The sequence below is a fragment of the Oncorhynchus kisutch genome, linkage group LG25, assembly GCF_002021735.2.
Source record: "Oncorhynchus kisutch isolate 150728-3 linkage group LG25, Okis_V2, whole genome shotgun sequence".
In the NCBI taxonomy this organism is placed as follows: domain Eukaryota; kingdom Metazoa; phylum Chordata; class Actinopteri; order Salmoniformes; family Salmonidae; genus Oncorhynchus; species Oncorhynchus kisutch.
In genome coordinates, this window is record NC_034198.2 from 14,898,319 (window position 1) to 15,032,917 (window position 134,599).

Genomic DNA, 134,599 nt, shown 5'->3' on the forward strand with positions numbered 1-134,599 from the left:
ATTCAGTGTCTCGAAAATGTGATCGCACACATTTATTTGAGAACAATGTGGACTAATCCTGTGCCAACAATCATTCCCCTTTTGTCTGGCAACCGATTCATCACCCAATGAATGTACTGTAATAAAACAAACGGCACAACACATTGAAATGCCCAATCACACACACAACAAACAAACACATATGGATGCACACAAACACACACACACAGCAGCATCTCGGAAGCAAAGTCCACAGCCTATCTTTGGGGGAAAACTGGTAAACGTCTACTCCATTCTTCCTGTCACATTTTCCCTGGCGCTGTGGTTTCCCCACAAGGCCTCGCTCTCTTTCTGACAGTTCACTCGGTTTTTGAAGTTCAACATGACAATCTCTGACAGAATTAGAACGTTATCCTTATTTCTCGTGACAAATCCCCTCATCAGTGAGGTAAATACCGTACCTTGCTTTTCATCCCGTCTCAACAGAACAGCCTGAAGGAAGCAGCCACCGCCTCATGCTCTCTCCGTCTCCAAACAAGGAGATCTGGGGGGGGAACACAAGTTCAGTGGGGCAATCATTTACAAGAGCTTGAATGTAATATTTTGAAATGCAGAATGTAACAAATAACTTCATTTCACAAAATAATTCATATCCGCTAGTACAGTTGGGTAGAGGTACATGAAAGGGTCAGGTTATGATATATAATCAATGTACATTGTTCTGGAGTCAGACAACAACATGTAGGCCTTCTGTCCTTTCATGGGAACTAAAGTAGGGTTATTTCCAGGCCTAGGATGAGATGCATATTTTCAGTTTAGTGGTGAAGCACAAAACCCTTGAAACAATATGACAAAATGGAATTTCCTTTTCACATATCTTTGATATAGCATCATGCATACTGTATATACATGCATACTGTATATACATGCATACTGTATATACATGCATACTGTATATAGTCAAGCATGCTGTGCTTGACTATAAACCAGAGGGTCATAACATCTGAGCAATGTTCTGATAGCCATGATATGCTTTAAATGTCAGATACAGTGTTTTAATTGGCTTCTAAAAGCGATATGGTGAGAGGTCAATCAGGCTAAACACAAACAGAAACACAAATCAGACGACGCGTCGGAGATGAAGAGGTTGTAGAATTCAGGGATATCAGTCCAAGACAAATTAGCAGCCTGACAGTTTGGCATTGCTGATTTGCTAAGTCCAGACATTAATGAATCACTTTGTTCTCATAGCTGGGTGATTCAAGTGATGAAAGGAGAACAAAGGCAAAGCACTGGTACGTCAGCCTCACCTCTCAATACGGACTGATTGACGACCACCGCTTTGATGGATTGGAGAGGTCAGAGGAAAAGCGTCAGGATCGATAAATATTAAAGTTGATGGCTTGTTTTTCCTCGGGCGAAGTCCTGTACAATAGGAGAGTCTAGGTATGATTCCATCTCACAGTGTTAGATTGGTTCTCTGTCTCGAGGACCAAACCTGAGTCTGCATCAAATGAATGCCAGTAGTTGTTATTGAGGGATAGCGAAAGACTATATCTCCCTAGATCTCAATATCACTTCATATTTTATCCCAATCAAATCATTTGAATGTCCAAAAATCTGCTCAAGAAGCCATTTTTTTGGGGCTATATCTGTATTGTTTGTGTCGGGGGAACACGAGGATTGCCTTTGACCTTATTGTGGATTCGGACCGTTTGACATTTGAGAGGGGAACTCAAGGGGTGTGTCTAGGTCCACAGAACTTTTTTTTTCAATCAGCGCCACACTGAATTAGAGCTGTGTTACTGGCTTACATACATTTTCCATGGCTCCTGTGATTGTGACGGTACAGTAGAGCAGAAATAAAAGCCCTCACGGGATGACGGATGGGCAGCTCTGGTGCGCGTCACTGGCAGAGGGCCAAGCACGCCTGATCCATAGCATCATGTCATATCACACATGTTCAAGCACATTTACATTACACGTAAACACATGACTGTCTAAAACATAGCCTTTAGAAGCTACACAATCAGGCAGTTGCATAGATAAGGCTCTAGGGGTGCCTGAGCGCCTGCCCTTCTGCCTTCATATTGAAAAGTGTCCTTTCGGATTGGTAGCATTTTTGAAATTAATACATTTTTATTTTACTTCTAGTCTCTTTTCTCTCCTGTTCTGTAAAGAATTGCCCATCAGACTAGCTAATTTCTAATTTTCGAATCTTGGGAGATTCCCCCCCCCCCGTTCCTCTTCCCGCACGCGAGCGCGAACTGCTCTCGTTCTCCTGCTGTTGCACATTCAGAAACTACTGGTGGCTAGCGGTGGTATGAGTAGTAGCACTGACACACAGGATACAGCCAATATGGGGAAGGAAAAACCCTGAGTAATTCTGTACCAGGATCAGGGAACTCCTGTTGTATACGGGACACCACACAGGAAGGTATGACCACTCTGACATGTTTGCCAAGGTAGCTCCATTACCCCCAGACAAAATGCCAATAGGCACAGTATCTGTATCAGCTGGGAATGACAAACAGCTGTTACACAAAAAGAAAAGGGGCATTGTTGTCATTTTCACAATATTATCCCAACCTCATAGTGTGGAAATATATACAGTGCATGACTGTTCTATTCTACACTGTAGTTCCTGGTCTGATCCTCTTGGCAATGAGCGACCGTTCTCCTGTTTGCTTGATTAGCATGACAGGGTTGCTTAGCCAGTGGCGGTGCCAGTCCCTGGCTCACTGCTTTCTCATCACATTGTTCCTTCCTGGTGGAGGGAGGCTGAGGATGAAGCCGAGGCTGTTGACAACCAAACTGTTAAGATAGAAAGACTAAAAAACAAACATGAAAAGTAGTGCACCTAACCTGAGATCTAGTGTTTGGAGGGTGTTTGAATATGTAAGTGTCATGATGTACTAAATGTATTTCAAAGCAGAATGGAAGTATTCTAAAACACCCAAAGGGGCTCTTCAATCTGAATATGTGTGTTTGTGAGAGAGTGTTGTGAAACGTGTTGGTGTTTCAGTGCACGTCTGGTAAAAGTCTCATATAATCAAATGTTTTTTAACTGCATATGATTTACAGCATACATTTTGATTGTAAATATCAATTGAGAAGGTAGATGTGAACCTGGATCGCCTGCTTGTCAAAACACTGCCATAGTCCACTCAACCAGTCTTCAGGACTAAGCTGTTGTGCTGAACCACCCTTGTTACACCCAGCACATGAGGCTCCATTCAGATTTGAGATAAGTAGACTTAATATGGACTATATAAAAAATGTACAATCGTGGCAGGTGTGCCCTCTAACAAACTCTATGGTCAAGCAGAAAAACAGGCAAGTTTGCTGTTGACTCCTTTATACTCCTGTCCTTCACGACAGGTGAAAGCACACCGAACGCTCAGATGAAATGCTCCAAAACAATCCAAAAAAGTATGTGTCAATCAAAATGTAATGCTATATTTGCATAGCTTAATCACATATATGCTTTCTGCTTATTGGTATTGATTTGTTTAGTACTTATATTCATATTCGAATTCATTAATATTATAGCATTTGATAATGTAGTTATACATTCATGTACTATCATTATTGTTTATTATTTGCTATGCAGAAAAACATGCAGACATACTACGTTACTCACCGGCTGGCCAATCCTAACCAAAGCCAATCAAGACCAGGATCACTAGACTTATGTCAACTGAACTGTCAACTGTCAAGCATATCATCTAACTCAACTGTGCTGTGATTCAATTCATCTGAACAACCTTCCATGACATCTACCATCACCATCTGATTATAAAGACTCGGGTCAGGACATTAGCATAATGGATGGACTGCATTGAGCCATTGGGCTGTTTTGTATGTGTGCTTGCAGTCGTTTGCCTTTTTTTTCATGAATATGAAATATGCCACATTTCTGTAGATTTTGAAGAATAACATGATAAATACCTTACAGATCTTTGAATGGTTTGTATCAACATAAAATGTGAAAGACCTCATTTGCGAAGAAAAGATAAAGCATTTGAAGCTTCAATTATGTCTTGAATTATTTTTACCTATGAATTATTATCCTGGACAACCTTCCTCGTGTCCTGTTTGAGCATAGTACAATCGTAATTACCACTGAGCTTATAAACACCATAGAGTACCAAGAGTATTTGGAAACTTGAGAAGAAGGGACCTAATTCTGCATTAGACGTGACTTGAAACATCCTAATAGTCTTTTCAGACTTTAATTACTGCTCCCAGTCTCTGGCAAGGTGGTGCACAACTCTTGATTAAGTGGCGTTACAACTATTGGAGGCTGCTGAGGGAGGACGGCTCGTAATAATAGTTGGAATGGTATCAAACACATGAATGTGAAATATATGATCAATAACCAAAAATATTGTATTTTCACCATTTCAAGCCAGTGTACAAAACTGAAAGTTAAAGAAAAATTTAACTAAAGAACATGAAGAATATACATTTTGCACATGGAACAGCTCTACCGCTGCTTAGACTTGCTTTCAATGAGTATGACAGATCTATAACTCCTATTTCTATATGAATTTGGTCGGGTCACCAAAAAAGTGACACATTGCAGCTTTAACTAAACGTAATCCTAACAATGGTCCTTTGGAGGAAGTATTGTTGACATATATTTGACATTTGTATCTAAAAGTATAATTGAGAAATAATTATTCAAAGTCGGCATATTTGGAATTATTTTCAAATTTTCTCTGATAATGCTTACAAATTGGATCATAACTTTAAAGCAAGCAGAGATCCCACTCTGAATCTTTGATATGCCCATAGAGTATATTATGTTCAATATATAGAAAAATGTGCCAAATCAAACATTTTATATTTTCAATATTCATGTGTATTTATTTCAATATTCATAAATTAACGTCAATATTTTTTTATTTTTTTTGGGGGGGGGTATCAAAATACTAATATTTCAGAGAAAGCGTACAGCTTCATATGAAAACATTCGTAGCAGATGAAACATGGACTCTTAAAGGAGGTCTGGGTAAAGCCAAATTGTCATAAATATGCCAACGTTGATTAATTATTTCTCAATTCTGCTTTTAGAGACAAATATATCAAATGTAAAATGTAATTTTCCACACTGAGGTCGAAATAACACTGACATTGTGAACATTTTGATAATGCCCTTTTAGTGTAAGAGCTTTAGGGGAAAAAAATATTTATTAAACACACAGCGATGATAAAATATAGATATACTGCATTGGGGCTTGAACAATCCTTCCTCCAAAGGACCATTCCATGGATAGTGAAAATCATGATATTCTTTGGTCATGGTTTCGTATGGGAATCACATTTATAAGAAAGTGTCTGGTGTTGACCGATCTGGACACCCCTACCAGAAGTCCAATATGACTTTAGGAATGTTCCTCTGCCCAGAAGTTGCTGACACATGCCAGATCTTACAACTCCTGGAGAGATATTTTAAGTATCAGTTTAACCACATCATATGTTATAGCAATCTGTCAGTCGATGACGTGGCACACAACCATTGGTTGATTCATGCAACATCTGAGCAGGGGAACATTACCCTTATCTGGAAGGGAGGACTGCTCAAGGCTGACCTCTATTGCTTCTGACACCAGCCAATAGAAGGCATCACACTTCTATCCCAGCATCATGCTCCCTCCAGGTCTTCAACACATGAATAACACCACAACCTTCTGGGACATTTTATGGCACACAGTAGATCATTTGTCATATCATGCCTGTTATTGGGATAATGGATAACAGAAACAGGGGAGTAATTTGAGATTAAATACTCCAGGGGTCTACATGATTATTCAGTAAGATATAGCTCGGTTTGTACAAATGTATGCGTCAAAAGTCTCCTACCTGTGTGTCAAAAGTGCATCCGCTGGGAAAGGATTTGACTGCAAAACTGAAGTGCATGTGCTTAAATACATTTTTCTCTAACCTGCTGTACAACTGAAGGCTAACAACCTAGCTAGCCGATTGTAACGGGCTAAGGTTTAGCTAGCCGATTGTAACGGGCTAATGTTTAGCTAGCCGATTGTAACGGGCTAATGTTTAGCTAGCCGATTGTAACGGGCTAAGGTTTAGCTAGCCGACTGTAACGGGCTAAGGTTTAGCTAGCCGATTGTAACGGGCTAATGTTTAGGTAGCCGATTGTAACGGGCTAAGGTTTAGCTAGCCGATTGTAACGGGCTAATGTTTAGCTAGCCGATCGTAACGGGCTAAGGTTTAGCTAGCCGATTGTAACGGGCTAATGTTTAGCTAGCCGATCGTAACGGGCTAAGGTTTAGCTAGCCGATTGTAACGGGCTAATGTTTAGCTAGCCGATTGTAACGGGCTAATGTTTAGCTAGCCGATTGTAACAGGCTACATTAGCGTTACAGGTTAGCTTATACAAGACTCCGCCATAGATTTTTCAACTAGCCTGCCCTTGGCAATAGTGTGTCCAGTTGCAGGCGGTTCTACAAAAACCAGAGAAAACTCAAAGATATGAAATCCATGTTTAGTATCAAGTGAGAAATGTCTCTTGCCTCTTCCCTTGTGTAGATCTTAGTTTTGGTCGCACTGTGTGTCCTCTACTTCTACACGTGGCTGCACATCGAAATGACTAGTTCCTGCAAAGATGCTGGGAAATTCTAGATGTGCAGCAGCTAAAGTGTCAAGGAACCTCCTCACATGGTAAAAAACATGTTTAATATCTTTTAAATTTTTGTTCTGGTTTGTCTAGTACAGTACGTGCCGGTAATGGACCGTCCATAACGTTGGATGCCAACCGCTGATAAACCTGACAGAAGAAGAAGAGGTGGTGTTGACAGTAGCTATCAAGCTCGGACACCGGTAGTCAGTGTCCTTTGCCAGCATGCAGGAACCAATTAAATGCTTGAGGGGGAATGCCCACATGCAGGAAAGTCACGAATTGCGAGCCGTAATCACACATTCTTGAAATGTATCAGTAATGCAAAAAAATAAGTTTCTAGCGAAGCGAGATGTTTTACTCTGCCAAAATATCTGTCCATAAAAATAAGCCAATGAAGTAAGGAATTTTTGAATGGAGGTCAATGAGAGTGTGTCGCATTTGGTCAACAAAAAAATGTAATTGCTAAATTCTTACATGAGGCTTATTTGATTGAATAGATGTTTCGTAAGGATTAGGTTGTTACGAATGCACTGATCTAAGTGGAGGACACGTGGCATTTTGGCAACTTAGGAAAAAAACTACTTTATATCTGAGTTATCTGTTGTCATAGTGATAGATAGAGGACTCATCATGAATATAACCTGTTTTAGCTTGAACAATGCCACTGAGGGCTTCCACCATTTTAAAGTAGTCAACTGGGTGGGTTGTACTACTTTAAAATGGAGATAGCACGGGCAGTGTTATTGAGGCAATCACAGAGCTACAATGGCACAGGTGTCCTCTATCTATCTTTATGACCTGTTGTTCACATATCTGCCCTCTCATTGACTAGAATGGTCCCACCTGATATTGCCTCCTCTTGCCTGCCTTGCATCTTTGAGGACATGTATTTCAATTGTTAGAGTGGTCACCCAAATATCTTATCCATATAATAGACCATCTTTGATGAAAGTCCATCTACCTGCCATTGTGTTGAAAGGCAACTTCTGGATTTTCAATTGGTGGCCATGTTGGTTTTCGACAGTTAAGGCTGGAGAAACCCATAAGTTGCCTTTTAAAAACAATGGCGTGTAGATTGGTGGAAGAGAAAATCTGTGCAAAAACATTGACTGTATGGTATGACTTTAATTGGACATTTTATGCCATTACTTGATGCTGATCTACCAAGAATCATTGAAAGTGTGCCTACTTAGTTTTTTTTTTGAGTAGGCTAATACAACAATACTCTAGCAGTTCAGTTCACATAGTGAGATCACCCCCACTACCTTTCCAGACACAGAGCCAGTAACTGGACTGTTGCATTTGTTTCCCCATGAAGATTCAAGGTCTCGCCACAAAAAAACACAAAAAAACACAAAAAAACACAACATAAAACACATTTAAGAAATTAAATTCCTGAGCATGTTTGTCAACACATTTTGAAGGCAAGGGGAGGGAGTTGGGATATTGTACAAAGTCACTGGCAGTGTACAATGGTCCCCTGGAGACCCGCGCCTGAGAGGAATGCAGGCAGCGGACGGCCTCCATAATTCTGAAACGTTCAATTAAATCAGACAGAATCATTACATGAGCGCTGTCAGGAGGTGATACGTATTTGTCAAATGTCATTCTTGGGGGATCAGAGGGCACACTGAGTGAATTAAAACGATTGGCTTTTAAGAGCAGGGGAATAATAAAATACTACCCCCACAGTGAATTTCTAAACTATATCATATGCATTCCTTGTTGTCCATTTAGCCAGGTTTGCAGTAGATGGAATCATTCCCCAACAATCATACCCCTTCTTACTTACAGAGACAACATTAGGATTCTAATATGTGCATTCTTAAGGCCTGTTTGTGCTCACAGTTAAGTTGTGAATAGGCCAATAAGACTACACATCACCATCCATCTGCATTTAAAAACCTCTCAAGTGTATTACATGTTCCACTGGCACTGACTAAACTAATAAACTATCCTGGGTCTGATTGATACTGTAGGTTTACTCTGGATTCAGGTGTTCTGGCGCCATCAAGTGGATACACCCTACAGAGCACTTTCAAAATACAGAAATCATCCCCACGTGATGCATTAGAAAATCAAGTCAAATCTAATTGTATTAGTCACATACACATATTCAGCGGATGTTATTGCGGGTGTAGCGAAATGCTTGTGTTCCTAGCGCCAACAGTGCAGTAGTATCTAACAATTCCCAACAATACACAAGTCTTAAAGTAAAATAATGGAATTAATCAAATATATCAATATTAGGACGAGCAATGTTAGATTGGCATTGACTAAAATACAGTAGAAAACATTCTATACATATGAAATTAGTAAAACAGTCTGTAAACATTATCAAAGTGACTATTGTTCCATTATTAAATTGGCCAGTGATTCGAAGTCTATGTATATAGGGCAGCAGACTCAAATAACATGCTGACCAGACACGTCGCGTGCGCTAGTGTCGCAAATTATACTTAGAAATCCATGTTATTGCAACCACACTGCTCGCGAGCGTCTGCGACAAGAAGGGCTAAATAGAACTCATACCTATTTCCGATGCAGATCTCGCTGAGAGTCCTGCCTCTCCCATCTCCTCATTGGTTTATAGAAGCAGGTATCCACGTGCCATCTCCTCATTGGTTATACCCACGTGGTGACTGAAAGAGGAACAGTTTTGCCGGTGGTTGTGGTAATACAATGAAAGTTGAAGTTAAATGATGAAAAAGCCTGGAAGGAGGAGAGATGTCTCGAAACGATTTGGTTGGCCGTTTTATGTGTGGATTAATTGTCAGAGTAGAGGTCCTTGTGTATTACAGGTAAAATAACAACTCAATGTTTATATCCCAGGACAAAATAGCTAACAGCAAGCTAGCTAAATAGGACAAATTAACGTTAGCTAGCAAGTGCAAGCTAACTAGCTAAATTGCCATACATGTTTAATAATTTTCGACCTGTCCCCAAATTAATGTCATTGGTTCAGAGTTTGTTTTGATATTTTAACCTGCGTGTCGTGATCACGTTTGGTGTGGGGGGGCAAAATAAATGTATGTACGATAGCGCACGATGGCGCACGCGTGGAGCCGGATTGGGTTCCGTGTTAGAGGCCAAGCCAATTTCTTTGTCAGTGATGTGTAGGCCGAAGAACTTGAAGCTTTTCACCTTCTCCACTGCGGTCCCGTCGATGTGGATAAGGGAGTTCTCCCTCTGCTGTCTCCTGAAGTCCACGATCATCTCCTTTGTTTTGTTAACGTTGAGGGGGAGGTTATTTTCTTGGCACCACTCCACCAGGGCCCTCACCTCCTCACTGTAGGCTGTCTTGTCATTGTTGGTAATCAGGTCTACTACTGTTGTGTCGTCTGCAAACTTGATGATTGAGTTGGAGGTGTGCGTGGCCACGCAGTCATGCGTGAACAGGGAGTACAGGAGAGGGCATAGCACACACCCTTGTGGGGCCCATGTGTTGAGGAGCAGCGTAGTGGAGGTGTTGTTTCCTACCTTCACCACCTGGGGGCGGCCCGTCAGGAAGTCAAGGACCCAGTTGCACAGGGCTGGGTTCAGAGCCATGAATATTTGTGCAAAAATATGATTTCCAGACAGAATATTACAATTATGTCTGTATCCAGTGGATAGTTATCAGAACTGTTTTACAGAAGAAGAAAAAAACATCCAATTTGGTCTCTGAATACAGACATCATTTAGAATTACTGAAAGATAAGTATTCCAATGGCACTATTTATGGGCTTCAGTTACTTTGTATACCCAAATTTGTGTATCAGGAATGCACTAGGCTATAATTAACATTGCAATAGCACTTCAGAAAGCATCTCGTCTGAATGGTGGAAGCAGTTAACTGTCAGTTAAACTGTGGTTTGTCTCCCTAAAAGCGTCTTATTTCCTCTGACTGAACGGGTGTACTTCGCTGTAATCGTCCTGGTCTGGGGCGGGAAAGAAAACCCCAACAACTTGAAGACGAGTCCTATGATGCAATGTCATTCAAGGCAGCCTACAGAAACATTAAACATCTTGCAGGGGAATTTCAGAACCCGCTGACTTCATGCTAAAATTACATCGCTAGTAAAAGGCGCACGCAGCTGTAATATTCATATGTGTAAACATACTGAATTGCAATTGGATGCATTTTACCGCCATATCATACTGCGCTATGATTGGTTAAGACCACCCAAATGGTTAGGTCATGGGCAGTTTGATCCTGGGTGGCGATACGTGAACATGCCAGTTGTAGCTAGCTAATAAAGAGCTACGTTAAGAAATATCCTGTAGTACTGCATTTATTATTTTGTACAAAGTGTGCAAAACAAGACAGCAGCAAGTACTAACAACACATTTAATTAACAGATTCAAAAATACTTCATGGGAATTGTATTGAAGCTTACTCGTATGTTGCATCAAGGGCCAAATGAAACTGGTACGATGAAATGTTCACCTTAATCTCTGCTCGTAAATAGCTAAACCCCAACAGGTAGGCAGGGAGCACCTGCAGACGGTGACTATAGAAGGCCAGACAGTTCGACAGTTGGGTTCACAAGTCTGGCTAACCATTAAACCTCCACAGCTCTCTGGTACTGTGTCTGGTGACGCGATTCACCGACTTACCCACTTGTGAGAATCGATTTAGAATCACGTCTTTATATGACTATGAGCCTATGCATGCATTGAAAAAAAAGATCACCCAGTCATTGGGTACAACTACTCTACCTCAAAACAGTCATGTCTGTGGTCTGTCACATTCCCGATTCCAAGCATAATGCGTATTGGACTTTTAAAAAAAAATCTCTGCTCGGTGAATTGAGAGAGAGAGAGAGAGGGGGATCGTATCATTGCTCTGGGGTTGCGTGCCGTGTCATGGCTGTGGTGATATAAAGCAGGGTGCGTGTCACTGTCACTTCTCTCCTCCCAGCGACATGTCAGGGCTAAGACCCCGATTCTGTTGCTCCTTCCCCCCCTCAGTGGTAAGACCCTGGCTGTCTGGAGGAAACGTGGTCACCTCTGACCCTTAACATGCTGCGAGATGACTATTCAACCTTCAGGAGCACCAACTCCTCCGGGTATCTACTTCTGTCACATTCACTGTTCTCCGTTGTATACTGTTCATTCGTGTAATTTCATTTCATGTCTTTTTTTTTATGGTGCTGAAACCAGAGAATTGCTATATTGTATTATATGGTAGCTATAGAGACAAGGTAATAGCAGTAAATAAAAAATGGCATCGAGCTAGAGAGAAGCCAAACCCGAGGCTCTAGTCAACAATTCCCTCCTTCTAGGCACTTCCGTTATAGAATTACTGAAAGATATTCTCTATTCAGTCTGCACATGAAAGAAAATGGAAGTGGGGAGAACATACATGGATTCAAAGACCACAACAAAAAGCTAAAAGAACCCAAATTTCATTGGGAATTTTATTTGTAATAATAATCTGCCAAATATACAGCCATTATTGAAACTCTCCTATTATACATTCTCATATAGGTCATTTACAAAAAGTAGGAATTAGTCATCAATTTCAATCCGATATGAGAGAGAAACAGCAGATACACGTCATCATTTCCCCTGCATATTATGTTACTGTATACGTCAGAACAGATCAGCATTCCCCCGGGATGGACAGACAGCAGAACCAACGGTAGGAGATAGAACATTCTGACAGCACTGATACTATACTCCATATTATTCCAGACCACAGGAAGAAGCATGAGACCAGCCAAGGCTCAATGAAACCCAGGACCCGTATTTACAAAGCGTCTCAGAGTAGGAGTGTTGATCTAGGTTCAGGTCCCACCTCTCCATATAAATCGTATTAATTATGCCAAATGTAGGCAGAACTGATCCTATGTCAGGGCTGCGTTTAGTAAGTTTTTACGTTTTGAAACGTTCAATTGAATGGAAACGGTGCTGTACTGAACGACCAGTTAAAAAAGGGGAGTGGGTTGGGTTGTGGAATGCTGTCAGCATGGCCACTGCTCTTTAAATACGTCACTCATTGCTTCAAACCACACCGCACCACACCAACCAAAACGGGAGCAAATGTACCGGTCTTTTCAAAAGCGTACAAGAATGTTTCGGAGAAATGTGTCGTTTAGTACAAACCGTTTCGCAACGTAGCAAACGTTCAAGCGAACTGAATACACCTTGGCACTCATACTCTGAGAATATGGCTGAGTTTAAAACAGGCAGCCCAATTCAGATGTGTTTTTCCACCAACTGGTCTTTTGACTGATCACGTCAGATATTTTTCAGGACTGATCTGATTGGTTAAAAGACCAATTTGTAAATACATTTCTGAATTGGGATACCCTTCAGTATGCAGCCTTTGTAAGTAAGGGTACAGAACAATAATTACAACAAGCTGGAAAATAAGTTGTTGATTCGCTAATCCAATCAAATCATCGGATTACTTAGCTACAGTTTGTTGCAAAAAATCTGAGAGAAATTGAGTTTGTCCTGTATATACAATAAATGATAACTCACTTCTGATTAGCTCAAGTCTAAAAGACAAAATCCAGTCTTGCCAAATGCCACATGAGTGTTTCAATACACCAACTTAAACATTTCAGTCAGGTATTATATAAAACCACTTTGTGGATAAACTAAACAACATTCCCACAATGGGAAAGTCATTGGTTAGTTCACAGCAAAGGGACAGATTTGATACATTAGCTATATTCATTTGTTTTTCAGTGCATTTATTTATTAGTTTTTTTTAAGAATAGCAGACTTCAGCAAACACAAACCAAAACAATTTTTGTTAACTTCCTGCCCATTAACTTTACAAAGACACCGTTTACCCAGAAAGAAGAAAAAAAATAGAACCGGTGTGTAAACAAGAGATTTCAATTCATTGTAGAACAAGTGGTCATTTTGGCTTCACCCAGATGAAACGTAAATTCCTTGTATAGAGTCCCATCTACCCGTTGTGGCGCTAATGTATTACAACTTCCAAAAGAGCTGCAGAGGGTGTCAATAGTAAACAACCATCTTAGAGGTACCTTATTCAGTAACGACGGACATTACTGCACCTCCAGAAACAGACCACTTATAGCACATCTATAAAACAAAATGTTATGAAATGGTTAAAACATTTTTTGAATGTGCTTATAAATGGGTTAGGAGTTCCTTAATGAAGACAGTGTCACTAATGTAAATCATTACCACCCGTTCTTTACCTGGGGAATTTTACTCAAATAAACAACTGTTGCAAAATGCTGAAGCTGGTCGCTTGCTAAGGAGTTGTTGGAACAATAAAATGAAGACATTTTGAGTAAATGTAAAGCTGCCAGAATGAATGTTTTTAAATGAATATATGGAGTAGAAAGAAATAAGGCAGTGATAATAAGTCAAAATATCCTCAAAAGACTGTAAACATCTCTCATAAAAGGTTGTTCCTCCTTACTATTTAAAATATGTACTAAATCGTCAAGGTTTTTTTGACTGATAAGATTATCATCCAAAATAAATGTGTCTTTTGGTATTAGTTTAAAAATCAAACATAACAATGTAGCACGGTCAGCGTATCTGTGAAAAGATCAGCGTATCGTCTGTTAAAATAATTGCATCAAACATTCTATAGCTATCAGGGTTTTTAAGAAGAAGCAAATGAAAAACAACAACATTTCTCTTCACTGAAACGATTGACAATATCTTGATAGAGATCACACTGCGGAAGCATTGTCAGGGTAGAGACAACACCACGAGGATATAATCTACCTCCAGGCCTTCAAGTTCAGAACTCTATCCAGACCTTGCTCCCTCTCCAAAAAAAAAGACCCAGTACTTTGGCATTCTATCCCTCTGAACATGAATCACTAGATAAAACAAACTCAAAATCTCTCTCTGTTCAGTCTGTGAATTCATTGTCATCACAGCAGCGTATTGCAATTTCTTCACAATTGAACAGACCATGACACACAGTGTAGTGGGCAGAGGGAGGACAATCTACGTCATACGGATCACCTTCAGCTCTCGTTGGAAAGGCGCACGCAACAGAAACGGTGGTAGCATCTGTCGACAAGACTGTGGGATGTAATGACCTAACGAGGAACTCTTTTGTGCTATGCTGATTTTGTGTCACTAATCGTTTGGACAAATCACGATTTCACAGGTGCTCTCGGATCTTTCGAATTTCGGGAAGGGGACATTTGGCCCATAGACTTGTCTGAAACAAGTGTTTCTGTTGGGGGGGGGGGGGGGGGGGGGGGGGACATCACCAGTCATGTTAGTATCTTTTAACATCTCCCCCGAGAACTTCACAGAGCATCTGACACAACTAAACAAGACTTTAGTTCTTGTTTTCTGAGATTAATATAATCTTGAAAGTCAATCATGAACAAGTACCACTGCAAAGATACAGGTTAAGAAGTTAAGAAGATCAGGTAAGGCAATTTGGAAGCAAAACATATAGCTAGATAGAGAACAGCAATGCTGAATGTACTTACCCTCTACTGAGTATAACTTAAAATGGATAAATACAAATCATTCTGGGACAAATAAAAAGACAAAAGGATCAGAAATAAAACAAAAAGACATACACTTAATTATATAAAAATTATAATTATATAATTATATAAAAAACAAACATATCATACGCAAGCCAACAAAACGAGGGTACTCTTTAGGGATAATCACTTGAGTATTGATTACAGTAGTTTACCTGAGTTAGATACCTGTTAACAGTGGTTAAGAATCAAGAAGCACATATGTCGGACAAAGAGTTATGGAGAAATGACTTCATTGATATAGTGCATATAGTGCAGTGAATCACGGGGCGAGGGACTGGGACTGTAAAACACAGATTAGGTACACTTGACCAATGAGAGACAAGACAAACCACTGGAGAAAGAAGGTCATTGGTGGAGGATCTGCTGCAGCACCTCCAGCAAGTGTTTCAGGCCATAGATGTAGCCTTGGTCCTGGCTCTCGCTGGGGAAGACGTGAGCAAAGTCAATCATCCTCACCTCCACTTCACTGGCCCTCTGCTCTGGCTGTGGCTCCCCCCGGCCTCCCTCCCCAACTTCCTCTTCTTCCAGTCGTGCTTTGACACCGTTGCCGTTGGGCTGCTCCGACGACACCAGACCTGGGCACTTCCATGTGCTATTGTGCGCCTGGGGGTTGGGGTCTGTCGTGGCGTTGCCGCCGGTGGCTGTGACGTTGCCATGGTGACCCCGGGTGCAGCCCTTCTTGTGCATGGCATACATGGTGGACAGGCTGTAGTCGAGCGGCACGGCAGCGCAGACGTTGTTGTTGTGTTCCAGTACGTCCTCATTGGGCTCGCAGCAGGCGGCAGACGGGCTCTTCTCTGGTAGGCCCCTGGGGATGTGGCCCTCCGGGTTGGGAGGAGGCAGGCCCTCGTATACAAACAACAAGGAGCTGGCATAGAAGGTTAACTGGATCTGGCCCTCGAACCATCTCAGGATGTTCTGGACCTTCAGGATACTGGCAGTGATGGCGTCTTTCCTCAGACTCGTCCCATTATAGAAGAATTTTGATAAACCTGGGAGAGGAACGGGAGAGGTAATTGTTGTTGTTGAGGAATACAATGTTTTCTGAGGAGAAATGACGGCGATGATTTAATCTGTTTAGGAAAACGCATCGGGCATCGTCTAATTGAGAGCAAGCTTGGCTAGCAACTACAAGCAAAACCCCGTGGAAATAGACAGAAAGGTATACATGTTGTTTATTTTGTGCCGGGATTATTATTGTCTCAGGAGCTCACCGTCTTTGACGGTGTCCTTGAGGAGGCCTCGTCCGTAATGTTGGTCATACGAGTCATAGCCGTCAGGGTTCACCTTGTACACCTGGAGGGTTCGAAAGACAGAAAGGAAGAATGACATTTTATTTAACTAGGCAAGTCAGTTACGAACAAATTCAAATTTTACAATAACGGCCTACCCCGGGCCAGATCCTCCCCTAAACCGGACGATGTTGGGCTAAATTGTGCGCCGCCCTATGGGACTCCCGATCACAGCCGGTCTAAGGCACTGAGATACAGTCCCTTAGACCGATGCGCCACTCAGTGCGGCCAAGTTAGATGCAGCACATAGGCCTATTGTTTGTTCTCATATGGAAGCACTAACAAGCACTGCTTAACTTCAAAAGGAGATGAAGTGTCTTTATATAACAAACTCAGTGACACAATCATGGGTGGAATACTCCCTCTGGTGGAGAAATTATTTTTACACAATTTTCTCAAAACATTTAGAATATGATGCACATATATTATACATGTGACATAATATGATACATATTTTTTCCCCGGTTATATTAATAGCAATGCGAGTAGATCTCTGAAGTCTGTGAGGACTCCGAGATAATTCCATTCCCACGCCGAGAGGAGCAAAACTGTTGTCTTCCCCAGAGGGATTCCTCCCTTCTATCACTGCAATCCGGAACATCATTATCAGTAATTAGTCTTATCACTCTGTGGTGATCAGCAGATTTTTTCCATGCTCCGTGCCAGAAAGCCTCTGACCCTAGGGCAAACACAGGGCATGTCAGTGGACGACCCCTTGTGCTGAAAGGTCTGTGTTCTTACCACGCCTAGACTATGATGAATCTTATTCGCTTACTAGTCTACCTTATTGACGAGTGAGAAGACAACCTGGTATGACAGAGCTTGCCAGTGCAGGTCCTAGGCCATGTGGAGGCAAATATTCCAGAAGTGAAAACTACACCGGTGGTCCTCAACATTCATTTCCCAAAGCAGAGTGCGACAGGCACTATTACTCATTCATTTGCCGATTGACATTGGAGTTAAGAACAGTTATGTTATCATGACCCTCAGAGACCTGTGAGGAACACCCAAAGGAGGGGAAGGGCATAAATGGTGATTGGGGTAAAGGTCCTAGTCAACAGATCTGGAGATGAGTCAGATAGAAGCTAGCTCCATCCTGTTCTACTGGTGGCTAGACACTTCCTATTACTGACCTCCCAAGAGGCTGCTGTTTGGTAACCAAAAGACAAACTCAAAATGACATTGCGAACAAAACAAAAAAGGGAACAAATGAGTCACTGACAAACACAAAAACAGGTGGGGTTTAGAAGGGATTCTAAAAAGGCATCAATGTGGGTGACTACTGGGTGCTGGCCAAGCAACTTCAGTGTGGTCTTAAAAAACACCTGCCATGGATGCCCACTGGATTTGCCTGAGAAAAGACAAACTAAAAAATAAAATGAGGAAGTACCAATGGATATGAAGAAAAACTGCCAGATGAAGGCTTGTTCGGCTCTCTAATGTGGAAGAGCTAACGTGAGGTGTAGTTCTCCCAACTGATGCACTGGGCCAGCAGGTCTTAAATACCAGCTGGGCCTGCGCAGGTGAAACACATCCTGACTAACGAGGTGCTAGGTTACACATGCTAAAACGGAGAGAAAAACCCTAGCCTGTCACACTAAAAATACTGAACACGGCTTACATTTTCACAACAACTAGTACTACAGAATTAGTTACACAGGCAAGATAATAGACCAGCAAAGTGGAGCGTTTAACTGATTAGACTATATGCCATGCAGTCAAATGCCTTTTGTCAGCGTGTACTTTTCAGGTATGTACAGTGCATTCGGAAAGTATGCAGACCACTTTCCTTTTTCCACATTTTGTTACGTTACAGCCTTATTCTAAAATGGATTAAATGGTTTTTTTCTCCCCTTCATCAATATACACACAGTAACCAGTGATTAAAGCAAAACATGTTTTATTTTTATTAACTGAAATGTCATATTTACATAAGTATTCAGACCCTTTACTCAGTACCTTGTTGAAGCACCTTTGGCAGCGATTACAACCTCAAGTCTTCTTGGGTATGACACTACAAGCTTGGCATTTAGGGAGTTTCTCCCATTCTTCTCTGCAGATCCTCTCAAGCTTTGTCATGTTGGATGGGGAATGTCATGGCACAGCTATTTTCAGGTCACTCCAGAGATGTGCGATAAGGTTCAAGTCCGGGCTCTGGCTGGGCCACTCAAGGACATTCAGAGACTTGTCCCGAAGCAGGAGCAGGCTTTCATCAAGGATCTCTCAGTACTTTGCTCTGTTCATCTTTCCCTCCATCCTGACTAGTCTCCCAGTCCCTGCCACTGAAAAACATCCCCACAGCATGATGCTGCCATCACCATGCTTCACCGTAGGGATGGTGCCAAGTTTCCTCCAGACATGACGCTTGGCATTCAGGCCAAAGTAATCAATATTGGTTTCATCAGACTAGAGAATCTTGTTTCTCATGGCATGACAGTCCTTGAGGTGCCTTTTGGCAAACTCCAAGCGGGCTGTCATGTGCCTTTTACTGAGGAGTGGCTTCCGTCTGCCCACTCTACCATAAAGGCCTGATTGGTGGAGTGCTGCATAGATGGTTGTCCTTCTAGAAGGCTCTCCCATCTCCACAGAGGAACTCTGGAGCTTTGTCAGAGTGACCATCGGGTTCTTAGTCACCTCCCTGACCAAGGCCCTTCTCTCCTGATTGCTCAGTTTAGCCTGGCGGCCAGCTCTAGGAAGAGTCTTGGTGGTTCCAAACGTCTTCCATTTAAGAATGATGGAGGCCACTGTGTTCTTGGGGACCTTCAATGCTGCAGACATGTTTTGGTACCCTTCCACAGATCTGTGCCAAGATACAATCCTACCTCGGAGATCTACGGACAATTCCTTCGAAATCATGGCTTGGTTTTTGGTCTGAAATGCAGTCAACTGTGGGACCTTATATAGACATGTGTGTACCTTTCCAAATCATGTCCAATCAATTGAATTTACCACAGGTGGACTCCAGTGAAGTTGTAGAAACATCACAAGGATGATCAATGGAAACAGGACGCACCTGAACTCAATTTCAAGTCTCATAGCAAAGGGTCTGAATACTTATGTAAGGCATTTCAGTTCATTTACTTTTAATACATTTGCAAAAACTTCTAAAAACCTTTTTTCATATTGTCCTTACGGGGAAATTGTGTCTAGATTGAGAATATTTGTTATTTATTTAATCAATAACGCTGTAACGTAACAAAATGTGGAAAAAGTGGTCTGAAAACTTTCCTGAATGCAGTGTAAATATGCTGAGGTGTAAGGCCATGTTCAGTGAATTGGTCAATAAAACCATATAGCACGTGGTAGTATTTTGCAGTCCAGCTGTATTGAAATCTTGCGATTGGCATGACTGTTTAACAAAGTTTGAGGAAAGAGACACGTTGAGTTTTCCATATACCAAGACAACACTGAAAGCTCCTCGATACTTAATCCGTGGTGTCAATGTAAAAGCATAACAATCCTGTTGTTGAGGGGGCCAAGCAACTATATTCCAATAGGCTAGATTTGGTCATTGGGGGTAGAGATGAGGACTCTCCTGTAAGTCATTATGGAATGGAAGAATAGTGGTATGTTGGTTTTAGCCCTGTGTGATTGACTGGTCAGCGACGACCAACCCTGTGTTCAAACAGAGAGGACTTCAGAATGGAACCGGATGAGAAATGGAACTCTTCACATAAACATTAACCAAAACATGTGTGAGGTGTGAAGCCAGTCAGACAGTAACTGGGAAGTAGGACATTGGAACAGGTGACGTTGGACTAATGAGATGCATCTACAGTGCATTTGGAAGGTATTCAGACCGCTTCACATTTTCCACATTTTGTTACGTTACAGCCTTATTCTAAAATGGATTAAATTAAACATTTTCCTCTTTTTGCTCATCTTTATCAAGGTTGCCAATAATTCTGGAGGTGGACTGAACATGTAGTTAGATGGGTCAGAGGATCAGGTACACTCAAGGTCATGGATATTTTAACGTTGTTCAAAGGCAGTGTTTCTCAATCCTGGTCCCAGGACCCAAAAGGGTGCACACCCCCACACACCAAACTCCAACAAAAGGCTTGATGATGTGTGAATAGTTCAATTTTTTTTTAAGAAGTGAGAGAGCACTAGGGCAAGCACATTGTTCAAAAGGTAGTGTTTCTCAAGCCTTAAAAGGGGTCAGAACCAGGGCAAAGAAACACCACTTAAAAGGTACATGAATAGGTATGGTAGCAGATTATACAGATTATGGAGGCAAATCAGATATTTAAAAATAAATACCATCAAGCAAGCAATTTACAAGTGGAAAGGGGAGGTCTGGCCTCTGGAGAAGGAATGATATACATCATTTTGGAATGAAACACACATTAACACACTTTTTCTAGTTTTACAAAGTGAACCAAATCCTGCAGCCATCAACTGTGCGACGGTGGGTGAACAGTTTTCCCACTCAAGGTCTATGAGTCTCTTGGATAGGATACTAGAAAAAGCGATTGCATCCTGCATTGCCCGGATACCATTAAGCCAGTAAGTGGTAGACCAGAAAGGGCGAGCAGAGGGCACACTTCTACATTGACTCCAAACATAAGGCATTGTTGCAAAAACACTTGACCTAAACACAACAATCTTTGAATCGTCCTTCTAGCTCTGGTTCGGCTGCCCAGGCAGGTTTATCAACACCTGGTAAAAGCCCTTGGAGGGATTATTGACATTGGGTTCCTGTGATTACAATGTTAACGGAAAACAACTGGTCTGATGGCGGAGATGAGGTCATCGGGTATTGATTCTACTTGTTCATTGCTAGTGAGTGTACAAAACAACACAGTGTACAAAACAGTAGGAAGACCTTCCTGATATTGAGTTGCACTCCCCTTTGGCCCTCAGAACAGCCTCAATTTGTCAGGGGATGGACTCTACCAGGTGTTTAAATGTTCCACAGGGATGCTGGCCCATGTTGACTCCAATGTTTCCGACACTTGTGTCAAGTTGACTGGGTGTCCTTTGGGCAGTGGACCATTCCTGATAGACATGAGGGAACTATTGAACACAAAAAAGTCATGCAGCGCTGCAGTTCGCCTGGCACCTACTACTATACCCCGTTCAAAGGCTCTTAAAATCATTTGTCTTGCCCATACACCCTCTGAATGGCACACATACACAATCCATGTCTCCATTGTCTCAAGGCTTAAAAATCTTCCTTTAACCAGCCTCTTCCCCTTCATCTACACAAGTGGATTCAACTGATGACATCAATAGGGGATTATGGCTGTCACCTGGATCCACTTAGTCAGTTCCTAATGAATTGGTACTCAACGTATTGAGTTGAGGTCTGGCAACAACAACAAAAAATCCTTGAACTGTCTTTTTCTGACCATGACAAACTTGACATAACAGATAAACTATTAATATAATGAAGATAGTGAATATCAACAGTGATCTAATCTACCCTTCATATAGAAATAACCTCATATCCTGCCACATAGAAATAACCTCATATCCTGCCCGTCTCTCAACCTTTATTTTCTCAAAATGGTTACTAATGCCAAGTAAGCACTAACGATGATTAATTTAGTCATTTCAATTAGTTCCTTTCAATAAAACTTTTGACCCACCTGTCGCTGACTTTTCCTAAATTCCTTTCATCACATTCCCAATGGGTCAGAAGTTCACATACACTCAATTAGGGTTTGGTAGCATTGCCTTTAAATTGTTTAACTTGGGTCAAACATTTCTGGCAGCCTTCCACAAGCTTCCGACAATAAGTTGGGTGAATTTTGGCCCATTCCTCTTGACAGAGCTGGTGTAACTGAGTCAGCTTTGTAAGCCTCCTTGCTCACACACGCTTTTTCAGTTCTGCCATCAAATTTTCTTTAGGATTGAGGTCAGGGCTTTGTGATGGCCACTCCAATACCTTGACTTTGTTGTCCTTAAACCATTTTGCCACAATTTTGGAAGTATGCTTGGGGTCATTGTCCATTTGCGACCAAGCTTTAACTTCCTGACTGATATCTTGAGATGTTGCTTCAATATATCCACATAATTTTTCCTCCTCATGCGGCCATCTATTTTGTGAAGTGCACCAGTCCCTCCTGCAGCAAAGCACCCCCACAACATGATGCTGCCACCCCCATGCTTCACGGTTGGGATGGTGTTCTTCGACTTGCAAGCATCCCCTTTTCCCTCCAAACATAACAATGGTCATTATGGCCAAACAGTTCTATTATTGTTTCATCAGACCAGAGGACATTTCTCCAAAAAGTACGATCTTCGTACCAACGTGCAGTTGCAAACCATAGTCTGGCTTTTTTATGGCGGTTTTGGAGTTGTGGGTTCTTCCTTGTTGAGCGGCATTTCCGGTTATGTCGATATAGGACTTGTTTTACTGTGGATATAGATACTTTTGTACCCGTTTCCTCCAGCATCTTCACAAGGTCCTTTGCTGTTGTTCTGGGATTGATTTGCACTTTTCGCACCAAAGTGCGTTCATCTCTAGGAGACAGAACGTGTCTCCTTCCTGAGTGGTATGACCACTGCGTGGACCCATGGTGTTTATACTTGCGTACTATTGTTTGTACAGATGAGCGTGATACCTTCAGGCGTTTGGAAATTGCTCCCAAGGATGAACCAGACTTGTGAAGGTCTACAATAATTTTTTCTGAGGTCTTGGCTGATTTATTTTGATTTTCCCTTGATGTCAAGCAAAGAGGCACTGAGTTTGAAGGTAGGCCTTGAAATACATCCACAGGTACACCCCCAATTGATTCAAATGATGTCAATTAGCCTATCAGAAGCTTGTAAATTGTAAACAATTGTTGGAAAACATTACTTGTGTCATGCACAAAGTAGATGTCCTAACCGACTTGCCAAAAGTATAGTTTTGTGGCGTGGTTGAAAAATGTGTTTTAATGGCTCCAACTAAGTGCATGTAAACTTCCGACTTCAACTGTACACCATCACAAAGAAACCAATTATAATTTTGTTTAGGTGGGTCTTAAGTGGGCTCCCGAGTGGCACAGCGGTCTAAGGTACTGCATCTCAGTGCTAGAGGCGTCAATACAGACAACCTGGTTCGAATCCAGGCTGTATCACAATGGGCCGTCATTGGTAGTCCCATAGTGAGGCGCACAATTGGCCCAGTGACGTCCGGGTTTAGCCAGTGTAGGCCATCAATGTAAATAAGAATTTGTTCTTAACTGACTTGCCTAGTCAAATAACGATTAAATAAAACATTAAGAAACATTATGATGTTAAGAAAATTCATTTCAAAAGAAAAGAATAGCATATTTTGAGTATAATTATGTTCTGTTATTACGTCTGTGCTAGTAGCCTAGGCTATATTGCTGTGCCGTGCCAATGAAATACACTAGTTTATTTAGCAGCCAAGACACACTTAAATTCCCCTGTCCTTATGGCAATCAACACATATTTTACAATTAGAATATAATCAAATAAATAATATTTTCCCCAAACAAGCTATTGCTGAGTGTCGCTAGTATTCACATTGTAAACATGGTGATTCAACAAAAAAAGTGATATTCTGAAGAGCCCATCCCCTCAATTTTTGAGTTGTTTGGCAAATGTATCGAACCCACAAATGCTGATGCTTCAGATACTCAACTAGTTTAAAGAAGGCCAGTTGTATTGATTCTTTAATCAGCACAACTGTTTTCAGCTGCTCTAAAATAATTGCAAAAGGGTTTTCCAACGATCAATTAGCCTTTTAAAATGACAAACTTAGATTAATTAGCTAACACAAGGTGCCATTGAAACACAGGAGTGGTGGTTGCTGATAATGGGCCTCTGTATGCCTAAGTAGATATTCCATTAAAAAGCAGCTGTATCCAGCTACAATAGTCATTTACAACATTAACAATGTCTACACTGTATTTCTGATCAATTTCATGTTATGTAAATGGACAAAAAAAAAAGTTTAGTATCTGCTCTTTCCGGTGGTATATAGGAATCAAAACACTTGGACTGCATGTGGCTCTGTAAGAGGATTGGAAAAAGTCACTTTTTGAATACATTTTTTTTTTTAAAGCATGCTCTCCTTGACAAACTGTGCTGTTCATCAGTCAACTTCAGAACGGAATTGGCATTTACTGTAATTTCAGGTACCAACTCAATAAAAACAAGGATTACATTTCAGCCGTTTCAAAAACGGAGCTCTGCTATTAAGATCTTTCACTGTACGAGTACTTCGCTTGAAGAGACAATCATGTTTACACCGGAGAGGGGTTACTCTTGGCCGAGTCTCACCCGCAACCTCCACAGGTGGCATAGAGGACGGACGGGAGAATTTCTCAGCTTTACACTTCAGTAATAAGTAGTCGCGAGTATTTGTTAGGATACCGCTCAATAATTGCAGCGTAAAAAAACGGCCTAAGGTACTTCCTTCAAGGTCTCATATAGCCCCTCTCATTAACATGAATGGCAGTAGCAGTTAGAGAGGCCTTTTCAACCCAATGGGAGGGGCTCATAAGGAGGCTGAATAGAGAGACTCACCCTCATTCCGAGAACCAGGAAGCCAATCTCCTCCATTAGCGGGTACTTCTTGATCTGCTGGTCCCGCTTCTCGTAGGAGGCGTAGGGGTCGTAGCTCTTCTGGCCTATCTTCACGTCCATAATACAGGGCTTCTGGAACCGCCGAGTGACATCCTCAAGTTTCAGGTACAGCTCTGTGATGTCATCAGAGGGCGGTGCAGAAATAAGGCGTGGGAGAGACATTTTGAAATAAATCAACACATTTGGCCACTAGAATGATAGACGAGGCTTTGTTTCACCACTACAGTGTCATGTTCCTAGGAGCAAAGCAGAACACTGTCATGATTGTTTACATTTAACAGCTGGAGAGCTCTGCTGTGAAACCATCCGAATGACAGAAGTCTTTCTGAATGAAGTTCTGACCTCGGATCAGTTTAGCCCTTTAGATCAGAATGACTAACATTTTATGGGCAGGGAGGACCTGATTCTAGATTAGCATTTCTCCTCTGAGTTTATTTGTGAATACAGGCCCCGGGTATATGTTGAAATAATATCCCAGGTAGGTTTAAGGATTTTTGCTATTTGCCGGTGTTTACCGTTAGGAGATTCAGGAGAGGACCAGGCGCCAAAGTATTTGGGGAGGTGATGCTGAAGGTCCAACAGACACGGATCACAGCAGTCGTCGGCGTAGACCTGTCAGAAGCAAAGGGCGGTTAGGACATACTTTATACTTGTTGAAGAATCACATCAGCTCCGTTGAGGGAACTATTCACCATCTCTATGTGGGAATGTCTGTCTTTATTGACGGAGATGTTGTTTTACCAACACGTCGCATGTATAACAAATATTAAGAGTAATGCGATAGTACAGTACAAACATTTATTTTCCTTCCCTTTTATTATTCACTACAGTGAAATGGTGGTGAAAGTAGCCAAGTTTGTAATACGTGATTCCTCTGTAAGAGAGTATTTCCAAAGCAACCATTACGTCCCGTGTACATTTAGTCCACTTTAACAATAGTAGATTAAGCGGTGCCAGTGGAAAATCTCTGATAATGCTTTGGCTAAATGTTGTTGCAGTGGACATGCTGAGGCAAACACCTTTCTTAAGCCCTTAAATAAACAGATAGCCCTCTGGTTTATACGTGGGGAGTGTGCTGACCTTGCCCATTGATTGAGCTAGTAGAGATGTGGACTACATTACTGTGCCCAGTATTGCCATAACAAAGGCCCCCAGAGCCACTGTAAAGGGGCCAGAATGCTAGGCTTCCTTAAGAACTATTCTGGGCGATTGAACGATAGAATGGTTTAGGACTAATCACTCACTTTTTGTTAACTCATTTAATCTACACGTCAACTTGAACATAAACTTTGTTCAAACTGACATGGGAGAACTGTTCCCTAGTAAAAAACATTTTTTAAGTTTTTGAATTGAAAGTGATGCAGAACAGCAATTTCATAAAGTGCATTCTGTACAGTGAAAATGATTATACCTTCAGACAATAACATGTATATCTATTGATTTTGTGCATCAAAAGGTGGATGGTTACCATGCTGTAGAACTGCATCTCTCTAGGACCTCGGGGAGGGGGCTGGAGCTGTTTGAGTACTGTGCCATCAGGATGTTGCAATATGCCTGTTGAAACAAAAGGTGTGGTCCATTCTGACACTTAGCTAAAGATCTAGTACTGGTTGCAGCATAAAAGTCAAGTCAGAATATCTCAAAAAGACATCCTTCCAGCTAAATAATCAATGATCAGATATGACTGGATTGGAAAATGTGACCGAGAGGGCCCTAGCTTTCACAATTGAGCAACCATTTTAGAATTGTAGTTACTTCAAGAGAGAAAGGAAAGAGGCCTTTCTAAAGTACTCAGACAGGGCCAAACAGTTTGCCAGTTATACCCAGCTGAGAAGTGCAAAGGTTAGCTTGTATTTAACATGAAGTCATAAAAAAACAATGCACCTTATCAAAGACGACTGGGCACCAGTATCATATATAGTAAGATACTTTACACTCACTCTGAGACTTGGCTCCAATATTAGATAGAATGAAGTGGGGAAAGAATGGACAGCAATCCACTCAACTAAATGTTACTGCCTCAGGCACAGATTGAACCTTACACCTAAAATCAGTTGAAATAGTGACATTTGAAACTGAGAAGAAAGCACCGGCATGTTCCTGTACGTTACGTCATATGCAGTAGGCTATGCTGATTAGAATATGCACCGGTTGGTTGTGGGATTGTGGATTTACAGCTAGCGATACTGTCTATGACAAAGAATTTACCCCGGCCTGGCCTTCCCACTGGTAGGAAATGAACACTCCAAGCGTCAGCGTTTAATCAACTCAGAGGTTAAACGTGTGTCAAGAGTCTTGACCTAAATACAAGTCTGACACCCAAGCCCTGGCTGAGGGTAGGATTCAACTGAGAGGCTCTTAGCAGAGAGACAACACGGATTACATCCTACTGACACTGGCGCTCTGTCACTGTCTCCAAGGACAGAAATAATACATTGGCCCCTTCAGCTAAGGGAGTGTTACTTCAAACATTGGATGTGTAAGCCTAATTCATGATTTAGGCTATAGCCACTGGTAAGTTGCCTGGTGAGTTTTGTAGGCTACAACTAAGTGGATGATCAAGAGTGATAGTGGTGATAGAAGCCAAACTGGATTTCAGTTGCTTGATTACAATAGGAGAGCAGATACTACAGGCTTCAACTAAAGTACACAAAAGGATACAAGCAGGTGCTCTATTCTGTTATTGACTGACATTATGAAACCTATCACCACGGCTTGTTTGCTCCATAGCGTTGTCCTGGTGATAAAGAATCATGGGGAGGGGGGGGGGGTTTAGCCTACTTCTGTCAGCTTTTCTGAGGTATTGTCATTGAACAAAACTTAGTTATTCTACCATGCAGACCAAGATTGCAAAATTAAATGCAACTCAGTAGTGGATAAACAACATGCACCGTCGCGGCAGGAGAACATATTGGATAAGTCCAGTCACTGACCTACTTTATCAACGCCATACTTATGACCCGCCACCTGATGGGAGAGTGGCACACATCCGTTCAGGTGCGCCGCCTGCGATCCTCCCTGAGCGGTCTTCTCTTTCACTGAACCGGAGAGGCAAGTTCCCAGGTTTAGCATGGGACTATTGATTTCCAGTCTTCCCAAAGCTAAAGATGAGTCCACTGTCTGACGTTGAGTTGACATTAGCAAATCAATGGTTTTCAAAAAAATAAAATAAAACCAATCTATAATTCACATGTTGATATTATGTAATCAGAGCGGCCCCAGCACGATTTCGAACACCGACGGATGTCTTCATCGAATTCGTCAAATGGGCTCGCGTTAAGCACCAAGTCTAACCTAGTATTTACAATGTAGCGAGGCTCCAAAAGCACTGCTACAATGATTTTCATATCTTCGTCGGCAACATTAATACACTCTGGCCACATCCCACTTCCTCACAAGGGAGACGAACACACTCCTCTCACACAAAAAAAATGTTCTGATGACACAAGACCGATATCCGCATGCAATCTCGAAAAATGTTCGTCTCTTCGAAACTACCTCAAGCGCGACCGTAGTTGGCTATTTGGGATACAAACACAAACGAGCCCCGTTGTTGTCTGCTTACATTTTACACGTCCCACGATGCTAAAATACAGGCTGCTAGCGGTGACATCACATCTGACACACAGGCTCCTCAACGCGAAATTGTTTCACAACCAAAATGAGCACGGGAAACAATGTCATGACGGACACACTATCGATATCTTTAAATAGTTGCAATGACGTTCACATTCGAGCAGTACCCAATGTGGGCGGCTATCAACATGTCATCTTGCTGGCTACCAACCTAACCTACTACACTTGCGACATTGCCCCTACTGTCGCAATTCTGTCTACTTCTGGCAACAGCTTCAGTGCAGTGACTTTTCCATCACTGTCGAAAAAAAATGCCTAAAAATTCTAATGTGGACTACGCCTACATTCTAGAGGAGTCAGGTAAAACCATGATTTGATTTAATGTTTTACATTTGCATGAGGTTTATCATCACTGTGCACAAATTAATTTAATGTAGTTGATGACTTTATCATTCTGAAACTTCAAGTTGTATTCGTCGTATGTACTGATATACGCATGATATGCACTCATGGTAAACTAAATGCCTACATGCCGGTTTCTTCTCGGCAATGCAAAAACAACAGGAAATAATAAAATATATGAATGCGAACATAAAGTAAAAGGAGGAGGGTACGTTATCACTAGTTTTCTTTCCAGCGCTTTGATTGACGTCACATCCTGTAAATAAGACTCAAGAACAAATCACACTGGCCCTATAGTGGTAATTATAGGCCTTATCTGTTGTAAAATCTTCGTAATTGAGCCACATCTTGTAAACATGCTTGGTTCTAAACAAGTTAATTGCATTCGAGATTTCCACTCAGCAATCATAACATTGGAGATAATTAGTATACTGTTTATAGACCCACCCATAATGCATAATAGTCATTTAATTTAATCATAATGTTTAGAGTATGGAAGGATTTTAATCAAGTAGGCTGAACAATCCCATCTTGGAACAACACGAAATAGACCCCCCCCCCCCCCCCACAAAAAAAACAAAAAAAACAACTGAAAACAACATGTAAAGAACAATGTGGTGTCTTGTCCACCAGATGGCAGAGGAGACCAGGGCAATCTGTATCAAAATGGAAGAAACACTGCATCAATTTCCCAGCCCCCATTCCCCCCCCCCACCCACCCACCCACCCACCTCTTTGCCTTTTCTCTCTCCCGTTCCCCCTCCTTTTCTCCTCTCTCTTCCCTTCCCTCTGTGTCCCTCGTTTTGTGTCAACGGTGCAATTGGAATAAAGGTATTTAAAGGTGTGTGTGTGTATGAATGCGTGCGTACGTACGTGCGTGAGTCTGTCGACTTGTGCGTGCGTGTGTGTGTCATCACAGTTATGTGTGCCTGTCATCCTGCTCTTCTAGATCAATGGAACACAGTTGCGTAGCAACCTGTGATGGGAGGACAAAGAGTAACATAGATTAGATAAAGACCAAGGGAGGAAGGGAGACGGAGGGACTCAGAGGTAGGGAGAGAGACCTTCACAGTGATCTCTGGAAAAGTAGAAAAAAGGCTGTGAGAGGGGTAGTAGGCGACAAATGTGTTTGTATGTGTGTGTCAGGGTTGGGGTCAATGCCATTTAAATTCCAGTCAATTCAGAAAGTGAACCAAATTCCAATTTTTCATTTTCTTCATTTAAAAGAATTTAAGAGAAATGGGATTTCAGTATATTTCCTAAAATGACTGGAATTTAAATGGAATTTATCCCAACCCTGGCATGTATATGAGAGCAGCCCAGAACTTAGTGCGAACTCGTGATGCTCAGAGCCAAAGCATCAGACCACTGCGCTTTGGCAGTTCACAATGCTCTAGTAATCTGTGAGAATACTTAATGATACCTAATGGCGGGGGGACACACCCCAAAAATCTTGGGGGTGGAGAATTTACGTAAATTCTGCTTAATTCTATATCAAATATGTGTAAACTTTTCTGCATATCTAAGCATACCTCTTGAGCTGTCTGTATTCTTCTGACTGGTGTTTCTTTTTTTAAATACACTACTTATGCTTCTCTGCATCTCTGCTAAAGTCTGGATTAAAGATGGAAAGGAATGTGAGTCTTATTCAGTTAATTTTGTAATTGCTTGCTTTTCAGCAGGCTTGCCAGCAGGCATGCCAGGTAAGATACACTATATGACCAAGTATATGGACACCTGCTCATCAAACATCTCATTCCAAAATTATGGGATATTAATATGGAGTTGGTCCCCCCGTTGCTGCTATAACAGCCTCCACTCTTCTAGGAAGGCTGCGGGGACTTGCTTCTATTCAGCCACATAAGCATCCGTGAAGTCGGCACTGATGTTGGGCGATTATGCCTGGCTCGCAGTCGACGTTCCAATTCATCCCAAAGGTGTTCGATGGAGTTGAGGTCAGGGCTCTTTGCAGGCCAGTCAAGTTCTTCCACAGAATTAAATGCCTAAACTGTTAACCTTCGAGTTGTTTCTGGTTGAACACTGTAACCACGCAGAATTAACAATGCAACCATGCAAAATGAATGCATCAAAAATAGATGTTCATTAATAATATGTCACATTCCCAGATCTTGTTGATGAGAGATGGGGTACATACTTCTGTGTGTCTTATGATTTTGGGGTGTCCACACAGCCTTGTAGGTAGAGTGTGAGAGGAAATGATGGTTATGTGCATAGAGATATGGTTGCTATGACAACATCTATTAGTCAGAAGGTCACTAAGTGTCCATTCTCTCTCCTCCATAAAGTTTAACAGCCTCTCTGTTCCCTGGTGTTATTGTAACACTAGACACCACACACACATAAACACACACACTCATACATACTCACACACTATCTCTCCCTCACACAGAGATACAGGTGTGTGTGTGTGTGTGTGTGTGTGTGTGTGTGTGTGTGTGTGTGTGTGTGTGTGTGTGTGTGTGTGTGTGTGTGCGTGCGTGTGTGTGTGTGCGTGAGAGAGAGAGTATGCTTTCAGCCACTTTGCTTGGAACAGATAAAGATAATTAAATGAGCAGCTAAACAGAGTGCTGCTGGCGTCACCATGGTAGCACTTTGATCTGCTACGTCTCTGTGATAGTATCATCAACTCATCGGTCTACACACACACACACACACACACACACACACACACACGTACACACAGAAATAGGGCACTTCCTGTAGATATTCTTTTCCCTTTAGCCCTTCTCCCTGAAGTGTGCACTTGTTCACTTCCCCCTCATTGAAGTGTGCAATTATTGAACTGGTGGAAGAAATATGGTGTGGACTCCATCTATTCTACAGTCTACAACAATCCAATGCTTTTAAATTTTTAAGTCCTTGAGGGGGAATGAATGCACACTTCAGATAACAGGGGGGAGGTGTTGGATTTGCGCTTCAGTGTTTAATTGGCACTGACCTCTAACCTCTAAGCCCTGACTTCCAACATTCACCCCCCCCCCCCCCCCCCCCCACACACACACACACAGTGCCTTGAGAAATAATTCACACCTCTTGACTTATTCCACATTTTGTTGTGTTACAGCCTGATTTAAAACAATTTATTTTGGTTAGGTCAGGGTGTGACGAGGGTGGTATGTGTGTTTTTGCTTGTCTAGGTTTTTTTTGTAATTCTATGGGGTTTTGGTATGTCTAGGTATATGTAGGTCTATGGTGGCCTGAATTGGTTCCCAATCAGAGACAGCTGTTTATCGTTGTCTCTGATTGGGGATCCTATTTAGGTTGCCATTTCCATTTTGATTTTGTGGGTTATTGTCTATGTGTAGTTGCCTGTCAGCACGCATGTCTTATAGCGTAATGGTCTTTTTTTGTTTTTGTTTTGTATATTTTGTTCAATGTTTCTCTTTCATTAAAGAAGAATGTATTCTTATCACGCTGCGCCTTGGTCTCCTCGTTATGACGAACGTGACAGGCGAAGTAATTACAATTTAGCAATTAACATTGGAGTGATAGATGTGCAAGTAGAAATAATGGTGTGTAAAAGAGCAGAAAACAAATATGGGGATGAGGTAGGTAGTTGGTTGGATGGGCTATTTACAGATGGGCTGTGTAAGCTGCTCTGACAGCTGATGCTTAAAGTTAGTGAGGGAGATATAAGTCTCCAACTTCAGTGATTTTTGCAATTCGTTCCAGTCATTGGCAGCAGACAACTGGAAGGAAAGGCGGCCAAAGCAGGTGTTGGCTTTGGGGATGACCAGTGAAATATACCTGCTGGATCGCGTGCTACAGGTGGGTGTTGCTATGGTGAACAGTGAGCTGAGATAAGGTGGAGCTTTACCGAACAAAGACTTATAGATGACCTGGAGCCAGTGGGTTTGGCGACGAATATGTTGCGAGGTCCAGCCAACGAGAGCATACAGGTCACAGTGATGGGTAGTACAGTGCCTTGCGAAAGTATTCGGCCCCCTTGAACTTTGCGACCTTTTGCCACATTTCAGGCTTCAAACATAAAGATATAAAACTGTATTTTTTTGTAAAGAATCAACAACAAGTGGGACACAATCATGAAGTGGAACGTCATTTATTGGATATTTCAAACTTTTTTAACAAATCAAAAACTGAAAAATTGGGTGTGCAAAATTATTCAGCCCCTTTACTTTCAGTGCAGCAAACTCTCTCCAGAAGTTCAGTGAGGATCTCTGAATGATCCAATGTTGACCTAAATGACTAATGATGATAAATACAATCCACCTGTGTGTAATCAAGTCTCCGTATAAATGCACCTGTACTGTGATAGTCTCAGAGGTCCGTTAAAAGCGTAGAGAGCATCATGAAGAACAAGGAACACACCAGGCAGGTCCGAGATACTGTTGTGAAGAAGTTTAAAGCCGGATTTGGATACAAAAAGATTTCCCAAGCTTTAAACATCCCAAGGAGCACTGTGCAAGCGATAATATTGAAATGGAAGGAGTATCAGACCACTGCAAATCTACCAAGACCTGGCCGTCCCTCTAAACTTTCAGCTCATACAAGGAGAAGACTGATCAGAGATGCAGCCAAGAGGCCCATGATCACTCTGGATGAACTGCAGAGATCTACAGCTGAGGTAGGAGACTCTGTCCATAGGACAACAATCAGTAGTATATTGCACAAATCTGGCCTTTATGGAAGAGTGGCAAGAAGAAAGCCATTTCTTAAAGATATCCATAAAAAGTGTTGTTTAAAGTTTGCCACAAGCCACCTGGGAGACACACCAAACATGTGGAAGAAGGTGCTCTGGTCAGATGAAACCAAAATTGAACTTTTTGGCAACAATGCAAAACGTTATGTTTGGCGTAAAAGCAACACAGCTCATCACCCTGACCACACCATCCCCACTGTCAAACATGGTGGTGGCAGCATCATGGTTTGGGCCTGCTTTTCTTCAGCAGGGACAGGGAAGATGGTTAAAATTGATGGGAAGATGGATGGAGCCAAATACAGGACCATTCTGGAAGAAAACCTGATGGAGTCTGCAAAAGACCTGAGACTGGGACGGAGATTTGTCTTCCAACAAGACAATGATCCAAAACATAAAGCAAAATCTACAATGGAATGGTTCAAAAATAAACATATCCAGGTGTTAGAATGGCCAAGTCAAAGTCCAGCAAAGGGTGGCGCTACAAAGTATTAACTTAAGGGGGCTGAATAATTTTGCACGCCCAATTTTTCAGTTTTTGATTTGTTAAAAAAGTTTGAAATATCCAATAAATGTCGTTCCACTTCATGATTGTGTCCCACTTGCTGTTGATTCTTCACAAAAAAATACAGTTTTATATCTTTATGTTTGAAGCCTGAAATGTGGCAAAAGGTCGCAAAGTTCAAGGGGGCCGAATACTTTCGCAAGGCACTGTATATAGGGCTTTGGTGACAAAACGGATGGCACTGTGATAGACTGCATCCAATTTGCTGTGTGGAGTGTTTGATGCTATTTTGTAAATGACATTGCCGAAGTCATGGATCGGTAGTATAGTCAGTTTTATGAGGGTATCATTGGCAGCATGAGTGAAGGAGGCTTTATGAAATAGGAAGCCGATTCTAGATTTAATTTTGGATTGGAGATGCTTAATATGAGTCTGGAAGGAGAGTTTACAGTCTAGCCAGACACCTAGATATTTGTAGTTATCCACGTATTCTAAGTCAGAGCCGTCCAGAGTAGTGATGCTAGTCGGGCGGGCGGGTGCGGGCAGCGATCGGTTGAAGAGTATGCATTTAGTTTTACTAGCATTTAAAAGCAGTTGGAGACCACGGAAGGAGTGTTGTATGGCATTGAAGCTCGATTGGAGGTTTGTTAACACAGTTTCCAAGAAGGGACAGATGTATACAGAATGGTGTTGTCTGCATAGAGGTGGATTCAAGAATCACCCACAGCAAGAGCGACATCATTGATATATACAGAGAAAAGACTCGGCCCGAGAATTTTTTAATTTTACCTTTATTTAACTAGGCAAGTCAGTTAAGAACAAATTCTTAATTTCAATGACTGCCTAGGAACAGTGGGGTAACTGCCTGTTCAGGGGCAGAACGACAGATTTGTACATTGTCAGCTCGGGAATATGAACTTGCAACCTTTCGATTACTAGTCCAATGCTCTAACCACTAGGCTACCCTGCTGCCCCAATTGAACCCTCTGGCACCCCCATAGAGACTGCCAGATGTCCGGACAACAGGCCCTCTGATTTGACACACTGAACTCTATCTGAGAAGTAGTTGGTGAACCAGGCGAGGCAGTCATTAGAGAAACCAAGGCTGTTGAGTCTGCCGATAAGAATACGGTGATTGACAGAGTCGAAAGCCTTGGCCAGGTCGATGAAGACGGCTGCACAGTACGGTCTTTTATCGATGGCGGTTATGATATTTTTTAAGACCTTGAGCGTGGCTGAGGTGCACCCATGACCAGCTTGGAAACTGTATTGCATAGCGGAGAAGGTACGGTGGGATTCAAAATGGTCGGTGATCTGTTTGTTCACTTGGCTTTCGAAGACTTTAGAGAGGCAGGGCAGGATGGATATAGGTCTGTAATAGTTTGGGTCTAGAGTGTCTCCCCCTTTGAAGAGGGGGATGAATGCAGCTGCTTTCCAATCTTTAGGAATCTCAGACGATACGAAAGAGAGTTTGAACAGACTAGTAATAGGGGTTGGAACAAAGGCAGCGGATAATTTTAGGAAGAGAGGGTCCAGATTGTCTAACCCAGCTGATTTGTAGGGATCCAGATTTTGCAGCTCTATCAGAACATCAGCTGTCTGGATTTGGGTGAAGGAGAAGCGGGGGGGGGGGGGGACTTGGGCCAGTTTATGCGGGGGGTGCAGAGCTGTTGGCCGTGGTTTGGGTAGCCAGGTGGAAAGCATGGCCAGCTGTAGAGAAATGCTTATTGAAATTCTCGATTATTGTGGATTTATCAGTGGAAACAGTGTTTCCGAGCCTCAGTGCAGTGGGTATCTGGGAGAAGGTAGTCTTATTCTCCATGGACTTTACAGTGTCCCAAAACCTTTTGGAATTAGTGCTGCAGGATGCAAATTTCTGTTTGAAAAAGCTAGCCTTTGCTTTCCTAACTGACTGTGTATATTGGTTCCTGACTTCCTGAAAAGTTGCATATCGCGGGGACTATTCGATGCTAGTGCAGAACACCAAAGGATGTTTTTGTGCTAGTCAAGGGCAATCTAGTCTGGAGTGAACCAATGGCTATGTCTGTTCTTAGTTCTACATTTTTTGAATGCTTATTTAAGATGGTGAGGAAAGCACTTTTAAAGAATAACCAGGCATCCTCTACTGACAGGATGAGGTCAATATCCTTCCAGGATACCCGGGCAAGGTCGATTAGAAAGGCGTGCTCGCAGAAATGTTTTAGGAAGTGTTTGGCAGTGATGAGGGGTGGTCGTTTGACTGCGGACTCGTAATGGACACAGGCAATGAGGCAGTGATCGCTGAGATCCAGGTTGAAAACAGCAGAGGTGTATTTAGAGGGCAAGTTGGTCAGGATGATATCTATGAGGGTGCCCATGTTTACGGATTTGGAGTTGTACCTGGTAGGTTCCTTGATAATTTGTGTGAGATTGAGGGCATCTAGCTTAGATTGTAGGACGGCCGGGGTGTTAAACATATCCCAGTTTAGGTCACTCTAACAGTACGAAATCTAATGATAGATGGGGGGGCAATCAATTCACATATGGTGTCCAGGGCACAGCTGGAAGCTGAGGGGGGTCTAGGAAGCGGCGACAGTGAGGGACTTATTTCTGGAGAGATGGATTTTTAAAAGTAGTAGCTCGAACTGTTTGGGCATATACCTAGATAGCCTGCAGAGTTCTGTCCTACTATCTCGACAGTAGATTGCAACTCTGCCCCCTTTAGCAGTTCTATCCTGGCGTAAAATGTTGTAATTGGGGATGGAAATTTCAGAATTTTTGGTGGCCTTCCTAAGCCAGGATTCAGACATGGACGGACATAAGGGTTTGGTGGCCTTCCGAAGCCAGGATTCAGACATGGACGGACATAAGGGTTTGGTGGAGTGTGCTACAGCAGTGAATAAAGCAAAGTTAGGGAGGAGGCTTCTGATGTTAACATGCATTTTACAATTACAGAAGTTAACAAATGAGAGTGCCTGGAGACACACAGGGCCTGGGTTAGCCTCTACATCACCAGAGGAACAGAGGAGGAGTAGGATGAGGGTACGGCTAAAGACTATAAGAACTGGTCGTCTAGTGCATTGGGAACAGAGAATAAAAGGAGCAGAATTCCGGGTGTGGTAGGATAGATTCAGGGCATAATGTACAGACAAGGATATGGTAGGTTGTGAGTACAGTGGAGGTAAACCTAGGCATTGAGTGTTGATGAGAGAGGTTGCATCTCTGGAGGAGGCAGTCAAGCTAGGTGCGGTCTCAGCATATGTGCGGGGTGGGACAGAGGAGCTATCTGAGGCATGTTGAGCGGGACTAGGAGCTCCGCAGTAAAATAAAACAATGAGAGCTACCCTAAAAAACAGTATACAAGACATATTGACATTAGAGTGAGGCATAAAGTAATCACAGGTGTTGATTGGGAGAGCTAAGACAACAACGGGTAAACAGCTAAGATGACAACAATGGGTAAATGGAGATGAATGGGCAGAGAGGGCAGTTAGCTACACGCAGGGCTTGAGTTCGAAGCTGGGGCTGACAGATAAACAAAATGAAGTATTGTGTTAATGAACAGTCCAGCAGGTATCAGCTGTGAAGCCGAGTGATCATAGGGTCCAATGAGCAGCAATAGATGAAACAGGGAGCCGTTCGGTAGTCATTACTACGCTAGGCAAGCGGGAGACACGTGTTCAGGAAGCTTACGGGCCAGGTCTACCAGAGGGTCTTCACCGACATCCACAACACATAGGCCGGATGAGAGCACACCGGTCGTGACAGATCGGGGGGGCTCCATGTCGACAAAGGGTCCAGGCCAATTGGCAAGATAGGTAATTGTAGTTGGTGTACTTCGTTTGCTAGTCGGGAGATGGGCTTAGCTCGAGTCTAGCTGGTGCTTGCTTCTGGACAAGGGCGTTAGCCACAATAGCCACTCGGTAGCAGCTAGCTAGCTGCGATGATCCGGTGTAATGGTCCAGAGCTTGCGGTAGGAATCCGGTGATGTAGTGGGAAAAAAGCAGTCCGATATGCTCAGGGCTAATATCGCGCTGTGCAGACTGGCAGGTATTATCCAGGCTATCCGGGCTAAAGCTGCCGGTGTCTAAGCTAAATGTGTAGACCGCTAGCAGTGGCTAACAATGACTTTAAAGCTAGTAGCTAATTAGCTGGCTAGCCTCTGATGGCTACCTTCTGATGGAGGTTCCAGTGACAAGGTCTAAAAAAAATAGCAGTTCCGTACCACATTGGGTGAGGCGGGTTGCAGGGAGGTATATTTAATTCGTAAATGAAAAAAAGAGATTGAAATATATTGAAATGTATACAAAATAAATGGAAAAATATATATATTTACATGGGACAAAGACAAACATCTTACTGCTACGCCATCTTGGAACACTATGCTTGAAAATATGGGGAGTGGTACTCAGTACTGTTTGGAGCAAATCCAATAGAACACAAGACTTTATATTCAGGACAAAAAGTGAATTGCTTTGCCACATGTTTTGCAGTATTGCTTTGGTGGCTTATTGCAAACAGGATGCATGTTTTGGTATGTTTTTATTCTTCTTTTCACTCTGTCAATTAGGTTTGTAATTGTGGAGTAACTACAAAATTGTTGATCCATCCACAGTTTTCTCCTATCACAGCCATTTAACTCTGTAACTGTTTTAAAGTCACCATTGGCCACGGTTTCCTTTCTCTCCGGCAACTGAGTTAGGAAGGACACCTGTATCTTTGGATGGTGTATCAATACACTACAATGTCTAATAACTTCACCATGCTCATATGGATGTTCAATGTCTGATATTCAATGTCTACCAATAGGTGCCCTTCCTTGCGAGGCATTGAAAAACCTCCCAGGTCTTTGCGGTTTAATCTATGTTGGAAATTCACTGCTTCACCGAGGGACCTTACAGATCGTAAGACCTTACAATTGTATATGTGGGGTTGTTATTCAAAAATTATGTTAAACATATTATTGCACAGAGTGAGTCCATGCAACTTATTATGTGACTTGTTAAGCACATTTCTACTCCTGGACTTATTTACGCTTGCCATAACAAAAGTGTTGACATTTCAGCTTTCCATTTTTTTAAACATCATCCACTTTGAAATGATGAGATTCTATGTGTAAGTGAATTGTAAAAAAAAATATATATAATGTTTTATCCATTTTAAATTCAGGCTGTAACAGAACAAAATGTGGAAAAAATCAAGGGGTACCTCCTGAAAGCTCTGTATACAGTATGTATACACTCAGGTCCAAAATTATTGGCACCCTTGATAAAGATGAGGACAAATGACTATCAAATAAAAAATACAAATACTGAGCTATATTGTATGCAATTAACCATTCATGTGTTCTTGGGGTTATTCTCTAGTTGGAAGATCCACTTGCGGCCAAGTTTCAGCCTCCTGGCAGAGGCACCCAGGTTTTTGGCTAAAATGACCTGGTACTGGGTAAAGTTCATGATGCCGTATTCAGGAAAGCCAGTGTTCTAAAAGCTTGGCCTAAAATAGTGTATGAGATCATACAAAATATTTTTCTGTGACTCTTATGTGCATGCAACCAATATTTTGTGGTCTGATGTGATTTAATAAGTAGCATCCAGATGCTGCACTTGACTTCTTCCAATTATTAATAAACATGCACCTGTTAAGAAACGGACTGTTAGAACTGTTAACGCTTCATGGATTGATGAGGAATTGAAAGAGATGGGGCAAAGGGAGTGGCTAATAAGTCCGGCTGCAAAAATGACTGGCTTACTTACTGAAATTGAGAAATTATGTGACTAAACTCAACAAAAAGAAGAAGAAAAAATGTATTATAAAGCCAAGATCAACAATACATAATGATACATTTGTGTACTATTTTTGAGGCTATCAATATACAGTGGGGCAAAGAAAGTATTTAGTCAGCCACCAATTGTGCAAGTTCTCCCACTTAAAAAGATGAGAGGCCTGTAATTTTCATCATAGGTACACTTCAGCTATGACAGACAAAATGAGAAAAAAAATCCAGAAAATCACATTGTAGGATTTTTTATGAATTTATTTGCAAATTATGGTGGAAAATAAGTATTTGCTCAATAACTAAAGTTTATCTCAATACTTTGTTATATACCCTTTGTTGGCAATGACAGAGGTCAAACATTTTCTGTAAGTCTTCACAAGGTTTTCACACACTGTTGCTGGTATTTTGGCCCATTCCTCCATGCAGATCTCCTCTAGAGCAGTGATGTTTTGGGGCTGTTGCTGGGCAACACGGACTTTCAACTCCCTCCAAAGATTTTCTATGGGGTTGAGATCTGGAGACTGGCTAGGCCACTCCAGGACCTTGAAATGCTTCTTACGAAGCCACTCCTTCGTTGCCCGGGCGGTGTGTTTGGGATCATTGTCATGCTGAAAGACCCAGCCACGTTTCATCTTCAATGCCCTTGCTGATGGTAGGCTTTGTTACTTTGGTCCCAGCTCTCTGCAGGTCATTCACTAGGTACCCCCATGTGGTTCTGGGATTTTTGCTCACCGTTCTTGTGATCATTTTGACCCCACGGTGTGAGATCTTGCGTGGAGCCCCAGATCGAGGGAGATTATCAGTGGTCTTGTATGTCTTCCATTTCCTAATAATTTCTCCCACAGTTGATTTCTTCAAACCAAGCTGCTTACCTATTGCAGATTCAGTCTTCCCAGCCTGGTGCAGGTCTACAATTTTGTTTCTGGTGTCCTTTGACAGCTCTTTGGTCTTGGCCATAGTGGAGTTTGGAGTGTGACCGTTTGAGGTTGTGGACAGGTGTCTTTTATACTGATAACAAGTTCAAACAGGTGCCATTAATACAGGTAACGAGTGGAGGACAGAGGAGGCTCTTAAAGAAGAAGTTACAGGTCTGTGAGAGCCAGAAATCTTGCTTGTTTGTATGTGACCAAATACTTATTTTCCACCATAATTTGCTAATAAATTCATTAAAAATCCTACAATGTGATTGATTTTTTTCCCCCTCATTTTGTCTGTCATGGTTGAAGTGTACCTATGATGAAAATTACAGGCCTCTCTCATCTTTTTAAGTGGGAGAACTTGCACAATTGGTGGCTGACTAAATACTTTTTTGCCCCACTGTACATTATATATACAAAAGTATATAATTAGTGGATTCAGCTATTAATTAGTGGATTCAGCTATTACAACCACACCTGTTGCTGACGTGTATAAAATCGAGCACACCACCATGCAATCTCCATAGACAAACATTGGCAGTAGAATAGCCTTACTGAAGAGGTCAGTGACTTTCAATATGGCACCGTCATAGGATGCCACCTTTCCAACAAGTCAGTTTGTCAAATTTCTGCCCTGGTCAGCTGTAAGTGCTGTTATTGTGAAGTGGAAACATCTAGGAGCAACAATGGCTCAGCCGGTAAGTGGTAGACCACACAAGCTCACAGAATGGTACCGTGCTGAAGTGCTTAGTGCGTAAAACAAAGTCTGTCCTCAGGAGCAACACTCACTTCCGAAGCAACATCAACACAATAACTGTTTGTCGGGAGCTTCATGAAATGAGTTACCATGGCTGAGAAGCCTAAGATCACCATGCGCAATGCCAAGCGTTGGCTGGGGTGGTGTAATGCTCGCCGCCATTAGGACCTGGAGCAGTGGAAATGCTTTCTGGAGAGATGAACCACGCTTTACTTTCTGGCAGTCTGACGGACAAATCTGGATTTTGCGGATGCCAGGAGAACGCTACCTTCCCTTTGTGCATAGTGCTAACTGTAAAGTTTGGTGGAGGAGAAATAATGGTTTGGGACTGTTTTTCATGGTTCGGGCTAGGCCCCTTAGTACCAGTGTAGGGAAATATTAACGCTACAGCATACAATGACACTCTAAACGATTCTGTGCTTCCAACTTTGTGGCAACAGTTTGGGGAAGGCCCATTACTGTTTCAGTATGACAAGGCCCCGGTGCACAAAGCGAGGTCCATACAGAAATGGTTTGTCGATCGGTGTGAAAGAACTTGAAAGGCCTGCACAGAGCCCTGACCTCAACCCCATCGAAACACCTTTGGGATAAATTGGAACGTTGACTGCGAGCCAGGCCTAATCGCCCAACATCAGTGCCCGACCTCAGTAACTCTCTTGTGGCTGAATGGAAGCAAGTCCCTGTAGCAGTGTTCTAACATCTAGTTGAAAGCCTTCCCAGAAGAGTGGAGGCTGTTATAGCAGCAAACGGGGGACCAACTCCATATTAATGCCCATGATTTTGGAATGAGATGTTCGATGAGCAGGTGTCCACAAGTGTATAAAGAATGATGGCAAAAAAAACGTATTTAAATTTAGTTATGGGCAGAAAGACAAATTCAACTCCATCTTTCATCGAATCAGATGGTCTATTCATCACAAAACCATTTGATGTTGCCAATTATTTTAATTATTACTTCATAGGCAAATTAGGTACACTTAGGCAGGAAATGCCAACAACTAACAGTGAGCCATCGTATTCATGCATAGAAAAAACAAATAATGAAAGAAAAGCATTGGAAGTTTGAATTTTGTAAAGTTAGTGTAGCAGAGGTGTAAAAAAAATATAAAAAATATTGATCAATAATGACAATTGACAACTTAGATGGCATTGACAACTTAGATGGAAAGCTACTGAGGATGGTAGCTGACTCTATAGCCACTCCTATCTGTGGCATATCTTTAATCTGAGCCTAGAGGAAAGTGTTTGTCCTCAGGCCTGGAGGGAAGCCAAATTCATTCCACTACCCAAGAGTGGCGAAGCGGCATTTACTGATTCCAACAGCAGAACTATCAGCTTGCTGCCAGCTCTTAGCAGACTGTTGAAAAAAAAATTGTGCTTGACCAAATACAATGCTATTTCTCTGTAAACAAATAACAACATACTTTCAGCATGCTTATAGAGAAGGGCATTCAACATGTACTACACTGACACAAATGACTGATGATTGGTTGAAATAAATGAATAATAAAAAGATTGTGGGAGCTGTACAGTTAGATTTCATTGCAGCCTTTGATATGATTGACCATAACCTGTTGTTGACAACTTGTGTTTTACGGCTTTTCAACCTCTGCCATATCGTGGATTCAGAGCTATCTATCTTACAGAACTCAAAGCGTTTTCTTGAATGGAAGCTTCTCTAACGTCAAGCATGTAAAGTGTGGTGTGCCGCAGGGCAGCTCTCTAGCCCATCGTTTCTATTTCTACCAATGAGCTGCCACTGGCATTAAACAAAGCATGTGTGTCAGATGTATGCTGATGTTTCAGCCACTGAAACTCTTAACAAAGAGTTGCAGTCAGTTTTGGAATGGGTGGCCAGTAACAAACTGAGGCTGAACATTTCTAAAACTAAGAACATTGTTTTTGGTACAAATCATTCCATAAGCTCTAGACCTCAGCAGAATCTGGTAATGAATGGTGTGGCTGTTGAAGAGAATAAATTACTTGGGGTTACCTCAGATTGTAAACTGTCATGGTCAAAACATATAGATTCAATGTATTTTTCGTTATGTGTCGACCCCAGGAATACTAGCTGTGGCCATTGGTGTCGGCTAATGGGGATCCGAATAAATCAAATCAAATTTACCTGCAGGTGGCTAAGTGGCCTGATGAAGGTTATAATTAACTATAGATCTATAGTCTTTCCATTAGGATACACCGACACACACGCACATACACAGGTCTCTCTGCTCTGCTGTCAGTCTCCATCTGTTGGTCAGGTGATCAATACTAATATCTGTAGAAGGTTGTAATGAACTATAAATCTATACCTAACATACATGTGTGTGTGTGTGTTGTTGTGCATGTGGGTTTATGCGTTGTGTTATGTTGTTATTTGCATCTAGAACATGCAGTCATTCGATAATGTCACCGATAGTACCATTATAAATGAGAGTTTGGGTGACCTCCAATACCACACACACTCAACACACACAGGTCCACACGTAGCTGTTTGCACTATTGGCAAGTGGAATGAGTGAATATATGAGCTACACAAAAACTCATTACAACACGATTAGAAGCAAACCTCAAATTTAATCTAATTTACAGAGGGCTGTTTGCCTGTCAGACACACACACACAGGGGCGGACTGGGACCAAGAATCGGACCATTATTTTCCTTGAGGCCCCCATTATTAGCCAGGTAAATATAATTTTGCGCAAAAATCTAAGTTAGGCTCACTGAGCTAAAGATGGGCCAGCCCATCTGGCATTTGCCCGAAATGCCAGATGGCCAGTCCGCCCTTGCACACACACACACACAACACACACCTCCCTCTCTGTCTCTCACTCCCTTTCTTTCTCTCTCTCTCTCTCTCTCTGTCTCTCTCTCTCTCTCTCTCTCTCTCTCTCTCTCTCTCCCCATCTCTTTGTGACCACCCATTGAGTCTCATTGAGAGTGGGAGTATCTGTCTGACCCATATAGACCTGTGCACCGCTAAACACCTGCATATGGCATTTACACACAGACACACACACACACACACACACACACACACATACTGGCACTCACTCTGTATGCTGACAGCTGAGGTTTTATTTTTGGCTGTATTTTCTCTCTGCCGGCAATTCACATAAACACACACACACACACACACAATAACACATACACAAACAGTGTGCCCTGACCTTCTCTCTGCTGAGTGGGCAAAGAGTCAGGGGTCACTGCTCACTGTCAGCCTGTCAGAGAGAAGGAGGAAGGGAGGGGATGGAGGGAGGGAGAGGAAGGGAAGGAGGGAGCGGCAGGGCCAGGGAGAGAGGGGAAGGAGAGGTAGAGAATGTTAAGCCAGTGTAAAGCCAGTGTTGATGCTGAAATGTAGGAGCTTATAAAAGGCTGTGGCCACATAGACATTTAATTACCTGTCAAAAGCGCTTTTCCACTTCCTGTCCCACAAGCTTACCTGGAGTTCTCGTATCAAAATGGCCGTAGGGTAATGGCGTGCATACAGCATCAATAGGAACACATAATTAGATACTTCCAAGCACAATCAGTCATCGTGTGTGTGCAGCTGTGCATGTATCTAGAAAGAGTGGGCAGCAGCTGGGGCATGGTACCCAGAGAGACCGTTCTGATGGACAAGACTCAGCTGGGACTCCCTCTCTGGAACTGATAGGCCTACACAGATTAATCCGAAATGCACACCTCACTGTAATAAACAAGTTGGAGATACAGTTGGAGGTGTGTGTGTGTGTGTGTGTGTGTGTGTGTGTGTGTGTGTGTGTGTGTGTGTGTGTGTGTGTGTGTGTGTGTGTGTGTGTGTGTGTGTGTGTGTGTGTGTGTGTGTGTGTGTGTGTGTGTGTGTGTGAGATGTGAAGAAAAATAAGAGAGAGCGAGATAATTGATGGCAGGAGCAGAAGGGAGAACGCCGCTTGAGCGTGACGTGGAAACACCACTGTTGTTTTTCTCCCGCAGTTTTCGATCTCGAGCCATGAATGTTCTCTCTGTTCAGAAGTCTCTCTTGCTCAATCAGTGATTAATTCATGACTAACGATTAATCACCTTAGATTCTCTGCAAATACTTTATCACACCGACAGTCATTATCAGAGCAAATTGGGTAATGATTCGGATGTTGCCGCCATATTCCGTGAGTCCTCTCCGGTATTCAGATAGTGAGCGCGCGCTGTCCAAGGTGCTGCAGCAGAGCGGCCCCGCCCATCTCCTCCTCTTCTCTCCCCTTCATCATCCACGTGATGCACGGAGCAGCAGACTGCACCTTCGCCTCCTCCGTAGAGAGAGAGAGAGAGAGAGAGAGAGATGCGTTTGGTTCCACTGGTCTGTTTGATCGAGAAGAGACTGTGATTGTTTCGGTAGGCCTATCTAACAGGTATTTACCGGGAACGGTTTGGCTGCACTCAGCATCTCCCCTCACAACGCGGTGATTGTTATCAGATGACAAGGAGAAAATCGATGAGTAGCCACAACACCGACCAGAAGATGTGTGTAAGGTAGGCTGAGACATTTTTATCTCGGTGTGTATGTATTGTATTAGGTCTTTGCTGTAGGCTATATGTACCTATTTAATTAGAATAGCCTAATATGGGCGTTTTCCCGCAGCAGTGTTTTTGGTGTATGGATTCTTTCGCACAGGTGAGGTAGATATAAACTCGGAGTAACGGGTGAGTTCGAGCTCACTGGAGGAGAGGAATAGCCTACGCACGCACACACACACACGGAGACTCTTAGGAGGGGGAGAGGAGAGAGGAATGGCCGTTGATCGATAATCGATATTTAAACCTGCTCTCATCTCACCGCGTCTTTCAATACTGTGATTTGGAACCCTAATCTCAACCACATCACTAGAGAGACAGACGCCGGAGTGGTGTGAGGCGCCTTTTTTCCCCATGGTGCGAAAAAGGGGATAATTCGATAAACAAGGCGCATTTGAGTCATCCTCCGCATCGCTCGAGAAACCGCTTCCGAGTCCCTTGCGGAGGCACGAGGTGGTCATGTTGGAATGTCTTTTGCCGTCAGAGAGGTAAAACGTACAGAATGTTGTAGACATTAAGGTAATGAGTCCAGCGGAAATTATACTATTCTAACTGACTGACAATAAGTTTTATACAACACATGAAATGCATCTGAATATTCTGTATCTTTCTGAAAAGACTCACTGGTATATCACATGGTGTTGATGATAGGAGGACTGTCTGGAAAGACTGTGTGAGAGAGAGAGAGAGAGAGAGAGAGAGAGAGAGAGAGAGAGAGAGTGCGTTTCCATGCATGTATCTGACCCAGGGTGATAGTGCTGTCTCTTCCCTCTGTAGGTCACTGGAAAGAAAAGAGTGATGGCGGGACAGTGAGGGACACACTCACAGTGCTCAACCCACAAGCCCCGCTGATAGAGACAAAAAAAGAGGGGGAGATGCTCTGATAGTCTCTCTCTGTTTACGGTGTGTGACAGTGTATGACCATATTCTCCCTCTCTCTCTCTGAGGGGAACAGGCACTAACGAAGACACCGATATGGTTCTCACACTGCACCCCTCATTTCTCTAACACACACACACACACACCATTGAAGGAAGACAGTGGAGGAGGAACGAGGAGAGACAGAGACGAGAAGATAGAAGACTAACATTGGGAACACTTGGACCTCTATAAGGAGCCAGCTCCCTCACTTGACTGGCAGACAGAGGAACACCTATGGAGGGTGTAGGGTGCTACTAACGGGGCTAAGAAGACTGTAGGGTACTAGAAAGGGCCCTAAGAAGACTTAAGGGTGCTCTCAAGGATGTTTGCACCATGAGTTGTAGAGTAGTTCGTGCTGCCCAGCTCTAGCCTTTGTGTCTGCGTGTGTGTGCGTTGTGTGTATGTGTTTGCGCGTGTGTGTGATGGCGGTGTGTGTGTGGGCCGCGGCCCCCCTGCTGTGTGTCTGGCTGTGCCTCTGTAGCCTTGGGGGATCCAGAGGGGAGGTGCTAGAGTTTGGGGGGGTGTCGGGACAGTGGGGGCGGTTCCCGGTGTGGAACGCGTGCTGCGAGAGCATCCTGTCGTTCAGCGTTAGAACTCACAGTGAGGACGGACTGCTGCTTTACCTTGACGACGAAGGATTCTGCGACTTCCTGGAACTATTGTTGCTACGCGGGAAACTCCGCCTACGCTTCTCCATCTTCTGCGCCGAGCCGGCTGAGGTGAGTTCCGGAGTCGCCGTGAGTGACGGACACTGGCATGTGGTTCGTGTGAAACGGGACTGGAGGAACACAAGCCTTGAGGTGGATGGAAGGATGGAGGGATGGGCAGAGGTGAAGAGCAAACGGAGAGACATGACAGTGTTTAGCCACACCTTTATGGGCGGGGTTTCCCCAGAGCTCCACGCCTCCCCTCTCCGCCTCACTTCCCCTGGCGTCAGAGACCACGCCCCCTTTGCTGGCTGGCTCACTTCGGTGACCATCAATGGATCGGCGGTTGTAATGGAAGGATCGGAGGGCGTTACCATGGGGAGAGACGGGTGTGGGCCGGACCACGTGTGTCAGAATGGAGGGGTGTGTTCTGTCGTCGAGCAGAAGAACGTTTGCGACTGTACTGACACCGGCTACAAAGGCAACGACTGCAGCGAAGGTAAGGCCTTACCCAAACCCTACCTTGAAACGTTGTGATTTCATCTCGCACACACATTTAAAAACACACACACAGGGCCGGCTCTAGCCTTTTGGGGGCCCTAAGCGATATTTGGTTGGGTGGTGCCCTACCAAGTGGAAAATAAAATAATTGTGTCCCCCTTCTTGACACGAAAAAGGTTGCAGTTTTAAAGCAAGTTTTCTGCAGTTCTACACATTTTGCCATGGGACGGAGAGAACATTTAGCAATTCTATAACACATTTTCTGCAATTGTACACATTTTGCCATGACTTATGCCATGTAAATGATATATGAGTGAGAGTGACTAACAAAAACAGTGGGGGCCCCCTGGAGGTCAGGGTCCCTGAGCAAGTGCCTGATCGGTATTCAGACATGATTCCTACAAGTTTAGATAACTGGCTAGACTAACTTACCAATCTATAAATTGTTAGCTGACATGGCTAAAAATTGCTGATGCACAACCAAATTTCCAACCTTGTGTATTCTACTATTCTAACTCTCAATAGTATGTTGAGACCTCGACGGAGGCCCTAAGCGACAGCTTATGTCGTTTATGCCATGAGCCAGCCCTGCGCACACATACACACAGACCTCCCCTACACACAGATTTAAACTACTGGTGTTATTTGTAGTATATAGTGTAGAACATTGAAACCCATATCTTTAATATGACTGTTACATAGTGAATCACAGCACCAGCCATTCTCCCTGTCCTATACAGTGGTGGTTAGTAGATCCTAGTGGTGGTCAGTAGATCCTAGTGGTGGTTAGGAGATTGTAGAGGTAGTCAGTACATCCTAGTGGTGATCAGAAAACCCTAGTGGTGGTCAGTAGATCCTAGTCGTAGTCTGTAGATCCTAGTGGTGGTCAGAATATCCTAGTGGTGGTTAGTAGATCCTGATGGTCAGAAGATCCTAGTGGTGGTCAGTAGATCCTAGTGGTGGTTAGTAGATCCTAGTGGTGATCAGAAGAGCCTAGTGGTGGTCAGTAGATCCTAGTGGTAGTCAGTAGATCCTAGTGGTGGTCAGAATATCCTAGTAGGGGTTAGTAGATCCTGGTGGTTAGAATATCCTAGTAGGGGTTAGTAGATCCTGGTGGTCAGAATATCCTAGTAGGGGTTAGTAGATCCTGGTGGTCAGAATATCCTAGTGGTAGTGGGTTGATCCTAGTGGTGGTTAGTAGATCCTAGTGGTGGTCAGTAGATCCTAGTGGTGGTGGGTTGATCCTAGTGGTGGTCAGTAGATCCTAGTGGTGGTCAGTAGATCCTAGAAGTGGTGGGTTGATCCTAGTGGTGGTCAGTAGATCCTAGTGGTGGTCAGTAGATCCTAGTGGTGGTCAGAATATCCTAGTAGGGGTTAGTAGAACCTGGTGGTCAGAATATCCTAGTGGTAGTGGGTTGATCCTAGTGGTGGTTAGTAGATCCTAGTGGTGGTCAGTAGATCCTAGTGGTAGTCTGTAGATCCTAGTGGTGGTCAGAGGATCCTAGTGGTGGTCAGAGGATCCTAGTGGTGGTTAGTAGATCCTAGTGGTGGTCAGTAGATCCTAGTGGTGGTCAGTAGATCCTAGTGGTGGTCAGTAGATCCTAGTGGTGGTCAGTAGATCCTACTGGTTGTCAGCAGGTCCTAGTGATGGTTGGTAGATCCTAGTGGTGGTCAGTAGATCCTAGTGGTAGTCTGTAGATCCTAGTGGTGGTCAGAGGATCCTAGTGGTGGTTAGTAGATCCTGATGGTCAGAAGATCCTAGTGGTGGTCAGTAGATCCTAGTGGTGGTCAGTAGATCCTAGTGGTGGTCAGTAGATCCTAGTGGTGGTCAGTAGATCCTACTGGTTGTCAGCAGGTCCTAGTGATGGTTGGTAGATCCTAGTGGTGGTCAGTAGATCCTAGTGGTAGTCTGTAGATCCTAGTGGTGGTCAGAGGATCCTAGTGGTGGTTAGTAGATCCTGATGGTCAGAAGATCCTAGTGGTGGTTAGTAGATCCTAGTGGTGGTTAGTAGATCCTAGTGGTGGTCAGTAGATCCTAGTGGTAGTCAGTCAATCCTAGTGGTGGTCAGAATATCCTAGTGGTGGTCAGTAGAGCCTAGTGGTGGTCAGTAGAGCCTAGTGGTGGTGGGTTGATCCTAGTGGTGATCAGTAGATCCTAGTGGTGGTGGGTTGATCCTAGTGGTGGTCAGTATATCCTAGTGGTGGGCAGTAGATCCTAGTGGTGGTGGGTTGATCCTAGTGGTGGTCAGCAGATCCTAGTGGTGGTTGGTAGATCCTAGTGGTGGTTAGTAGATCCTAGTGGTGATCAGAAGAGCCTAGTGGTGGTCAGTAGATCCTAGTGGTAGTCAGTAGATCCTAGTGGTGGTCAGAATATCCTAGTAGGGGTTAGTAGATCCTGGTGGTTAGAATATCCTAGTAGGGGTTAGTAGATCCTGGTGGTCAGAATATCCTAGTAGGGGTTAGTAGATCCTGGTGGTCAGAATATCCTAGTGGTAGTGGGTTGATCCTAGTGGTGGTTAGTAGATCCTAGTGGTGGTCAGTAGATCCTAGTGGTAGTCTGTAGATCCTAGTGGTGGTCAGAGGATCCTAGTGGTGGGTAGTAGATCCTGATGGTCAGAAGATCCTAGTGGTGGTCAGTAGATCCTAGTGGTGGTCAGTAGATCCTAGTGGTGGTCAGTAGATCCTAGTGGTGGTCAGTAGATCCTACTGGTTGTCAGCAGGTCCTAGTGGTGGTTGGTAGATCCTAGTGGTGGTCAGTAGATCCTAGTGGTAGTCTGTAGATCCTAGTGGTGGTCAGAGGATCCTAGTGGTGGTTAGTAGATCCTGATGGTCAGAAGATCCTAGTGGTGGTTAGTAGATCCTAGTGGTGGTTTGTAGATCCTAGTGGTGGTCAGTAGATCCTAGTGGTAGTCAGTCGATCCTAGTGGTGGTCAGAATTTCCTAGTGGTGGTCAGTAGAGCCTAGTGGTGGTCAGTAGAGCCTAGTGGTGGTGGGTTTATCCTAGTGGTGGTCAGTAGATCCTAGTGGTGGTCAGTAGAGCCTAGTGGTGGTGGGTTGATCCTAGTGGTGATCAGTAGATCCTAGTGGTGGTGGGTTGATCCTAGTGGTGGTTAGTAGATCCTAGTGGTGGTTAGTAGATACTGGTGGTAAGAATATCTTAGTGGTAGTGTGTTTATCCTAGTGGTGGTCAGTAGAGCCTAGTGGTGGTGGGTTGATCCTAGTGGTGGTCAGTAGATCCTAGTGGTGGATGGTTGATCCTAGTGGTGGTTAGTAGATCCTAGTGGTGGTCAGCAGATCCTAGGGGTGGTGAGTTGATCCTAATGGTGGTCAGTAGATCCTAGTGGTGGTCAGTAGATCCTAGTGGTGGTGGGTTGATCCTAGTGGTGGTCAGTAGAGCCTACTGGTTGTCAGTAGATCCTTGTGGGGGTCAGTAGATCCTAGTGGTGTTCAGTAGATCCTAGTGGTAGTCTGTAGATCCTAGTGGTGGTCAGAGGATCCTAGTGGTGGTTAGTAGATCCTGGTGGTGGTCAGTAGATCCTAGTAATGGGTTGATCTTAGTGGTGGTCAGTATATCCTATTGGTGGTCAATAGATCCTAGTGGTGGTGGGTTGATCCCAGTGGTGGTCAGTAGATCCTACTGGTTGTCAGTAGATCCTAGTGGTGGTCAATAGATCCTAGTGGTGGTCAGTATATCCTAGTGGTGGTTAGTAGATCCTAGTGGTGGTTAGTAAATCCTAGTGGTGATCAGAAGATCCTAGTGGTGGTCAGTAGATCCTAGTGGTAGTCAGTAGATCCTAGTGGTGGTCAGTAGATCCTAGTGGTAGTCAGTAGATCCTAGTGGTGGTCAGTAGATCCTAGTGGTAGTCAGTCGATCCTAGTGTTGGTCAGAATATCCTATTGGTGGTCAGTAGAGCCTAGTGGTGGTCAGTAGAGCCTAGTGGTGGTGGGTTTATCCTAGTGGTGGTCAGTAGATCCTAGTGGTGGTCAGTAGAGCCTAGTGGTGGTGGGTTGATCCTAGTGGTGATCAGTAGATCCTAGTGGTGGTGGGTTGATCCTAGTGGTGGTCAGTATATCATAGTGGTGGGCAGTAGATCCTAGTGGTGGTGGGTTGATCCTAGTGGTGGTGGGTTGATCCTAGTGGTGGTCAGTAGATCCTTGTGGTGGTCAGTAGATCCTAGTGGTGGTTAGTAGATCCTAGTGGTGGTTAGTAGATCCTAGTGGTGGTCAGTAGATCCTAATGGTAGTCAGTAGATCCTATTGGTGGTCAGTAGATCCTAGTGGCGGTGGGTTGATCCTAGTGGTGGTCAGTAGATCCTACTGGTTGTCAGTAGATCCTAGTGGTGGTTAGTAGATCCTAGTGGTGATCAGAATATCCTAGTGGTGATCAGAATATCCTAGTGGTGGTTAGTAGATACTGGTGGTAAGAATATCTTAGTGGTAGTGGGTTTATCCTAGTGGTTGTCAGTAGATCATAGTGGTGGTTAGTAGATCCTAGTGGTGTTGGGTTTATCCTTGTGGTGGTCAGTAGATCTTAGTGGTGGTCAGTAGAGCCTAGTGGTGGTGGGTTGATCCTAGTGGTGGTCAGTAGATCCTAGTGGTGGATGGTTGATCCTAGTGGTGGTTAGTAGATCCTAGTGGTGGTCAGTAGATCCTAGGGGTGGTGAGTTGATCCTAATGGTGGTCAGTAGATCCTAGTGGTGGTCAGTAGATCCTAGTGGTGGTGGGTTGATCCTAGTGGTGGTCAGTAGAGCCTACTGGTTGTCAGTAGATCCTTGTGGGGGTCAGTAGATCCTAGTGTTGGTCAGTAGATCCTAGTGGTGGTCAGTAGATCCTAGTGGTGGTCAGTAGATCCTAGTGGTGGTTAGTAGATACTGGTGGTAAGAATATCTTAGTGGTAGTGGGTTTATCCTAGTGGTGGTCAGTAGATCCTAGTGGTGGTCAGTAGAGCCTAGTGGTGGTGGGTTGATCCTAGTGGTGATCAGTAGATCCTAGTGGTGGTGGGTTGATCCTAGTGGTGGGCAGTAGATCCTAGTGGTGGTGGGTTGATCCTAGTGGTGGTTAGTAGATCCTAGTGGTGGGCAGTAGATCCTTGTGGTGGTCAGTAGATCCTAGTGGTGGTTAGTAGATCCTAGTGGTGGTTAGTAGAGCCTAGTGGTGGTCAGTAGATCCTAATGGTAGTCAGTAGATCCTATTGGTGGTCAGAATATCTTAGTGGTGGTCAGTAGAGCCTAGTGGTGGTGGGTTTATCCTAGTGGTGGTCAGTAGATCCTAGTGGTGGTCAGTAGAGCCTAGTGGTGGTCAGTAGATCCTAGTGGTGGTGGGTTGATCCTAGTGGTGGTTAGTAGATCCTGGTGGTGGTCAGTAGATCCTAGTGATGGGTTTTTCCTAGTGATGGTCATTAGATCTTAGTGGTGGTCAGTAGAGCCTAGTGGTGGTGGGTTGATCCTAGTGGTGGTTAGTAGATCCTAGTGGTGGTCAGTAGATCCTAGTGGTGGTGAGTTGATCCTAATGGTTGTCAGTAGATCCTTGTGGGGGTCAGTAGATCCTAGTGGTAGTCTGTAGATCCTAGTGGTTGTCAGAGGATCCTAGTGGTGGTTAGTAGATCCTGGTGGTGGTCAGTAGATCCTAGTGATGGGTTGATCCTAGTGGTGGTCAGTATATCCTATTGGTGGTCAGTAGATCCTAGTGGCGGTGGGTTGATCCTAGTGGTGGTCAGTAGATCCTACTGGTTGTCAGTAGATCCTAGTGGTGGTCAATAGATCTTAGTGGTGGTCAGTATATCCTAGTGGTGGTTAGTAGATCCTAGTGGTGGTTAGTAAATCCTAGTGGTGATCAGAAGATCCTAGTGGTGGTCAGTAGATCCTAGTGGTAGTCAGTAGATCCTAGTGGTGGTCAGAAGATCCTAGCAGTGGTTAGTAGATACTGGTGGTAAGAATATCTTAGTGGTAGTGGATTTATCCTAGTGGTTGTCAGTAGATCCTAGTGGTGGTTAGTAGATCCTAGTGGTGGTCAGTAGATCCTAGTGGTGGTTAGTAGATCCTAGTGGTGGTCAGTAGATCCTAGTTTTGGTCAGTAGAGCCTAGTGGTGGTGGGTTTATCCTAGTGGTGGTCATTAGATCTTAGTGGTGGTCAGTAGAGCCTAGTGGTGGTGGGTTGATCCTAGTGGTGGTCAGTAGATCCTAGTGGTGGTCAGTAGATCCTAGTGGTAGTCAGTAGATCCTAGTGGTGGTCAGAAGATCCTAGCAGTGGTTAGTAGATACTGGTGGTAAGAATATCTTAGTGGTAGTGGGTTTATCCTAGTGGTTGTCAGTAGATCCTAGTGGTGGTTAGTAGATCCTAGTGGTGGTCAGTAGATCCTAGTGGTGGTTAGTAGATCCTAGTGGTGGTCAGTAGATCCTAGTTTTGGTCAGTAGAGCCTAGTGGTGGTGGGTTTATCCTAGTGGTGGTCATTAGATCTTAGTGGTGGTCAGTAGAGCCTAGTGGTGGTGGGTTGATCCTAGTGGTGGTCAGTAGATCCTAGTGGTGGTCAGTAGATCCTAGTGGTGGTGAGTTGATCCTAATGGTGGTCAGTAGACCCTAGTGGTGGTCAGTAGATCCTAGTGGTGGTGGGTTGATCCTAGTGGTGGTCAGTAGAGCCTACTGGTTGTCAGTAGATCCTTGTGGGGGTCAGTAGATCCTAGTGTTGGTCAGTAGATCCTAGAGGTGGTCAGTAGATCCTACTGGTGGTTAATAGATCCTAGTGGTGGTTAGTAGTTCCTAGTGGTGATCAGAAAATCCTAGTGGTGGTCAGTAGATCCTAGTGGTAGTCTGTGGATCCTAGTGGTGGTTTGTAGATCCTGATGGTCAGAAGATCCTAGTGGTGGTCAGTAGATCTTAGTGGTTGTCAGTAGATCCTAGTGGTGGTGGGTTGATCCTAGTGGTGGTTAGTAGATCCTAGGGGTGGTCAGTAGATCCTAGGGGTGGTGGGTTGATCCTAGTGGTGGTCAGTAGATCCTAGTGGTGGTCAGTAGATCCTAGTAGTGGTGGGTTGATCCTAGTGGTGGTCGGTAGATCCTATTGGTTGTCAGTAGATCCTAGTGGTGGTCAGTAGATCCTAGTGGTGGTGAGTTGATCCTAATGGTGGTCAGTAGACCCTAGTGGTGGTCAGTAGATCCTAGTGGTGGTGGGTTGATCCTAGTGGTGGTCAGTAGAGCCTACTGGTTGTCAGTAGATCCTTGTGGGGGTCAGTAGATCCTAGTGTTGGTCAGTAGATCCTAGAGGTGGTCAGTAGATCCTATTGGTGGTTAATAGATCCTAGTGGTGGTTAGTAGATCCTAGTGGTGATCAGAAAATCCTAGTGGTGGTCAGTAGATCCTAGTGGTAGTCTGTAGATCCTAGTGGTGGTCAGAGGATCCTAGTGGTGGTTAGTAGATCCTGATGGTCAGAAGATGCTAGTGGTGGTCAGTAGATCTTAGTGGTTGTCAGTAGATCCTTTTGGTGGTGGGTTGATCCTAGTGGTGGTTAGTAGATCCTAGGGGTGGTCAGTAGATCCTAGTGGTGGTGGGTTGATCCTAGTGGTGGTCAGTAGATCCTAGTGGTGGTCAGTAGATCCTAGTAGTGGTGGGTTGATCCTAGTGTTGGTCGGTAGATCCTATTGGTTGTCAGTAGATCCTAGTGGTGGTCAGCAGATCCTAGTGGTGGTTGGTAGATCCTAGTGGTGGTCAGTAGATCCTAGTGGTAGTCAGTAGATCCTAGTGGTGGTCAGAATATCCTAGTAGGGGTTAGTAGATCCTGGTGGTCAGAATATGCTAGTGGTAGTGGGTTGATCCTAGTGGTGGTTAGTAGATCCTAGTGGTGGTCAGTAGATCCTAGTGGTGGTTAGTAGATCCTAGTGGTAGTTGGTAGATCCTAGTGGTGGTCAGTAGATCCTAGTGGTGGTCAGTAGATCCTAGTGGTGGTTAGTAGATCCTTGTGGGGGTCAGTATATCCTAGTAGTGGTCAGTAGATCCTAGTGGTGGTCATTAGATCCTAGTGGTGGTCAGTATATCCTTGTGGTGGTGAGTTGCGTTCAGAAACAAGCCTGTTTGTGTTCATCACCTCCCTGTGTGTTTGTGTGTGTGTGTGTGTGTGTGCGCGCGTGTGCGTCTTTAGTCTGAGATCTAGGCCCCTCCTTTGTCTCCATAGCAACCCCGTCCCCTTTCTGCTGAACAAGTTACCATGGAGACAGCAGGGCTCTGAAAGAGAGACTCAGTTACATATGCTGCCCTATGCCTCCATCCCTCTACCTATTTACCTATCACACCCTCGATTTATCCCTCTTTACAGTTTCATCCTTCTCTAATAGGGTGGTCAATCACTCAAAAAATTGTTGATTCATTTGGATTAATTGGTTAGTAAATCTCGGTTGGAAACGTAGTATGTTGTCATAAGAACATGAAATATGTGGCGAGTGTAGTGTGTTGATTACTGTGTTGGGTGTTGGAAAGAAGGCAAGTGACATATGTTGGCGCGACAATTGTTTTGACAATACTGCAGCGCGGAGCACATTTTCAAACACCGGGACTGAAGGTGAAATTGATGTCACATTGCTTAAACCTATCCAATTATTGGGTAGGGACTGTACCAGGCCTTTAATTAGTGAAAACCAAGCTATTAGCGTTTCTTTTCACTAATTAAAGGCACAGTGCGGTCAAAAACGTGTTTTCCCTGTGATATATATATATTTCCACAGTATGAGGTTGGAATGATATTGTGAAAGTGTGAAAATTATGATAATTCCGTTTTAGTGTAAAAGCTGTTTGAAAATACCACCTGAAATTTCATCTTGTTTTGGTGGGATGGAGTTTTGACCTGCCTGGTGACATCACCAGTTAATAGTTCTAAACTGCCAATAACAGCTAGTTTTCCCTTCCCCCCACTCCCAGACAGTCCTAGCAAAATTATTGCTTGAGAAAATACTCTTTACTAAGAAGCTATTTATTTTCTTTTTGACCATATTATTTGAAAACAATCACAGTAAGGTGCTTAATTGTTACCCAGAACTGATTGAATATTGAGATAAAAACGGCTGCATTGGACTTTTAATAAGAGACAGAGGAAAGGGACATTTGGTTCCAAAGACACACACACACTCCAGTACTGACTCCAGCATGTTTCCCCCCTGCACTGCTGTTTTCTATCATCAGTTACCTGTTTCCATTGATCTATTCATTTACTGCAATGGTCAATGTGTGTGAGTGTGTGTGTGTGTGTGTGTGTGTGTGTGTGTGTGTGTGTGTGTGTGTGTGTGTGTGTGTGTGTGTGTGTGTGTGTGTGTGTGTGTGTGTGTGTGTGTGTGTGTGTGAGAGAGAGAGAGAGAACATGTGCGTGTATTCTGTGCTCTGGTACAGGAGGCTGTAAGGTAAGTTCTGGGTGAATAAATGTTCCAGATTCCAAACACACAGGTAGGAGCGTCCACTTTCATCCACCCTGGCCACTGTGTGTGTGCGCGTGCCTGTGTGCGTGCGCTTGGTTTGGGGCACTTCAGTCGATTCCGTGTATTGAAATTCAAGTAATGTATTGAAAATCTACTATTGTTGAGGATTTTTCAATGAATTGAATTTCGATTAACTTCCTGAATTGAATAAATTGGCCGCAACCCTGACGTGTGTGTGTGTGTGTGTGCGTGCGTGTGTGCGTGTGGAAGAATGTAAGGCTATCAGTGCCACATGGTATCATGGTGATGTCTGGGTGGATCTGCATGTGTGTAACCAAGGTAATGGTGTGGGTGTGCATCTGTGTACCCGTGGTAACAGACGGCTGTGCATGGCGTGTTAATGAATGTCTGTCTCTCTCTCTCCTTCGTCTGGACGCTCCCAGAACACTACAACCCAGGTGGGTCTCTCTCACTCACTTTCTCTCACCCCCCCCCCCCCCCCCGCCCTCTCTCTCTTCTTCTTTACACCTATCCCATTCCTTCTTCCATGTCTGATTTGGGCACCGAAAGGTGTGTGGGTTGTGTGTGTGTAGGTTGTGTGTGTGCTGTATGTGGGTTGCAGTCAGACGGTAAGTAGACTCCCTTCATGGACAAATCAGTAGATCCATTCATGGACATATACCGGAGGTTTCAAGTGGCTCTCCACTCAAAGATAGAAACGGGCAGTGTAATAATAAGGTTTGATAAGAGGTTAGAGACCGACAGAGTAATAATAATAATACATTTGATTTGATTTGATACCCTAGGACAATTACAAGGTACCCTAGGACAATTACAAGATACCCTAGGACAATTACAAGATACCCTAGGACAATTACAAGATACCCTAGGACAATTACAAGATACCCTAGGACAATTACAAGATACCCTAGGACAATTACAAGATACCCTAGGACAATTACAAGATACCCTAGGACAATTACAAGGTACCCTAGGACAATTACAAGGTACCCTAGGACAATTACAAGATACCCTAGGACAATTACAAGATACCCTAGGACAATTACAAGATACCCTAGGACAATTACAAGATACCCTAGGACAATTACAAGGTACCCTAGGACAATTACAAGATACCCTAGGACAATTACAAGATACCCTAGGACAATTACAAGATACCCTAGGACAATTACAAGATACCCTAGGACAATTACAAGATACCCTAGGACAATTACAAGATACCCTAGGACAATTACAAGGTACCCTAGGACAATTGCAAGGTACCCTAGGACAATTACAAGATACCTTAGGACAATTACAAGGTACCCTAGGACAATTACAAGATACCCTAGGACAATTACAAGATACCCTAGGACAATTACAAGATACCCTAGGACAATTACAAGGTACCCTAGGACAATTACAAGGTACCCTAGGACAATTGCAAGGTACCCTAGGACAATTACAAGATACCTTAGGACAATTACAAGGTACCCTAGGACAATTACAAGATACCCTAGGACAATTACAAGATACCCTAGGACAATTACAAGATACCCTAGGACAATTACAAGATACCCTAGGACAATTACAAGATACCCTAGGACAATTACAAGATACCCTAGGACAATTACAAGGTACGCTAGGACAATTACAAGGTACCCTAGGACAATTACAAGATACCCTAGGACAATTACAAGATACCCTAGGACAATTACAAGATACCCTAGGACAATTACAAGATACCCTAGGGCAATTACAAGATACCCTAGGACAATTACAAAGTATAAATGTAATAAAATAGCAAATATAAACATGATATTTCTAAGGTCAAAGTGCAAAAAAGCAGCATGGCACCAAAGAATAAACAAACAATTCAGGGGATAAAAAGAAAGGTCATTGGAAGGCAGTTGAAATAACGAGGCTGACTAACTCAGCACCCCCTTCGCGAATGATAGATACAATATTTTCGTTTTTTAAACGGGTAGGAGAGCAAGACCAGTGTACATAGTGCGTGTGTGTGATTCCGCAGTTATTTGATATATGTAGAAGCTACACACACATATACACCAACATGAGCGAGCGACAAGTTTAAACATGGCGTGTGTCTTAGACGTGTGGGTGGCAGGGATTGGTTGTAGAACCCCCTCTACCAGCTGTTGGTGCTCCACACAGGTCAAGGGTGCGTTCAAAAAGACTTTCATTTGCAGTGAACTGTCAGCTTGTAACAGTTACAGTTGAACGATCTGAATGAACGTACCCACATTTTGCAGGAATGCGTCACTAGGTAAGGATAACCCTGGTAGTGTCTGCAATTTATTTGTCTACAATTTCCATATTGTAATTTATGTCTACAATTTAAGTATCTACAATTTCCAAACTGAGAATCACTGTGCTATTCTGACTATATACAGTATTTAATAGAAAGACGACATTTTTATCTGATGTTCACCGCACACTAGCATCACTGTGAGCAAATGTTAGCAACGGTAGCTATCATGATGGTGTGTGAGTGTGTGTCTATGTGTGTATGTTTGAGCGGTTGTGTGTGGGCACATGTGTGTGCCTGTGTGTGTATGTATGTGTGTGTGTGTGGACAAAACCACGTCATGCTCCTCTGCTGTGCTGACTGTGCTCTTGTCTTCCTTTAAGGTCTGGCTCACCTGATGATCGGCGACCAAGGTACGACCTATTACATGACTATGACATCACTTCCCGTTCCTGCTGCTCCCCATCACCTCCCCACCTCCCCACCCCCACCACACCCCTCACCCCAAACCTCATCACCGCCGGACCCTAGACGCTGATCCAAGGTCAGGTTTGATTTTTGTCTATATTGGGTATATTAGGATATGGAGAGGCTTAACTGATCCCAGATGTGTGGTTAAGGTGAGGATATGGGTTTAGTGTTAGGATATGAACTGATCCTAGATCAAGGTCTGGTTCCACGGACGGTTTGTTGTGTGTGCATGTGTGTGTGTTAGTGATGCGTGGGTTGACTCATAACCCGCAGTTCCCCTGGTTATATCTGCAGGTTTGGGGTCTTGAAATATTATGTGGATGAAGGGCAGGTGGGTGGCGGGTGGGCGTGTTGAATAAAGGGAAAAGAATACATTAAAATGTCATAAATATGAACTCCACAAGAATTATACATCTATAGGCTACACTGAGGATTTTATTTCATTATTTTGATTTGCCTTTAGGGCGTAACCTAAGCCTAAGCTTTAGGGGCTAACTGTACGCTCGCCAAAAACACAGCAAAAAACAGCAAAACAAAAACGTTTTTTGGGACTTGGGCAGAAATAGTTAACGTCGATCCACTGAGGCAAATAGGCCAATGAAATGGAGAGTTGAAAAATAAATAGGAGGGTCAGAGCACTAGGTAGCCTAATGTATGGGGAAGATTTGGTGAAGAGGTAAAAGAGGATGATTGCAGTGGGTTAAATGGAATAGTAACTGAAATCTGGACACGGACTGTAGTGTCTTTAACCTCTCACATGTAGCCTAATATAATATTAACTCCTGCATTTCTTGCAGTAAAATGATACACCAAATGTACATTTTGACTTGGGAACAGGAGTGGAGAAATAGGATTTCTTTCAGCATCTTGAGAGAATTACTGCACGGTTAGGGACCGTCTGTAAAAGTGCTATCGTTATCAGCATCGTAAAAGCTGATAGTATTTCAACCATAAAATATGCATCCAAGCCGAACTGAATTCTTATCAGGAACATGTTGGGTAGTTTTCAGAGCTTTTGATTTCCTTAAAAACGGTCAAAGGTAAAATCGTTCCATTTTATTTTGTTATTGAATTTTCTCCCCGGTCTCTAAATGTCTTTGCTGCATGAGAGAAGCAGAGATTAAAGACTTTTTTTTACCGATGTCAACTAGATTCAAGGCTTCATTCTATCGATTTATGACATTATTCTGGTGAGTGAAGGTGTATTTAGTATTTAGTAAGACAGAAGAGAAGCTGCATGTATTTAATTACAAACAAGTTGACTAACAAATAGCCACTGCAAATAAAACGTCTTAAATTAAAAGCAGGAACATAGGCTTATCTAAAAGGACTGTCAGAAAATTGCTCCGCCCTCTCTGTACAGCGCATTTTCTATATTTGCGGCTTAGGGTCGGTCGGGTTCGATACCTCAGACTTTCACTCTATCACATATAGTTGGGCAGTTCCGGGTGGGTTATTAGCAATTGCGGGAGGGTGCGAATGAACAAACAGCTGACCCGCGCATCACTAGTGTGTGTGTGTTGTTGCGGCTTGTATGTCTGTTGCAGGTTTTTGGTGCCTCATCCTAACCCCTCCCTGCAGCAATCCCTTCCCCTCCCATTGCCTGACTAGTTTTTCACAGTGTGTTGTATTAAATTAAACAAAAGTGTATAAAAGCAGCGCTGTCAAACACACCGCTGTAGCTCTGTCCTGTCTGTAAAGGCACATGACAACTACACAAACACACCGCTGTAGCTATGTCCTGTCTGTAAAGGCACATGACAACTACACAAACACACCGCTGTAGCTCTGTCCGGTCTGTAAAGGCACATGACAACTACACAAACACACCGCTGTAGATCTGTCCGGTCTGTAAAGGCACATGACAACTACACAAACACACCGCTGTAGCTCTGTCCGGTCTGTAAAGGCACATGACAACTACACAAACACACCGCTGTAGCTCTGTCCTGTCTGTAAAGGCACATGACAACTACACAAACACACCGCTGTAGCTCTGTCCGGTCTGTAAAGGCATATGACAACTACACAAACACACCGCTGTAGCTCTGTCCTGTCTGTAAAGGCACATGACAACTACACAAACACACCGCTGTAGCTCTGTCCGGTCTGTAAAGGCACATGACAACTACACAAACACACCGCTGTAGCTCTGTCCGGTCTGTAAAGGCACATGACAACTACACAAACACACCGCTGTAGCTCTGTCCGGTCTGTAAAGACACATGACAACTACACAAACACACCGCTGTAGCTCTGTCCGGTCTGTAAAGACACATGACAACTACACAAACACACCGCTGTAGCTCTGTCCTGTCTGTAAAGGCACATGACAACTACACAAACACACCGCTGTAGCTCTGTCCTGTCTGTAAAGGCACATGACAACTACACAAACACACCGCTGTAGCTCTGTCCTGTCTGTAAAGGCACATGACAACTACACAAACACACCGCTGTAGCTCTGTCCTGTCTGTAAAGGCACATGACAACTACACAAACACACCGCTGTAGCTCTGTCCTGTCTGTAAAGGCACATGACAACTACACAAACACACCGCTGTAGCTCTGTCCTGTCTGTAAAGGCACATGACAACTACACAAACACGCCGCTGTAGCTCTGTCCTGTCTGTAAAGGCACGTGACAACTACACAAACACACCACTATTACTGTATTGTATTATTGTATTACTTATACTACTATTACCACTGCTCACTTTAGTGGCACTGTACTGTAACACACCACTTCAGACTCAGAGGTAATCAAACACAGTTTGGAATGCATCAGTGACAGAATGTAGTAGTTTGTCTCTTACATTCTAAACCTCCATACAGCATACTGTAGTTGGTGGTGGGAGTGCTGCTTAGCTTGCAGTGTGGTACTCATAGAGAGAGATCTAATACAATACGGTGTAATAGTGTTCTAAAAAACCGCGTATTCTGCTCCATTGGGAGTGTTTTGGTCTTGTTTGACGCCAGCGCTGCTTTTCTTCCTGTTCAAAATGGTTCCCCTTTTGCTTTCTTAGTTTCACACAACCAACTTACTCTCTCCCCTCCTTCCCTCCTCCCTCTTTCCCTTTCTCTCTTCAACATCTGACTGTAGGAAAGCTCAGAGGTATACGATTCCTTCTTGCTTATGGCTATGTATGGCTATGAGCTCGAATGTATGGCGGTGAGCTATACTGAATGGCTTCACACTGTACTAATGTAAGATGCTGTATGTGTGTGGAATTGGAATGTTTCTTTGTTCATGTGGCTGCTGTACATGCAGGTGGTGTGGTTGTGTGTGTGCGTGTGCGTGTGTGTGCGTGTGCACGCAGCAATGTAAAAGCAGTCAGAGGGGGCTGAAGTGGCCGTCGGCTCAGAGTAAAGTAGCTTTCTGAAGCTGACTATCTGAAATGTGTTTCTCTCAAGAAGCGGGCGAGGGGGGGGGTTGTCTGTGGGTGTGAGAGAGGGGAGGGAGGGAGAGAGAGAGGGAGAGAGGGAGAGGGAGAGAGAGAGAGAGAGAGAGAGAGAGAGAGAGAGAGAGAGAGAGAGTCCATAGATGTCTAGGGTCTGTATCTCCAAAGTGCCAGTCAGTCAGTCCTGCTCCAGTCAAACTCACTCTGGCATCAGTGTGTGCGTGCATGCATTCGGGCATGTGACTGGTGTCTGTCTCATCGGTCCCAAGGAAATGAAGTGTTTTGGATGTTGTTTAGAAGACTACTCTCGTGTCATGATGCACAACTCAAGTGTGTAATTACATTCAGCTATCGAGACAGCATATCAAATACAAGCAAGACGCAGACACGCAGTCTAATTAGCGATTTGATGTTATTTTTGAATAAACATTGGCTAAGCAGGAGGCAGACAGGCAGTCAAAGTAGTAGTGGCTAGTAGCTACGATACGGCAACAACTCCAATGATTAGCTAACATCATCACACGAAATGCAATGTGTAAGGGCTGCGTCCTGCTTGTGCAACTGAAATATCCGTTACAACAGACAGAGAAGGTTTATGTCAGCTGTATGAGACAGAAATACAAACCCCATCTCCCCTCAATGAATTTCACTCCTTCATTCATTCGTTACGATTACAGGAACATTGACTTTTTACAGTATGTACAGCCAATTGTATGGTATTGTACTGTTTCCTTACACAGTACTTGCTTTGATACTGTGTTTAGATTACAGTAGGTGTACTGCAATATGAAATAGAGTAACTTACCACTAGCTGCCTGTAAGTTACTGTCAAATTCATGGCAACCCCTTTACAGTGTGGCTGTGGTGAGCTAGTATAGGTGTGTGTGTGTGTGTGTGTGTGTGTGTGTGTGTGTGTGTGTGTGTGTGTGTGTGTGTGTGTGTGTGTGTGTGTGTGTGTGTGTGTGTGTGTGTGTGTGTGTGTGTGTGTGTGTGTGTGTGTGTGGTGTGTGTGCTACAGAGAGGACAAACCAAACCATATCATCACACAACAAGCGTTCTCTAAACCTTTGAGACATACACACATGCTCACAGACACACACACACACACACAAGCTCACAGACACACACACACACACGCTCACAGACACACACACAAATAACCTTTATCGAGTGCCTTCTTTCTGTGTGTGTTGTGTGTAAATATGCATGAGTAAGGCTGCCTGTGCATTCTCTTCAAGGTATGTGTGTGCATGCATACATGCATATGTGTGTGTGTGGGGGGGGGGCGTTGTGCACTGCAGGCGCGTGAGTCGGTATGTGTTAAGAGGGAGGTGGATTGTGACTCATCACTTTTGACTCATAAAGCGTTGGCAATCAAAGGAACTAATTTTACACACACACACACACACACACTACTAACCCTCACCACTACATAGACCATACACACACCAGACCGACAGAGAGAGGGGGAGGACGAGAGAGGGCCACGGAGAAAGGGAAAGAGGGGGATGTATAGGGAAGTGTTAAGAGGAGCAGAAAAAACGACTAATGCAATTGGGAGATGAGGGGGGAAGGTCAGAGAGAGAAAATAAATGGGCAGAGCCCTGATGTACCTGAGAGAGACAGAACAGCCCCTCTGATACGAAGGGGGAGATGGGAGGGGAGGGAGAGAGAGAGACAGAACAGCCCCTCTGATACGAAGGGGGAAACGGGAGGGGAGGGAGAGAGAGACAGAACAGCCCCTCTGATACGAAGGGGGAGACGGGAGGGGAGGGAGAGAGAGAGAGAGAGGGGATAGACAAGGTACAGTATTTATCTGGGCAGAGCCCTGATGTACCTGAGAGAGACAGAACAGCCCATCTGATACGAAGGGGGAGACGGGAGGGGAGGGAGAGAGAGAGGGGATAGACAAGGTACAGTATTTATCTGGGCAGAGCCCTGATGTACCTGAGAGAGACAGAACAGCCCATCTGATACGAAGGGGGAGACGGGAGGGGAGGGAGAGAGAGAGGGGATAGACAAGGTACAGTATTTATCTGGGCAGAGCCCTGATGTACCTGAGAGAGACAGAACAGCCCCTCTGATACGAAGGGGGAGACGGGAGGGGAGGGAGAGCGAGAGACAGAACAGCCCCTCTGATACGAAGGGGGAGACTGGAGGGGAGGGAGAGAGAGAGGGGATAGACAAGGTACAGTATTTATCTGGGCAGAGCCCTGATGTACCTGAGAGAGACAGAACAGCCCCTCTGATACGAAGGGGGAGACGGGAGGGGAGGGAGAGCGAGAGACAGAACAGCCCCTCTGATACGAAGGGGGAGACTGGAGGGGAGGGAGAGAGAGAGGGGATAGACAAGGTACAGTATTTATCTGGGCAGAGCCCTGATGTACCTGAGAGAGACAGAACAGCCCCTCTGATACGAAGGGGGAGACGGGAGGGGAGGGAGAGCGAGAGACAGAACAGCCCCTCTGATACGAAGGGGGAGACGGGAGGGGAGGGAGAGAGAGAGACAGAACAGCCCCTCTGATACGAAGGGGGAGACGGGAGGGGAGGGAGAGAGAGAGAGAGAGAGGGGATAGACAAGGTACAGTATTTATCTGGGCAGAGCCCTGATGTACCTGAGAGAGACAGAACAGCCCCTCTGATACGAAGGGGGAGACGGGAGGGGAGGGAGAGAGAGAGACAGAACAGCCCCTCTGATACGAAGGGGGAGACTGGAGGGGAGGGAGAGAGAGAGGGGATAGACAAGGTACAGTATTTATCTGGGCAGAGCCCTGATGTACCTGAGAGAGACAGAACAGCCCCTCTGATACGAAGGGGGAGACGGGAGGGGAGGGAGAGCGAGAGACAGAACAGCCCCTCTGATACGAAGGGGGAGACGGGAGGGGAGGGAGAGAGAGAGACAGAACAGCCCCTCTGATACGAAGGGGGAGACGGGAGGGGAGGGAGAGAGAGAGAGAGAGGGGATAGACAAGGTACAGTATTTATCTGGGCAGAGCCCTGATGTACCTGAGAGAGACAGAACAGCCCCTCTGATACGAAGGGGGAGACGGGAGGGGAGGGAGAGAGAGAGAGAGAGAGAGAGAGAGAGAGAGAGAGAGGGGGATAGATAAGGTACAGTATTTATCTGGGAAGAGCCCTGATGTACCTGAGAGAGACAGAACAGCCCCTCTGATACGAAGGGGGAGACGGGAGGGGAGGGGAGGGAGAGAGAGGGGATAGACAAGGTACAGTATTTATCTGGGCAGAGCCCTGATGTACCTGAGAGAGACAGAACAGCCCCTCTGATACGAAGGGGGAGACGGGAGGGGAGGGGAGGGAGAGAGAGGGGATAGACAAGGTACAGTATTTATCTGGGCAGAGATGGTCTACACCAGTCTATACACCATAGAGTAACAGGCTTGGCTGTCCTATTTGGCTGTCCTCCCAAACACACACAGACACAAACACAAACATGTACTGTACTTATGCTGCAATGGCGGCAAGACGAAACTGGATGTCAATGTTTCCGATTAAACAGCGACAGCGAATTCGACCGAGGCAGGTGGAAACAATAAAACAGTCAACGTGTTACTGATGTTTTATTCCCAGGATATGTTTAGTAGAGCTTTCAGGTGATAAGAAAAAAAAGGTGTTCTTATCTTTTCCCTGTCAATGAGTCTGTGTATGGAATTTAGAAATGCTGTGTTATAACATTCATCTGTCATCTGGCTATAGTTACTACCTACTGGCAGCTTCATCTTCCCTGTGGATTCCCGTACTTCCTTTGTGCTAGCTAAATAGCTAGTTATTGGGCATAATCAGTCACCAAAGGTAATGTTCTGTTTCATGGCTGACATAGCTAGCCCCCAACTAACTCACAAGTTTATTGTAATTTAGAATATTAGCAAGGTTCAATTTGGGCCAAGTGCCTAACCAATAGACTTTATTCACACTGGGGATTGCATTTTTTAAAACAACAACATTGTTGCCTATGTGGGTGCAGCATCATTCATTGCACTTGTGAGTTGTAACTAGGCCAGCTGAAGTAGCCAGACCATTAATTATAAACCCATTTTGTTATTGATGCCCATTCCGAAGCTGTTTCTGACTTTATCATAATTTCTTAATGACCTGCGTTAAGGGGTTTGTGTGTGTGTGCGTGTGTATGTGTGAGAGTCTTGGGATAAAACTGATCTTATCTAGCTTAAGACAAAACACTGGGCTCTAACTGGAGAGATTGTCATGGCAACAGAGAGAGAGAGAGAGGTAGGGGGGGTTTCAGACTAGGGGTAAAGAGAAACAAATCAAAATACATTTGAGATTCTTCAAATAGCCACCCTTGCCTTATTGGCAGCTTTGCACACTCTTAGCATTCTCTCAACCATCTTCACCTGGAATGCTTTTCCAACAGTCTTGAAGGAGTTCCAAATATGCTGAGCACTTGTTGGCTGCTTTTCCTTCACTCTGCGGCCTGACTCTTCCCAAACCATCTCAATTTGGTTGTGGTCGGGTGATTGTGGAGGCCAGGTCATCTGATGCAGCACTCCATCACTCTCCTTCTTGGTAAAATAGCCCTTACACAGCCTGGAGGAGTGTTGGGTCATTGTCCTGTTGAAAAACAAATGTTTGTCCCACTAAGCCCAAACCAGATGGGATGGCGTATCGCTGCAGAATGCTGTGGTAGCCATGCTGTTTAAATGTGCATTGCATTCTAAATAAATCACAGACAGTGTCACCAGCAAAGTACACGCACACCATAACACCTCCTCCTCCTCCATACTTTACGGTGGGATATACACATGAACAGATCATCTGTTCTCCCACACTGTATCTCACAAAGACGGTTGGAACCAAAATCTAAATTTTCAGACCAAAGAACAATTTTCCACCAGTCTAATGTCCATTGCTCATATTTCTTGGCCCAAGCAAGTCTCTGATTCTTGTTGTTGTCCTCTAGTAGTGGTTTGACCATGAAGGCCTGATTCACAGTCTCCTCTGAACAGTTGATGTCGATGTGTCTGTTACTTGAACTCTGTGAAGATTTATTTGGGCTGCAATTTCTGAGGCTGGTAACTCTAATGAACGTATCCTCTGCAGCAGAGGTAACTCTGGGTCTTCCATTCCTGTAGCGGTCCTCATGAGAGACAGTTTCATCATAACGCTTGGTGGTTTTTGCGACTGCACTTAAAGAAATTTTCCGTATTGACTGACCTTCATGTCTTAAAATAATGATGGACTGTCGTTTCTCTTTGCTTATTTGAGCTGTTCTTGCCATAATATGGACTTGGTCTTTTACCAAATAGAGCTATCTTCTGTATACCCACCCTACCTTGTCACAACACAACTGATTGGCTCAAACGCATTAAGAAGGAAAGAAATTCCACAAATTAACTTTTAATTAGGCACACCTGTTAATTGAAATGAATTCCAGGTGACTACCTCATGAAGATGGTTGATAGAATGCCAAGAGTGTGCAAAGCTGTAATTAAGGCAAAGGGTAGCTATTTGAAGAATCTCAAATATAAAATCTATTTTTATTTTTTGGTTACTACACGATTCCATATGTATTATTTCATAGTTTTGATGTCTTCACTATTATTCTACAATGTAGAAAACATTAAAAATAAAGACAAATCCTTGAATGAGTAGGTGTTCTAAAACTTTTGACCGGTAGTGTATATATCTTTTTTTTAAGAGTCGATTTGCCTGGCTACCCATCCACATCGCTCCGGCTAACTGATGTTTTGTCTCCGCGATGAGTCTGGATTTGCCGCCCTCTCTAACAATTTCTAGAATGTGAACACAGTCTTACCATTCTGATTGGCCCTAGAAACTGATGGGTTGGGCCTCCCTACATGATGATGTCATCAACTTTGATACTCTGATTAGTTAGATATATTAGAGACCATCCAATCACTGATGAATTTGTTTTACACATTGCCCCTCATTTTGAAGTCAAACAAACGACTTCTAGGATGACTTTTTCAGACTGAGTGTATGTAGCTATCAAGAGAGCAGTGGAAATACATTCAGGGTGAATCGTCAGGCAACTAGGCTCTATGGTGTACGTGTTAAGGGATATAAGTGTAAAGGGTTTAGGGTGTAACTTGGCTCTATGGTGTACGTGTTAAGGGATATAAGTGTAAAGGGTTTAGGGTGTAACTTGGCTCTATGTACCAGACTGAAGGTTAATATCTGGAGTCTGCATGTATTAGCATACATTAGCATCACAGGCGGCTGGTGGCACATTAGTTGGGGAGGACAGGCTCATTGTAATGGCTGGAATGGAATAAATGGAATGGTATCGAACACATGGTTTCCTTGTGTTTGATACCATTCCATTCAGTCATTATCATGAGCCGTCCTCCCCTCACTAGCCTCCTGTGGTTAGCATACATTCTAGAGCTGGACATCCATTTGTATGTGTGGGCGAGTGTCTCAACAAATGCGTGTGCTAGTATGTACACATGGTGTAAGTACGACGTGTAGACTTGTGTGTATATGCAGTATGTGTGCTCATTCATGTGTGTGCTCAGGCTGGAAGGAGCTGATAGAATAAGTGCATGGTTAGCTGAAATGAGGTGCAGCGTGTTATCTCCATGACTACAGGACTACTACTGTGGATTTAGATACACCAGCATATGTCTCTCTCTCTCTCGCTCTCCCAGGTAGTGTTGTCAGCCTGCTGTTTCTCTATCCTCCATTTTGATTCAGTACAGCTGTCCCTGATAATGTACTGTTCACTCAATCACCCTCTCTCACAAACACACGCACGCACACACGCACACAGCTGTAGCCCTATTGCACAGGGTTACCATGGAAATGGCAAATGACTATGTGAGAGGCTGAGAAGGAGAGAAAAGAGCCACCACATCAGCTGCAGTGGGTGTGTGTGTTTGTGTATGTGTGTGTACGTGTGTGATAGAATCGTGAGCTGGCCCACAGATCGATGTCGAGATGTTTTATGTCCTGCTGTCTGATCTAATGACATGACTGTAAATAAGAGCCAAAATGGCAGAATGGTTGCCTGAAATCGAATGGCGTGACTGTAAATTAGATCTAGAATGGTGGTGGAAGGGTGGGTGATTTCTTCATTGTGAGAAATTGTCTCCTCTCACACTCAGCCCTGTCATTTGTGTGTGTGTGCGTGTTTCCTGCTCACTCTCGCCCTCCCTCCACGGTAAAGACTCGCTGCAGGCTCTGGGTTGGTAATAGCTTTCCTGACTCAAATACACCAATATTTATACACACACACACACACACACACTCTGGGAGGGAGGTAATTATACCCAGAACACGGTCACACCCATGATGACATGCTGGCAAAGACCTTTCTGTTCCCACTTACATCCTGGCACACGTACTGGCATACAATTGATTATATTATGCTAAATGATATTCTATATAAGAATGTTAAATGAAATTATATTCAATATAAGAATGTTAAATGATATTCTATGTAAGAATGTTAAATGATATTCTTATCGCTACATTCTATTGTATTGTGTTACGTTGTAGATCGTTACATTCTATTGTAGTCAGTGGTGACGTGTAGAGGATGCTGCCAGTGCCAGAGGCTCAGGGGGTTGCCTTAGATACTGCTGGAAGGAGGACAGGAGAGGAGGGAGGTGTGAGAGATAACAGAGAGAGTGATAGAGGAAGTGGGGAAGGATGACTCGGAGAGGGGAATTGGTGTGAAAGAAAGATAGATAATGTTGCCTCACTCATCTCTTCCCGGTGTGTCTGTGTGTGCATGTGTGTGGGATGTGTGTCTGCCTGCATGTGTGTGTATGTGTATGATATACAATGAGATAGTCTAGTGTCCTTGAGAGTCAGTAAAGGTGGACATGGTAAGTAGCTATATTGGCTTGAAGCTGTCTGAGCTGTGGTTGGCTGTTCTGGTTGTCTGCGCTACTGGGCTGGCATGGCTAGTTGCTGATAGGTGCTTAAGAACACATCACTTTAAACGACACAGCATTCCTCTGTTAAAAAGATGACAGATTTCATTTATTACATTTTTGATTTAACCTTTATTTAACTAGGAAAGTCTGTTAAGAACAAATTCTTATTTTCAATGGCGGTCTACCCCGGCCAAACCCTCCCCTAACCCGGAAGACGCTGGGCCAATTGTGCGTCGCCCTATTTTACTCCCGAACACGGCCGGTTGTGATACAGCCTGGGATCGAACCAGGGTCTGCAGTGATGCCTCTAGCACTGTGATGCAGTGCCTTAGACCACTGCACCACTCGGGAGGCCAAATGACTATTGAATGCATAATGACTGCTGAATTCATCAGAAAGTGAAGTATCACAACAGATCCATATGGTTCAATGTCAACTCACTCATGAACGATGCAGTCAACTCATTCCAGACTACTGGATGAGCAACCTAAGAATTAGATATAGAAATGCCTCCGGTTATTAGGTTTCCGTTTTTCACTAACATTGCTGTTCACACATTCAAAATGGGGCTCTTGATATCATATTATAAATATTATTACACATTAAAAACAAACATGGAATGTTTTCTGTTTCTCTTTCTCCCCACTTCTCTCCCAATCCTTCCTTCCTTCCTTCCTTCCTTCCTTCCTTCCTTCCTTCCTTCCTTCCTTCCTTCCTTCCTTCCTTCCTTCCTTCCTTCCTTCCTTCCTTCCTTCCTTCCTTCCTTCCTTCCTTCCTTCCTTCCTTCCTTCCTTCCTTCCTTCCTTCCTTCCCTCCCTCCCTCCCTCCCTCCCTCCCTCCCTCCCTCCCTCTCCTCTCCAGCCCGTGAGGACTACTTAGCAACATTTAAGGGATCAGAGTATTTCTGCTATGACCTGTCTCCCAGCCCCATCCAGTCCTCCAGCGATGAGATCACCCTGAGCTTTAAGACACTGCAGAGGAACGGCCTGATGCTCCACACAGGAAAGTCGGCTGACTACGTCAACCTGGCCTTAAAGAACGGAGCCGTGTCACTGGTCATCAACCTGGGGTCCGGGGCTTTCGAGGCCCTGGTGGAGCCGGTTAACGGGAAGTTTAACGATAACGCATGGCACGATGTCAAGGTCACGCGCAACCTGAGACAGGTAACCTGGCAACAGCAGGGGAGGGGGATGTGGGAAGGAAGGGGGAGGGGTTATAGAGAAAGGGATAAAGAGGGTGAGAGGAAAAGACAGGCTGAGAGAAAGAGGGTGTGTGTGTGTGTGTGTGTGAGAGAGAGAACTCACTGTATGTATGCACAGTATGTATGCGTGTGTGTGTGTGCACTTGCGTGTGTCTTTAGCGTCAAGGCTGGGGTTACAATGGTGCTGCTAACAGTCTTCTGCTGTTTGCCTGTGTGTGTGTGTACCAACTACTAACTACTAACTGTACTTACTAACCTGCTAGTAATACTAACTAACCTCCATCCATGGAATGTGTCATACTACTAACCTGTTGCCTTCTCCACTCCTCTCTAACCTCCACTGGCCTTCTACTTTTTCTTTTCTGGAAGTTGTTCTGTTCACACTTTTTGCTTTCCTTTCTCCCCGTCTCCCACAAAGCACTCAGGCATTGGACACGCTATGGTAAACAAACTCCATTGTTCGGTAGATACCATTCTAATTGTTTCTTAGTTTGGGTTTGTCTATTTTATTTTTCTGAGCCGTAGAACAACTAAAACTATACTAGGACAGGATGACGGCGGTTGGTACTCTACGCTTATCACTCCCCTCCGAGCCACACAATTTTTTTCTACCTTTCCTTTTACCTTTGTCCAACATTCACCCCATCTCCCTGTGGTTGATATGTAGGCGTGTCCTGATCGGCTCATCCCTCACTTGCACGCGACTGGCCGCTCCCCATGCATGGTACAACTTCATGGTGCCTCTCTGATTGGTCCATTAGACAGAGAAAGGCCAACCCCCCTCCCCCACTGTTTTAAAATCCTAATCTCTTTCCATTCCTCCTCTGTATGCTGTCCATCCTGCTGTTGTCATTCGTTTCCCCGTTCCTGTCTTCCTCCTGCTGTTGACTGCATGCAGAGAGAGGAGGCTGCATGTGTGTGGAATGACATGACTAACCCATCTAACGCCCTGCGTGTCCGTGTGTGAGTCAGTATGTGTGTCACATCATTCAGACCTGCTGATCTGACTAACTCCCCACTCCACACACTCACATACGCACCCACAATCTAACCCATCACCCCTACCCGCTCACACACTGTAACCCCCAACACCATCATCACTACTAACATCTTGTTTATCACTAAACTCAACACAACTAACCGCAATGACACCATTTACTAACACACTACAAACTACTATTCTACTAACCTGGAACTGACTACTAACTTCTAGCTAACACACTAACAGCTGCACGCTAACTAACACACTAACCACTGTGGCTGTTGAGCCTCTGTTGAGGCCTTACTAACACTTGCCTGATTTAGCTACTGATGCTAATGCTATATAGTCAGGGTAATCCTTGTTAGCTACTAATACGAGTGTTATATAGTCAGGGTAGTCCTGGTTAGCTACTGATGCAAATGCTATATAGTCAGGGCAATCCTTGTTAGTTACTGATGCTAGTGCTATATGGTCAGGGTAGTCCTGGTTAGCTACTGATGTTAATGCTACCTATAGCCACGGTAATCCTGGCTAGATACTAATGCTAATGCTAGCTATAGCCTGAGCTAGCTACAGTACACATGTTACTCTAATCTACCCAGTGGGTTAGCCATTGTTGCTAATCAACAACAAGCTTGTTTGCGTTTTATAGAACCAATGTTCATCATTTGGTTGTACTCATGGCAGATCAATTACAATTGGTTGTGGCAAAAAGGTCAAGAGGTGTTGTGGATTCACTGACAAAGAAGACTGAGTGCTGCTTTTCTTTAGCATCAACTTTGCCATGAGAAGTTAAAACTCGACACATATCTTATTACTGCTTGAACTGGAGCCTGAAAATGATTGAAAATAACATATGTTGGGTGACTAGATTCCCTAATGCACAATAGAGGACATTGATTTGGGGCAAATTCCGCCATCCCGTTGAGCTCAATCCACCCACTAGGGTTGGATGGTATCCAGATTTTCATACCGTCATTCAGTTTCTGTATCATATCGGAGTATTTGCTATTACCGTAAGTGCACACACGAAACACACTTTCTTTTATAGAGTATTTGCTATTACCGTAAGTGCACACACTATACACACTTTTTTATTTACAATTTAGTGCAACGGGGATCTTGATCCAGGAGTGGATTGAAGGCCTCTAATCTGGGTACCGGTCTTTTTAGCTAACATTCCTTGCCACTCCATGTCATTGTCAAAGATACTGTCCAACGTTCAATATGTAGCTGGATTAACGGCAGAGTTGCTCTTTGGTTGTTTGAAATAACATGAATATTTTCCATGACAACATCCCGAGCCTCAAAAAATGCATATAAACATTATAACAAAATCAAAAACAAACATTTAGCTGTTAGCTAGGCAAGTTGTTGTATTTTGAGGCTTAAAATCAAAGCAAATAGGTTTTGTGGTTGTAATTTCAGTAGCCTATATATTTAGTTTGAGGATTTAGACTTGAGCTAGCTACTTTTGACAGACTAGTTTCATCTGGACAAACAGAAAGCGGTTGCTTAGCAGCCGTATATGTGTTCCATGGAGAATAAGGTGACCAATATTTGGATAATCATTGTGATTGGAGGATAGCAGTGAGAGCTATCAATTAGGATTAGGATCAACTCCTCTATTCTCCTCGAGCTCATTTAATGATAGAATGTTCATATTTGAAAATTGCAGAAAGGCCAGTCTCTTTGGCAATGGCAAGAAGTGGAATGTTCGCTAAAGAGACTGGTAGTCAGGCTAGAATGTCTCTGCTGTGACCAAGAAGCTTGTTCTTGATATCTAGCCACTTAGCTAGCAAGTTAGCAAACCAAATGCAAAGCTGGATACCTGAGCTGAACATCATTTATTTGACACATCTTAGTTTTCTTAAAGGTATACTTATAGTTTTAAGCACTCCCGCAGCCACCTCAAGGCTGGGGTACACGCAACGGTATTGAAAATCGTACCGTCGTTATTTCGAATTACCCTGGTATATGGTATAAAGTGTTATTGCTTAAGCCCAACACCTACTCTCTTGCCTTGTGCTCATGGTGATATTTAGGCAGAACAGCAGAGAAGTCATGCTTTTTGCGTTGTTCAGAGTGGAGATACAGAATTGAGGCAATGAATCTACAAGAAACACTCCCCTCCCCCCCTCCCCCCCCCCTCCCCCCCAATTCGTCAACCCACCATTGTCTGTGGATGAAATGGGGAGTTCCACATTTCCTCCATGCAATGCAAGAAGTATAAATTGCCTATTAGTCAGATAATTTTAACAAGGGGGCAAGCAATGCTAAGCTAATACCATAGATGGCAAAATAATGAACATAGATAGCTACCATGTACCTAAATATTGAAACTATTTAAAGGAAAGGAAATGAATGTATGGGTGAAGGTCACCCCCAGGGCAGAATTGATGTGCATAGCATCTTGTCCATGATGCCCTGAGGGAAAATGACTTCAAGCACAAATTAGTAAAATGCTTTTAGGGCAGTTTTATGTTATAATCAAGTCCAGGACTCTACGATTTCCATGACTTGGAGCTTGACTCAGACTTGGCCATTGTTGACTTGAACTTGGACTCAAGTTCAAAGACTTGTGACTTTGTCAAGTAAAGTCCATCCCTATCATTACATGTATTTCCAGTACAACATCTTAGCTACAACAGCAAATGTTAGGTAGCTACAGTATTAGCAAAATATTTTAAATTATAAACTTATCTTGAAAGTTTTTTGGACCGCAGCCTATAGCACTAACAAGGGAATAGTAACTCGACTACAGCTTGAGTATAAAGGACACAGACTTGGACTCAGATTTGCATTTGTTCTACCTCTATGACAGATCTGCCCTGAGAACGGAATTGGTTCCATAAAACTCTAACGAGCCCAAACCACCTCATGACACAGACACAGAAACATGTCCAAACACAGCTAAACCAATGACATCACAGAATAAACACAGTTAGACCAATCAAATCACACAAACCAAACACAGCTAGACCAATGAAATCACAGACCAGTCCCAAACAACTGACCAACCAATCCAATCCAGCTGACCAACCAATCCACTGACCAACCAACCACAGCCAAGACCAGACCACCTCCCCAGACCCTACCAAGCCAGAAAGGGGCAGACCAATTCGGCTGGCTAGCGCGTAGCGCTGCATTTGGTGTGAGTATAGCGTGTCCTTTCCCTGTGCTTTGTTGCATAGGTGACCATCTCTGTGGACGGCATTCTGACCACTACGGGCTACACCCAGGAAGACTACACCATGTTGGGCTCAGACGATTTCTTCTATGTGGGAGGAAGTCCCAGTACTGCCGACCTCCCTGGATCTCCTGTTAGCAACAACTTCATGGGCTGCCTCAAAGAGGTGGGGAGCACACACATGCACACTAACACACTTGTACACATCTACACATCATACACATGAATACACACATCTACATATGCAAAAATCCTTCATATACAGAGCTAGGCCTACAGGCTTATCTACACACTCATGATCTCATACTGTATACAGTAGTAAGGGACAGAGAGATACACACACACACACACACACACACATTTGGCAGAGGCACACACACACCATCCTCCCTTGTGCAGGCTGCAGCATCAGAGAGAATCAGCGATGAGTGTTGCTGAGGGAGCAGATGCAGCGCTAAGCGCTAACATGCTAATTAGCTCTGCCACCGAGACCCTCTATCCATCCGCTCTGCTCCAAAAAAGGGCCAACAGCGCACACACACATGCACACATAGACACGGACATATGCACAAAAATGCATGTGCACACACACAAATAAACAGACACATAAAAACTCACAAACAAACTGACAGATGATGTGCCAACAGAGTGATATCAGTATTATTAGCGTGTGGGGGGGGGGGGGGGGGGGGGGGGGGTTGGTTCTTCTATTGTGGGGACCTAAAATCCACACATTTCACCACAACGATAGTAAAACAAGGAAAATGCTCCCTAGTGAGGACATTTCCCACATCCTCATGAGGAGAAAGGCTATTTTAAGCTCAGGGGTTAGGTTTAGGGTTAGCATTAGGGTTATGGTTAGAATTAGGGTTAAGGTAAGGGTAAGGGGTTAGGAGTTAAGGTTAGGGTTAGGGTTAGTGAAAATAAGATTTTGAATGGTCGTGGTCCCCACGAGGATAGAAGAACATAACGTGTGCGTGTGGTTGATTGGAACTGATGGTGTTGTAGGCAGGCTGCTGTCAGAGACACATTTACATATCTAATGTGATCATATGCTAATCCATGAGAAATAATTAAGATGTACGACTGAACACACTCGCATGACTGATCATCAGCCCTGTACAACATTTCATGCACACCAACACCCAAACCCATGCACATACACACATATATACACACAAACACATTCTTTCTCTCCCTCTCACACACACACACATATAAAAGGGTATTTCAGTGATGCGTTTAGCTGAGTCCTGCACAGTTCACAGACAAATGTCTGATGTATGAAAGCAGAATGTTTGTGTGTGTGAGTGACATTGCAGCCATGAACATGCTACTCACACACTTGGAGACAAAGATGGAGAGAGAAAGCGGTTCTATATTGAACCCTAATGAACTGAAGCCTTTTGCACTGCACCTCATAAGTTCTTCCTCGTCTCCTCTCCTCGTCTCCTCTCTTTTATCTAGACTGGTATGACAACATAAGTTTGGAGGAAGCAACATGACAGCTACCTGAGGTTTCGCTTCTTCTGTCCAACTCGCTCTGAACATTGTGACTGAAGGAGAAGAGACAAGGAGAGGGATATACCAGAATATTGATTGCTCTCTTCCCTTAACTTCTTACCCATGACCCTTATCCTGACCCCTCAACCCTGACCTCTAGGTGGTGTATAAGAACAATGATGTACGGTTGGAGCTGTCTCGGCTGGCTAAGCAGGGAGATGCTAAGATGAAGGTAAGACGCCGTAGTTTCTTATTCACTGGTCTCAAATCACATCCTAAACCTTCAGTAGTCTATTGCTGCACGGCTCTATTCCTCGCTGTTTCACTTTATTTTATTGCGTCTATTTGATGTAAAAATGTATTACATTTTAAATGCACTTCCCCAACCATCAGGTGAGCGGTATGGTGGCGTTTAAGTGTGAGAGTGTGGCGACCCTCGATCCTGTGACCTTTGACACCCCAGAGTCATTTGTGGCATTAAGCAAGTGGAGCGCCAAGAAGGCGGGGTCAATCTCCTTTGACTTCAGAACGACAGAGCCCAACGGACTGATGCTCTTCAGCCACGGGAAACCACGACAGCAGCAGCGCAAAGACCCCCGCACACCCCCCACCCTAAAGGTAAGGACACACACATCAACCTCGCACCGACCCTCGCACACACACACACATTCATATTATATTGTACTTTTTGTTGGTGTTGATGTTCATGTTGTACTGTTTTTTTCTATTGTTGCCGTTACTGTTGCAGGTGGATTTCTTTGCCATCGAGATGCTGGATGGTCACCTGTATTTGCTGCTGGACATGGGCTCAGGAACCACCAAGACCAAGGCCATCGACAGGAAGGTCAATGATGGGGAGTGGTACCATGTCGACTTCCAGAGGGACGGGCGCTCAGGTATCTGATTGATTGATTTTATGTAACCAGGTCTAGGTGCTGTTTATTATGTTTTGTGTCATATTTATTTCATCCCTATACTGTATCTACCTGTACTTACACTATATATAGAAAAGTATGTGGACACCCCTTAAAAATGTGTTGTTTTGGGCTATTTCAGCCACACCCGTTGCTGACAGGTGTATAAAAATCGAGCACACAGCCATGCAATTTCCATAGACAAACATTGGCAAACTGTGACTTTCAACGTGGATCACAAGATGCAACCTTTCCAACGAGACAGTTTGTCAAACTTCTGCCCTGCTAGAGCTGCCCCGGTCAACTGTGCTGTTATTGTGAAGTGGAAACATTTAGGAGCAACAGCGGCTCAACTGCGAAGTGGTAGGCCGCACAAGCTAACAGTAATGGCACCGGTGAGTGCTGAAGCGCGCATTGCTTAAGAAAATTCCTCGGTTGCAACACTCACTACCGAGTTCCAAACTGCCTCTGGAAGCAACATCAGCACAATAACTGTTTTTCGGGAGCTTCATGAAATAGGTATCCATTGCCTAGCAGCCGCACACAAGCCTAAGATCACCATGCACAATACCAAACGTCGGCTGGAGTGGTGTAAAGCTCGCCGCCATTGGACTCTGGAGCAGTGGAAAAGCGTTCTGTGGAGTGATGAATCACGCTTCACCATCTGGCAGTCCAACGGACGAATCTGGGTTTGGTGGATGCCAGGAGAACGCTACCTGCCACAATGCATAGTGCCAACTGTAAAGTTTGGTGGGGAAGGAATAATGGTCTGGGGCTGTTTTTTATGGTTCGGGCTAGTTCCAGTGAAGGGAAATCTTAATGCTACAGCATACAATGACATTCTAGATTATTCTGTGCTTCCAACTTTGTGGCAACAGTTTAGGGAAGGCCCTTTCCTGTTTCAGCATGACAATGCCTCCGTGCACAAATCGAGGTCCATTCAGCAATGGTTTGTCGAGAACGGTGTGTAGAAGAACTTGACTGGCCTGCACAGAGCCCTGACCTCAACCCCATCGCACACCTTTGGGATGAATTGGAACGCCGACTGTGAGCCAGGTCTAATCGCCTGACATCAGTGCCCGACCTCACTAATGCTCGTGGCTGAATGGAAGCAGGTCCCCAGAGCAATGATCCAACATCTAGTGGAAAGCCTTCCCAGAAGAGTGGAGGGTGTTATAGCAGCAAATGGGGGGGACCAACTCCATTTTATTACCCATGATTTTGGAATGAGATGTTTATGTAGTGTACCTGTTTAGCACCCGGTTTGTCCTCATTGATTATATTTTGCTGCAAAGTGATTGTGTGGGTGGGAATTAGTCTGCCTGGGAACATAGACCATTTTTAACCGTATCTTACTCTTTTTGCTTATGACAATGACAGAAGAAGAGAAGGACAATAAATGGACTAAACTTGTTCTTGGATTTCTCTCTTTTATTCGATTGTGTGTTGGAATTATCCCCAGGTCACTACCCAGCAAGCACATTTCATGGGTGTTGTGGGAACATATGTTTTTTTGTGTCTTGATTTGTTCTGGGAACGAATCCATACGTTTCCTGACCGGTAAATCCGTTTTTTTAAACGTTCTGAGAACAGAAGTGAACATTTAGCCTGTTCTGGGAACATTCATTTTTAGGCTGCAGGGAGGTTCTGAGAACGTTTTACTCTGGTTCCTTGAACGTTTTCCTGGGAGGTTTTATTAACTCCCTGAGAATGGATATTATAGGCTAGTTGGAGGTTTTTGAATAACTTCCTTAAAACGTTCACTGAATGTTTCAATAAGATTTCTAACTCCAAGCACAGATAGGACACATAGAAATTCATTTCCTTAGGCATTAATCATGCAAACACATTTTGTTTTTGTTTTTGATATGGCATCAGTGAGAGTCAAACCAATAATCTTCTGTTCTTTATAAATGGAATTTCGTCCACCAGGATGGAGCTAGCATGTTATGTTTTTTTTTTTACGCATACAAAGCTTTTCATTTCATTCTATTCAAACAGACCCCATTTCAAAGGAAACAAGCACTCATTAAGATCAGTTGGGGACAATTCTCTGAAAGGTTCTTGTGGTTTTTATGGAACGTTTTCTTTAACATTCTCCAAACAATTTGAGAATGTGACGTTTCATAGAACCAGGAGGAAACCTGTAGGAAACAATGCTGACGTACTGAAATTCCCACAAAAGAACATTTTGTTTCTTAACGTTCTCGGGAACAATTTGAGAACATTCCCAAATGTCAAACCAGTCCAACATTTTAAATGAAATGTATCCATGTCTAGTCACTCGAACCCTACCTATATGTACATCTCTACCTCATTTACCCCGTAACCCCTGCACATCGACTGGGATGTAATGCAATACTCAGTATTGCTATTCACTGTGTATTTATTTCCTGTGTAACCATTTCTATTATTTTTTATTTCAATTATCTTTAACTCTGCATTGTTGAAAAAGGACCCATAAGTAAGCATTTCACTGTTAGTCTACATCTGTTCCCAGGAAGTTGTGGGAAGGTTGTATGCAAAATAATCATTGGACAACCACGCTCTCACCAAGCTCGAAGAAACATATGGTTCTCAGAACGTTATGTGCTATCTGGGTAGTAAGTGGCATCATAACCTTCTTGTTATTTGCCATTACACAAGGCTAGTAAATTACGAACAATTCTTTATTTACAATGACGGTCTGGCAAGTGGCGAGGGGCAGAGGGGAAAGGTCTCTTAACATTTACATTTGAGCCATTTACCAGACTTTACCAGTCAGTGCACCCTAACCATTGACCACCCTTCACCCTAACCTGCGCGTGTGTGTGCGTGTGTGTGTGTGTGTGTGTGTGTGTGTGTGTGTGTGTGTGTGCGTGTGTGTGAGTGCATGTGTGTGTGTGTGTGTGTGTGCGTGCGCGCGTGTGCATGCGTGTGTAGGTACTATCTCAGTGAATTCACAGCGTACAGCGTACACAGCTCCAGGGGACAGTGAGATTCTAGACCTGGATGATACTCTGTACCTAGGAGGATTACCAGAGGATCGCCAAGGACTCATCTTCCCTACTGAGGTGTGTGTGTGTGTATGTTCGCACACTTGAGGGTATCGTGTGTGTGTGTGTGTAATCTGTCTGTCTCTCCTCTCTGTAGGTGTGGACAGCGTTATTGAACTACGGCTATGTCGGCTGCGTGAGAGACCTGTTTGTGGACGGTCAGAGTAAGGACATCCGTCGTCTGGCTGAGGTTCAGAGGGCTGTAGGGGTTAAGCCCTCTTGCTCCAGGGAGCCTCCTAAACAGTGTCTGTCCAACCCCTGCCAACACAGCGCCACCTGCAGGTACTACTGTACTACTTCATCGCCACTTACTCAAGTCAAGTCTACTGTCTACTGTACTATTTTGACGTCTGCCTGACTGTTTCTAAAGGACTACCTTCACTTTTAACTGAGTTTTAGGCAGAAATGTTTTGTTGTCACATACACCGGATAGGTGCAGTGAAATGTGTTGTTTTACATGGTAGTATGCGACCCTGGAGTAAATGAGGGTAATTAGGGTTAAGTGCCCTGCTCGACAGATTTTACACCTTGTCGGCTCAAGTATTCAAACCAGCGACCTTTCGCTTAATGGCCCAACCGCTACCTGCTGTCCCGTTGTCAATAAAGCACCTTGAATTTATATATTTAATTTAGCAGACGGTTTTATCCATTTCGACTTACAGTCATGTGTGCATATATTCTACATATGGATGGCCCTGGAAATCAAAACAACCCTGGCGGTGAAAGTGCCATGCTCGACCAACTCCACCAATAGGACCCTTCGCTAATCCCCCGCCCCAGAATTTTGGCCAACCAATCGCAGCGCTCCATTGGATAACAACTGTCGCTAACCAAGTTCTAGTACAGCGCCTAGGACAAGCTTGAGTGAAGGGTGAATTGAGGAATTCCAGTGTATGTAGTCTGTAGTCGGATCTACTCTGGCATGACCCTTGACTTGACACTTGACCTTTAACCCTAACCTCTTACCTCTGCAGGGAGGGCTGGAACAGATACGTGTGTGACTGCTCTGGGACCGGATACCTGGGACGGGCCTGTGAGAGAGGTGAGCGGATGGGGAGAGACAGAGGGATGGAGAGAGGGGGAAGGAGGTGGTGTTATTTAGTCTCTGGTTTATTAAATCATTGTCTATTGTATAGTTACTTCCCCTGAGCAGCCACACTGAACCAACAAAACATATAAAAAGAGACAGACCGAGAGAGATGGTAGATTGAGTGAGTGATGGATGAAGTGAATCCCTGAGAGACTTATGGGAAAGATGAAGAGAGAGAGACAGATGGAGAAAAGAAAGATGAGTCAGAGAGGGAGGAGAGCGAGCATGTTGTCATGGTGAAGCAGCTGATTCTGTTACCATGGTAATTCATTTTCTTGCCAATGTCTAACAAACACACACACCTCAGATCTATCCATAATAGGGAGATTAAATTAGAGATGAGAGAGAGAGAGAGAGAGAGAGAGAGAGAGAGAGAGAGAGAGAGAGAGAGAGAGAGAGAGAGAGAGAGAGAGAGAGAGAGAGAGAGAGAGAGAGAGAGAGAGAGAGAGAGAGAGAGAGAGAGAGAGAGAGAGAGAGAGAGAGAGAGAGAGAGAGAGAGAGAGAGAGAGAGAGAGAGAGAGAGAGAGAGCCTCAGTCACTGGTGGTTCAGTGGATTACAGGATGGACAGATGGAGAAACAGATGGAGAGAGTGATTTGCCATGTTTACGCCTACCTGCGGGTTCTACCTCTTTCTTTCTCTCTATCCCTCTCATTCTCTCTCTCCATCTCCCTCATCTCTCTCTCTATCTCTTTGTCCCCAATATTCTCTCAGATCTGTTTGTTTCTTCAGTTTTATTCCAGAGCAGTCGTCACAAGGACACGTTCAGACATACTGCCTGCATTATCATCCGTCCATCTCCCTCTTTCTACCCCCCTCCTCAGTCAGGTGCTCTGCTGAAGTGCCATTTTAGCGTTTCAATTAGTCAGCTGTTTAGAAATTACTCAGGTGTGTGTGTATGTGCACTCGTATGTGTTAGTTAGTTATGTTATCGTGATGTAACAGGCTAACCTCCAGTTAATGAGGATTCATTTGCATTTTAGCCAAAAGCTTTTCTCCCGCTCTTCCACTCTCTTCCTCTCTCGCCTTCTCCCCATCTCTCCTTTGCTCTATCCTTCCTCGCTTTACTGAACCCTCCTCTGTTCCCTCTGAAATTCACTCCCTTATTCACATTCACACACACACAAACACACACTGAGCTCATTAGTATTCATGAGGCCTCTCTCTTCCTGTTCTCTTGTTTTCGCCTCCAACGGTTTTCCACGGAAACAGAGATAGGAGGAGAGAGAGAGGAGTGAGAGAGAGATGAACGAAGGATCAGAGAAAGGTAGAAACAGAGAAAAAGGATAGAACCATCTCTCTCTCAGCCGTCTCATGGAAAATAAGCAGCTTTCAATTTGATTTATTTTCTGGCATTTAAATCAAACTGGAGACACTGGCTTGATTTGGTCTCATCTGGACTGGTCTGGGCTGGTCTTTTCTTGTCACTGGCAGATATTCATGTCTTCTTCTGCTTCCTTCCCTCCTCTAGATGCGACCATCCTGTCCTATGATGGTAGTAAGTTTATGAAGGTCCAGTTGCCCGTAGCGATGCACACCGAGGCGGAGGACGTGTCGCTACGGTTTCGCTCCCAGCGGGCCTACGGTGTTCTCATGGCAACAACATCACGGAACTCAGCCGACACGCTCCGACTGGAGCTGGATGGGGGCCGTGTCCGTCTCACTGTCAACCTAGGTACAAACACACAGACATACTGTCAACCTAGGTACAAACACACAGACATACTGTCAACCTAGGTACAAACACAGACATACTGACAACCTAGGTACACACACACATACTGTCAACCTAGGTACACACACACATACACTGTCAACCTGGGTACACACACACATACACTGTCAACCTGGGTACACACACACATACACTGTCAACCTAGGTACACACACACATACTGTCAACCTAGGTACAAACACACATACACTGTCAACCTAGGTACAAACACACCTACACTGTCAACCTAGGTACACACACACATACACTGTCAACCTAGGTACACACACACATACACTGTCAACCTAGGTACACACACACATACACTGTCAACCTAGGTACAAACACACATACTGTCAACCTAGGTACAAACACACCTACACTGTCAACCTAGGTACACACACACATACCGTCAACCTAGGTACACACTAACCCATACTGTCAACCTCAGTAAACACATACACACACTTTTAATCAAAGCACATACACACATATTGTTAGCCTAGATACACACAGACACTGTCAACTTAAGTACACACACATAATCTGAGAATAGGGTGCACACATACATTTACACCTAAATCTGATATTACACATACACAAACACTCACATCCACACTATTGTGCTGTACTGTACTGTCTGTCTGTCTGTGTATTGTTGAACAGAGGGTTGGTCCTCACGGTCCGAGGCTGCGTTCCCTGCTCACTCCCAGATGACCACTGCACCCCTAAGATCACACACACACACACATGCAGGGGTGTGTGTTGGTCTCTGGCTGTAGCATCTGCGTCTCTGCTGTGGTTGACGACACCCGACACACTGAGGTATTATGGGAACCATGACCTCTGACTTCCCATGAGCCTCTGCTCCACCAGGGGCGGGATTTGGTACTCTGTTGCTAGGTGATGGAAATATGGGGCCACGCCGACCTCAGTGTCCTGATGTTATGGATGTCATGGTCACTGAGGCCATCACTCTGACCAGAGTAGCCAATGACACACCGTTTATACTGAAACCTCTCACTCTCCCTCAGCCAATTACAGAGCAAGCCAATTACAGAGCAAGCCAATTACAGAGATCAACTAATCTTATCTGCTGGATTCACTGTGCTGTTATGCCATTTGCTCAGAGCAGATTGCAGAACGCCATCTCCTCTGCTCTGATTGGCCCGTAAACCCCCTCCCAGCTTGCCCCCAGGAGGTGGGGAGAGTGTGTGTTCTCAGTGAGGTGTGTAGCGTGTGTTGGTGTGTTTGTCCCCAGCGCGTGGTATTCTGTGTTTGTGCAGCGTTAACCCTCTGCTCTGCTCTCCCTCCAGACTGTATCAGGATTAACTGTACCGCCAGTAAGTCACGCCCCATCTCACACTACCTCTCAGTACGTGTGTGTTTGTGAGCGTGTGTGTGTTAGTGAGCGCGTGTGTTTGAATGTGCGTGTGTGTGTGTTCGTGGATGTTCGACTGTATGCTTCTTCTAGAGTCCAGGGTGACTAAGGCAGCCATTTTAGAGAAAAGGCAAGAGAGAAGAGCGAGAGAGGAAAGGGGGGGGGGGGGGTTAGTGAAGGAGGCAAGAGGGAACAGGAAAAATAGGTACAGAGGGAAGACAGAGGAGAGCCAAGGGAAAAGAGAGAGTGAGAGACAGAGATGTACAGAGGAGTGTGAAGGTGTGGAGTTCCATCACGGGGATTGACTGAAAGCTTCTTAGGGCTTCTGGGTAATTATGTCTCCTTCACGCCGGAAACAAAAGACTCTATCCCTCCATCCCTTTACATCCCTTCATCCATCCCTTCCTCTCTCCCTCTGTCTGAGGGCTTGGTTTGTCTGGATGTTGTTTTCGTGACTTGAGCTCTGTGTGTGTGTGTGTGTGTGTGTGTCCTTTCACCACGGAAGACGGCTCTATGACGGTATCCTGGTACTCTCAAAGGGAGAAGGTGTTGCCATGGGAACAATACTAGCCGACTTTCTTATCTCCATCTGCAGTATGTAACATAATGCTTTTTATAAGCATATAAACCTTCAAAATGGATTATGATTTTCTAATGATCCTGAGTTATCAGCCATTTTGAGTCTAAAATACTGCCATGGAAAGAACTTCATATTCTGAGTTGATTATAAAACATAACAAGAGTTCATACCATTCAATAACTCAATGATAATGTCACCATTCAGTCTATGGGCGTGCAAAAGGACAATGTATTTCATACATTTGATTTCTATAAGTTCCATAGACATTGGTTCCGCAATTAGCCTCTCTTCCATGACCACATTCCATGGTCCTGTGAGTGTGTGTGAGTGAGTGTGTGTCCTGGCTGTACTCGAGTTGACATGGATCACTGCCTCATACTCACATAAGCCCATTCACCCCATCTCACACACACACACACACACACACACACACACACACACACACACACACACACACACACACACACACACTCACTCTCAGGCAGTGATCCATGGTAACAGGATGAGATGCTCATGCCCAGAGCACAGCTGAGACTCCTCAGGGGAGCCCTCTGTCCTCTCCTGAAAACTAATCACACCTAACACACCTCACACACACACTCACACATGCATGTACACACACAGAGAGACCTCACACATGCAGCAATATGCTATGTGTTTGTGTCTGTGTGTGTCATGGTGCTGACATTTCCCACAGCAGAATCTGTCAGGCTGTTTACCTCTCGCCTTATCATCACTCCTATATGTCAACCCCCACCCCTCCCACCCACCCCACCCCCACACCCCTCCACACACACACACACGCTGGTCTAGCCTGGCGAGTTTTCACTATTTGAGAGAGAGAGAGAGAAAGACTGACAGGGGGAGACAAGAAATGAGGAGAGATGTACTGAGAGGGGGGATGAAAGGACTGACAGAGAGAGAGAGACATAGAGAGAGAGAGATGGACAGTGAGACAAAGAGGGAGAGAAGAGGGGAGGGAAAAAGAGAGCGATGGATGGAGAATATTCTTCCTGCTGTATGCCAGCTCTCCATCAAGCCCTTCTAGCTACAGGGCTGAATATCTAGTGCCACCATGTGGCTGAAACGGTAGGACTCTATGGCAGGAGACATGGGTGTGTGTGCCTGCCTACCTGTGTGCCTGTGTGGGTGTGTGAAAGTATGTCTAAGGTGTTTGTCTGTGTACAGGTATGTGTGTGTATTAACTAACTGGAATGTGTGTAGGTAAGGGTCCAGAGACCATCTTTGCGGGGGTGGGGCTGAATGATAATGAGTGGCACACGGTCAGAGTGGTGCGTCGTGGGAAAAGCCTCAAACTCACCGTCGACGACCTGCAACCTGTAGAAGGTAACCATAGCATCCCCCCAACACTGTCAACCCTGACCTTTCAGTCCTAACCTTAACCACTGTCCTCAAACCCATAACCTGCAGACCTGGCTTAAATACATACAAGCACTTGAAGTGTCTTGTATTTAGCTTACCTGGTCCCATGTAACCAAAGGAATATTCCCAAAAGTGCAAACTCCACTCACCCGAGACTCTGGTCAAGCTAAATCAAGCGCACCTCAAGTGTTTGAATGTATTTGACCCCGGTCTGCTAATCTCTCCCCTGACCCCTGACCTCTAACCCCTCCAGGTCAGATGGCAGGCGACCACACCCAGCTGGAGTTCCACAACGTGGAGACAGGCATTGTGACGGAGAAGCGCTTCATGCCCGCTGTGCCCTCCAACTTCATAGGGCATCTGCAGGGCCTCACCCTCAACGGGATGCCTTACATAGACCTCTGTAAGGACAGAGTACACACCTACACACGCCTTACGCACACCTTACACCAGGGGTGTCAAACATACAGCCCGTAGGCCGGTGGTTTGAGTAAGAAATAATAAATATATATGTGTACAAATAAAAACATTAAGGACACCTGGTCTTTCCATGACATAAACTGACCAAGTGAATCCAGGTGAAAGATGAAAGCTATGATTGCTTATTGATGTCACCTGTTAAATCCACTTCAATCCGTGTAGATGAAGGGTAGGAGACACGTTAAAGAAGGATTTTTAAACCTAAAGACAATTAAGACATGGATTGTGAACGGATTGTGCCGTTCAGGGGGTGAATGGTCAGGACAGAAAAATGTAAGTACATTTGAACAGGGTATGGTAGGAGGTGCCATGAGCACCAGTTTGGGTCAAGAACTGCAACGCTGTAGAGTTTTTCACACTCAACAGTTTCCCCTAATGCCCATGTACTCTTACAGTGGCTTGCGAAAGTATTCACCCCCTTGGCATTTTTCCTATTTTGTTGCCTTACAACCTGTAATTAAAATGTATTTTTGGGGGGTTTGTATCATTAGATTTACACAACATGCCTACTACCACTTTGAAGATGCAAAATATTTTTTATTGTGAAACAAACATGAAATAAGACAAAAGAAGGAAAACTTGAGTGTGCATAAATATTCACCCCCCTTCCCTCCAAAGTCAATACTTTGTAGAGCCACCTTTTGCAGCAATTACAGCTGCAAGTCTCTTGGGGTATGTCTCTATAAGCTTGGCACATCTAGCCACTGGGATTTTTGCCCATTCTTCAAGGCAAAACTGCTCCAGCTCCTTCCAGTTGGATGGGTTCCACTGGTGTACAGCAATCTTTAAGTCCTACCACAGATTCTCAATTGGATTCAGGTCTGGGCTTTGACGAGGCCATTCCAAGACATTTAAATATTTCACCTTATACCACTCAAGTGTTGCTTTTGAAGTATGCTTAGTGTCATTGTCCTGCTGGAAGGTAAACCTCCATCCCAGTCTCAAATCTCTGGAAGACAAACAGTTTTTCCTCAAGAATTTCCCTGTATTTAGCGCCATTCATCATTCCTTCAATTCTGACCAGTTTCCCAGTCCCTGCTGATGAAAAACATCCTCACAGCATGATGATGCCACCACCATGCTTCACTGTGAGGATAGTTGTCTCGGGGTGATGAGAGGGGTTGGGTTTGCGCCAGACATAGCATTTTCCTTGGCCAAAAAGCGCAATTTTAATCTCATCTGATCAGAGTACCTTCTTCTATATGTTTGGGGAGTCTCCTACATGCCTTTTGGTGAACACCAAACATGTTTGCTTATTTTTTTCTTTAAGCAATGGCTTTTTTCTGGCCGCTCTTCCGTAAAGCCCAGCTATGTGGAGTGTACAGCTTAAAGTGGCCCTATGGACAGATACTCCAATCTCCGCTGTGGAGCTTTGCAGCTCCTTCAGGGTTATCTTTGGTCTCTTTGTTGCCTCTCTGATTAATGCCCTCCTTGCCTGGTCTGTGAGTTTTGGTGGGCGGCCCTCTCTTGGCAGGTTTGTTGTGGTGCCATATTCTTTCCATTTTTTTATAATGGATTTAATGGTGCTCCGTGGGATGTTCAAAGTTCCGGATATTTTTTTATAACCCAACCCTGATCTGTACTTCTCCACAACTTTGTCCCTGACCTGTTTGGGGAGCTCCTTGGTGTTCATGGTGCCACTTGCTTGGTGATGCCTCTTGCTTAGAGATGTTGCAGTCTCTGGGTCCTTTCAGATCAGGTGTATATATATATATATGAAGGTAATTGGTTGCACCAGATCTTATTTAGGGACTTCATAGCAAAGGGGTTGAATATACACACCGTTTTTCCATTTTAAATGTTGGAGGGCCAGTAGGAGGCACTCTTTCCTCTGGTCTAAAACATTATCCCAATGCCCCAGGGCAGACACTGCCCTGTGTAGGATGCCGTCTTTCGGATGGGACGTTAAATGGGTGTCCTGACTCTCTGAGGTCATTAAAGATCCCATGGCACTTATCGAAAGAGTAGGGGTGTTAACCCCGGTGTCCTGGCTAAATTCCCAATCTGGCCCTCAAACCATCACGGTCACCTAATAATCCCCCATTTACAATTGGCTCATTCATCCCCCTCCTCTCCCCTGTAACTATTCCCCAGGTCGTTGCTGCAAATGAGAACGTGTTCTGTATAATCTCCACCAGCACAGCCAGATGAGGACTGGCCACCCCTCAGAGCCTGGTTCCTCTCTAGGTTTCTTCCTAGGTTCCTGCCTTTCTAGGGAGTTTTTCCTAGCCACTGTACTTCTACACCTGCATTGCTGTTTGGGGTTTTAGGCTGGGTTTCTATATAAGCACTTTGTGACATCTGCTGCTGTAAAAAGGGCTTTATAAATACATTTGATTGATTGATATCCCATGTGTATCAAGAATGGGCCAACCCCAAAGGACATCCAGCCAACTTGAGTCAACATGGGCCAGCATCGCTGTGGGATGCTTTCAACACCTTGTAGAGTTCATGCCCCGACAAATTGAGGCTGGTCTAAAGGCAAAAGGGGGAGGGTTGCAACTGAATATTAGGAAGTTGTTCTTCATGTTTTATACACTCAGTGGGGGAAAACAAATAAAATACTTTACAATGACTAAAACCAAATCGAAACTGTGTAGGAAGGATAATGGACCTATTGTATATTCATACTGTTTATTGACTGTCCAGCTTGCTAATAATCACCAAAATGAAAGCTAGACAGTCAGGGAGCATCGAAGATTCCCTAAACGATGGATAGAGGACTATTTTCTGAAAATGTTCACAGCGAGGAAATATAGCCAATTTTTTGTGCGGCCCTCCGGACCTTGTTGATGGCTGAATGCGGCCCCTGGGGCAAAATTAGTTTGACACCCCTGCCTTACACACACCTGAACCCTCAACGGCATGCCCTAGACCTCTGTAAGAACAGAGTATTCAGCTACCAACACTACTTATACCCACACACCTTAAACATACACAACTGCCCTTACGCTGAATGACACGCCATACGTAGGCCGCTGTAAAACCAGAGTTCAGACACACCTCACGCTGGTAGGCATTCCCTATAGACCTCTGTAAGGATAGAGAACACACGCCTACACACACCTTACACACACATACAGTGCCATCGGAAAGTATTCAGACCCTTTGACTTTTTCCAAATTTTGTTATGTTACTGCCTTATTCTAAAATGGATTAAACTCATTGTTTTCCTCATCAATCTACACACAATACCCCACAATGACAAAGAAAAACAGGTTTTTAGACATTTTAACAGATGTATTTATATTAAAAAACAGAATACCTTATTTACATAAGTATTCAGACCCTTTGCTAGTAGACTCGAAATTGAGCTCAGGTGCATCCTGTTTCCATTGATCATCCTCGAGATGTTTCTACAACTTCACTGGAGTCCGCCTGTGGTAAATTCAATTGATTCAACATGATTTGGAAAGGCACACACCTGTCTATGTAAGGTCTCAGAGTTGACAGTGCATGTCAGAGCAAAAACCAAGCAATGAGGTCATAGGAATTGTCCGTAGAGCTCCGGGACAGGATTGTGTCGAGGCACAGATCTGGGGAAGGCTACCAAAACATGTCTGCAGCATTGAAGGTCCCCAAGCACCACCAAGACTCTTCCTAGAGCTGGCCCCCCGGCCAAACTGAGCAATCGGGTGAGATAGGACTTGTTTAGGGAGGTGACCAAGAACCCGAAGGTCACTCTGACAGAGCTCCAGAGTTCCTCTGTGGAGATGGGAGAACCTTCCAGAAGGACAACCATCTCTGCAGCACTCCACCAATCAGACCTTTATGGTAGAGTGTCCAGACGGAAGCCACTCTTCAGTAAAAGGCACATGACAGCCCGCTTGGAGTTTGCCAAAAGGCACCTAAAGGACTTTCAGACCATGAGAAACTAGATTCTCTGGACTGATGAAACCAAGATTGAACTCTTTGACCTGAATGCCAAGTGTCACGTCTGGAGGAAACCCTCCACGATCCCTACGGTGAAGGATGGTGGTGGCAGCAGCATGAGTGGGGATGTTTTTCAGCGGCAGGGACTGGGAAACTAGTAAGGATAAATAAATGATAAATGAAGCAAAGTACAGAGAGATCCTTGATGAAAACTTGCTCCAGAGAACTCAGGACCTCAGGACCTCGGTTCACCTTCCAACAGGACAAAAACCCTAAGCACACAGCCAAGACAATGCAGGAGTGGCTTCAGGACACGTCTCTGAATATCCTTGAGTGGCCCAGCCAGAGCCCGGACTTGAACCCTATCTAACATCTCTGGAGAGACCTAAAAATAGCTGTGCAGCGACGCTCCCCATCCAACCTGACAGAGCTTGAGTGGATCTGCAGAAAATAATGGGAGAAACTCCCCAAATACAGGTGTGCCAAGCTTGTAGCGTCATACCCAAGTAGACTCGAGGCTGTAATCGCTGCCAAAGGTTCTACAACAAAGTACTCACTAAAATTTTGCAAAAGTTTGCAAATATTTCTAAAAACTTGCTTTTGCTTTGTCATTATGGGGTATTGAGGATAGATTTATAAGGGGGGAAACGATGTAATCAATTTTAGAATAAAGCTTTAACGTAACAAAATGTGGAAAAAGTCAAGGGGTCTGATTACTTTCTGAATGCAGTATACTTCAATCAATGTGTAGACATACCTACACAGACCTCACCCTCAACGGCATGCCCTACGTAGACCTCTGGAAGGACAGAGCACACACCTACACACACAACTTATATCCACACACAAACCTTACACATACAGTGCCTTCAGAAAGTATTCACACCCCTTGACTTTTTCCACATTTTGTGGTGTTAGGAAGTGGGATTACAATGGATTTAATTGTCAACGATTTACTCAAAATACTCTGTAATGTCAAAGTGTACAAAACATTTGAACATTTGTAAAAAAAAAATAATGATAATAATGAAAATAAAACACGAAGATATCTTGATTAGATAAGTATTTAACCCCTCGAGTCAATACAGAATGACCTTTGGCGATTACAGCCAAAGTCTCTGGGTAAGTCTGGATTGTGCAACATTTGCACTAAATTCTTCAAGCTCTGTCAAATTGTTGTTGATCATTGCTAGACAACCATTTGTAGGTCTTGCCATAGATTTTCAAGGCCATTTAAGTCAAAACTGTAACTCGGCCACTCAGGAACATTGACTGTCTTTTTGGTAAGCGGCTCCAGTGTAGATTTGGCCTTGTGTTTTAGGTTACTGTCCTGCTGAAATGTGATTTAATCTCCCAGTATCTGACTAAACCAGGTTTTCCTCTAGGATATTGCCTGGGCTTAGCTCCATTCCTTTTTTATCCTGAAAAACTCCCCAGTCCTTAACGGTTACAAGCATACCCATAACATGATGCAGCCACCACTATGCTTGAAAATATGGAGAGTGGTACTCAGTACTGTGTTGTATTGGATTTGCCTCAAACATAAGACTTTGTATTCAGGACAAAAAGTACATTTCTTTGCCACCTTTTTTGCAACATTACTTTCGTGCCTTGTTGCAAACAGGATGCGTGTTTCGGAATATTTGTATTCTGTACAGGCTTCATTCTTTACACTCTGTCAGTTAAGTTAGTATTGATCCATCCTCAGTTTTCTCCTATCACAGCCATTCAACTCTGTATCTGTATTAAACTCACCATTAGCCTCATGGTGAAATCCCTGATTGGTTTCTTTCCTATCTGGCAAATGAGGTAGGAAGGACATCTGTATCTTTGTAGTGACTGGGTGTAGTGATACACCATCCAAAGTGTAATTAATAACTTCACCATGCCCAAAGGGATATTTAATGTCTGCTTTTTTCCCCTTATCTAACCATAGGTTCCCTTCTTTGCAAGGCATTGGAAAACCTCCCTGGGGTTGAATCTGTTTGAAATTCACAGCTCGACTGAGGGACCTTACAATTATCTGTATGTGTAGGGTACAGAGATGAGATAGTCATTCAAAAATCATGGTAAACACTGTTATTGCTCATTGAGTGAGTCCAACTTATTATGTGACTTGGTAAGCACATTTTTACTTTTACTTATTTATTTACTACTTACATATTTAGGCTTACCATATCAAAGTAGTTGAATACTTCAGGTTTTCATTTTCTATTCATTTGTAAACACTTCAAAAACATAATTCTACTTTAACATTATGGGGTATTGTGTGTGGGCCAGTGAGGACAAAAATCTAAATTTGATCCATTTTAAATTCAGGCTGTAACAACAAAATGTGGAAAAAGTCAAGGGGTGCGAATGCTTTCTGAATGCACTGTACACAACTCCACACACCTCATGCTGAATGACACGCCTTATATAGACCACCGTAAGACCAGAGTACACACGCACATCTCATCCTTGGTCCTCTTGATCCTAGGTAAGAATGGTGACATCGACTATTGCGAACTGAACGCTGTGATTGGTTATAAGAGCATCGTGGCGGACCCGGTGACGTTCAGGTCACGGTCGAGCTACGTGACCCTGCCCACGCTCCAGGCCTACTACTCCATGCACCTGTTCCTCCAGTTCAAAACCACCTCCCCTGATGGACTCGTACTCTACAACAGAGGAGACGGAAACGACTTTATAGTGGTGGAGCTGGTCAAAGGGTACGGCATAATTACTTACTTAACTACCTATTGATACTGTAGTCTGTCTACTACTGATACCGTACAACAGAGGATAGCTAACTACCTATAGCTACTATTTACATTACTGATACTGTACAACAGTGTATAGCTAACTAGCGAACTCCCTATAGCTACTACTTACATTACTGATACTGTACAACAGAGGAGGTTGAAATCGTTTGGTGAAGGGACATGTCAGAGTGGGACAACTATCGACAACTCATGGATATACAGTTCATATTCTAATATTCTAATCCTAATCACCCTCCCCAGCTACCTCCACTATGTGTCCGACCTGGGGAATGGGGCACACCTGATCAAAGGGAACTCCAACTCTCCTCTGAATGACAACCACTGGCACAATGTGCTCATATCCAGAGACACCAACAACCTGCACACTGTTAAGATAGATACCAAGGTCACTACACAGACCACTATGGGGGCCAAGAACCTGGATCTCAAAGGTAACACACACACACTGTACATACCATACTACCCTTGTACTACTATGGAATCTCTCTGCCTCAGCCCTTGTTCCCTAACAGCAGAGGGCAGTACTGTCAGCTAAGAGAGAGACTTTTTTTTATTGTCGCATGGAGCTGTCACTCAAGTTATGCTGTGTTCCTATAGGTGACCTGTACGTAGGGGGGGTGGCTAAGGAGATGTATAGGGACCTTCCCAAGCTCGTCCACTCCCGGGAAGGCTTCCAGGGTTGCTTAGCAACCGTTGACCTTAACGGCCGACTACCCGACCTGCTGGCCGATGCTCTAGCTACCACCGGACAAGTGGAGAGGGGCTGTGAAGGTACACACACACACACAGGTACACACACACACACACAAACCATGAGTACCTACACAACAAAAAGTATAGAGAGACACACACATACCAGGACTTTCTCCTTACCAATGCATACTCATAGCATCTTCTTTTTTTTTTACTCATTCCTTCACTATTGCTCCAGCTAACAGCTGTTTTTATTATGTTGGAGATTGTCCCCCTTGTTTTAGCATCTGTCTTTCTCTCTCTTTTGCTCTCTCCGTTTTTTTGTTCTTTTTCTTTTTTTACAGGCATTTCTATGCTTTGTTTTTACTAACCATCTAACATATTTTGCTTGTCGTTGTTTTGTTTTTGTTTTCGGCTGGCGAAAGTTGCATTGATGAAAGCTGACTTGCAAGGTAGATCGCTCTGTATGTGCGTGTATGTGTCTGTGTGCGCTTGTGATCGACTGGGTTCGAACCTGGGCCTCCTGCGCACCACACGTCTGTGTTAGCCTGCTAAGCTAAAGTTTAGGCATTTGCTCAGCTAACGTATGTGCTCAGGTCTCAGGCAAGGGTACTCATTACGCAAGCCACCTCGGTTACATTTGTGGGTGCATGTGTGTGGTGTGTTCTGACGTAACCTGTCCAGGTCACCATAGTGACATCATCCCCTCAGTGACACGATTACTGTTTAATTTAGACCACACACCCTGCACCTCCTTCACTTGGAAGCATGATTCTAACCCCACCCCCTGCTTCTAACCCCACCCTCTTCTGTTTGACCTCTCCCTCCCTGTATCTAACCTAGGGCTGGCCAACCTCATGGACAGCTACAGGATGTCCAGTGAATTGGATATCCAATTCAACAATCCCAAAGTGCTATTCATTTTCAATGAGGATCAACTCTTAATGGAATGATTCACAAAGATTTTGGAATTAATATATTTTTTCTTGTCGATTTTAACCAGAGCATTTTTAAGGGCTTATTCTGATTATTTTCTTACTTTCAGCAGCCTCTGGTTGACATTAGCCTTCATCGTTTAGAAGTTAAAGGATTTGTCTTTCCAGGTCCCAGTACTACCTGTCAGGAAGACTCTTGCTCCAATCAGGGCGTGTGTTTGCAGCAGTGGGAGGGATTTAGCTGTGATTGCAGTATGACATCATTCGGAGGACCGCTCTGCAATGACGGTGAGTCACTTTTTTTTCTTCTATTCCTATGACCTATTTCCTGTTTACTACATCCTGTTTCTGCTCATTTGACAACAAGTCATGTAAATCTGTTGCCCACAGCCGGGACCACGTATATCTTTGGTCGTGATGGGGGTGTGATTGTGTACACCTGGCCTCCTAACGAGCGCCCCAGTACGCGGGCTGACCGGCTCGCGCTGGGCTTCAGCACACAGCAGAAACACGCTACCCTGCTACGGGTCGACAGCGCCTCGGGACTGGGGGACTACCTACAGCTACAGATAGTAAGAATCACATTGTTTAACACTGGCCTCTACAAAAATCCCTGTGGAACTGCGCTCTGTCTTCCTCAAATCAGCACTCTGCTACACTACCAACTATAAATCCCTTTCTCCCTTCCTATCCTCTTTCTCTATCCCTTTCTGTCCCTTGATCTCTCTCTCTCTCTGTGTCTATTTTTCACTCCTCAGGATAAAGGAAATATTAGGGTAGTGTTTAACGTGGGGACAGATGACATCAACATTGAAGAGACTGCTAAATCCGTTAATGATGGGAAGTACCACATAGTTCGGTTTACCCGCAGTGGAGGCAACGCAACCCTGCAGCTGGACGACCTGCCAATCATAGAGCGTTACCCCTCAGGTAAGGACCGACCATTGCCTGTCACAGCCAATCACACTACAGGGCTTCGCTTTACTTCCTGAATAAAAGGAAGTGACTGTATACCGTAAGTATTTCTTTCAGTATTAATATAAGGGTGTTGTAATGTTGCTGTTGCTGATGTTATTACTACATCATAGCTAGGTTACTATTAGGACTTTTGTTATGACTTGCTGAAGATCAAATGTCTATGTTATGATGTAATTTTCCTGTTAAAACATTAAAAAAGACATATGTAGTAACACTTCCCCAGTTTGCCTTGACTCCAGGGAGTCTGTACTGACATGACTGGTAATTTATGTTGCTATGTTAAATAGTGTGATACGTAAATGAACCATGTAAACATTTAATACAGGTAGTAGTTGTGTTTTATTTAAAAAATAATAATAATAGCCATTGGGGCATTTGGCCAAACAGCAACACAATAAACATTTCATTTTCTGAGTAAACTAGACTGAAAAAAAACAAAGAGAAAAAATGATTGTATTTTTTATTTTTTTTTGCATTGGGTTTTTAAACATTTGTTGTTGTTTTTATATAAAAGTAGTAATCATATATTTTCGAGAGTTATTTAGTTAGATGTTAGCTAAACGGCTAAACACTAGACAGCGAGGTGTATGAGGGTTGATCTGTTAGCTTTAACAATGATTATCGTTATTATTCTGTTGTTTTATCAAACTCTCTAAACTCCTGTCTGTCAGATGATAATTAACTGTTTAAATGTCTCTTTAAATCAAAGCCCATGAACAGAAAGTCAATGTCCGCTCGGTTGCTGCTCCTGATCGTAACTCTTATTGAAATTAAGACACAGCAGCAATGTTCGGACTGACAAACAGGACCTTGGTCAGGACTTTGACTTTCTCTTCATGGCTGTTCATTTTGTTGTCCAGCTCCTGTGCCAGGTGTTGATGTGCGTAATTACTGTGTTTTCATCTTTAAATTAAAGGCAACATTGATAACGAGCGCCTGGCCATCGCTAGACAGAGAATCCCCTATCGACTCGGTCGAGTAGTTGACGATTGGCTATTCGACAAAGGTAAAAACATCATTAAAATTACTTAAAACTTTTAGCTTAAAAGTCAACCTGAAGCAAGTTGAAACTGTGACCATCAACTAACATCTAAAATTCTAAATTCATAACTAAGTTTAAACATTATAGTAGCTGTTAGAGTGTAATATTGTCAGACTGTGTAAACTGTAGTGTAACTGTACTGTTCTGTAATACAGTAATTTACTGTAAACTGTAGCTAGAGAGAAAGGTTGATAATACCAGGTTAAAGGGACAATGGGAAGATTCACCTGAATAACTGTGAAACTAGTACACATAAAAAAAGGGCTTTATTAAGCTTCTGTCATAATGCTGTTTCTCCAATTGTAACCATTTAAAGGCTTCGCTTTAGGGTAACTCCTCGTAATAAACCATTTATAATGGATTAGTAAATAGTTTATTCATCATTTATTAATCATTACTCCATTCATAAGATGTTTAATATAGGTCCTTATAAACCATGAGTTAAACATTTAGTTAAGTCTTGTTGCGTGTCCCTGATGAAAAGTGTTGAGTAGTTCTACTTTCTAAATGGTTTATAAGTGTTTTGAGTGACCGGTGTAATTTCTCACAAAAAGATGGACATACCGTTGGTAGACATTCCAACAGTACCTGATGCTCCTTAAAAAGGTCCAATACAGTCATTTTTTTATCTCAATATAAAATCATTTCTGGTTTAAAAAAAAACAATGAAGTACTTTTCTGTGATTGTTTTCAATTAAAATGGTCAAAAATGAACAAAAACAGCAAAGAGCAATTTCTCAAACAAGAATTTAGCTACGACTGTCTGTAAGTGGTCTGAGTGGGGAGGGGAAAACTGATAACAGTAAGGTACATTGTTACCCAGAAAATATTTTAGGCTGTATTGAGATACACAACGCCTGAATTGGACCTTTAAATGCTTCCAGTGCTTCAGTCTTTTAACCACAGACTATGTTCACACACGGCTTTGTTTGGCTGTACCTCTACTGGGCTTTTAAAAGGTAGTAACTCCTTTAAACGTAATTGAACAGTTCAGCACGATAATGTATTCCGATATTTGTTTCCTTTACCTCGTCAGCAGTCTACGGACTGCTCCTCATCTTTCATGGAATCATTCTGCCGTTCAACCGGAATCCCCCGCGACGGCATGGAACGTGTGGGATAACAAGCAGCGGTAGTTCTGGTGTTTGGGTTTTCGTCACTGGTTATTTGGCCGCACCAGGATTGGGTGAAAGCGGTGCTTTAACTTAGACTGCTTCATGCACGCGGGGAAGTTAGCGGGTGGGGCCGTTGGCTGATGGTGTCCTTTTGCTAGGGTGGCGATTTCTAACATGTGTGGACTCACGGAGCTGACCAAATTCTAAGATTTTACTCAAGTTACACATTACAATTGTGACTTTTGGAATAAAATGTTCAATATATATTCTTGAACGTCCTCTTTATTTAATGCTTGTTGTTTAACCACTGATATGTCCTAGGGGGCATTTTGAGACCTTAAGGAGCATCAACCACTGTTGGAATGTCTACCAATGGCATGTCCATCGTTTTGTGAGAAAGTACACCAGTCACTCAAGATGTTTATGAAGTATCTATAAAGTATAAATAGCCCACACTTAAGACGAGGCCATGCAAAGAGTTGACTGATGATTAGTAAATGGTTTATAAGGACATATATGAAACATCTTCTGAATGGCCTTTATGAGTCAATATTAAATATGTTTAAAGGGGGTTAGAAATGTGTGAATAACTAGGTTACTAAAAATGTACAAATGTGGGAGTAATGATCAATAAATGATGAATAAACTATTTACTCCTCCGTTATAGAAATGCTTTATTGCGAGGAGTCATTCTGAAGTGATACCACATATCAGTGTTGAACAAAGTTCATAATCAGATATTACTTGTAAGACTTGAGAGATGTTAAATGCACTGTTTTTTTATTAACCTCAAACTTCAGCAGAGCTCCTTTAAATACCTGAAGTCCCTTTACCAGTGACCAGAGACAAAGCTATGACCTGTGCATGCTTCATAGAGCTTCATATGGCTTTATAACGCTTCATTTGGCTTCTTAGGGCTTCATAAGGCTGTAATAACCATATTTTGAGGGAAATCAATCGATATGTCCGATCAACATGATGACTTGCTCCTGATGCGTCTCCAAGAGCAACCATCTCTCAACTATCTCATGTCCTCTCTCTTCATCCTACTCTTCCTTTCATCCTCCTTCATCGTCTTCTTTTCCTCCTCCTCTCTTCCTCCAGCCCCCCATTTCCACAGTACATCTCAGCCTTTGTTCATACTTACAACACGCTAACATTACGATTAACGTGTATATTATCATCACACCGGCGACTCATATGTATGCGTGTGTGTGTCTGTGTGTTTGTGTGTGTGTGTGTGTGTGTGTCCAGGCCGCCAGCTGACCATCTTCAACAGCCAGACGACGGTGACGGTAGGAAGAGGAAAGGAAGCAGGTCAGTTCCAGGGTCAGATGGCCGGTCTCTACTACAACGGACTGAAGATACTCAACATGGCCGCCGAGGGACACGCCCACATCCGCCTGGAGGGCAGCACGCGATTGGTTGGGGACATGCCCTCCTCCATCACGCCCCAATCCAGCGCTGCCGCCGGGGCAAACCGATCAGACCCCGCCGCCAATGCCGGCGACATCACCACGACAACCGCCACAAACAGGAAGCAAGGAGGAGGAACTACGCAGCAGGTAGGAAACTAACTATGACACTAAGGCATAAACAGGCTAATTGAGCAAATCATAACCTCACAGATATAGATACTATAAACTGTATCTGCTATTACCTGTCAGGAGGTTATGGTGAACAGGCTCTCTTTGTTTGTGTGTGGAGAGGGATTCTGGGTTATGAAATAGTCTGACGCACTCGGAAAAATAATCATTTCCAATGATGCGAGTTGCCATGGAGATAGTGAACCCTCTTAGATATTCTTTCTCTCTCTCTTTCTCTCACTCTCTCGTGCTCCAAAGTGTATAGCTCCTTTGTGTATACCTCCGACATAAATAATGGAATGCAGAGCTGTGAGCAGAGCCTCGGGCATCAATAATATATCTAGATGGATGGAGGGTTTGAGTGATGGAGTGAGACACAGTGTTCCTTTTTACACTTCAGACGTGTGTGTGTGTGTGTGTAGTTGGTGGTGTAACTGGTTTGCAGAGAGCATTGCAAATGAGTCAATATCCCAAGATGGGAACTAGGTCAGACAGAATGTATGCCCGATATGCTGCAGTGTGTGTGTGTGCATGCGTGTGTGTGTGTGTGTTGCAGTGAGTGTGTGTTTAATAAGAAACACTAATCTGCTGCTGGGGTTACCTAGCAACCAAGCTGTATTCAACAAGTGTTCATGGACACACACAAACATATAGAGGTAACATGTAGGCTGTACTTAGTTCCAGTCGGTTGCAGCAGAGGGAGGAGCAGTGAAGCCACTTAATGGTGGATCAGAGCAAGTAATCGATTTTGTGATTGTGCGCGTGGCGCGTGTATACATGTGACGTGTGTGTGTGTGTGTGTGCGCGTGGCGTGTGTGTGATTTTGAGTGTGTTTGATGTGATTCTTCCTGCTGCCATGAGTTTAGTGAGACTCTCCTAGGAAGTCAAGAGTTATTAATAATGTAAAAGAGTGTGTGTTTGTGTTTTGCTACAGTCTGCTCTGACTCACTTTGCTCAGTTTAGTTTGGGTGTTATCGGTGTGTGCGTGTGTGTGTGCGTGTGTGTGTCCATGTGTGTTATAAGGGTAGAAGCATCACTCTCTCTCTCTCTCTATCTCTCTCTCTCTGAGCAGTGGTAGGTAGTCAGTGTATCAGTACATATGCAGAATAGCTCCTCTTCTCTCCGTGCTGACAGAGCTGCAGCCAACAGAGTGTGTGTGTGTTGAAGTAGAGCAGTGTGTGTACACCGTGTGTGTGTGTGTGTGTTATGTGTGAGCTAGGCAGTCAGGCAGGCATGGACGCTCGCTGGCATTGTTCGGCTGCTCAGGTACTGATTTTACTCCTTCGGCATGATACCATCTTTCGCCTTCATCTCTCCATCTCTCCCTTTTCTCTCTCCCTCTTTCTTTCGCTATCCGTCGCTTTCCTTTTCGATTTTCTCTTCCCCTCTTGCTTTATCTCTCGCTCTCTACCTTTCTTCGTCTGTGCTGGAAGGTGGCATGCATCGCTGCCAGACAAAGAGAGGGAGAGATAAGGCTGTAGAGGAGAGACGGACGACGGGAGAGAAAAAGAGATGAGGCTATAGGAAGAGGTTGGCATGCATTGTTCAGGAGTGTGAGTGTGCATCAGTGGAACAGACTTGGCTCACTTTTAATTGGCAACTTAAAGGGCTGTGGTTTGATTGGCAGGTCTGTAGTTTGATTGACATGTGAGTCGAGGTCAGCTGAGGAGACTGTTCCGTTTGGAGTCTAGAATGAGTCGGAGTCATTAGAATCCGTCTGGAATAGAGTTTGGAGGGGTTACAGTTAAAGGTGTTCATCTAAACATACACATCTGCTTACAGTTGCTCTTGACCAATCACGCTCAGGCAATTGGGATCATGGGCACCCTGTAAGCAGACAGCGTTATGTTTACTTTTCTCCCAGGATTTTTGATTGTCTAATTAGCAAAAGTGAAATCTATCACATCGTTGCAAGAAGTACCTGGCTGATGTAGCCATTAATGCGAGGTTAGCTTCTATAGTGCCTTTTACTAGACTTCAATATTGCTGTATTTCTGTTATCTTGGGATGCATTACGCTAAATGTATTTGCATAGATTTTTTGTGAGGGTGTTTGTGGGTTCTAGTACCGTTCTATGTTGGGTTCTAGACCTGTTCTAGATTTGGTTCTGCTGTTCTCTCCAGTCCCCATACTGAGGTTAGTTATGACTACTGCAATGCATCACTCTCCCATTTTAATACACCGCGGACTCTGTGTGGGTTTAAAACACGCACTCACACTCTCGCTCCCACACAAACACACACGCTTATGCACACACACACATTTCTCAGCTGTAAAGTCGAAGCAGGCGATGTTTAACAAACTCATGAATATGCACACTCAATTAGCATGACGTTAACTTAAGCTGCAACACTTTGATGTCTCCTTCCGTCTCTCCTCATGCTTTTCCTTGTCCTATCCTTTGTCCATCTCTCCCTCCATGACTCTCTTCCTCCATCTCTTTCTCTTCTTCCACCTGTCTCTCCCCCAACACAGCTCTTTCTTTTTCTCTCCCTACCTCCATTACTTACATCACTCTCTCTCTCACTCTCTCTTATCCTCTCTCTCTCTCTCTCTCTCTCTCTCTCTCTCTCTCTCTCTCTCTCTCTCTCTCTCTCTCTCACTGGGAAAGAACACAGAACGATAGTCTTCTGTCATATACGGAGTCCAGATTAACGCCCTGATAATCTCTCTCTTTCTGTCTGGTGGTGAGTGCCAGTGTTTCAGGTCTCTCAGTGAAACACGCCCTTCGTTTTAACGGCCTGAACTTAGAGTTGCCATGGCAACAGGCGGGAGAGTAGGGGAAACGAGAGGGCCGCTGCCAATGAGAGAAAGGGTGGAGGAGGAGAGGAAGTGGAGAGGCATTGTTCGGCTGAGAGAGAGTGAGGAAGAAGGGGGATTGGCCAAAGGAGCATCTTCCCAACTTGTGTTGCTCAAAGAGCAGGGCATGGACATGAAGGATTCATAGTTACTGCACTGTATGGTACACTGTTGGTTAGTTACTTTATTATAGTTAACTTATATGGACACACAGTCCTCAGAGATCAGCAATCAGCACATCGGTGGACCACTATAAAGGGGAGGAAGGAATGTGGGAGAAGATGGGGAAAAGGAGGAAGGGGAGAGCCAGAGAAGGAGAGGGGAGGAGGAGGAGGAGATGGATATGTGATCCCTTGTGATTAGATCCCAGCTCGTAACCAACACCTCTCTCCTCCTCTTCTCTCTATCTCACTTCCGTTCTCTCGCTTTCTCTCCACCTCTCTCTTCACAATTTGGCAGTTTGGAAGTTTGCCAGGACTCGGGGAAAAAACATAGATTTCTGTAAATCCAAAGTATATTTGACTTCAAGTTGAGAGTTTTTTGTGTTCTGTTTGCAGAAAGAGAGGAGCTCTCTGAAAATACTTTACATGTCAATGACATGTACATGAAAGGCTCCAGTGATCCACAAGTATTACAAAAAACAAAAGTGTGTGTTTAATGATACATTGTCTCTCTCCAGTCGACAGACGACCTGCTGGTGGCATCAGCTGAGTGTCCCAGTGATGACGAGGACATTGACCCATGTGACCCCAGCTCTGGTAATATATACCATATACAGTACATACTACTACTGTACTACCACACTACTACCCTCAGACACTAACAGTATGGCTAGTAGACTAGAGAAACATTTACTACCCTCACACACTAACAGTATGGCTAGTAGACTGGAGAAACATTTACTACCCTCACACACTAACAGTATGGCTTGTAGACTGGAGAAACATTTACTACCCTCAGACACTAACAATATGGCTAGTAGACTGGATAAACATTTACTACCCTCACACACTAACAGTATGACTAGTAGACTGGAGAAACATTTACTACCCTCACACACTAACAGTATGGCTCATAGACTAGAGAAACATTTATTACCCTCACACACTAACAGTATGGCTTGTAGACTGGAGAAACATTTACTACCCTCACACACTAACAGTATGGCTCATAGACTAGAGAAACATTTATTACCCTCACACACTAACAGTATGGCTAGTAGACTGGAGAAACATTTATTACCCTCACACACTAACAGTATGGCTTGTAGACTGGAGAAACATTTACTACCCTCACACACTAACAGTATGGCTCATAGACTAGAGAAACATTTATTACCCTCACACACTAAGAGTATGGCTCATAGACTAGAGAAACATTTATTACCCTCACACACTAACAGTATGGCTAGTAGACTGGATAAACATTTACTACCCTCACACACTAAGAGTATGGCTCGTAGACTAGAGAAACATTTAAAACCCTCTCACTTTAACAATATGGCTTGTAGACTGGAGAAACAATTACTACACGCACACACTAACAGTATGGCTAGTAGACTGGAGAACCATTTACTACACTCACACACATTATGGCTAATTGACTGGAGAAACATTTACTACCCTCACACACTAACAGTATGGCTAGTAGACTGGAGAAACGTTTACTACCCTCACACACTAACAGTATGGCTAGTAGACTGGAGAAACATTTACTACCCTCACACACTAACAGTATGGCTAATAGACTGGAGAAACATTGACTACCCTCACACACTAACAGTATGGCTCGTAGACGACAGAAACATTTACTACCCTCACACACTAACAGTATGGCTCGTAGACGAGAGAAACATTTACTACCCTCACATACATTATGGCTAATTGACTGGAGAAACATTTACTACCCTCACACACTAACAGTATGGCTCATAGACTAGAGAAACATTTACTACCCTCACATACATTATGGCTAATTGACTGGAGAAACATTTACTACCCTCACACACTAACAATATGGCTAGTAGACTGGAGAAACATTTACTACCCTCACACACTAACAGTATGGCTAGTAGACTGGAGAAACATTTACTACCCTCAGACACTAACAATATGTCTAGTAGACTGCATAGTCATTTACTACCCTCGCTCACTAACAGTATGGCTCATAGACTGGAGAAACATTTACTACCCTCACACACTAACAGTATGGCTCATAGACTAGAGAAACATTTACTACCCTCACACACTAACAGTATGGCTCATAGACTGGAGAAACATTTACTACCCTCACACACTAACAGTATGGCTAATAGACTAGAGAAACATTTACTACCCTCACACACTAACAGTATGGCTAGTAGACTGGAGAAACATTTATTACCCTCAGACACTAACAATATGGCTAGTAGACTGGAGAAACATTTACTACCCTCAGACACTAACAATATGGCTAGTAGACTGGAGAAACAATTACTACACGCACACACTAACAGTATGGCTAGTAGACTGGAGAACCATTTACTACACTCACACACATTATGGCTAATTGACTGGAGAAACATTTACTACCCTCACACACTAACAGTATGACTAGTAGACTGGAGAAACATTTACTACCCTCACACACTAACAGTATGGCTAGTAGACTGGAGAAACGTTTACTACCCTCACACACTAACAGTATGGCTAGTAGACTGGAGAAACATTTACTACCCTCACACACTAACAGTATGGCTAATAGACTGGAGAAACATTGACTACCCTCACACACTAACAGTATGGCTCGTAGACGACAGAAACATTTACTACCCTCACACACTAACAGTATGGCTCGTAGACGAGAGAAACATTTACTACCCTCACATACATTATGGCTAATTGACTGGAGAAACATTTACTACCCTCACACACTAACAGTATGGCTCATAGACTAGAGAAACATTTACTACCCTCACATACATTATGGCTAATTGACTGGAGAAACATTTACTACCCTCACACACTAACAATATGGCTAGTAGACTGGAGAAACATTTACTACCCTCACACACTAACAGTATGGCTAGTAGACTGGAGAAACATTTACTACCCTCAGACACTAACAATATGTCTAGTAGACTGCATAGTCATTTACTACCCTCGCTCACTAACAGTATGGCTCATAGACTGGATAAACATTTACTACCCTCACACACTAACAGTATGGCTCATAGACTAGAGAAACATTTACTACCCTCACACACTAACAGTATGGCTCATAGACTGGAGAAACATTTACTACCCTCACACACTAACAGTATGGCTAATAGACTAGAGAAACATTTACTACCCTCACACACTAAAATTATGGCAAGTAGACTAGAGAAACATTTACGACCCTCACACACTAGCAGTATGGCTAGTAGACTAGAGAAACATTTACGACCCTCACACACTAGCAGTATGGCTAGTAGACTGGAGAAACATTTATTCCGCCACACAGAGTATGGCTAATAAACTGGAGAAACATGCACTACCCTCACACACTAACAGTACGGCTACTAGAAGGGAATAACATTTACTACCCTCACACAATAACAGTATGGCTCGTAGACTAGAGAAACATTTACTACCCTCACACACTAACAGTATGGCTAGTAGACTGGAGAAACATTTTATTCCCTCACACACTAACACCATGTCTAATTGAATTGAAAAACATTTATTACCCTCAAACACTAACAGTATGGCTCGTAGACTAGAGAAACATTTACTACCCTCACACACTAACAGTATGGCTCATAGACTGGAGAAACATTTACTACCCTCACACACTAACAGTATGGCTAATAGACTGGAGAAACATTTACTACCCTCACACACACATTATGGCTAATTGACTGGAGAAACATTTACTACCCTCACACACTAACAGTATGACTAGTAGACTGGAGAAACATTTACTACCCTCACACACTAACAGTATGGCTAGTAGACTGGAGAAACGTTTACTACCCTCACACACTAACAGTATGGCTAGTAGACTGGAGAAACATTTACTACCCTCACACACTAACAGTATGGCTAATAGATTGGAGAAACATTGACTACCCTCACACACTAACAGTATGGCTCGTAGACGACAGAAACATTTACTACCCTCACACACTAACAGTATGGCTCGTAGACGAGAGAAACATTTACTACCCTCACATACATTATGGCTAATTGACTGGAGAAACATTTACTACCCTCACACACTAACAGTATGGCTCATAGACTAGAGAAACATTTACTACCCTCACATACATTATGGCTAATTGACTGGAGAAACATTTACTACCCTCACACACTAACAATATGGTTAGTAGACTGGAGAAACATTTACTACCCTCACACACTAACAGTATGGCTAGTAGACTGGAGAAACATTTACTACCCTCAGACACTAACAATATGTCTAGTAGACTGCATAGTCATTTACTACCCTCGCTCACTAACAGTATGGCTCATAGACTGGAGAAACATTTACTACCCTCACACACTAACAGTATGGCTCATAGACTAGAGAAACATTTACTACCCTCACACACTAACAGTATGGCTCATAGACTGGAGAAACATTTACTACCCTCACACACTAACAGTATGGCTAATAGACTAGAGAAACATTTACTACCCTCACACACTAACAGTATGGCTAGTAGACTGGAGAAACATTTATTACCCTCAGACACTAACAATATGGCTAATTGACTGGAGAAACATTTACTACCCTCACACACTAACAATATGGCTAGTAGACTGGAGAAACATTTACTACCCTCACACACTAACAGTATGGCTAGTAGACTGGAGAAACATTTACTACCCTCAGACACTAACAATATGTCTAGTAGACTGCATAGTCATTTACTACCCTCGCTCACTAACAGTATGGCTCATAGACTGGAGAAACATTTACTACCCTCACACACTAACAGTATGGCTCATAGACTAGAGAAACATTTACTACCCTCACACACTAACAGTATGGCTCATAGACTGGAGAAACATTTACTACCCTCACACACTAACAGTATGGCTAATAGACTAGAGAAACATTTACTACCCTCACACACTAACAGTATGGCTAGTAGACTGGAGAAACATTTATTACCCTCAGACACTAACAATATGGCTAGTAGACTGGAGAAACATTTACTACCCTCAGACACTAACAATATGGCTAGTAGACTGGAGAAACAATTACTACACGCACACACTAACAGTATGGCTAGTAGACTGGAGAACCATTTACTACACTCACACACATTATGGCTAATTGACTGGAGAAACATTTACTACCCTCACACACTAACAGTATGACTAGTAGACTGGAGAAACATTTACTACCCTCACACACTAACAGTATGGCTAGTAGACTGGAGAAACGTTTACTACCCTCACACACTAACAGTATGGCTAGTAGACTGGAGAAACATTTACTACCCTCACACACTAACAGTATGGCTAATAGACTGGAGAAACATTGACTACCCTCACACACTAACAGTATGGCTCGTAGACGACAGAAACATTTACTACCCTCACACACTAACAGTATGGCTCGTAGACGAGAGAAACATTTACTACCCTCACATACATTATGGCTAATTGACTGGAGAAACATTTACTACCCTCACACACTAACAATATGGCTAGTAGACTGGAGAAACATTTACTACCCTCACACACTAACAGTATGGCTAGTAGACTGGAGAAACATTTACTACCCTCAGACACTAACAATATGTCTAGTAGACTGCATAGTCATTTACTACCCTCGCTCACTAACAGTATGGCTCATAGACTGGATAAACATTTACTACCCTCACACACTAACAGTATGGCTCATAGACTAGAGAAACATTTACTACCCTCACACACTAACAGTATGGCTCATAGACTGGAGAAACATTTACTACCCTCACACACTAACAGTATGGCTAATAGACTAGAGAAACATTTACTACCCTCACACACTAACAGTATGGCTAGTAGACTGGAGAAACATTTATTACCCTCAGACACTAACAATATGGCTAGTAGACTGGAGAAACATTTACTACCCTCAGACACTAACAATATGGCTAGTAGACTGGAGAAACAATTACTACCCTCACACACTAACAGTATGTCTAGTAGACTGGAGAAACAATTACTAACCTCACACACTAAAATTATGGCAAGTAGACTAGAGAAACATTTACGACCCTCACACACTAGCAGTATGGCTAGTAGACTAGAGAAACATTTACGACCCTCACACACTAGCAGTATGGCTAGTAGACTGGAGAAACATTTATTCCGCCACACAGAGTATGGCTAATAAACTGGAGAAACATGCACTACCCTCACACACTAACAGTACGGCTACTAGAAGGGAATAACATTTACTACCCTCACACAATAACAGTATGGCTCGTAGACTAGAGAAACATTTACTACCCTCACACACTAACAGTATGGCTAGTAGACTGGAGAAACATTTTATTCCCTCACACACTAACACCATGTCTAATTGAATTGAAAAACATTTATTACCCTCAAACACTAACAGTATGGCTCGTAGACTAGAGAAACATTTACTACCCTCACACACTAACAGTATGGCTCATAGACTGGAGAAACATTTACTACCCTCACACACTAACAGTATGGCTAATAGACTGGAGAAACATTTACTACCCTCACACACACATTATGGCTAATTGACTGGAGAAACATTTACTACCCTCACACACTAACAGTATGACTAGTAGACTGGAGAAACATTTACTACCCTCACACACTAACAGTATGGCTAGTAGACTGGAGAAACGTTTACTACCCTCACACACTAACAGTATGGCTAGTAGACTGGAGAAACATTTACTACCCTCACACACTAACAGTATGGCTAATAGATTGGAGAAACATTGACTACCCTCACACACTAACAGTATGGCTCGTAGACGACAGAAACATTTACTACCCTCACACACTAACAGTATGGCTCGTAGACGAGAGAAACATTTACTACCCTCACATACATTATGGCTAATTGACTGGAGAAACATTTACTACCCTCACACACTAACAGTATGGCTCATAGACTAGAGAAACATTTACTACCCTCACATACATTATGGCTAATTGACTGGAGAAACATTTACTACCCTCACACACTAACAATATGGCTAGTAGACTGGAGAAACATTTACTACCCTCACACACTAACAGTATGGCTAGTAGACTGGAGAAACATTTACTACCCTCAGACACTAACAATATGTCTAGTAGACTGCATAGTCATTTACTACCCTCGCTCACTAACAGTATGGCTCATAGACTGGAGAAACATTTACTACCCTCACACACTAACAGTATGGCTCATAGACTAGAGAAACATTTACTACCCTCACACACTAACAGTATGGCTCATAGACTGGAGAAACATTTACTACCCTCACACACTAACAGTATGGCTAATAGACTAGAGAAACATTTACTACCCTCACACACTAACAGTATGGCTAGTAGACTGGAGAAACATTTATTACCCTCAGACACTAACAATATGGCTAGTAGACTGGAGAAACATTTACTACCCTCAGACACTAACAATATGGCTAGTAGACTGGAGAAACAATTACTACACGCACACACTAACAGTATGGCTAGTAGACTGGAGAACCATTTACTACACTCACACACATTATGGCTAATTGACTGGAGAAACATTTACTACCCTCACACACTAACAGTATGACTAGTAGACTGGAGAAACATTTACTACCCTCACACACTAACAGTATGGCTAGTAGACTGGAGAAACGTTTACTACCCTCACACACTAACAGTATGGCTAGTAGACTGGAGAAACATTTACTACCCTCACACACTAACAGTATGGCTAATAGACTGGAGAAACATTGACTACCCTCACACACTAACAGTATGGCTCGTAGACGACAGAAACATTTACTACCCTCACACACTAACAGTATGGCTCGTAGACGAGAGAAACATTTACTACCCTCACATACATTATGGCTAATTGACTGGAGAAACATTTACTACCCTCACACACTAACAGTATGGCTCATAGACTAGAGAAACATTTACTACCCTCACATACATTATGGCTAATTGACTGGAGAAACATTTACTACCCTCACACACTAACAATATGGCTAGTAGACTGGAGAAACATTTACTACCCTCACACACTAACAGTATGGCTAGTAGACTGGAGAAACATTTACTACCCTCAGACACTAACAATATGTCTAGTAGACTGCATAGTCATTTACTACCCTCGCTCACTAACAGTATGGCTCATAGACTGGATAAACATTTACTACCCTCACACACTAACAGTATGGCTCATAGACTAGAGAAACATTTACTACCCTCACACACTAACAGTATGGCTCATAGACTGGAGAAACATTTACTACCCTCACACACTAACAGTATGGCTAATAGACTAGAGAAACATTTACTACCCTCACACACTAACAGTATGGCTAGTAGACTGGAGAAACATTTATTACCCTCAGACACTAACAATATGGCTAGTAGACTGGAGAAACATTTACTACCCTCACACACTAACAGTATGTCTAGTAGACTGGAGAAACAATTACTAACCTCACACACTAAAATTATGGCAAGTAGACTAGAGAAACATTTACGACCCTCACACACTAGCAGTATGGCTAGTAGACTAGAGAAACATTTACGACCCTCACACACTAGCAGTATGGCTAGTAGACTGGAGAAACATTTATTCCGCCACACAGAGTATGGCTAATAAACTGGAGAAACATGCACTACCCTCACACACTAACAGTACGGCTACTAGAAGGGAATAACATTTACTACCCTCACACAATAACAGTATGGCTCGTAGACTAGAGAAACATTTACTACCCTCACACACTAACAGTATGGCTAGTAGACTGGAGAAACATTTTATTCCCTCACACACTAACACCATGTCTAATTGAATTGAAAAACATTTATTACCCTCAAACACTAACAGTATGGCTCGTAGACTAGAGAAACATTTACTACCCTCACACACTAACAGTATGGCTCATAGACTGGAGAAACATTTACTACCCTCACACACTAACAGTATGGCTAATAGACTAGAGAAACATTTAATACCCTCACACACTAACAGTATGGCTAATAAACTGGAGAAACATTTACTACCCTCACACACTAACAGTACGGCTACTAGAAGGGAATAACGTACTACCCTCACACACTAACAGTTTGGCTAGTAGACTGGAGAAACATGTACTACCCTCAAACACTAACAGTTTGGCTAGTAGACTGGAGAACCATTTACTACCCTCACACACTAACAGTATGGCTCATAGACTGGAGAAACATTTACTACCCTCACACACTAACAGTATGGCTAATAGACTAGAGAAACATTTAATACCCTCACACACTAACAGTATGGCTAGTAGACGAGAGAAACATTTACTACCCTCTCACTTTACCAGAATGGCTAGTAGACTGGAGAAACATTTACTACCCTCAGACACTAACAATATGGCTAGTAGACTGGAGAAACATTTACTACCCTCACACACTAACAGTATGGCTAGTAGACTGGAGAAACATTTACTACCCTCAGACACTAACAATATGGCTAGTAGACTGGATAAACATTTACTACCCTCACACACTAACAGTATGGCTAGTAGACTGGAGAAACATTTACTACCCTCAGACACTAACAATATGGCTAGTAGACTGGAGAAACATTTACTAGCCTCAGACACTAACAATATGGCTAGTAGACTGGAGAAACATTTACTACCCTCAGACACTAACAATATGGCTAGTAGACTGGAGAAACAATTACTACCCTCACACACTAACAGTATGTCTAGTAGACTGGAGAAACAATTACTAACCTCACACACTAAAATTATGGCAAGTAGATTGGAGAAACATTTACTACCCTCACACACTAACAGTATGGCTAGTAGACTGGAGAAACATTTTATTCCCTCACACACTAACACCATGTCTAATTGAATTGAAAAACATTTATTACCCTCAAACACTAACAGTATGGCTCGTAGACTAGAGAAACATTTACGACCCTCACACACTAGCAGTATGGCTAGTAGACTGGAGAAACATTTACTACCCTCACACACTAACAGTATGACTAGTAGACAGGAGAAACATTTACTACCCTCACACACTAACAGTTTGGCTAGTAGACTGGAGAAACATGTACTACCCTCACACACTAACAGTTTGGCTAGTAGACTGGAGAACCATTTACTACCCTCACACACTAACAGTTTGACTAGTAGACTGGAGAAACATGTACTACCCTCACACACTAACAGTTTGGCTAGTAGACTGGAGAACCATTTACTACCCTCAGACACTAACAATATGGCTAGTAGACTGGAGAAACATTTACTACCCTCAGACACTAACAATATGGCTAGTAGACTGGAGAAACAATTACTACCCTCACACACTAACAGTATGTCTAGTAGACTGGAGAAACAATTACTAACCTCACACACTAAAATTATGGCAAGTAGACTAGAGAAACATTTACGACCCTCACACACTAGCAGTATGGCTAGTAGACTAGAGAAACATTTACGACCCTCACACACTAGCAGTATGGCTAGTAGACTGGAGAAACATTTATTCCGCCACACAGAGTATGGCTAATAAACTGGAGAAACATGCACTACCCTCACACACTAACAGTACGGCTACTAGAAGGTAATAACATTTACTACCCTCACACAATAACAGTATGGCTCGTAGACTAGAGAAACATTTACTACCCTCACACACTAACAGTATGGCTAGTAGACTGGAGAAACATTTTATTCCCTCACACACTAACACCATGTCTAATTGAATTGAAAAACATTTATTACCCTCAAACACTAACAGTATGGCTCGTAGACTAGAGAAACATTTACTACCCTCACACACTAACAGTATGGCTCATAGACTGGAGAAACATTTACTACCCTCACACACTAACAGTATGGCTAATAGACTAGAGAAACATTTAATACCCTCACACACTAACAGTATGGCTAATAAACTGGAGAAACATTTACTACCCTCACACACTAACAGTACGGCTACTAGAAGGGAATAACGTACTACCCTCACACACTAACAGTTTGGCTAGTAGACTGGAGAAACATGTACTACCCTCACACACTAACAGTTTGGCTAGTAGACTGGAGAACCATTTACTACCCTCACACACTAACAGTATGGCTCATAGACTGGAGAAACATTTACTACCCTCACACACTAACAGTATGGCTAATAGACTAGAGAAACATTTAATACCCTCACACACTAACAGTATGGCTAGTAGACGAGAGAAACATTTACTACCCTCTCACTTTACCAGAATGGCTAGTAGACTGGAGAAACCTTTACTACCCTCAGACACTAACAATATGGCTAGTAGACTGGAGAAACATTTACTACCCTCACACACTAACAGTATGGCTAGTAGACTGGAGAAACATTTACTACCCTCAGACACTAACAATATGGCTAGTAGACTGGATAAACATTTACTACCCTCACACACTAACAGTATGGCTAGTAGACTGGAGAAACATTTACTACCCTCAGACACTAACAATATGGCTAGTAGACTGGTGAAACATTTACTAGCCTCAGACACTAACAATATGGCTAGTAGACTGGAGAAACATTTACTACCCTCAGACACTAACAATATGGCTAGTAGACTGGAGAAACAATTACTACCCTCACACACTAACAGTATGTCTAGTAGACTGGAGAAACAATTACTAACCTCACACACTAAAATTATGGCAAGTAGATTGGAGAAACATTTACTACCCTCACACACTAACAGTATGGCTAGTAGACTGGAGAAACATTTTATTCCCTCACACACTAACACCATGTCTAATTGAATTGAAAAACATTTATTACCCTCAAACACTAACAGTATGGCTCGTAGACTAGAGAAACATTTACTACCCTCACACACTAACAGTATGACTAGTAGACAGGAGAAACATTTACTACCCTCACACACTAACAGTATGACTAGTAGACTGGAGAAACATTTACTACCCTCACACACTAACAGTATGACTAGTAGACTGGAGAAACATTTACTACCCTCACACACTTACAGTATGACTAGTAGACTGGAGAAACATTTACTACCCTCACACACTAACAGTATGACTAGTAGACTGGAGAAACATTTACTACCCTCACACACTAACAGTATGGCTAGTAGACTGGAGAAACATTTACTACCCTCACACACTAACAGTATGACTAGTAGACTGGTGAAACATTTACTACCCTCACACACTTACAGTATGACTAGTAGACTGGAGAAACATTTACTACCCTCACACACTAACAGTATGACTAGTAGACTGGAGAAACATTTACTACCCTCACACACTAACAGTATGGCTAGTAGACTGGAGAAACATTTACTACCCTCACACACTAACAGTATGACTAGTAGACTGGAGAAACATTTACTATTCCTCACACACTAACAGTATGGCTAGTAGACTGGAGAAACATTTACTACCCTCACACACTAACAGTATGACTAGTAGACTGGAGAAACATTTACTACCCTCACACACTAACAGTATGGCTAGTAGACTGGAGAAACATTTACTACCCTCACACACTAACAGTATGACTAGTAGACTGGAGAAACATTTACTACCCTCACACACTTACAGTACAACTAGTAGATTAGAGAAACATTTAGGTTTAATGTGCGTTAGCTTTATCCTGAGATCACACACTTGCGGAATTAATGCAAGTGAAACTATGGAGCACTGTTCTATATCATTTTCCATGAATAATACTAATAATGCATGGAATTTATATAGAGCTTTTCAAGAATCCAAATACGCTTTACAGTTTCAAACAGAACAAAAACCAAAGCAAAAACATGGACAATGATGGCAACTAACATGGAGAAAAATGTTGGACAATGCAGACAACTCTCACTGTCCCCCTTTCCCTCCCCCTCTCCCGTCATCCTCCCTCCAGCAGCCCACCCCCCTCTCCCGGAGGTCAAGCCGTTCCCAGGGACATCAGAGGGAGTGAGGGAGTCCAGCAGCACCACCGGCATGGTGGTGGGCATCGTGGCAGCCGCCGCCCTCTGCATCCTCATCCTGCTCTACGCCATGTACAAGTACCGCAACCGCGATGAGGGCTCATACCACGTGGACGAGAGCCGCAACTACATCAGTAACTCTGCCACCCAGCCTAACGGCAGCACCAAGGACAAGCCGCTGGGCATCGCCAAGATCTCCAAGAACAAGAAGAACAAAGACAAGGAGTACTACGTGTGAGGATTGGAGGGACACCCTTATGACATTCACATATACACATATACACATCTACACTGATACAGACATATGCACACATACAGGAGGACATGCCCTGAGACGCCCACATACACACACACACACACACATAAAAGAAACACACAGAGACAAAGAGACTGCCATGAGGGCAGAGACCCATCCTGTACAGTAATAATAACCACTAACCACATCCTCTCTGTGTGAGGCCTGTGTTCAACCAGAATAACCGTAATGACAAGCAGAGTAATCACCAGGTAGACTCCTGGTACAGGACCAGTAAAGAGCAGTTTTTTTTCAAGGACTAGCCCCTGTCTCTCCCTGCTATAAACTGTCCTCTAGACTCAGAGAGAGGAGGGGGCAGGGGGCAGACTGGGAACGAACACCAAAAGAAAACACTAGTGTTCTGTCGTACGGAGTCAAAATCAGTATATCCAGATTAACACCCTGATAAACTCCCAGTTTCAATTTTGTGTAAGGCTGGTGTTGTCCAATGGGGGAACACCAGATTACCTGAACCCTGTCCCTAACCCTAGCCCACCAGTCAGCAGAATGGACGTTACCACGCCAATAAGACCGGAAGAGTCACACCCACCAGGGTTGCCATGGTGGCTCTGTTTGCCCGACTCACTGGGGAGGGACGGAGTAGGGCGTGTACGTGGAAAAGGGAGCTGTGTGTGTTTGAAATGTTGCCGGGACATTTATTTTCAAACGTTGATACAACGTAAGTTACAACGTTGTATCAACCCATCCAGACTATGAAAATGAGAGACTTTGACTCTGGAGAGGAGACCAGAGACACCAGAACTACCTACCTACCTACCTACCTACACAACACACAACACACACTCACACCTACTACAACACCACAAGAGCTTCATTACCAGAGCTTCATCCCTGACCGGTGGCAACGATATCTGCGATAATGATGATATTATTATGATAATGCTGAAGTCGATGATGAAGAAAAAGAAGAATGAGGATGAACATGTGGGCAGTTTAGACTCTTTGGGGAAATTGTTGCACGTTGAATTATCTTACTCCATGTGTTTCTAACAGAGCAGAGACTACAAGGGTTACTCCTAAACCCAATACAGCCATAACCTACCACCTGGCTCACCGAAGCCTACCACATGATCCACCACCTGGGCTTATAATAACCTACCACCTGGCTCACCGAAGCCTACCACATGATCCACCACCTGGGCTTATAATAACCTACCACCTGGCTCACTGAAGCCTACCACATGATCCACCACCTGCGCTTATAATAACCTACCACCTGGCTCACCGAAGCCTACCACATGATCCACCACCTGGGCTTATAATAACCGACCACCTGGCTCACCGAAGCCTACCACATGATCCACCACCTGGGCTTATAATAACCGACCACCTGGTTCACCGAAGCCTACCACATGATCCACCACCTGGGCTTATAATAACCTACCACCTGGCTCACCGAAGCCTACCACATGATTGGGGCGGCAGCGTAGCCTAGTGGTTAGAGCGTTGGACTAGTAACCGGAAGGTTGCGGGTTCAAACCCCCGAGCTGGCAAGGTACAAATCTGTCGTTCTGCCCCTGAACAGGCAGTTAACCCACTGTTCCCAGGCCGTCATTGAAAATAAGAATGTGTTCTTAACTGACTTGCCTGGTTAAATAAAGGTTAAAAAAAAAATGATCCACCACCCGAGGGCCAATTATTACAGGGTTTAATAGTGACAGACCGACAACACAACAGGATAAGCTAACTTCAGAACTAACATCATATAGCAATCATCAATAAGAAGACAGGACAAATGCTGTACACACAACAACGTTCCATCCCTTCCAACACACAGCAGAGTGTGACCAGGCTCCAGGGTCTCTGAGAGCCAGGTTGGTGTGTTTGTTTTGGGTTGTGGTTTAGTGAGTAACCCTGGTGTAAAGGCTGGGTATGTCCTCCTGCCACAGGCCCAGCCCCGTTTTAAAGCCTGTCCTATAGACAACTATACGTGCTCTGATGAACGTTTTATATTACAAAAAAATGTCTGTAAAATAATCAAAAACAGAATACTAAGTGTTATCATGTGTTTCTATAATGATAGAGCTGTTCATGATGCCATTGGCTAATAGAATTTGAGTTGCTTTACTTTCATTGGCCCTCCCTCTCCGAGCATCCTGTGTGTTCACATTGGTTGATTGTCCCTCTCGTTGTCCATGTGATCAATTCCAGCCAGCCAGGAGTAGGGGGGGTGGGGGCGGGCTCTGTGGAGAAGGTTAAAGGTGTGACTATGATGTCATTCAGTGCATGTAAGACTGTGTAGGTCTCAAATGGCAGATGTTTAAAGTAGTGCACTATTAGTGCTAACCCTAAAACTACATGGCTCTGATCAAAAGTAGTGCACAGGAAATAGGGTGCCATTTGAGACACAAACCTACTGTAAGAACAGAGTAGATAGAAATTCACTGTCCAGAACAGGCAGTAGTCTCCATTGTGACTAATCTGGACATTGTATTTCTAGCTTTTGTCGGCAAGCACGCTCCCCCGGGTCATCCAAGCAATATTGCCAACCAATCACATGCATGGGAATCAGACTGGGGGCGGGACATAAAGCATTAAAGACATAGTAGTAATAAAACCTAAAAATTTGACAGAAAAATGTAACTAATTGATTCCTTCTCTTTATCTATCCCTTTATCCCTATTTCTCTCTGTTCTTCTCTCCCTCTCGTCGACGCCTCTCTTCCTCTCTCTTTCTTTCTCCCTTTCTCCTCTCTGTTTCTATCTGAAGTGAAGGAGGAGCATTGAACTGTGGTGTTCTTCATCTAAGTGTTCATTTAGCCTTTTGATTTTATATATATACAATTTTTCTACAGTATTTTACTTTTATTTTTATTGTTACAGTTCTTTGAAGAACATAAAGTGGAACTTTATTATGAAAAATAGTTTTGAAGATCAAACGAGTCAATAAAATATTACCCAAGTGAAGTTACCTTAACTTTTATTCTATTCTCTTCTATTCAAAAATATGACATAAGTGAAGTTATTTAGCAAATTTCCTACACAACAATATTGTCATGCCCTGACCATAGAGACCCCTTGGTTCTCTATGGTGAAGTAGGTCAGGACGTGACTAGGGGGTGTTCTAGTATGTCTATTTCTATCTTGGTGCTAATATGGTTCCCAATTAGAGGCAGCTGTTTATCGTTGCCTCTGATTGGTGACCATATTTAGGTAGCCATTTCCCCACCTGTGTTTTGTGGGATATTGTTTGTGTTTAGTTGCCTGTGTGCACGTCATGACTTCACGTTTCTTTATTGTATTGTTTGTTTCACGGAGATTAAAAAGATGTGGAACTATACTCACGCTGCGCCCTGGTCCGCTCATTACGACGATCGTGACAGAATATCCCACCACGCAAGGACCAAGCAGCGTGCCATGGAGTTGGACATGGGAGGAAATCATGGAAGGACACAAGACCCTTCCTTGGCGGGAGTCGCCAAGGAGCATGGAAGGACAGCGACGACGCCGAGCCAGAGACCGTCAGGGAGGCGATTGGAGAAGTTGAGAGAAAGATGAGCGAAATGTTATGTAGGTGTGTGTTCTGCATGGCATCCGACCTGAAGAGCCTGTCAGCAGTCTGGTGAGTCCTGTGCCAGCTCTCCACACCCTTCCTGAAGTGTGTGTCACCAGTCCGGTACCACCTGTGCCGGCTCCACGCACAAGGTCTCAAGTGCGCCTCCTCAGTCCGGTACGTCCTGTGCCATCCCCACACTCGCCCTGAAGTGTGTGTCACCAGTCCGGTATCACCTGTGCCGACTCCACGCACTATGCCTCCAGTTCGCATTCACAGTCAAGAGCTTCCGGAGACGGTTCACATTCCAGAGCTTCCGGCGACGGTTCACAGTCGGGAACCTCCCTTGACGGTCAACGGTCCAGAACCTTCCGCGACGGTCAACGGTCCAGAACCTTCCGCGACGGTCAGCGGTCCAGAACCTCCCGTGATGGTCAGCGGTCCAGAACCTCCCGGGATGGTCAGCGGTCCAGAACCTCCCGTGACGGTCAGCGGTCCAGAACCTCCCGCGACGGTCAACGGTCCGGAGCTTCCAGGCAAGGCGTCCGGTCCAGCTCCAGGGCAGGAGCCTTCCTCTGCGCCGATGCCCAGTCCAGGCACAGCATTCAGCCCGGCACCATGGCCGGATCCGGGGTCTGGGCGGGGGCTACGACCTGCACCGGAGCCACCGCTGACACTAATCGCCCCCCACCCTCCCCATTTGGTTTCAGAGAGACCTTGGTTCTCTATGGTGTAGTAGGTCAGGGCGTGACTAGAGGGTGTTCTAGTATGTCTATTTCTATCTTGGTGCTAATATGGTTCCCAATTAGAGGCAGCTGTTTATCGTTGCCTCTGATTGGTGATCATATTTAGGTAGCCATTTCCCCACCTGTGTTTTGTGGGATATTGTTTATGTTTAGTTGCCTGTGTGCACGTCATGACTTCACGTTTCGTTGTTTCTTTATTGTTTTGTTTGTTTCACGGAGGTTAAAAATATGTGGACCTATACTCACGCTGCGCCCTGGTCCGCTCATTATGACGATCGTGACAAATATTCCTTTATCCTCCCTTTATCCCATTCTCTCTCTCATTTTGGTTTCAGGTAAAAACCCTTTACACGGACGGTTCTACATGGAACCCAAAATAGTACTACCTGGAACCAAAAAGGGTTACTATCTAATAACCATTTTTATGAGTGTTGTGTTAGAGAACATTATGTTCACATTGTTTCCCTCAGACACACCCATACAAACAGGCTAAACACACTCCCTGGTCGCAGTAGATATCCACAAGATCCTCTGGATTTAGGGGAACGGGGCAAAAGGGTAGCGATCCAGGGGATTGGTGGATAAGTGAACAGTTTATCAACCCCATCTCCCAAGGTCTATGTCACACTGTGACCACCATCACACACAGACACACACCATTACAGGAAGAAACCGCAGCCTCTTTCAATCTCTTGTCTCTCTTTAACACACTCTGTCTCTCTCGCTCTCAAACTCACGCACACACACTGCTGACCGGAGAGAGACGGAGAAAGGAATGGAGGGATGAGTATCTGGATAGAGGAGTGAGGGCAATGCTGAAGCACCTGTGTGCGTTTTTTTTTTCAAAGAGGACATGGTGTTCCTTTTGATGCTATCGCTACCCTTTTTTCATTATTTATTGACTTGGTGGAGGAGATGTGTTGCTGATTGAACATGGATTCATAGTTACCACACTGTAGTGACTGTTGGTTAGTTACTGTGTTGTAGTTTATAATATTTTCCACATTGTGTTATGCTACTGTGTTGTAGTTTATAATATTTTCCACATTGTGTTATGCTACTGTGTTGTAGTTTATAATATTTTCCACATTGTGTTATGCTACAGCCTCATTCTAAAATGGATTACATTTATTTGTTTCCTCATCAATCTACACACAATAGCCCGTAATAATAACAAATCAAAAACAAGTTCAGAAATGTTACATCTGTATTGCTCTTTGGGGGTTTTAGGCTGGGTTTCTGTATACATCTGCGGATGTAAAAAGGGCTTCATAAATACATTTGATTGATTGATTTATTTCCCCTGTCTATCAAGAATGGTCCAACCCCAAAGGACATCCAGCCAACTTGAGTTAACATGGGCCAGCAGGATGCTTTCAACATCTTGTAGGTTTCTGACAAATTGAGGCTGTTCTAAGGGCAAGGGGGGGGGGGGGTAACCAAATATTAGGAAGGTGTTCCTAGTGTTTTAAACACTCAGTGGGGGAAAACAAACTCAATATACTTTACAATGACTAAAACTAAATCAAAACTGTGTAGGAAGGATAATGGACCTATTGTATATTCATATTGTTTCTTGACTGTGTCCAGTTTGCTAATAATCACCAAAATGAAAGTTAGACATGCAGGGAGCATTGAAAATCCCCAAAACGATGGACAGAGGACTATTTTCTGAAAATGTTCACAGCGAGGAAATATAGCAAAATTTTTTTGTGCGGCCCTCCGGACATTGTTGTCACATTGGTATAAAGGGATCGGAAGACAGGCGCAGGATTGCGTAATAGGGTTTTTTATTGACCCAAATTACAGCGTGCCATGTAAAGGCACAGGGAAGAAGACCAAACAAACACGTACAGAGCGAGGAGTGCCTCTAATAAATTCATGGGACGAGACCCGAACACACACAAGCACACAATGATACCACCCGGGACGAGACCCATAATCATCTGCGCAATACAAGTGGCACGAAAGGCAAAACAACACAGCACAGGTACTCACACGACCAACGGACATAGGAACAATAATCGACAGGACACTGGTAAACAAAGGGTACACTTATACAATTACTAATCAATGGGAATAGGGACCAGGTGTGCATAATGACAGTTCCGGAGGGATCCGTGACACTTGTTGAAGGCCGAATGCGGCCCCCGGGGCAAAATTAGTCTGACACCCCTGCTTTACACACACCTCACCCTCAACGGCATGCCCTAGACCTCTGTAAGAACAGATTATTCAACTACCAACACTACTTACACCCACACACCTTAAACATACACAACTGCACTTACGCTGAATGACACGCCATACGTAGGCCGCTGTAAAACCAGAGTTCAGACACACCTCACGCTGGTAGGCATTCACTATAGACCTCTTTAAGGATAGAGAACACATGCCTACACACACCTTACACACACATACAGTGCAATCGGAAAGTATTCAGACCCCTTGACTTTTTCCACATTTTGTTACGTTACTGCCTTATTCTAAAATTGATTATGTCCATTGTTTTCCTCATCAATCTACACACAATACCCCACAATGACAAAGCAAAAATAGTTTTTTAGACATTTTAACAAATGTAATAATAATAAAAAACAGAAATCCCTTATTTACATAAGTATTCAGACCTTTTGCTATGAGACTTGAAATTGAGCTCAGGTGCATCCTGTTCCATTGATCATCCTTGAGATGTTTCTACAACTTGATTGGAGTCTACCTGTGGTAAATTCAATTGATTAGACATTTGGAAATGAACACACATGTGGTCCCACAGTTAACAGCGCATGTAAAAAAAAAAAGTAAAAGCCATGAGGTGGAAGGAATTGTCCGTAGAGCTCCGCGACAGGATTGTGTCGAGGCATAGATCTGGGGAAGGCTACCAAAACATGTCTGCAGCATTGAAGATCCCAAGAACATTCCATTCTTAAATGGAAGAAGTTTAGAACCACCAAGACTCTTCCTAGAGCTGACCGCCAGGCCAAACTGAGCAATCAGGGGAGATGGGCCTTGGTCAGGGAAATGAACAAGAACCAAATTGTCACTCTGACAGAGCTCCAGAGTTCCTCTGTGGAGATGGGATAACCTTCCAAAAGGACAACCATCTCTGCAGCACTCCACCAATCAGGTCTTTATGGTAGTAGGCAGATGGAAGCCACTCCTCAGTAAAAGGCACATGACAGCCCGCTTGGAGTTTGCGAAAAGGCACCTAAAGGACTCTCAGACCTAGAGAAACAAGATTCTCTGGTCTGATGAAACCAAGATTGAACTCTTTGGCCTGAATGCCAAGCGTCACGTCTGGAGGAAACCTGGCACCATCTCTATGGTGAAGGATGGTGGTGGCAGATGTTTTTCAGCAGCATTGGATTGGATTGAGGGAAAGATGGAACAAAGTACAGAGAGATCCTTGATGAAAACCTGCTCCAGAGCACTCAGGACCTCAGACTGGTGCGGAGGTTCACCTTCCAACAGGACAATAACCCTAAGCACACAGCCAAGATAATGCAGGAGTGGCTTCGGGACAAGTCTCTGGATGTCCTTGAGTGGCCCAGCCTGAGCCCAGACTTGAACCTGATCGAACATCTCTGGAGAAACCTGAAAATAGCTGTGCTCCCCATCCAACCTGACAGAGCTTGTGAGGATATGCAGAGAAGAATTGGAGAAACTCCTCAAATACAGGTGTGCCAAGTTTGTAGCATCATACCCAAGAAGACTGAGGCTGTAATCGCTGCCAAAGGTGTTTCAACAAAGTACTGAGGAAAGGGTTCGAATACTTATGTATATATTTCAGTTTTTATTTTTTATAAATTTAGCTGCCACAACTGAAGGTCTGCAAGTGGAATTATTTTTATTTGCCCTGTACACGAAGAGACAACACACATTATGTTAACCCCTTTGTGCAGTCCTAGCTCTCAGGCACCTGCGCAAGCACATGGACACTCACTCAAACACTGTCCCAAGTACTCACAAGTTACAATAGATACCCTAGTTAGCGTTCTTTTTGAAACTTGTTGACATAAATCTTTATACACTGCTCAAAAAAATAAAGGGAACACTTAAACAACACAATGTAACTCCATGTCAATCACACTTCTGTGAAATCAAACTGTCCACTTAGGAAGCAACACTGATTGACAATAAATTTCACATGCTGTTGTGCAAATGGAATAGACAACAGGTGGAAATTATAGGCAATTAGCAAGACACCCCCAATAAAGGAGTGTTTCTGCAGGTGATAACCACAGACCACTTCTCAGTTCCTATGCTTCCTAGCTGATGTTTTGGTCACTTTTGAATGCTGGCGGTGCTTTCACTCTAGTGGTAGCATGAGACGGAGTCTACAACCCACACAAGTGGCTCAGGTAGTGCAGCTCATCCAGGATGACACATCAATGCGAGCTGTGGCAAGACGGTTTGCTGTGTCTGTCAGCGTAGTGTCCAGAGCATGGAGGAGCTACCAGGAGACAGGCCAGTACATCAGGAGACATGGAGGAGGCCGTAGGAGGGCAACAACCCAGCAGCAGGACCGCTACCTCCGCCTTTGTGCAGGGAGGAGCAGGAGGAGCACTGCTAGAGCCCTGCAAAATGACCTCCAGCAGGCCACAAATGTGCATGTGTCTGCTCAAACGGTCAGAAACAGCCTCCATGAGGGTGGTATGAGGGCCCAACGTCCACAGGTGGGGGTTGTGCTTACAGCCCGACGTTTGGCATTTGCCAGAGAACACCAAGATTGGCAAATTCGCCACTGGCGCCCTGTGCTCTTCACAGATGAAAGCAGGTTCACACTGAGCACATGTGACAGACGTGACAGAGTCTGGAGACGCCGTGGAGAACGTTCTGCTGCCTGCAATATCCTCCAGCATGACCGGTTGGCGGTGGGTCAGTCATGGTGTGGGGTGGCATTTCTTTGGGGGCCGCACAGCCCTCCATGTGCTTGCCAGAGGTAGCCTGACTGCCATTAGGTACCGAGATTAGATCCTCAGACCCCTTGTGAGACCATATGCTGGTGCGGTTGGCCCTGGGTTCCTCCTAATGCAAGACAATGCTAGACCTCATGTGGCTGGAGTGTGTCAGCAGTTCCTGCAAGAGGAAGGCATTGATGCTATGGACTGGCCCGCCCGTTCCCCAGACCTGAATCCAATTGAGCACATCTGGGACATCATGTCTCGCTCCATCCACCAACAGACTGCCAGGACTTGCGGATGCTTTAGTCCAGGTCTGGGAGGAGGATCCCTCAGGAGACCATCCGCCACCTCATCAGGAGCATGCCCAGGCGTTGTAGGGAGGTCATACAGGCACGTGGAGGCCACACACACTACTGAGCCTCATTTTGACATTACATCAAAGTTGGATCAGCCTGTAGTGTGGTTTTCCACCTTAATTTTGAGTGTGACTCCAAATCCAGACCTCCATGGGTTGATAAATTTGATTTCCATTGATCATTTTTGTGTGATTTTCTTGTCAGCACATTCAACTATGTAAAGAAAGAAGTATTTAATAAGAATATTTCATTCATTCAGATCTAGGATGTGTTATTTTAGTGTTCCCTTTATTTTTTTGAGCAGTGTATTATCCACATAGTAACAAACTTATGGTAGCATAACAGTACATTGTGCAACATTATGACGGTTTTATATTAAACAATTTCGGAGCCAAGGACAACATACCTTGCTAGCCGAAGGTGGGGCAAAAGAGAACAATAAGGGGGTACGGAAATACAGATAACCCGCGATGGGCCAAACCAAAATATACTAAACTTTTACAATCACATGTATGTACAATATTGATATGAAAAAGTGTTTGAACACCAAAGAAAAACATTAGCTATGCAGCTGTAATTAAATTTAAAAATACACTGAATTATAATTATTATTATCAAATTATTAACATCCCCTCTTGACCTGGCCTATTTGAAGTGGTCCTTGTGTGCAATTTGGTGCATAATCTAGGGGAACAACATCACACTGCTACACAAGCCATGCCTCTTCGCCCAACATCAGCACTCAGCCTCACTAATGCTCTTGTGGCTGAATGGAAGCAAGTCCCTGCAGCAATGTTCCAACATCTAGTTGAAAGCCTTGCCAGAAAAGTGGAGGCTGTTATAGCAGCAAACGGGGGACCAACTCCATATTAATGACCATGATTTTGGAATGAGATGTTCGACGAGCAGGTGTCCACATACTTCTGGTCATGTAGTGTATGTTCTGATTTATAAAACATTCTAAGGTTTGTATCATTCACAACTAAAGTTGCCAAATAACTCTAAATATGTCATATTGAACCTGTTTCAAATGATCACTTTTATGCTCATCATGGCTACTCCGTAATTGTATTTATTTGACTTATTTCACATTTATTTAACCAGGTAGGCAAGTTGAGAACAAGTTCTCAATTTACAACTGCGACCTGGCCAACATGAAGCAAAGCAGTTTGACACATACAACACAGAGTTACACATGGAGTAAAACATACAGTCAATAATACAGTAGAAAAATGAGTCTATAATGTGAGCAAATGAGGTGAGATAAGGGAGGTAAAGGCAAAAAAAGGCCATGGTGGCGAAGTAAATACAATATAGCAAGTAAAAAATAAAATAAATAAATAAATGGGAAACATATCCTTTCTATTTTATTCAGCTAAGTTAAATTATATTATTCTTACTATAAAATCATGTTGAATAAAAGAATGACACAGGATTTATAAGCATACATTGTCAGCTAAATGAACAAGCCTACAGCCTATGGCATGGCGCATAGACAGATAACATATTCTGTTCATCTAAAATACATTTTCTTCATATCAAAATGTTTCTTTAGACTTGACTAAATGTTACACCAACCATGTTACACCAGCATAACATCAGCATTAGGGTAGAATAGTTGAACACGCATACATGTGCACAGGCAGAGATTACATTTAGAACAATATCTAGCCTAATAGAAAGAAATATGGCATAACCCTCAACCTTTGCACAGGGCCCAGACCGTACAAATGTACCGAGCTAAGAATCCAATATTGCGTCACGCCTATAATTTTGTGAGATTCTACCGTCATGATCATAACCAATGCCAACCCTCGTCAATTACGTCACATAGCTAGCTAGTAAAATGGTTCACAGTCGCTGATGTTACACAAACGCAAGGCGTGGCGTATAACAAGTTAGCAGGTGCCAGGCTAGCTAGCCAGCCAGCCAACTCCAGTCATGTGCTAACGTTTGCTGGTAAACCTAGCTTTAGGTGGCTGGTTGTAATGTAGGTAGCTGTTTAGTAGCTATATCTATAAAAAGAGAAGAGGTTTTACAATCGAGGTACAATAGATATCTGATTGTAAAACCACTTCTATTTTTAGCCATAGATATGTTTACCTGTAGTTGTTTAGCTACCTAAGTTAGCAATCAGAAAAATAAATTGATTTCCCCCCACTGTAACACAGTAGTATGTTAGCCAGCAATACACAATATGGGTTTCAGTAGATAAACTGAAGTTACCTAGCTAGCTAGGTGGCTTGCAGGAAAATGACTTTCTTAGCTAGCCACCGTATTTGTCATCTGCCCTTTTACAGTAGTGCTGGCATCAGCTGTAGCTGAGCTTCTAGCTAAATCCAACTCTTTGTTTCAAATCCTTTTCGCTTTATTCTGATTGAAACATGTATGGTTGAATGTCACCATGTAGCTAACAGAGCATCAAACAATTCTTCATTGTCGAATTTGTGTTGATCAGAGGAATCACTTGAAGCCATTGTGGTCTGGTCAGTTCTTTTAGTTTTTCCCAAAGGATTGTGACGTTAGTGTCTGCCTCCCTTTCAAAAAAGCTGCCTTGTGGGAGGGACAGGCCAGAGCACAAAGCACCGCCCCACATGAATTGTAGTTTTCAGAGACTGGAGAATATTTTTGGGGGGCTGGTATATTTAGAAATGAATCCTCTGATAGGAACATAGCTGAAAGAGGTTCAATGGCTCTATCGAACAAGGACAACCATATCTACAAGCACAAGAACATATAGTGGGATCAGTATAACATAGAGCCTTTGAGATGTTATACTGTTATAAAGCAGGACTACATTTATTTTACGATCTCAGCCTCTCTCCCCGTCAGTACACCATCATATCATTCAGCGTGCAAAGCCCAGACCTTCCTCCTGGGCAAATATGTGTGAAAAAAAGCCCAGAATCCCCCAGGGTGAGATTCTCCTTTAATTGGGGTCATGGTAATGGCCATAGCGGAATACGGCAATGGTATCAAACACATGGTTTTCTATGTGTTTGATGGCATTCCATTCTCGTCGTTCCAGCCATTATTTTGAGCCAGCCTACTCGGAAAAAAAAAAAAAAATCAGGACAAATATGTATGGTGGTGGAAAATTGTGGAAAATGTGAATACTTTCTTTATGAAACACCATTTTCCAACATTTTTCACCAATTGGTAGTTACAGTCTTGTCCTATCGCTGCAACTCCAGTACGGACTCGGGAGAGGCGAGGGTCGAGAGCCATGCATCCTCCGAAACACGACCCCGCCAAGCTTCTTGACACACTGCTCGCTTAACCTGGAAGCCAGCCGCATCAATGTGTTGGAGGAAACAACATACAGCTGGCAACCGAATTCAGTGTGCATGCGCCCAGTCCGCCACAAGGAGTCACTATAGTGCGATGGGACAAGGACATCCTAGCCGGCTAAACCTTGCCCTAACCTGGACGACATTGGGCCAATTGTACACCGCCTCATGGGTCTCCGGTTCTTGGCCGGCTGCGACACAGCCTGGGATCGACTGTAGTAACGCCTCTAGTACTGCGATGCAGTGCCTTAGACCGCTGCACCACTCGGGACTTATTCTATTTTCTATTATCTGTATTCATATTATTATCACTGCATTGTTGGGAAAGATCTCTCATGGTATTTCACTGTGCTGTTTTACACCTGTTGTATCCTGTGCACATGGCGAATAAACTTTGAAACTTGAAACACTGACACACACATACTCACACTCACACCCCTCCAGCTCCAGAACAACACAGGTGCATGGAGGAAGGGGAAAAGAGGAGGAAGAGATAGAGGAGCGAGGTATGCAGGGAGAAGAGAATGGGGGAGAAGAGGAGGACAAAATACAGTGTGTGTGTGTGTGTGTGTGTGTGTGTGTGTGTGTGTGTGTGTGTGTGTGTGTGTGTGTGTGTGTGTGTGTGTGTGTGTGTGTGTGTGTGTGTGTGTGTTTGTAGGGCAGTAGGGTTAGAGAATGTTATGTCCACATTGCTCCCTTCAGACACAAATATGACACATCAGACTAAACTAAACACACACACATACAAACACACAGACTAAACACACTCACTGGTCCCAGCCAGGGCCTCTTTCAGCCCCTAACTCCTATCCTCAACACATTACAGCTCCTACTCCCTAACCCCTAGCGGCTTATACAATGGAGTAAGTGATTGGAAAGGTGTACGTGATTTAATCCAGCCTATCAGAGAGCAGGGTTACTGTATTACAGTAAGAGTTACTGTATTTACATATTGATTGACCTATTTAATTTAGATATCCACAAGATCCTCTGGAGTTAGGGGAAGGGGACAAAGGGTAGGGGTTAGGGATCCAAGAGATTGGTGGATAAGTGAACAGTTTATCAACCCCGTCTCCCAAGGTCTATATTACACTGTGACCACCATCACACACACACACACACACACACACACACACACACACACACACATACACACAATACAGGTGGCTGGTGGCACCACAATTGGGGAGGCCAGGCTTATAGTAATGGCTGGACGGAATTAATGGAACGGTATCAAACACATCAAACATACATACGGGTTCTACAGTATGTGTTTAAATACCATTCCATTTCTTTAAATTCAGCCATTATTATGAGCCGTCCTCTCAGACTCAGCCTACAGAGACTCCCAGCAGAGACATTCTCTCTCACACACGCTCAACAGCAGTTCACACACCCACACATACAGGAAGAAGCGCCAGCCTCTTTCAATCTCTGTCTCTCTCTCGCTCGCTCTCTCCCTCTCTCTCTCTCTCTCTCTCTCTCTCTTGTACACACACTCTCTCTCAAACTCATGCACACGCACTGCTGAGGAGGGAGAGACGGAAAAGGGAAAGGCGGGATGAGTTTGTGGGCACTGCTGAAGCACCTGTGTACATGTAAGCATTTACGGCGGAGAAGAGATAGGGATCTGAAAAGAGAGGACAAGAAGACAGAGAAGAAGTAGAAGAAAGAGGAGAAGAGAAATAACCGGAGAGGGGGAAAGAGAAGAGGTGCTGGGACGAGAAAAAGACAGGCGAGTTGAAGCCATTCTGGACACTTAGAACAGAGAAGAGAGGTGGAGGAGGGAGATGATGAAGATTATGAAGATGCTGCTGTGTGTGTTGGGCTGTGTGTGTGTGTCTCAGGCAGAGGTAGCAATGGTAAACTCTGGGACAACATTTACCTACCTCTGTATGGGTAACACCATCACACATATGCCCACACACATCCCCAAGAACACCACTGACCTGTGAGTACACACACACACATCCCCAAGAACACCACCGACCTGTGAGTACACACACACACACACACCCCAAGAACACCACCGACCTGTGAGTACACACACACACCCCAAGATGCAAGAGAGGTGGAGGGGATCCAGTTTTGGTGGATGATGGAAATTCTACTGATTTGAATTATTGTCTGTTTGATTGTATTAACAGCTGCTGATGTGGATGTTGTTGTTGTCATTATTGCTATTGTTGTCTCTTTGTGTTGTCATGATATCGTTGGGTTGGTGTTATGGTGTGAAGAGGTGCGGGGGGAGGCGATAGTAGTAGACTGTGGTAAACTCTGGCCTCATGCTTTTATAGTTGAAACATTTCTGAAGGAATCTCAAGGCTATCACCACTAATGGGCAACAGTGCGTGTCTCCTACAAAGACTTCCAGCAGAGACATTCTCTAATGTAACAGTAATACAGTATATGCCACTTAAAATTGAACCCACTATCCTGGCATTGCAAGCGCATGCTCTACCAGCTGAGCTACTCTCTCTCTCTCTCTCTCTCTCTCTCTCTCTCTCTCTCAATTCAATTTCAATTCAATTCAAGGGCTTTATTGGCATGGGAAACATGTGTTAACATTGCCAAAGCAAGTGAGGTAGACAACATACAAAGTGAATATATAAAGTGAAAAACAACAAAAATGAACAGTAAACATTACACATACAGAAGTTTCAAAACAGTAAAGACATTACAAATGTCATATTATATATATATACAGTGTTCTAGCAATGTACAAATGGCTAAAGGACACAAGATAAAATAAATAAGCATAAATATGGGTTGTATTTACAATGGTGTTTGTTCTTCACTGGTTGCCCTTTTCTCGTGGCAACAGGTCACAAATCTTGCTGCTGTGATGGCACACTGTGGAATTTTACCCAGTAGATATGGGAGTTTTTCCAAATTGGATTTGTTTTCGAATTCTTTGTGGATCTGTGTAATCTGAGGGAAATATGTCTCTCTAATATGGTCATACATTGGGCAGGAGGTTAGGAAGTGCAGCTCAGTTTCCACCTCATTTTGTGGGCAGTGAGCACATAGCCTGTCTTCTCTTGAGAGCCAAGTCTGCCTACGGCGGCCTTTCTCAATAGCAAGGCTATGCTCACTGAGTCTGTACATAGTCAAGGCTTTCCTTAATTTTGGGTCAGTCACAGTGGTCAGGTATTCTGCCGCTGTGTACTCTCTGTGTAGGGCCAAATAGCATTCTAGTTTGCTCTGTTTTTTTGTTAATTCTTTCCAATGTGTTAAGTAGTTATCTTTTTGTTTTCTCATGATTTGGTTGGGTCTAATTGTGCTGCTGTCCTGGGGCTCTGTAGTGTGTGTTTGTGAACAGAGCCCCAGGACCAGCTTGCTTAGGGGACTCTTCTCCAGGTTCATCTCTCTGTAGGTGATGGCTTTGTTATGGAAGGTTTGTGAATCGCTTCCTTTTAGGTGGTTGTAGAATTTAACAGCTCTTTTCTGGATTTTGATAATTAGTGGGTATCGGCCTAATTCTGCTCTGCATGCATTATTTGGTGTTCTACGTTGTACAC

General features: G+C 43.7%; 3 protein-coding genes across 36 annotated transcripts in view; 2 read left to right on the top strand and 1 right to left on the bottom strand.

The window, feature by feature from the left end:
- Positions 1–14,829: 14,829 nt before the first annotated feature.
- On the bottom strand, positions 14,830–28,850 carry ipmkb (inositol polyphosphate multikinase b). Its single transcript, XM_020460500.2, has 6 exons — positions 27,896–28,850; positions 26,431–26,516; positions 25,478–25,574; positions 24,903–25,075; positions 16,338–16,419; positions 14,830–16,115 (listed from the first exon to the last, which is right to left on the bottom strand). The coding sequence occupies exons 1-6, from the start codon at positions 28,098–28,100 to the stop codon at positions 15,469–15,471; spliced, it is 1,290 nt and encodes a 429-aa protein (XP_020316089.1). The 5' UTR covers positions 28,101–28,850; the 3' UTR covers positions 14,830–15,468.
- LOC109870359 (neurexin-1a) lies at positions 28,787–121,206 on the top strand. Of its 34 annotated transcripts, none has more exons than XM_031805281.1 (28): positions 28,787–28,898; positions 46,860–48,149; positions 57,989–58,003; positions 60,198–60,227; positions 63,389–63,400; positions 72,428–72,729; positions 73,186–73,209; positions 76,944–77,105; positions 78,603–78,674; positions 78,836–79,060; positions 79,191–79,338; positions 82,279–82,409; positions 82,489–82,673; positions 83,366–83,433; positions 84,952–85,155; positions 86,511–86,537; positions 88,380–88,502; positions 88,792–88,941; positions 95,371–95,602; positions 95,897–96,087; positions 96,254–96,445; positions 97,453–97,572; positions 97,675–97,856; positions 98,043–98,214; positions 99,179–99,268; positions 101,674–101,984; positions 105,484–105,562; positions 117,908–121,206. In XM_031805281.1, exons 2-28 carry the CDS (start codon positions 47,405–47,407, stop codon positions 118,210–118,212), a joined length of 4,497 nt encoding a protein of 1,498 aa, XP_031661141.1. In that variant the 5' UTR covers positions 28,787–28,898; positions 46,860–47,404; the 3' UTR covers positions 118,213–121,206. The 34 variants fall into 34 exon arrangements, with proteins under 34 accessions (XP_031661141.1, XP_031661159.1, XP_031661160.1 ...); XM_031805282.1 differs by lacking the exon at positions 28,787–28,898 and adding an exon at positions 45,765–46,040 and having other exon boundaries at positions 117,911–121,206; XM_031805280.1 differs by lacking the exon at positions 28,787–28,898 and adding an exon at positions 45,766–46,040.
- Positions 121,207–132,564: 11,358 nt separating this feature from the next.
- The window catches only part of fshr (follicle stimulating hormone receptor), a 10,696-nt gene continuing 8,661 nt past the window's right edge, over positions 132,565–134,599 (top strand). The window contains exon 1 of the mRNA XM_031805247.1: positions 132,565–133,029. The gene's annotated coding sequence lies outside the window, so the exon portion shown is untranslated. The remainder of the gene's footprint in view (positions 133,030–134,599) is intronic.

Bases quoted from the DNA above. Each gene is read 5' to 3' on its own strand.
- LOC109870359 (XM_031805281.1), top strand. From the start codon at position 47,405: ATGTGTTTGCGCGTGTGTGTGATGGCGGTGTGTGTGTGGGCCGCGGCC. The intron at 82,674-83,365 runs GTACTACTGTAC...TTACCTCTGCAG, and splicing joins CAACACAGCGCCACCTGCAG to GGAGGGCTGGAACAGATACG. The intron at 97,573-97,674 runs GTGAGTCACTTT...TGTTGCCCACAG, and splicing joins AGGACCGCTCTGCAATGACG to CCGGGACCACGTATATCTTT.
- ipmkb (XM_020460500.2), bottom strand. From the start codon at position 28,100: ATGTCAACTCAACGTCAGACAGTGGACTCATCTTTAGCTTTGGGAAGA. The intron at 26,517-27,895 runs GTCAGTGACTGG...TTGTTTCAACAG, and splicing joins GTATGGCGTTGATAAAGTAG to GCATATTGCAACATCCTGAT. The intron at 16,420-24,902 runs GTGAGTCTCTCT...CGAACCCTCCAG, and splicing joins TCCTGGTTCTCGGAATGAGG to GTGTACAAGGTGAACCCTGA.